At 41.7% G+C, this 108295-nt stretch overlaps 4 protein-coding genes across 4 annotated transcripts; all 4 read right to left on the bottom strand.

The window, feature by feature from the left end:
- Nucleotides 1-11687: 11687 nt before the first annotated feature.
- LOC308662056 (monoacylglycerol lipase ABHD6-like) lies at nt 11688-26093 on the bottom strand (the record flags this gene model as incomplete). The annotated part of the gene is made up of 8 exons (XM_081317473.1): nt 11688-11864; nt 17423-17523; nt 18363-18417; nt 19556-19713; nt 21732-21864; nt 23266-23379; nt 24925-25081; nt 25984-26093. The coding sequence occupies 8 exons, from the start codon at nt 26091-26093 to the stop codon at nt 11688-11690; spliced, it is 1005 nt and encodes a 334-aa protein (XP_081173599.1).
- A 28529-nt stretch (nt 26094-54622) lies between these two features.
- On the bottom strand, nt 54623-69382 carry LOC308663934 (zinc finger protein with KRAB and SCAN domains 5-like). The gene is made up of 9 exons (XM_081320752.1): nt 69149-69382; nt 67718-68366; nt 67335-67449; nt 67139-67206; nt 65920-66049; nt 59061-59262; nt 57457-57635; nt 56552-56658; nt 54623-55887 (listed from the first exon to the last, which is right to left on the bottom strand). Exons 2-9 carry the CDS (start codon nt 68195-68197, stop codon nt 55600-55602), a joined length of 1569 nt encoding a protein of 522 aa, XP_081176878.1. The 5' UTR covers nt 68198-68366; nt 69149-69382; the 3' UTR covers nt 54623-55599.
- Nucleotides 69383-84578: 15196 nt separating this feature from the next.
- Nucleotides 84579-91952, bottom strand: LOC308662935 (uncharacterized protein; the record flags this gene model as incomplete). Its single annotated transcript, XM_081319081.1, has 4 exons — nt 84579-89127; nt 90724-90853; nt 91670-91737; nt 91847-91952. 4 exons carry the CDS (start codon nt 91950-91952, stop codon nt 87239-87241), a joined length of 2193 nt encoding a protein of 730 aa, XP_081175207.1. The 3' UTR covers nt 84579-87238.
- A 635-nt stretch (nt 91953-92587) lies between these two features.
- LOC308661711 (zinc finger and SCAN domain-containing protein 12-like) lies at nt 92588-94538 on the bottom strand. Its single transcript, XM_081316855.1, has 4 exons — nt 94512-94538; nt 94185-94305; nt 93039-93467; nt 92588-92636 (listed from the first exon to the last, which is right to left on the bottom strand). The coding sequence occupies exons 3-4, from the start codon at nt 93453-93455 to the stop codon at nt 92595-92597; spliced, it is 459 nt and encodes a 152-aa protein (XP_081172981.1). The 5' UTR covers nt 93456-93467; nt 94185-94305; nt 94512-94538; the 3' UTR covers nt 92588-92594.
- Between the last annotated feature and the right edge of the window lie 13757 nt (nt 94539-108295).

Raw genomic sequence — 108295 nt, 5'->3', positions numbered from 1 at the left:
TTTTCTACTTGCATTTTTACGTGCTTTCGAACTGCTAGGTTGGCAGAAGCTGGGACGAGTAACAGGCACTCACTCTGTTACACGGCACTCGGGATTCGACCCGCCAAACTGCCGACCTTCTGATTGACAATACTGCATATATTAGCTTAATTTTTAAAATGTAACTGTCACTAGTTTTGCCACTGTAAACTGTAAGAGCCTTCCTTCAGTTGACAGAGAGCTACTGACATCCATAGGAAGAAATCATTCTTGCCAAAATGATGAAATAATCTTGCAACATTGTCCTTTGATCTTGCGTGTGATATTATACCACATGCAGGAAAGGGGTAGGGATTATTTGGCAGTCTGACCTGCTTCCTTGCCCTGCTGCACGCCCTGCTACCATTGCCTATAATTATCCTTTCTTTGTTTTTGTCAGGCATTGCCAACCTGTCTTTCCTTCATAGAGTGGGTGGAAAAGCTTCACAGATTTTATATATCTGGAAGCTGCACTGGGATTGTATTGGACTAAGGAGGAATATGCTATTTTAACATGAGAGCACCAAAGATGATGTTGGTGGTGCCATTCAGCCTGGGGATCTTATTCTAAATGTCTGTATCTCCTGTCTAGGACTTTACTTGACAGCTTGCTTATTATACCTTCCCAAGAGCAATTCTAAATTTCTTTATATTCTCCAATGCCTTTTTCCTGAATTTTTGTTCCAGTTTTGTGTTACAAGTTATTCCCCAATTTTTAAAGTATATACTTAAACATCTTAGATCTTTCCATTATTAATGGGGCAAATACTTTTTACAATGTTTTAAAAGACTTGCTGAGAGATCATTGAGATTGAATCTAATCTGAATTGGATTTGAATGGTTTGAATTGGATTTGTATTTCTATTCATTGCCCAGAGTTTCTTGAGTAGATGAATGATTATCCAAATCTGCTACACAAGGAAGCCTGTGGTGCCCTCAAATGTTCATTTGCTTTATACCAGCACTTGTTGCTATGCATGAAACAGGCCATTGCTAAACTACTATTACACCTCCACTTTCTGATGCTAATACTGTACCTCTTTATTTATTTCTCTTTCTTCTTTCAAGTCCTTCCTTCCTTCCTTCCTTCCTTCCTTCCTTCCTTCCTTCCTTCCTTCCTTCCTTCCTTCCCCTTCTTTCTCCCCCTCTCTCCCCTCAAAATTTTTTATCTTGCTGCCCTTCTCTGTTCATAGTTCTTCAATAAGCCCTCCATAGTCTCACTGTTGACTTGCTGGATATATTCCAACATTGCTTCCTTCCTTCTTATAAAAATCCCATCCACTGTCATTTTCCTTTCACTTTTGACTTTCAAGATACACCTAATTACATATAGACCCAAGAAAGGTAGTGTTAAATAGCGGGTTCTTTGGTGCAGGAATGAAGACGCGAAGCTGAGTACAGGATAACTCATTGTTTATTTCGTGCTGGAACTGTACTGGGGAAATGTCTGCAACTAGCCGCAATATATAGTCTAGACCCTAGGCAGCAGCCAATAGGTTTGAATCAACCATTGCTGCCTGGAGATAGCCAATTGCAGCACAGGAGACTTAAAGTCTGGATTGCTGGAGAGCTGTTAGCTGCTTCAGCAACCCACGTGGTATTTCACAAGAGCCCAGTACATAACACCCCTCCCCTCTTAGATCAGACTATGACAACACCAATTAGTCTCAACAATTGTCAAGACTCATTATTCAAACACACAAAAGTAAAGTGATAATAATAAAAATAAAAAAACAATGTAGGTTACAATGAGATTAAACAACATCTTAATTATCAGGCTTCCATTTGCAGTAATAGTTACAACATAGCACTAGTTTCTGTAGTCAGGTGTCAACAGGGTTTACAACAACATATAGTTCTTTATTTTACAACATAATCTGCAAGATATGAAGGAGGCTTGTGTGCCTTAGAGGAACATCTCGGAGTTCCCATCACTTTGTGGTCTACCAGCTTACCCAGTGGGCTGGGTAGACTTGTGTCCCTTTGTGCTCCTGAGTCAAGGGGATTTGATGCACTCTGGCTGGCCTCACCAGGTTGGCCCACCCCAGAGTCAGACTGATTGGCAGAGTAGGCGCAGCAGTTGCTGAAGTTCTGTTGGCTTGCTCCTTCAGGGGGTCCATGTTGCACTCCAGAGCTCCCCAGATCTCCCTCTGGTTCCACTTCAGTTAAGAAGGAAAAGTCCTGGTAGTCCATGTGAGGGCTGGCTTGGCCTTGGGAGGACCTTGGGAGGGACTTATGATGCAGTCCTCACTTAGTGGCCATTCTGGAAACTGTTTCCTAAGCTGATCAATGTGTCGTCTGACAACTCGCCCTCCCTCCAACCCCACTTCATAAGATAGGGGTCCAGATGCCTTGGTAATTTGACCAGGAACCCACAGATTCCCATGACCATAGTTCCTGGCCCAAACCCAATTGCCTATTTGCAGCCCCCTTGGGGGTTTTGGTCGAGAGGCTTCTGCTGCCACTCTATCTGGATGCAACCTGTCCAGTTTAGTAATCAAACGCCTCCCCCAACATAGTTCTGCAGGACTTTTGCCTGTAGCAGTGCAGGGCGTAGAATGCTGGCAGAGTAAAAAATCTGCCATCCTGTGATGCCAGTCACCTGTAACAATGCGCTTGAGTGCTTCCTTCGTTGTCCTCACCATGCGTTCAGCTTGACCATTAGAAGATGGATGAAAAGGTGCAGATGTTGCATGTCTGATGAGATTAGCTCTAAGAAAGGCCTGAAATTCAGCAGCAGTGAATTGGGCCTCATTGTCTGAAATTAAGACATCTGGCAACCCATGTGTGGCAAAGAGTTTTCTCAGCACCTGGATGGTCCTAGCAGTAGCCATGTTAGGAACTGGAATTACTTCCAGCCATTTTGAGTGGCTATCCACTACTATCAGGAAGAGCTGCCCCTGAAAAGGCCCAGCGTAGTCTATGTGAACCCTAGACTAGGGAGTGTGCGTTTCCTCCCACCTGTAAACTGGAGCCTGTGGTATTTCAGGCCTAGATTGCTGGCACGTATAACAACTATGGACTTGACTCTCAATAGCCTTATCAAGGCCAGGCCACCAGAGGTAGCTTCTAGCTAAAGCTTTCATTCTGACAATGCCTGGATGGCCTTCATGTAATGATTGTAAAACCCTGTCTCTTAGGGAAGTGGGAATTATGACTCTGTTCCCCCATAATATGCACCCTTTATGTGCAGATAGCTCATGCCTCCTGACAAAATAGCTTTGAAATTCTGAGCCTGGACTTTTTTCCAACCAGCCCATGTATACCAATGACAACACTCTGCTAAGTATTTTATCTGTGGCAGTTTCAGCAGCAATGTCCCCTGCATGGAGGAGAAACTCAGGTATGTCCTGTATGGACAATATTGTAGCAGCAGGAACCGGATCTGGATCCATTAGTGGCAGTGGTAATCTGCTGAGGCCATTAGCATGGCCCATTTCCTTACCTGGTTTGTGAATTAATTTAAAATTGTATGCAGATAGAAAGATAGACCGTCTCAACATTCTTGGAGATAGTATGTGGGGGGTTTGTTTGTCTGTTGTGAAAAGTCCCAACAGAGGTTTGTGGTCAGTGTAGACCATGAAATCCCTGCCATATAAATAGTCATGGAATTTTTTTATTCCAGCAACGATGGCTAGGGCCTCTTTGTCAATCTGAGCATAGTTGCGCTCAGCAGAAGACAATGTTCTTGAGTAAAATGCTATTGGAACCTGTTTCCCATTCTTTTCTATGTGACGTAAAACTTCCCCCACCCCATAGGGAGATGCGCCACATGCAAGACATACAGGTTTAGACTCTTTGTAGTGAGTTACAGTGGACTTTTCTGACAATAGTGCTTTTAATTCCAGAAAACTTTTTTCATGTAAGTTAGTCCATTTCCATGGAGCTTTCTTATCCAGCAGTCTGTGGAGGGGCTCTGCTATTGCAGCCTTATGAGGTAGAAATGTGTGATAGATGTTTAGGAGACCCAAGAATGCTTGTAGCTCTGCTTTTGATTTGGACCTAGGAGCCATTTTAATGGCCTTCACTTTAGAATCAGCAGGGTGAATGCCGTTAGCATCAATTTGGAAACCCAGGAATTCTGTTGAAGAAACCCCAATACTACACTTGTTCTTTTTTAATTTGAGGCCTGCTTCATGAAGCCTCTGCAAAACTGGCCAACACTACTGGCCAACACTTCTGGGGATTCCCCTGCAATAAGAACATTATCAAAATAAGGGCAGACGTCCTGAATACCCTTGAGTGTATGCTCCATGATTCCCTGAAAAATACCCGATGCAACACTGACTCCAAATTGTAAGCGTTTAACTTTGAAAGCCCCCCTGTGAGTCACGATAGTTTGAGCCGCGGCTGTGGCCTCATCAACTGGCAATTGCTGATAGGCCTGTGCCAAATCAAGTTTAGCAAAAATAGTACCCCCTTGCAAGGAGGCTAAAATATGGTTGACCACTGGGACCGGGTAAGCTTGTTGCTTGAGGGCTTTATTTAGTGTGCATTTATAGTCAGCGCAAATGTGAACTTCCCCGTTGGCTTTAAGTGGGGTGACTATAGGAGTTTCCCACTCCCCACCATCAACAGGCTGTAACACACCCTGTTCTACCAGCTTATCAATTTTGGAATCAATTTTATGTTTTAAGGCAAAGGGGACCCTACGAGGCTTAACCCTGATTGGCACTACATTGGGATCAAGCTTAAATGAGATAGGTGGGCCTGTGTATGTTCCAAGGGTTGAATCAAAAACATCCATGTATTCCTCGCACACTGACGTGAGGTCTCCAGTTTGTGTCTGGTTTATGTCAGTAATCTGAATACCTAAGGCATCAAACCAATCGAGTCCAATGAGACTCGTTCTCTGGCCCCCTACTACTATTACATCCAGGTGCCCCAAAAACCCTTTAAACTTAACCAACAAGGTGGCTTCTCCCTTCGCCCGGCCTTTACAATAGCACTGAAATCTCCAATCATACATATGCTTTCGAATTCCAGTTCTATTATTTTCTGGTGTAATTTTGAATAGAAGTTTTCTTGGTTTTCATTTGGGGCGTAAATCGCTACCAATAAAGTTTTTTTTACAATTCATAATTACTTCTACCATTAAAATTCACCCTTCTTCTGAATATATCAATTTGGTTTGTATTGCTTTTTGAATATATAATACCACACCTCTTTTACTCTGATCTGCAAGTGAGGCATATAATTCTCCCAATTCTGGGTATTCTAATAGATTTTTATGTTGTTTCCTAATATGAACTTCTTGTAAGCAAATTATGTATTGAATGAAAAAGACTTCGAGCAATATATGGAAAAAGAAATGACTTTCTTCTTCAAGGAAAACAAAAAAGAAGATACCTCACTTCAAAATGTCTGGGATACAGTGAAAGCGTACATGACAGGACTGGCTATATTTTATATGGGGAAAAAGAATAAACAGAAAAGACAAATTAGGGAAAAACTGGAGGAAGAATATAAGACTCTTGAGAAAGAATTACAGAAAGATACATAAAACAAAAAGTTTAAAAAATTAATGGAGTTGAACAAGCATAATATGAACTTAATAGAAAATGAAGAAGTGGCAATGAAAATAAAGGCAGCTAAACAAATTTTTTTTGAACATGCAAACAAACCAGGGAGATGGTTGACATGTAAAATTAGAAAGGAGAAAGAGAAGAGATGGATTAAACAACTGGAAGTTGCCGAGGGGACTTTACAACACCGGAATGAAGAAAAGAAAAAAAATAGCTTGGGAATATTATGAGAATTATATAAGCAACAAGTAGTTTCAGATGATAGGATAAAACAATTCTTGGAAAAAAGAGAGATATCCAAAGTACTGGAGAAATTTAAAAAGCTACTAGAAAATAACAATGATGGAATTAACAGAAGCAATTAAAAAACAAAAGAACGGCAAAACACCAGGACCAGATGGGTTACCAGCAGAACTATATAGAACATTGCAGGAACTGTTAGGCAATATAATGCTGGAACTCTATAATGAACTCCTCTCTGAAGCTAAGATACCAGATTCGTGGTCGGAAGCACTTATTACCCTGATACCAAAGGAAGAAATGGAAATACAGAAAATAAAGAACTATAGACAAATTTCCCTGCTGAATGTGGACTACAAAATATTCACATCAATCATGGCCAAAAGACTTAAAAAGTTCCTAAACGAATTTGTACATCTGGATCAAAATGGGTTCTTGCCCAAAAGACAGATTAGAGACAATATGCGAATTATATTAAACACATTAGAATACTATGAAACACATCCCAAAAAACAGATGGCATTGATGTTTTTGGATGCACAGAAAGCATTTGATAATGTGAATTGGCAATTCACAATAAGGCAACTACAGATTATGGATTTTGGGGAGAAATTTATAAATGTAATTACCGTATATACTTGAGTATAAGCCGAATTTTTCAGCCCACTTTTTGGGCTGAAAAATTCCACTTCGGCTTATACTCCAGTCAACAAAAAAACTTACTGAGGACTTGTGCGCGGCCGAGGCTTTGGTGCTTCCGGGATCGCCCGCACCTCTCCCAAGCCACCGCCGTCCGAGACCTGCCGAAGTTTGGGGAGGTTTGGGGAGGTGCGCGCGCACCTCCCCAAACTCCGCGCCTTGCCTGCCTGCTTCTTTCCGCAGCGGAAAGAAGCAGGCAGGCAGGGCGCGGAGGAACGGAGACTTGCCGACGTTTGGGGAGGTTTGGGCGCCTCCCCAAACCTCGGCAGGTCTCCGTTCCTCCGCGCAGACCTGCCGACGTTTGGGGAGGTTTGGGCGCCTCCCCAAACCTCCCCAAACCTCGGCAGGTCTCCGTTCCTCCTGCCGACCTTTGGGGAGGTTTGGGCGCCTCCCCAAACCTCCCCAAACCTCGGCAGGTCTCCGTTCCTCCTGCCGACCTTTGGGGAGGTTTGGGCGCCTCCCCAAACCTCCCCAGGTCTCCGTTCCTCCTGCCGACCTTTGGGGAGGTTTGGGCGCCTCCCCAAACCTCCCCAGGTCTCCGTTCCTCCTGCCGACCTTTGGGGAGGTTTGGGCGCCTCCCCAAACCTCGGCAGGTCTCCGTTCCTCCGCGCAGACCTGCCGACCTTTGGGGAGGTTTGGGCGCCTCCCCAAACGTCCCCAAACCTCGGCAGGTCTCCGTTCCTGTTTGGGGAGGTTTGGGCGCCTCCCCAAACCTCCCCAAACCTCGGCAGGTCTCCGTTCCTCCGCGCAGACCTGCCGACCTTTGGGGAGGTTTGGGCGCCTCCCCAAACGTCCCCAAACCTCGGCAGGTCTCCGTTCCTGTTTGGGGAGGTTTGGGCGCCTCCCCAAACCTCGGCAGGTCTCCGTTCCTCCGCGCAGACCTGCCGACCTTTGGGGAGGTTTGGGCGCCTCCCCAAACGTCCCCAAACCTCGGCAGGTCTCCGTTCCTGTTTGGGGAGGTTTGGGCGCCTCCCCAAACCTCCCCAAACCTCGGCAGGTCTCCGTTCCTCCGCGCAGACCTGCCGACCTTTGGGGAGGTTTGGGCGCCTCCCCAAACGTCCCCAAACCTCGGCAGGTCTCCGTTCCTGTTTGGGGAGGTTTGGGCGCCTCCCCAAACCTCCCCAAACCTCGGCAGGTCTCCGTTCCTCCGCGCAGACCTGCCGACCTTTGGGGAGGTTTGGGCGCCTCCCCAAACGTCCCCAAACCTCGGCAGGTCTCCGTTCCTGTTTGGGGAGGTTTGGGCGCCTCCCCAAACCTCCCCAAACCTCGGCAGGTCTCCGTTCCTCCGCGCAGACCTGCCGACGTTTGGGGAGGTTTGGGCGCCTCCCCAAACCTCCCCAAACCTCGGCAGGTCTCCGTTCCTGTTTGGGGAGGTTTGGGCGCCTCCCCAAACCTCCCCAAACCTCGGCAGGTCTCCGTTCCTCCGCGCAGACCTGCCGACCTTTGGGGAGGTTTGGGCGCCTCCCCAAACCTCCCCAAACCTCGGCAGGTCTCCGTTCTTCCTGCCGACCTTTGGGGAGGTTTGGGCGCCTCCCCAAACCTCCCCAAACGTCGGCAGGTCTGCGCGGAGGAACGGAGACCTGCCGAGGTTTGGGGAGGTTTGGGGAGGCGCCCAAACCTCCCCAAACAGGAACGGAGACCTGCCGAGGTTTGGGGAGGTTTGGGGAGGCGCCCAAACCTCCCCAAACGTCGGCAGGTCTGCGCGGAGGAACGGAGACCTGCCGAGGTTTGGGGAGGTTTGGGGAGGCGCCCAAACCTCCCCAAACAGGAACGGAGACCTGCCGAGGTTTGGGGACGTTTGGGGAGGCGCCCAAACCTCCCCAAAGGTCGGCAGGTCTGCGCGGAGGAACGGAGACCTACCGAGGTTTGGGGAGGCGCCCAAACCTCCCCAAACAGGAACGGAGACCTGCCGAGGTTTGGGGAGGTTTGGGGAGGCGCCCAAACCTCCCCAAACGTCGGCAGGTCTGCGCGGAGGAACGGAGACCTGCCGAGGTTTGGGGAGGTTTGGGGAGGCGCCCAAACCTCCCCAAACAGGAACGGAGACCTGCCGAGGTTTGGGGACGTTTGGGGAGGCGCCCAAACCTCCCCAAAGGTCGGCAGGAGGAACGGAGACCTGCCGAGGTTTGGGGAGGCGCCCAAACCTCCCCAAAGGTCGGCAGGTCTGCGCGGAGGAACGGAGACCTGCCGAGGTTTGGGGAGGCGCCCAAACCTCCCCAAAGGTCGGCAGGAGGAACGGAGACCTGCCGACGTTTGGGGAGGTTTGGGGAGGCGCCCAAACCTCCCCAAAGGTCGGCAGGAGGAACGGAGACCTGCCGAGGTTTGGGGAGGTTTGGGGAGGCGCCCAAACCTCCCCAAAGGTCGGCAGGAGGAACGGAGACCTGCCGAGGTTTGGGGAGGCGCCCAAACCTCCCCAAAGGTCGGCAGGAGGAACGGAGACCTGCCGAGGTTTGGGGAGGCGCCCAAACCTCCCCAAAGGTCGGCAGGAGGAACGGAGACCTGCCGAGGTTTGGGGAGGTTTGGGGAGGCGCCCAAACCTCCCCAAAGGTCGGCAGGAGGAACGGAGACCTGCCGAGGTTTGGGGAGGCGCCCAAACCTCCCCAAAGGTCGGCAGGTCTGCGCGGAGGAACGGAGACCTGCAGAGGTTTGGGGAGGCGCCCAAACCTCCCCAAAGGTCGGCAGGAGGAACGGAGACCTGCCGACGTTTGGGGAGGTTTGGGGAGGCGCCCAAACCTCCCCAAAGGTCGGCAGGAGGAACGGAGACCTGCCGACGAGCCGCGGCCACACAGGGTATTCCTGTGTATTCAGGCTTGCAAAATGGCGGATCGAGCCTCTGCTGGCGGCAGAGGCTTGCAGAACGGCGGATCGGCTTATACTCGAGTCAATAACTTTTTCCAGTTTTTGGGGGTGAAATTGGGGGTCTCGGCTTATACTCGAGTCGGCTTATACTCAAGTATATACGGTAAAACAATCTACAATAAGCAAATAGCCAAAATAATGATGAATGGAGATATGACTGAAAATATTAACATTATGAAGGGAACAAGGCAGGGATGCCCTTTATCCCCATTATTGTTTGTATTGACACTAGAGATACTAAATAGAACTATAAGACAGAATAAAAATATAAAAGGTATGAAAGTTAAGAGAGCAGAATATAAGCTACAAGCTTTCACAGATGATTTAGTATTTATCTTGGAGGAGCCACTAGAGACAGGACCTGTATTAATAAAACAAATAGAAAAATATGGTGAGGTAGCAGGTTTGAAGAGTAATAAAGATAAAACAAAAATGTTAGTGAAAAATATTACTGAAAAACAAAGAAAAGAATTGATGGGAAAGTTAGAGATACAGATTGTAAAGAAGGTAAAATATCTGGGGATTCACCTGACAGCAAGATGTATAACAATTAAAGAAGATAACTATTATAAATTGAAAAGACAAATCGAAGTAGATTTGGATAAATGAAAAAAGGTACAAATATCATTAATCAGGAATTCTTTATTGATGGTATGGGAGAAAATAAAGAGGAAGCATTACTTGAGGATTCCAGATTGGCTCTCAATGATGGAAGTGTTAATACACCACAATATGTTTAACATGAGAAACATTATAAGATATAAAGACCTACTAACAGGCACGGGGAAGCTGAAAACCAAACAACAATTAGAGGAACAAGGAATAAAGATGGATTGGTACATGAGAATGCAAATACAATCTAGATATGAAAAAGATGCTAAAATAGATGGTTTTAATTTGGGGAGAACAGAGTTAGACGAAATACAGGAAATAAAGAAAAATGGATTTAAAAATGTATAGCTACTTATTAAATAGGGAATTAGAGGAGGAGCAAGTTAAGGAGTCAATGATAAAATGGTCAAGAAACTTTGGAAACACGATTGAATTAGATGGCAGCAATTATGGGAAAGAAACTATAAACTGACAATGGCAACAGCGTATAAAGAAAATATGTACAAGATGTTCTACAGATGGCATATGTCTCCAGAGCTAAAATGTTTATGGACAGATCTATGAAATGTTGGAAATGCCATCAAATACCAGGCTCTTGGACGTGTGGACGTGTGGACGTGTGCAGAAGCTAAAACCTATTGGAACATAATCAAATCATGGATAGAAAAGATGATACAACAACGTATAGAATTAAGACCAGAAATATTCCTGTTGGGTATTTTACCAGGGAAATATAGCAAAGAGAACACATATTTGATTATTCATATAACCACTGCAGCTAGGATTGTGTTCGCACAAAACTGGAAGGCACTGAAAGCTCCTTCAGAAGAAGAGGTGATCAGGAAAATAATGGAATCTGCGGAAATGAATAGATTAACAATGGCAATTAAAGATAAGACAGAGTCAGAGTATTATGAAATTCGGGGAAAATTTTACGAGTGGGTGAAAAAAAGAATATGCTTAAAAGACAGCAAACACTAATTTTGATGGAAGAGAAATGAGGAGATAAGGAGGGAGACCCATGCGACATAGTATTGCATAACCGGAGGTAGTATAAAAATTTATAGAAGTATATACTGAGAAGACCAGATTTATAGAAATATTGACATAATAGAAAATTAATGTTATCATACCTAATATAGATATTGAAAATCTAAGGAGAGGAGCTGCTCGGAGATTACCCCTGAATTGTATCAGAAGAGGAATGAATGGGAGGGAAGAAAGGAGAAGAGAGAGGGAAGAGAGTAGAGGAGGGGGAAGGAAGTAGGAAGGTTGGAGGGAAAGAGGAGGAGAAGTGGGGAGAAACAGGAGGGGAGTGGTGAGGGAAAGAGGAGAGGAGAGGAAGAAGAGGGAAGTAGGAAAGAAAGAAGAAAGGGAGAAAGAAAGTAGAGAAGAGGAAAGAGAGAGAAGGAGTGTGGATATGGTGAAAGGGAAAATGGATGAGCAGCACCCAAAGGTAGCTAATAGTCTTTGTTAGTGTTTCTGTAGAGTGACCTTCCGCTCTATCTAATCATTATGAGCAGACTGTTGTACTGTAAGCTTTGTTAGAAAAGTTGGATCAATTCTTGATCGGTCTTCATGAAATGGTAGTGCAAAGCTTCGTTCTCTCTAGGTCCTCACCTCCTCTGCTAAGTATCTTGAGTTGTAGCTCCCATTGTACCAGCCAGAGAAGTCAACATGGGGCTGGTGGTGGGGCAGACCTTGCCTGTCTCCAGCCATCTGGCACTTCCTGAGACCTCAGGCCACCTTCTTCTGCTTGGTGGAGTCACAGACTGAGTTGTAGAATTCCAGGAGGAGCCTTGCAGAGGTCCTGGGCCTCTCCAGAGTTATGAAGTGTCCACATTTCTCCAGCCAATGCGCTTGGGAATTAGGAATGGCAGCCGCCAAAATTTCTGCACCCGAAGAATCAAAGACCTATACAAGAAAGAAATATTAAATTTCCTCTTCCCCTTGAAAGCCTTTTTAAAGTGCATTTAAAAGAATCTCCTTATTTGAAAGATATTAACTACTGAATTCTATTATGCATATTATTGTTTCTTCAAGGACAGAGTCATTAAACTTGATCTTCCCTTTATTAAACCTTTTAGGTGGATATCAGTATATCTGGATTCTCTTGGCTTAAGTCTTTCTGTGTAAAATCTTAGTTCTCATCTTTACTTGTAGCAAGAGTTACTTAAACTAGAAGAATTAAGAAGATGATCATACTGATCAAGTTACAAATCAGTCATGTTTAACCAAAATGAAAGAAACAGCTGCTGATCCTTTTTGGTGAAAAATACCTCCTCCTCCTCCTCCTCCTCCTCCTCCTCCTCCTCCTCCTCCTCCTTCATGAATTAGAGTGGTGTCTATCTGAACTATTACCTGTGGGGTCCCTGGTGCTCCCTGAATGTGATTGTTTACTTGCAGACATTTCTTTACTAAACTAGGTAATATAATGTGCTAGCAGGAAGTGAGGTTTACTCTCATTTTATATACTCTTGGCTTGGTCTGTCAATGTTAGTGGGAATTTATTTTAAAAAATGTTTCTGTCTCTTTTGCCTTGGTATCAGCTTCTATGTATCTTTAACAAGGTCATCCTTCTTATTCTGTATAGTTGGTTATTCTATGCAGATGTTTACAGGAGGAGATGGCTAGCCACCTGAGCACCATGTTGTAGATATTATTGCAGAATACCTATTCCCTACCCCACAGCAGTAGAGATTGTTAGGAGACCGATGGCTCCTACATTTTGTTAAGTCTGCCATGGAAAAGAGACATTATTCCAGCTTATTCTGGGTCTTAAGCAACTTATGTGAGCTGCTCCAAGTATTGAACTCTATTAGTGTTTTCTCTCATTTGTTAATATCTATAAAGCTGTAGGTGTAGCCAATAACAAGATCCAAATAAAATCTATACTGATCTGAAGCTTCCTATTTAAATAAATGAGATAATTAGTCCCTCAATCTCTTTCTTCAACTTTCCTGCTCTTAGCCATTGTAGGTCTGTTATTATCCGCTTTCCATGTTATATTTTAATGTACTGGCCATCTAATGCTTTGTTTTCCCATGCCTCCATTCTATTTTTTCATTTGGTCTTTCTTATAGGCCAGTTTGGTCTGTAAGTAGTCAATAAGCCTTCCTGGTATAATAGCTTCAGTGTATCTTCTTCATTGTCCTTCACATATTCTTCCAATGCCCTTTTTTCTTCTTCAATCATCTGATACAACATTCCACATCCACTTAGTAGATAGCATCTGTCAATATCGCTGCAAGGATGAAGGGCATGATTAATTGCCATTATTTTTCTGGTCTTCCTATTGATGGCTTTTAGTTCTGCTTGAGTCCAGTCCACTATTCCAGCTGTGTATCTAATGACTGGAATTGCCTAGGTGTTTATTGCCTTGATGGTAGTTTCTCCACTGAGTTTGGACTTTAAGATTTTCTTCATTCTCTTGCTATATTCCCTTCTAAACTTTTTCTTGACTTGTGTGTGCTTGATGTTGTCAGCCTGAAGGACACCCAGGTATTTGTAGTGATCCTCGTCATCCAGACTCTTGATGTTATTTCTGTAAGGCATCTTGATTCCTTCAGTTTTCACTATTGTTCCCCGCTTGATGGTGAGCATGGAGCATTTGTTCAGTCCAAATTCCATTGCAATATCTTGGCTGTATATATGGACAGTGTTGAACAGTGATTCTATTTCAGATGGTGTTTTTCCATACAGCTTCAAATTGTCCATGTAAAGAGGTGGGATAGCTTGGCAGATGTTTTTGATATATGATAGCTATGGCCTGAGTTATTCATATTGTTGACAGAGGAATCAGTGGAATGATAAATAGTAGTGGTAATAGTGAATCTTCTTGAAATATTTCTCTCTTGATGTGAACCTCTCCCAGTCTCTGACCATTGACCTGCAACCGTGTCTTCCATTGTGCCATCAATCTTTGCACAAAGCTTCTGATGTTTCTCCTGACTCCTATTATTTCTAGGCACTTGATTATCCAGTCACGTGGCAGAAAATGGAATGCCTTTTTGTAGCCAATCCATACTACATTCGAATTGGTCTTCCATCTCTTGTAGTTTTTCAAAATCATCTAGTCAGTTAAGAGTTGATCTTTTGTTTCTCTGCTATTGGGGCATTTTCCTTTCTGCTCAGCTGGAAAGAGCTTGTTTTCAACTAGATGCTATTGGACTGTATTAACTACCACACCAGTTAGCAATTTGAAAGTTGCTTTCAAATTGTGTGGTGATGGCTTTTTGCTGGATCTTTCCTTATGAGGTACGTTTTGCCAGATATTAGCCACTCTTCAATTTCTCCTCCTTGCAGTATGTTACACAGCTTGGCAATTAGTGGGTGTAGACAATGGTGGGATTCAGCCAGTTCACACCACTTCAGCAGAACCGGTAGCTAAGTTTTTGTTGCTCATGCCCAGAATGGATTTCCGGAAGCGGCATCCACACAGAGAACCTGTAGTTCACATATTTGAATCCCACCACTGGGTAGAGACAAGCCAAATGTTTCAACCAAAAACCATGCAATTCGTCTTCACCTGGTGCTGACCAATTTTTGATCTTCTTTGCTCTTTTCTCTACCATTTCTCCTGTTATTACTAGTTCTTTCATTTCAACTTATTTTTTTTATTCTTATCCATCTCCTTTAACCAAGCTGAGTCCTTGCTATATGGTAGAAATGTTTCTGATTGCATTGAAATTAGAGATTCTACCTATAATTTGCAATTAGAGCTTCCTATATGCTGATCTTCTTGACTATATCTATTGTTTACTGCTTTATTATTTCCACTGCTTCCTTGATCTTCCTTCTAAGTGGCATTTTTTTGATTAGGTATGCTTTGATCGTGTTGTTCTTCAGCTTCTTTACTTTCATCTGTTCTAATTTGCTTGCATCAGATCTCAACTTGCTGAACTTATTTTCCAGTCTGATCTTCTATTTCGGTGGCTCACTATTTGGCTTTTATTTCTTCTTTGCTGATTTTGCATCACAGATATTCAGTTATAATTGCAGCTGTGCTGTACATTGTTCGATTTGTTTCTTTTTCTTTCTTTCTTTCTTCCTCTTGGAGAAAAAGTCTTTTAATCCTTTTGCTAGCTGTTTCTTTGGAACAAGCTTCAATGCAGGCATATTCTGATGTTTTTGTTCTAGATGCTCAGTTATTCTTTCTTTCAGTTCTTCTACTTCTTTAGTTAGAGGGCTTTGTTCTTTCCAAGGCAGGGGAAGAGTGTGCCTGGTTTCCAAATGAAAACAATTCTATATCTCTGCTGGATTCCTCTACTGCCAACTCACTCTGGTTTGCCTTTATAATCTGAGTTACTTCTGACAAGGCTTTGATTTCTTTGTCCTGGGTAGACCTTTGCAGTTCTTCCAATTCTGCTTCTGTGAATACTTTATTTCATATTATAAATCCAGGTTAATCTGCTAGCCCCTGTTCTGTTATTCCTGATTCTAGATGTTGTTCTTTCCAGAACTGGTGCATTTGTTTGGTACAGTTGAGCTTCTGGCAGAGCTTTCACCTTCCTCATAGCACACAAGCCCCACAACCATGTCAAGGGAGTGCCTCACTGGGGGACGATGATGATGATGATGATTAAAAATCTCCCTATTTAACTCTTCACCTTAGCCCAGGAGGAAGAAAGAAAACTTTTTTGTTTTCCTCTCTCTCTCTCTCTCTCTCTCTCTCTCTCTCTCTCTCTCTCTCTCTCTCTCTCTCTCTCTCTCTCTCTCTCTCTCTCTCTCTCTCTCTCTCTCTCTCTCTCGTCAATGATTTCCAAAATCATGAAATCAAATTTTTGCTTCGTTTTCCTTTAATTTGTAAATTCCCTAAAGAAAGAATAAACATTACCCCTCACTTGACCCACCTAGTGAGGATGTCCACCACTAAAGGAAGGGCTGGAAGCACACACATTCTTAGATAGCAGAAAGGAACCATTTTTATTAGTGTGATGTCTTTGCATGGCTTGTTGAGGATCACACTCCAGAAGAGGGCAGGATGAGGATTTATTTGGGAGACTTCAGGGCTTTTAAGTGTCAAAGGAGCCTATTATATGTGTCTGAATTTGGGGGATAAAGGAGCAAAAGAAGTACTTTAAGCCTAATAGGCTCCTTTGACACTTAAAAGCCCTGAAGTCTCCCAAATAAATCCTCATCCTGCCCTCTTCTGGAGTGTGATCCTCAACAAGCCATGCAAAGACATCACACTAATAAAAATGGTTCCTTTCTGCTATCTAAGAATGTGTGTGCTTCCAGCCCTTCCTTTAGTGGTGGACATCACATTCCAGTATAAAAAAGGCAGACACTGAGCCTTGAATTCAGGCCACATAAAATTCTCTAGTAATACAATTTCCATTGTTGCCTCATTGCAACACAATGTGCACAAAATCCCAGATACACACTGTTATGTATTGGGCTTAATTGTAACACCACGCGGTAAGCTGGGGTGTGGGCTAGAAACTATGGGCATGGGAATCTGTGGGTTCCTGGAAAAATCATTAAATCATCTGGTCCCCTATCTTACAAAGTGGGGCTGGAGGGAGGGCGAGTTGTCAGACGCCACATTGACCAACTCAGAAAGCAGTTTCCAGAATGGCCACTAAGCGAGGACTGCATCATAAGTCCCACCCAAAGTCCCCAAACTGGCAACCAAGCCAGCCCATGCATAGACTCTGAAGACTCTCACAGCACAAGAAATGAGGAGTTGGCCGTAGAGGAGGGGAGTCCGGAAGTGCAACATGGATCCCAGGATGGAGCAAGCCAACCTGACTTTCACAACCGCTGTGCCAGCTCTGCTGAACAGTCTGACTCTGGGGTGGGCCAACCTGGAGAGGCCAGCCAGAGAGCACCAAATCCTTCTGGCTCAAGTGCATCAAAGGACACTGGTCTGCCCGGCCTGGTGGGTAAGCTGAAAGACCAGAAAGTGACTGAACCCCTGAGGCGTTCCACAAGGGCACGCAATCCTCCTGCTTATTTAGCAAATTATATAGTAAAATGAAGGAACTATAATGTTGTATGTACTTGTGATAATTGTTGACTATGAGACTGTACTAAAACAATGATGGAGCTATAATGTCGTTAACTGTCATTGTATTGTTAATGGGAACCTATGCATACTATTGTTAAATCCTGTAATTTGTTATTTTCACGCTTATTGTTGCTATGATGTTTGTTCATTCTAAGAGGGGAGGGGTGTTATGTATTGGGCTTAATTGTAACACCATGTGGTAAGCTGGAGCTAGCTAACGGCTCCCAGCAACTCAGACACCCCGTCTCCAGTACTGCTATTGGCTGCCCCTAGGTGGTAATGGGTTGCTTTAAACCTATTGGCTGCTGCCTAGGGGCCAGGCTATAAATTGCTGCAGTCTGCAGCTCAGTTCCTCAGTACAGATCCTGCAAGCAAATAAACATGACCATTGCTGAAATCACTCGCCTCATCTTCATTCCTGCGCAACGAACTCACTACACAACACACACAAATCCCTTACCTTGTCCTCCTTTCCCCATATAATCTGGGTGGGAGCTTTGATTTTCCTCATCTTCTCATGGAGGCTATACCTCGATTCAGTGCTGGTGAGGTCCAGAAAACCTTTCTCAATAAAAGGAGGCAGAATTGGTTTGTTTCTTTCCATTTTTAATGAGCAGTGAAACCTGTCATGAGCTTTGCCTGTTTCTGATCTTCTGTTTTCTTATAAATAACAAGTTGAGTAAATTTGATTAAGGAACACTTGGCTGGAACAGTAACTTGAACCCTTTGCTATCCCATTTGGCTGATTAAATGCCAGTCCAGCAGCTTTTCCAACTTTCATCTCTTTAGTATAGCTGGACAGCAACCTCTGGACTCCATACCCAATGGGCATTAATTGACTGAGAATTATGGGAGTTATATTCCTAACACCCTTGGAAGGCTTGTAAATTGGGAAAGGCTGATCTATGATGATTACAAAGGAGATATGAACTGTAGGACCTCGGTATGCAGAGTGGTACAGCTATATCATAGTAGTGTATCAAGAGACAACTGATTTTCCCAAGACTATTTAACTTTTGAAAAATCAAGAATCAAGTGTCAAATTCAACCCAGAAATAAAGAGAACTTTCCTGACAATTGAGAACAATTAACCAGTGGAATGGCTTTCTTTCGGAAGTTGTGGGTGCTCCATCACTGGAGGTTTTCAAGAAGACTTTGGACAGCCAAAGTCTGATATATTATAGGGTCTCCTGCTTGAGTGTTGGGTTGGACCAGATGACCTCAAAGGTCCCTTCTAAATCTGTTATTCTGTTTTGTCAAATATAACATGCAAATGCAATCAACATGTGCTGAATGGAGAGTTGATGTTGGCTACTAGACCCTGGATTCATTATATTGGTGCTAAATGTAGGCTTGTCTTTCTGAAATGTGGGCTGGTCCATATTGTGTCTTGTACTTACATTTTACAAAAACCGACTTATGTGATGCCCGATCTTCAAGATATCCCTTTAGGAGCTAAAAGTGGAAAGACCAAAATGGCAAGTCAGAAGTTATTTTTATTTGTTTTATTTATTAAAGTTATATACTGCCCATATCCCCCATATGGTAACTCTGGGAGGCTTACAGAATAAGTTATATTGTATTGAATTATGTTTGAATCAAATTTGCAATTTCTTAAAAGTTTTTGAAAAGTGTGAGCAGCCAAGCATAAATATGCCTATTTCCAACTCTAGGGACACCAACATGATGAAATAAGTATCACATTTTTCTGAGGCAAGTTTGCCCTTTCATATTTGAATCATGACATCATATGCAAATACATAAAGAATGGCCCTTGAGTCACCGTGTTGTACATTTTGTTATTTACTCTGCACCAATGTAACCTATGTTCAGCAAAGCTGGATATACACAATCGCATTCCTGATCAGCAGTTCATTGCATTATTGGAGAGTATACAGTAGTTCTTTTCACTTATCCTCTTATCCTATAAAAGTCATTTTGAAAACCAGTCTTATCTTGCATATTTCACAGAGCGGGAGGCACTCAGTATTAGGCTGGGTATTTTGATAAAGATCATGGGCTCAAGCCCATTCTCGATAACTTAGTCAACAATGAATAAAGCACAGTTGACCCAGTAGGTAAAAAAGAGGATGATGGTCTTGGCAAAAATGGTTAATTTTTAAAAAGTATCTATGGGCAGTTTCAGTCAAGCACAGCTGAGAAAAATTAAATCTGTAGTCCTCAGGTTGCCTGTTTAATTTCTAGCCTTGTCATAGAATCCTAAAAGTGCTTTTTCAAAGGCAACTGGACTTTGTTTTACTTTGAAGACATTTCACTTCTCATCCAAGAACCTTCTTCTGTGTCTTTAGACTACAAATCTGAAGGCACTAATGTCTCAGTTATTTATTTTATGGTGAGCAATTCCAGGATACCTTTCTTTTGAAGAAAAAGAATGTTTGAATGAATGTAAGAATGGGTGGGCAGATGAATGAATGAGCCTGTCCACACCTCTCTTTTCCAGTTTCTGTATTTTTGAAATGTTTTGGGTTGTGTGCTCTCTCTGGCCACCCCATTAAAATAAAAGAGCCAGGGAAGATGTTATCAGAAGAGACTGGGTAACAACATAGCAATCCATGAAAGGTCAGATCTTCACCTGAATCTTTAAAAAAATGGGATGGTATAAGCACAGCTTTATGAAGTTTTCCATCTGCTCTTCTGTAACTGGGATAATAGCATTCTCCACAGAGCCCTTAGAGAAAATCAGCTGACGTAATTGGGCAAAAAATTCACTATCAGTTAAATACCTCACACCTGTAAGTAGAGGAAAGTGCAAAATTTTAAAAGCTAATATAAGAAAAAAACATAACATTTGAACAGGAATTGCAGGCATAGATTTATTTAAGGAAAGCATATATCATTTGTCCTCATGATTAGGTTTGAATTATATTCACAGCAGGCACAAGTGGAAAAACTGGTGGGTAAAAGATTGGATAGGAAAAATGGTAGCAACCCAAGCCACAAAGTTAACAATCATGGCAGGTAGACCTTATGTGAAGAGTCCGACTACCACCAAAACATCCAGTTGATCATCTCTTGACAGAATAACAGTTGGACGAGACCTTGGAGATCTTCTACTCCAGGGCTGTCAAACTCAATTTCATTGAGGGCCGCATCAGCATTACGGTTGCCCTCAAGGGGCCGGGTGGGTATGGCCAGGGTGGGCGTGGCCTACTGGGTGGGCGTGGCTAGAGTGCGTATGGCCTACTGGGAGGGCATGGCCAGCTCTACATCGTTCGCATCAAGGGTGCCTAAGGAGGCCTGGGCAGGAGTGGGACAGATCTGAGGGTCTCTGGCAGAAGGAGGGTCTCTGGGCCAGGGCGAGGGCAGTGGGAGCCGTTCCCTCACTGTTTCCAGGATGGCTACGCGGGCCACATGAAACCACTTCGCGGGCCGGATCCGGGCCCCGGGCCTTGTGTTTGACATGTATGTTCTAGTCTAACCCCTGCTCAAGCAGGAGATCCTATACCACTCGGGACAAATGGCTGTCCAATCCCTTCCTAAAACTCTCCAGTGATGAGGCACCCACAACTTCTGAAGGCAAGCCATTTCACTGATTAATTGTTCTGTCAGGAAATTTCTTCTTAGTTCTAGGTTGGATCTCTCTTTGATAATTTTCCCTCTGTTATTTTTTCTCTTGCCCTCAGTTGCTTTGCAGAATAGGTTGTCTTCCTTTCCTCTGTGACAAGCCCTCAAATATTGGAAGACTGTTAGCATGTCACTCTGGTCCTTCTCTTCACTAAACTAGACATGCCAAGTTCCTGCAACCATTCACTATATATTTTAGCACCCAGTCCTCTAATCATCTTTCTTGCTCTTCTGTGCATTTTTTCTAGAATCTCAATATCTTTTTTATATCGTGGTGATCAAAAATTGGATGCAGTATTCCCAGTGAGGTCTTACTAACTTACTACTACTTACTTCCCTTATGTCCTTTCTAAAGACCATATAGAGGGCTATGTATCCTAATATGTGGGCAGAATTGTGTTTAAATCATTGAATGCTGCATGAAAAATACAGGTAGTCCTTGACTTACAACCATTTGTTTAGTGACTATCTGAATGTTACAACGGCACTGAAAAAAGTAAGCTATGACCATTTTTAGACTTACAACTGTTGCAGCATACCCCATGGTCATGTGATCAAAATTCAGACATTTGGCAATTGGCATGTGTTTATGATGGTTGCATTGTCCTGGGATCATGTGATCACCTTTTGCAAACTTCTGACAAGCAAAGTTAATGGGTAAGTCCAATTCACTTAACAACTGCAGTGATTCACTTAACAATGGTGGCAAGAAAGGTCATAAAATGAGGCAAAATTTACTTAACAACACTTAGCAGAAGAAATTTTGGGTTCAGTTGTGTTTGTAGGTTTATCTGTATTTAAGATAGATTAAAATACTATACTAAACAGAAAGTGAACTACCATGTTTTAAACTGCTAAATTCTGAGCTTTCTGTCAAGGTAGGCCAACTATCCAGTTCTGCAGTTAGTCCTTTCTGGGTTTGAGGCTTCCTTGCAAGCTAATGCCCCCCAATATGACAGTCTGAACACCAGAATATAGTTACTGGCAAGGTAACTAATGGGTGTTCATCACAATGGACCCATGCATACTTTTCTAGGTTTGCCGTAATATACCCAGTCTGCAAGAAGAGACCAACAATGCTGGCAGGTGTTTCAGGTCACAAAACCAGGAAAATATGAGGATCACATAGCATGAGACATTCTGCCTCTTCCTTCACAGTTTACTTACTTGATGTAAATACTTACCAGCTGGGCAGAGGAGGGCTAAAGAGGAGATGTGGGCTGGATAGAGAGCTGCATAAACCCCAGCAACCATGCCTCCCATGGACATGCCAACCAGGTGGAAAGGCTTGTGGTTCAGGCCAGCACACTGGACAAACTGAAACAAGCATTGGGAACAAAGAGATTGTGGCTGTGTTTTCATGAGATGCTTACCCATGCTTACCCATTTTTCCCCCTAAACTATAGTAATTCATTTTTTGGCTTTCCACAAAGTTCCAGGTGGCAACATCTAACCAATAGTGCTCCATTTTGGAAAGCTAAGTAGGGTTTGATACTAGGAATATCTGACTGAAACAGAACTAGGAGTGAAAACATCAAAACAAAAACTTATAGAAGGAGGCAGTGGTAAAATAGAATAGAGCTGGAACGGTCCTTGGAGGTCTTCTAGTCCAGTCCCCTGCTCACGCAGGAGAACCTATATCATTTCAGATAAGTGACTGTCTAGTCTCTTCTTAAAAACCTCCAGTGATGAAGCACCCATGATTTCTGGAGGCAACCTGTTCCACTTGTTAATTGTTCTCACTGTTAGGAAGTTTCTCCTTAATTCCAGGTTGCTTCTCTCTTTGATTTGTTTCCAACCATTGTTTCTTGTCCTGCCCTCTGGTGCTTTGGTGAATAACGTGACCCCCCACCTTCTTTGTGGCAGCCCCTCAAATGCTGGAATACTGCTATTATATCACCTTTAGACTAGCCAAACCCAAGTCCTGCAACCGTTCTTCGTACATTTTGGTCTCCAGGCCTTTGATCTTTTTAGTTGTTCTTCTCTGAATTTTTTCCAGACTCTCAACATCTTTTTTGTGATATGGTGATCAAAATTGCCTGCAGTATTCGAGGTGTGGTCTTACTAGGGCTTTATAAAGTGGTACGAATACTTCATGTGATCTTGATTCTATACCTCTGTTTATACGACCCAGGATTGTATTACAGGTAGATTTTTGGTTGCTGCTGCGCACTGCTGGATCATATTCAAGTGATCGTCCACTAGGACTCCAAGGTCCCTCTCACAGTTACTGTTTTTGAGCCAAGTCTTGCCTAATCTATACTTATGCTTCTGATTTTTCTTACCTAAATGTAAAACTTTGCTTTTCTCCACATTAAAATTCATTTTGTTGGATAGGGACCATTGTTCAAATTTGTCAAGATCTTTTTGAATCCTGAGCTTGTCTTCTGGGGTGTTGGCTATTCCTGCCAGTTTAGTGTCATCTGCAAATTTGATGAGTTCCCCTTTTATTCCCTTATCTAAGTCATATATGAAAAAAATGAAGATAAAATATTACCTTCAAGAAATCAAATGGACATGTCCATAAAATCACCAGAAGTCATGCTTGACTGAAAGGAGATTCTACATTTTAATGCAAAGAATAGCCACTTTATATATTTGTCATTGACAGCCACTCCTTGAATTTATATCTAATTTCTCTCACACACCCTACTTTCACCATTTGCTGCCAATCACCAGCCTTCAAAGAACAATGTATCATATCAAGAAAGGTCCCACCTGGTGTATCCTTTTAGCTTGAGCAACTGCTGTGTAACTTTCTCCAAGCAAGCGAGTGGTTCCCCCGTGGCCTGGTAGATCAAGGCAGATCACGTGGAGGCCCGTAGGAAAGACCTATGGGGAAATGGTTCTGTGTGAATCCAAGGAATCAAAACAAAAATAGCTGGCTCTGTTCACTGCCAAAAGCAGGACTAGAAAAGAAGCATTTTAGTATCAGATCCACCTCTCTTTTGTCCTCCCTTCCCCAGCCATCCCCACCCATCTTTTCCTCTTCTTCCATTGATGTCACCAAATAATGCATTTTGGAAAATTGAGCATGCTCACACCTCACTGATTTTTTTCAGAAGGTAATTATCTCTCTCTCTCTCTCCTATCTATCTATCTATCTATCTATCTATCTATCTATCTATCTATCTATCTATCTATCTATCTATCTATCTATCTATCTATCTATCTATCTATCTACTGCTGTGTAACTTTCTCCAAGCAAGCGAGTGGTTCCCCCGTGGCCTGGTAGATCAAGGCAGATCACGTGGAGGCCCGTAGGAAAGACCTATGGGGAAATGGTTCTGTGTGAATCCAAGGAATCAAAACAAAAATAGCTGGCTCTGTTCACTGCCAAAAGCAGGACTAGAAAAGAAGCATTTTAGTATCAGATCCACCTCTCTTTTGTCCTCCCTTCCCCAGCCATCCCCACCCATCTTTTCCTCTTCTTCCATTGATGTCACCAAATAATGCATTTTGGAAAATTGAGCATGCTCACACCTCACTGATTTTTTTCAGAAGGTAATTATCTCTCTCTCTCTCTCCTATCTATCTATCTATCTATCTATCTATCTATCTATCTATCTATCTATCTATCTATCTATCTATCTATCTATCATCTATCTATCTATCTATCTATCTATCTATCTATCTATCTATCTATCTATCTATCTATCTATCTATCTATCTATCTCTGCCTACCTGCTTGCCTCATTCAGCAAATTGGACAAGAGGGTAATTTCATTAAAATTTCAGGAAAGAATGCATGAGACTACATGAGATTTCCACAACTATCTTTTCAATATTATTTTATTAAGGAAAAAATGCACAGTAATGCCCAAATATTTTGTAAAATTGCCAGATCCTAGTGTGACAACAGTCAATTCCTCTTTGCAGCACTTTGGCAAGGCATAAATGATCCCTAACATCAGGAGGGCCAAAACCACTTGTAACCTAAGGATTGGGTTAAATTTCCTATTTCGCTTCATCCATAGTGGCAGAGAGCTGGTTCTTATCTACCTCCAAGAAGATAAAGAAAAAATGGACAGAACCTTAGATGTGGATGTTAGTAAAGGCCATATTAGCCAGGAACTCTGGAGAAGGCCCTCCTATTTGGAGGACGACCAGAGTGGGACAGGTAGTAATTGAGATCCAGGTTACATATTACCCACAGTTTTCCCCTTGGTCATTGTGATGTTGCTCCCTCTTCCACACATTTCACTCTGCCCAGTGAGATGGAATCCCAGGAACTGTAAGCAGATGGGACACAGGGAATGGTACTGGCACATTTCCTTTAAAAGGAGCTAGTTGTGAGCAAGAGCACAGAAGGTTTCCTCTCTGACTTCTAGTACCCAAGATCAGACCAACATCACGCAAGCTAAAAGGAAGACCTACTTGGATGGTATTTAACCACATGTCTTTGTTGAGTGAGAATCCATGAAGCATCAGCACAGATGGTCGGGATCCGGGTTCTCCTCGGGTCAAGTAGCTGAATTGGTATCCCTCATTATCAAGGTACCTCACCTTCACCCCCATTTTCAGACGCTTAGTCCTGAAAATATGGAGAACAAAATGGAAGACTGATGGGGATTTTATGGAGGAGGCATATTGTCGAAAGACTTCCATTCCAAAGACTTCTATTCCATTAGTTCGCAGTAGATGGAAGAGGCTGTGAAAACTGCTGAAGGCTTTTAGAATGGTTTGAGGTTGTAGATGAGGACTGTGCATAAGTGGCAATGACAAGACCAATAAGGCAGTCTTCAACACAAGCAAGAGGAGTGGCCAATAAGGAAGCTATTAAAGAGTGCAAAAATATGGGGGAAATTCTCCATATGGAGAGACTCTAATATTCTGATCTTATGCCAAGATCAGCCTACAGATTAAGAAAGCTCATGCAGATGTTATATAGTTCTTTAAGTCAACAAGTTAATGAGGAAGGCTAGCTATAGAGAGGGAACTTGCAGCCAGTAACCCTTCATGTTGAAACTTTTCTGAAACTTTTGAATTGCTTCTTCTCTCCAGATGTTTATGGAGTTTAGGGACAAGATGCAATTAATTGCCTTCATTTTATCTCTACTCAAATGTTGACTTAAACGATGCGCCAAAAACTAGAGTTTGTTAGTTAACATTTGACTAAGCTTCCCTGACTTAAAACACACACACACACACACCCCTTTCTTCTGGTAATTGAATAGCGCTCTAGTTCAGGGGTCCCCAACCGTTTGGGCACCAGGGACAGGTTCTATGGAGAGAGGTTTTTCCACAGACCGGAGGGGGTGTAGTTTTGTGTACTGCCTGCATTCCACGGATGGGGCTTTGTTTGTTTGTGTGGACCAGTTGCTGGCATGCCACAGCCTGGTACTGATCCAATGGACCGGGGGTTGATGACCCCTGCTCTAGTTGACCAATTATGTATTTTCTCTTTTTCATATATTTTACAAGAAATACACTTACCAGATCATGATCCTGAATAATAGTGAAGGTAACACACTGAACTTTGAGATGAAAAAAGATAAGAGAGCCATAGCAGTGTGCATAATTGTTCTGATCATATTGTGGTCCATGCTTGCCAATTAAGGAACTTTTCCTGCTGCATAAAATCAAAGGGTGATACAATCTTAATAAATACTATTAAATTATGTGTGGCCTTACAATTTTAATAGAACTGGTTAATGACTCAGGTCAATAACAGATTTCTTCATTGTTCTGCTTAATGATGGCATGATGGTCATAATTTGGATTGCTTCATGATTAGTTATGGAAATTCATGAAGGTTTAGCAGGTAATCATGATGGTGAAATGCTATCAGAAGCAATATGTCCCTTGAAGCTGATTGCAGAGGAGCAGGAGTAGAAGGATTCAGTTGATTTTGGGTTGAGAAAAGAAACAGTGTTTATTGTGATGTAAAAGTCCTGATTATAAACTCTCTTATTTGATTACTGCGGACACAATGCTAGACTGGGATTGAACTACTAACCCCCCTTTCAATAACAGGAATTACTTATTTGCAGAAAGACAAGTAAACTGTAAAATTTGCAACCACAAAGCATAAAATTTGGGTAGCTTTAGAAAAAAATCAAATATATTTATGGGAAATAGGATTGTTGAAAACTTCTCTGACAACAGAATTTATGGATTATTTAAAATCCTAGGGACATTGTACTTTCTAATAAAGGTTTCTGGAAACAAGATGGGTATCTGGTTAGATTTGAAACAGAATGTTGAATTAGATAAGCCCTTGGATAGATTCCATAGTTCTTATTATGGTCTTATGACCAGAAGGTATATTAACCCCCAAGTTACTTAAACAGAAATTAATTATGTATTATATTAATTTGGGGAACATCAAAAGGAGGAAAGCAATAATATTCTCAAGTGATGCCCTATGGCCATTGTGGTATCTTCTTCAAGTCTCTGTGTGTCTCTGTGTGTGCATGTGCATGTGAGCATATGTGTGCTCTATATAGTTGGAAAATGATAGATTCTCTGTTTTTTTTAACTCTAATAATAAAATTACTTTGTTTTAAATGTTGCAAGTCTCTGTTGCATGTATAATTTAATGTAATGATAGTAAACATTTACTTAAACATTTAAAGCAATTTAAAATTATGTAATTGATGTAATAAGGCTGATTACATAGCAATCATCCAGATGTTTATACAGTATGCAAATAATACCGGTTCTACATAGTGGGAAATCCTTCTGAATAAATGTGTATTGTGTTATACAGTTGCAATGGGTATCTCTCTGTGTATGCCAAACTAGATAGCTTGATGTGACTATGACTATGGGGGCCTGGGGGATTTGTTCAGTAGTCACAATAAAAAATTGTGAGCAAGACAGAATACGGAGTGCTTTTTAGATGATGGAAGCTAAGCTACTTCTACTGGACAGCCATTTATCTGAAATGGTATAAGGTTTCCTGCCTGAGCAGGGGGTTGGACTAGATGACCTCCAAGGTCCCTTCCAACTTTTTATCATCATCATCATCATCATCATCATCATCATCATCATCAGTAGTAGTAGTAGTAGTAGTAGTAGTAGTAGTAGTAGTAGTATTTCTATAATAGGAGGATATTTGTTTCTTGGGGTTGAAATGAGGGGTCCTTGGTGCTCTCTGAGCTTGGCTGTTTTCTTGTAGATATTTCTTTACCCAAACTAGGTAACATCATCAGTGCTACCTAGGACTAGCACTGATGAGGTTACTAATCGGGTAATAAAACATCTGCAAGAAAACAACCAAGCTCAGAGTGCACCAAGGACCCCTTACATCTGTTTCAGTACTGCCCAGGGTTTTAAAAGGTCAAAATTGTATGTATTAATAATTGCTATAGAAGAAGGAAACTCAGCTGGCCTAGATTGCACGAGCACCCAAATTATTCAAGATTTTTATCCAGAAAAGTCATTTTTCTTTGAGCACTATCTCATTTTTTTTTATACTAGAGAAGGAAATTTGGCACTCTAGGTTGGAACAGTGAACAAGAGAGAAAAAATGAACATCAAACACTGTATCTAAATCTGTGGCAGCTATGAATTGGCTGATCCATGGAAGAAGCTGACATATATGGGTCAAAGGATTCACACATCACACTGTGTTAGGTCCTTTATAACTCAGACCATCTAGAGTTGGCTGAGTAGGTGGAGTCAAAGAGAACCCACCTTCCTGAGTCATAGCAATGTTGTTTACATTTGTAATATTGCAATGTTGGAAGCTTGCAGTGAGAAAGCAAATTATTTAACCCTCTCAGCTTTTCCCTCCAATCTGATACAAAGCAAATATTTACAGAAAGCAAAATCTAAGATATAATCAAATTCTAAGAGAGAACTCACTAACATACAATTAAACTACAACCCTTGTGGGGACAACTATTTTTTAATAATTTTATCTCTCTCCAAACCTGTGATTGGCAGCAGAACTCTTTAACAGAAAAGGGCTACAATAGTGCAATCACCCACACAAACACAGAGATTTTTTTTCTCTACATGCCATGCCTCTTTCTGCAGCAATCCTCATTTTCAGAGGGATGTTCTAACATAAGAAAATATTTGTAACTCGGGGTTGAACTGTGGGGTCCTGGGTGCTGTTTGAGCTTGGTTGTTTTTGTTTTGCAACTGTTTTATTACCCAGATAGGAAACATCAGCAGTGACAGGAGATGTTAGCACTGATGATGTTATCTTGTTGGGTAATAAAATGTCTGCAAGAAAACAAACAAGCTCAGACAACATCAAGGACCCGACAGAGGGATGTTTCTTGAAATGTGCAGGATTTTACTTGGGATAAATGAAACCCTTCCCAAAGCAAATTGGTGGCCAGCTGAGTATACGACTAGCTTTCATCTCTATCAAAAGACAATCTCTATTTTCTTCTATAATAAGAATTTATGAATATATTTCAGGGACAATGACTTTGAACCTGACAATGACTAGAGCAATTCTAGCAATTGAGCTTCAGAATCATAGTAGATAAACAAAGTAACTGGATACAGCTCATAGATAGATTCCATCGATAGCATGGTGCTTTAAAGTTGTTATCTGGAGTATATCATACTTAAGAGTAAAAGGATCCCCTTAGTGATCCTTAATGCTGTATTTTTGGCATCCTCTGAAATTTAACTTCTTAAATTGAGATTACTGCTCTTGGATGTGCTGACAAATTAAATAAATTATTATTAACATGATGTTGACAATTGTTATTCTAAACTTTTGGAAGGTATTACCAGATCTTAAATGGATACTAAAAGAGGCAATAATATTCAGGGACACAGTTTTGGACAACTCCCAGGAAAATGTAAAGTGCTTTCATTGCATCACTGCATGCCAATGTTGTAACCCAACCTGCTTGAAGAAAGCTTTTTGGAAACAACTATTTATTTCATAATTTCCTATGATATGCTTTGAAGGTGATGATCCTGTAATTACTTTCCTGAGAATAATGGTTATTGACATCATAGGACTCACTTATCAGGAGAATTTACAAGCCTGTAAATCTATGGACTTTCTCTTTTCAAGGCAATGAAAGTTTTGTTTTTGAAGAGGTTGTATTCTTTACATTTTATCAGTCTTAGTGAATTCTTTACATCCACTTGTGTAAAAACCAGACAAACTGTATTTAAGCTGCACTCTCAAGGGTAGGCAACCTTGGCTCTTTTATGACTCATGGACTTCAACACCCAGAATTCCTGAGTCAGCTATGCCTACCCCTGCTTGGGACAGGATCCAGATGCCATGGACTGAATTAGATACTGTCTTCCAAATTGGCAAGACCTCTAAAATTGGAGGTGGAAATTCAGTACTGGTATTCCTCGACTTATAACCATTCATTTAGTGACCATTTGAAGTTACAATGGCACTGAAAAAAGTGACTGATGACTGTTTTTTACAGTTATGACCATTGCAGCATCCCCATGGTCACATGATCAAAATTCAGACATTAAGCAACTGGCACATATTTATGATGGTTACTGGGTCCTGAGGTCATGTGATGACCTTTTGTGATCGCCTGACAAGCAAAGTCAATGGGGAATCCAGATCCACTTAACCATGTTACTAACTTAACAACTGTAGTGATTCACTTAACATCTGTGGCAAGATGTTAACATCTGTGGCCTTATCTGGACCTGGATGCCTTACGTACAGTCACCCATGCCCTTGTGACCTCTCGCCTAGACTACTGTAACGCTCTCTACATGGGGCTGCCCTTGAGATCCACTCGGAAGCTTCAACTGGTGCAAAGTGCAGCGGCATGGACGCTTTTGGGAGCCTCCCGATACTCCCATATCACACCTCTCCTCCGTGCGCTGCACTGGCTTCCGGTTACCTCCCGAGTGAAGTTCAAGGTGCTAACAATGACATACAAAGCCCTACATGGCATGGGTCCGGACTACCTACGGGAGCACCTTCTGCCAATGTCAACACCCCACCGCCCTGTGCGCTCCCACAGAGAGGGCCTCCTCAGGGTGCCACCGCTCAAGGAATGTCGGCTGGTGGCCCCCAGGGGGAGGGCATTCTCAGTGGGTGCGCCAGCCCTCTGGAACTGCTTACCAACTGAAATCCGGATGGCCCCCGACCTCCGCACCTTCCGGCACGACTTAAAGACTTACCTTTTCCAGCAGTCCGGCCTGGCCTGATAGCTCTAATTGGGGTCCCAGTTTGTTTTGATTATTGTTTTTCAGTACTGTTTCATTATGTTTGCCTACCTTACTCTGTATACCGCCCCGAGTCCCTCAGGAGAAGGGCGGTTTATAAAAACAAATAAATAAATAAAATAAATAAGAAAGGTCATAAAATGAGGCAAAACTCACTTAACAACTGTCTTGCTTAGTAATGGGAATTTCGGGCTCAGTTGTGGCCATAAGTCGAAGACCACCTGTAGTTCTCTATATTTTATCTTGGTAGAAACATCCACTATGCTTCCTTCTCTTGGGTTTGATTCTAGAGTTGGAAGAAGAAAAAGGGAAGTTCAGACATTGTAGAAACAGATTGGAGAAAACTTTGGATCCAAATATTTCCAAGATCTCCCTAGCCCTCCAGCTAGGGAGAAAGTAGCCCATAGATTAATGTTTCTAACATTTCATTGTACCATTTGTAATAAGGAGGATTAAAACACATAAAAGGGGAGGGAGGGATGCAAATTTAATCTTCCTAATTTTAATAGCTTTGCATTACATTTTTTTAACTTTTTATTATTCTGTGGCCTGCAACAATGAGATGGGTAGCATACAAATTTAATAAATAAAATAAAATTCTTTCCACACTATTTTCCCTGAGACAAACACATTCATAACCTATTTGGAAAATTGTCAGAATCTTACCTGAGAAGGACAATATCATCAGGACTCTTCTCTTACTTTCTACTTCTCCTGCAGTTGTTATCTGCATTGTGAAGTGGGGTGGAGGTGTCTTTAAAAACCCAGTTGGGATACGCGGAGGAGTAAAGGTAACTAATTCTTCCTCCCACTCTTGCAAGTCTTTGGAAACTGAAGTGTTCCGGAGCCTGTTCAGCCTCATATTCCTCTTTCTGCCACCAAAAGATGAAAGATTCTGTGATGTAATCATAAGGTTCAGAGATTATTGCATGTTTCAATCCATTCCTTGTCTGGGCAGCTTCCAAGTCTAAATCAAATAAGCATCACATTTCATTTCATTGAGACAGTTAACGTTTCTCATGTCTTGGATATACATGGGCCTTCAATGAATTGAGTCTCAATCTTCTGCTACCTCAAAGTGAAGACAATCAAAAGAAAGATCTAAGGATACAGCAATGAGAAACAATCTCCACCCCAAGTGCAGATAATAGTAATTTATTTGAAGAGCACCAACCCAACCAGTTAACTAGAATATCTTCAGAGATAGTAATATTTTGATTAGAAGTGAGCCACTGAAGAGCAAGTTTAGAGTTATGATATCAAGTCTGCCATGAAATGAAACATTATGGGACCTGATACTAGTAAAGGTATGGAAGTGAAAGCTGGGCTTTGAAGAAACAGGATGCACTGATGCTTTTTAACTTTGTTGGAGAAGACTCTTGAGAATACCATGGACAGGCAAGAAAGTGGACAAATGGATCATTGAACAAATCAACTCGCAGTTCTCATTCCACACACAAATGGCCAGGTTCAAATTATCCTACTTTGGATACATTATATGAAAACTATGCTCTCTGTAGAGGTTCTAATGTTGGGAAAAGCAGAAGGACAGAGAAGAGGATGATCAATAAACAGGTGGATGGATGGTTACAGTGGTGAAGAATGCACTATTGGAAAACCTGAAAGATTAGGCTAGGGACAAATCGCCATAGAGAAAATCTTTCTATGTATGTCAGGTGGTGGGAACCAGAACAACTTAGTGATCAGGTCAAAATAGCTGCTTTATTGTTGTTCTCCTACTTATAAGAATCTCATTAGACTAACTAGGGGTGACATGATAGCAGTGTTCCAATACTGAGGGGCTTCCACAAAGAAGAGGGGAAAGGGTCAATTTATTTTTCAAAGCACCAAGAAGGGAAGACAAGAAACAATGGATGGAAAGTAATCAAGGAGAGAAACAACCTAGAATTAAGGAAAATTTTTCTAACAGTGACAACATTTAACTAGTGAAACACCTTGCCTTCAGAAGCTGTGGGTGCTTCATCATTGGAGGCTTCTAAGAAGAGACTGGACAGACACTTGTCTGAAATGTTATAGGGTCTCATGCTTGAGCAGGGGGTTGGACTAGAAGACCTCCAAGGTCCCTTCCAGCTCTGTTATTCTGCTATTCTGTTAACTGCCTTCTCTTAGATACAGACAGCTAAAGGCTTCAGTAGTCTATTACTCTCACACAACAATTCTACAGTAAGCTAGCCACCCTCTTTACTTTCCCCTCTACTCTAGCTGGAGATTTCATCACAACGTGGATGCTAATGACTTGGCAGCACATAATCAATCTCTCTAGTAAGAGGATCCCAGGGAGATTGTAAAAACCAACTGGCTGACATCCAAAATTGAGAATTCTGCAGGTTATTGTCCTGGAAGGCATACGCTATTTCTTCTGACTTCACTATTTACATTTCTTTCTCCTTGCTTTGGGATACTGTGAATCACCTTCCCAACATTTGCTTTTTCCTGCAACCCCAATACATTGCGATATTATCCATGAAACGTGTAGCACAATGATTTAATTATTTTTTTTTCAGGTGGCACAAGATACATCTGTGCTAAAGTGAGAGAGATGTAGGATGCTTCCACAGATTTTATTTTATTTTATTTTTTGAATTATGCTTATCCTGGAATTCAGATCATATTTTGGTTTGGAGTCAGATGCACATTATATAAACATTCCCACACTTTTATCTCATCCAATCTGTGGTAGTTGACAGGGTAGGATCTATGAGTAATATGAAGTATTGCAGTATGAGATAATTGATATCTTAGATCAAAGATGTGTCCATTGGTAGAGACCTGTCTGGTTTTCTATCTACAAAGGAATGGCAGAGTTCTGGTTCAGGTTTTTTTTCTTTTCTTTTTTCTTTTTGGAAAAGAACAGAACAGAAAAATAAGGAATAGACAATGGAATTCATTCAAAATTTACTACCCGCCTAATTCCAAATATGCTGACGTTTTGTATCAATTGTATCCAATTTACGTAAGAACTAATAATGGATCTCTTTAAAAAGTACATCGTTCCGGCCTGGCCTGATGGGGGATGGGTGGGTTTTTTATTGTTATTTTAATATTTGTATGTACTGTTTTTAGTGGGCATATATTTAATCCTTTTTAACTTTTGTAACTCTGTATTTTTTATGCTTGCCCTGTTCACCGCCCTGAGTCCTTCGGGAGAAGGGCAGTATATAAATAAAATTATTATTATTATTATTATTATTATTATTATTATTATTATTATTATTATTATTATTATTATTATTATTATTATTATTATTATTATTATTATTATTATTATTATTATTATTATTCTTTGACATGAACATTTCCTTTTCAAAGTACAAATTCCTCCAATTCATACTCTCTTACCAGATATAACTATTACTCTTTGCAGATGACTTTCCCACCATCCCTTCTTTTCCAGAACTTATTTTGGACAGGCTTTTGATCAAAGAAAGACCGCTATCCTGGATCCATTTGATTCCAGCACCTTTTTTTTTTTGCTGCAAAGCGTGGATGCAAAATGAACAAAGTTTCCCAGGGAAAAATGTGGCAAAATTGTCTCTTAGCATGGCTTGTTCATCTCTCTGAGTTTCTGGGGCATAATGAGGTATTGTACAGGTAATCCTCAACTTATGACCACAACTGGGACCATAACTTCCATTGCCAAGCAATTGAGTCATGTCTTATTTTATAACCTTTTTTGCCACGGTTCTTAATAGAATCACTGCAGTCCTTAAGTGAATTGTGTGGTCATTAAGCAAATCCAGATTCCTCATTGACTTTGCTTGTTGAAAGCTGCCTGAGAAAGTTGCAAATAATGACCATATGATCCTGGACCATTATAAATACATGCTGGTTGTCAAGCACCTGAATTTTAATCATAGGGCAGCTGCAGAGGGATGCTGCAACAATCATGTGATAACTGGTCATAAATCCCCCTTTTTAATGCCATAGTAATTTCAACCAGTTGCTAAACGAATGGTTATAAGTCAAGGACTACCTATATTGTGAAACAACCAATGCAGTTATTTCTTCCTACTTTTTCTTACCTTTTAATGTTCCTGTTAACAAAACTCGCTGAGCCCTTGTCCCTACTCCTGTTTTGGCAACAAAAATGGGGGTCAAAAGGAGACATCGCAAAGCATATTATCATCATGTCAGAGGAGTATCACTAAAAATTCTAGAGAGGAATACAAGCTAAGTGGCTTTCTTGATAAACAGTATTCCCCCCCCACACAAAATATCTGCTGAATCCTTTCTCTTTTTATCTGCAGAAAGAGGAATTTTTAGGTATCTTGTTAAGAATTTGGCAGAAGAGCAACTTACTCTGGGAGAGGGGTATTCTTGAAGGGTGAACCCATGGGATTATAAATCTTTTACATCTTTCTCAGATGAAGAATTCTGCAGTATACATTATCTGACAGTATACTGTCTGATAAAAGCACTCACACTGAACTTTCTGGTTTTAATTTATGTTTGCATGCTATCTTATTCATTTCATCTTTTTTTCTGAAGTGGTTTTTTTTCTGAATCTCAGCTGAAACTTTTCCATTGATGATTTGTTTATCTATATTCCACCTTTTTTTAATAAATAACTCAAGGCAACGAACATGCGCAATACACTTTCCTACTTCTATTTCCCCCTACAGCAACTGTGTGAGGTGAGTTGGGCTGAGAGAGAGAGAGGACTGGCCCAAGATGGCTTTCATGCCTAAGGCAGGACTTGAACTCATGGTCTCATGCCCCATGCTTTAACCACTAGACCAGGGGTAGGCAACCTCGGCTCTTTTATGTCTCATGGACTTCAACTCCTAGAATTCCTGAGTCAGCTATGCTGACTCAGGAATTCTGGGAGTTGAAGTCCATGAGTCATAAAAGAGCCGAAGTTGCCTACCCCTGCACTAGACCAAACTGGTTCTACAACTTTTTTAAAAAAATTTTTTTTTTAAATGAAGGCTTGTTTAACTGATTTATTTCCTATACTACTTCTATCTTTTTCTTTGATTGCTATTGATTCATTCTTTCATTTTAATAAAATATAGAACTCCAAGTTTAACTACAAGGACAGCTAATGAGAAAGATAATAGGTTTGGATAATACGGCAAGGGCTTTTTTTGGTTTTTACAAAAATGTTGTTTATTTTTATTGTTTTTCAGGTTTGTTCTTTGTTTTTAGAGATGGAGCGGTATACAAGTCCGAGTGCTATTGCTGTCCCTATTATTGAATAGTAAATCTGAAATAAATTTAGCTTGGTTAAAGTTTGTTTAATGCCAAATTTCTATGAATTGCCTAGCATTTTTGGATTTAGTTTTAGCCAAGAGATTAAACCACCCTCCTGGTAGACTGAGGAGAAATGATAAAACTACCAAGAATCTTTCTATGCAGATTCTTCTTGTTCTTCTACTATTTTCCCCTTCCTCAAGCACTTGAATGGATAAATGGGTAATTATGAGAGACTGATCTTTGTATTTCAGTTATCCAACATACTTATCAAATCTGCTTCAGCTTGATCTAAGTAAAAACAATTCTCCATTTGTTGAGAAAGGTATAATTTACTAGAAGTCAAGTGAATTACACTAGTGCAAAGGCAGAACTGAAAATCACATCCCCAAATCCACCAAGTCAAGCTGAACCTTCCCTTAGATGCCTCCCCACTCCCTCCCACTAGCCCTCACGTCCAATTGAATTCAAAGAAAATGTTTTTAAAATGGACGTTTCAAGTAGAGCTTGGCATGCAGCTGTGTTCTGTTCCCAGCCATCAGACCTTGAGAGCCTTGTCTCAGGGATATACAGTGAATTTCGGTTTAACTGTTGTAATACTTTTTTTCTGTACAAGGATGTCTCTTTCTGGAGCAATCCCTTTGAAGGTGGCCTCATTTTCAGAGGGTGAAGTACATAGGTATGTGTGCAGTGGTGGGATTCAAATAGGTGAACAACCGGTTCTCTGTGTGGATGCTGCTTCCGGAAGTCCATTCTGGGCCTGGGCAACAAAAAGTTAGCTACCAGTTCTGTCGAAGTGGTGCAAACTGGCTGAATCCCACCACTGTATGTGTGTGATTTATTAGGGCATTGTAATCAAATACTATTAGGGGATGGAATTAAGAGTTCCTGACTTGCTGACCTCCAAACTCTTAGGGCTTGGAAATGTTGGCAAATAAACTTTCTAAGGGAGAAGGATTTAGATTAATGACTGATGGCTTTTGACTATTTCCTGAGGGCTGCTGATTGCTTATTGTGTCTGAGTGCATAGTAGTTTGGTAGCAAGAATCTGCAGCTCCAAACAACATGAGAAGTGAAGGCATGTGTTTGCTATCCTGTCTAAAGAAAGCTAAATTACCACTGCTGGAAGTGCAAGCTTGTATGCTTATTGGAGTAGAAGTATCTGAGGAAAAAGTTTTTATCCTGCAATACACCAGGAAAGGAGCTATCGAAAGAAAAGACCAAACTCCCAAAAAGATGCAGAGAAGGGATATGTACGACAGCAAACTTGTGGCAGAAGGATTAAAAAACCTTCTTTTCCTGTGGTTCATGCCAAACTAGGAGTCCAATAAAACACCAGATGATCAGTGGAGAGTCAAAATATGTTTCTTCTCCCAAAGTTATCAAGTTGCTTTGAGTGGGTGGCCTAACCTAACTCAGTTGAGGACTAGCTGTCCTTCAGCCAATGATCCTGTAGGTGTTTCCATCTGGGCAATGAAACAGAATATTTGTCGGACTAAATGGAAGGACTGACACAAAGAAGGGTGACCACTTTGTATATGTGTGAAGATCAAAATGGCAGGTGTAACTGTTCAATCACTGTCCAGGCTATTTTGATGAGCATTGCGGTGAGGGACTTCTTTTGAGAAATGGTTCAGACCACCAATAAAGTAAGATGCTTTACCTGCTGCTGGCTGGCTGTAATGCCTCTGCTAGAGGGTGTAGCAGCTCTGGGCTCCGCTTCTTCTTTCAGTTTGTCTGCTGCTGGTTTGAAGTCCAAGCCTGCTTTTCCCTCACCATCAGTTGTCTCTTTTCCAAAATACACTTAAACACCCATTCTTTGGTGTTATCAACATGTTCCTCTTATCATTGGAAACCAGGTCTACTTTAGTGGTCTTCAGACTACTTTAAATCCCAGGGGAGACCACAAAAGGAAAAAATAGTCCCTGCTTTCCACTGCAAGGCTCTCTTCCCATAACTGCACACATGTAAAAATAGATGGAGCTTCAATAATACCTTCACAAGCACCTCTTCAACATATTAAAAATCTCCCCTATGGAATCCCTTAAGGTGCATTTAGCAAAAAGAATTTTAGGGAAATATATTGGAGAGAAACAATAACAAGGGTGGAGTAGAAAAAAAACACATTAACATAACCACAAGGGAGATAGCAATCCTTTGCAAAATAATTTTTGGAATAATTAACTTATCTCAAGCAATGTGTCACAAAGGCACAATTTAAATGTAGAAATAATAAATCCCTATCTTTTATCTTAAGATTACCAGTTGTGAGGGTCAAACTAAAAAAAAAGCATTTTCTTAGTTCAGTATATGTAAATAGGAAATGCATAGATTTAACCAACTAGATCTAGAATTTACATGGCTTCTCACCCAAATAGATCTGTTATGGGAAATTAGGTCATGGCTCCTCCTGAAGTTCTTTCAGAACCCACGTTTATATGGTTTCTTTTCTGTGTGGATCCTTTTGTGGAAAGTAAAGGAACAACTACGACTGAAATTCTTTCGCACTCTACACATTTATATGGCTTCTCTGCTGTGTGCATTTTACTAATTTTTAACACAACTAAAGAGAATTTCCCCTTCATGGATTACTGCCTTGTCGTGGTGAAGGGGCTTGTGTAACTCAATGAAGCTATGAGCTATGCTGTGCAGGGCCACCCAAGATGGACAGGTAATAGCAAAGAGTTCTGACAAAATGTGATCCACTGGAGAACGAAATGGCAACTCACTCCACTATCTTTGCCATGAAAACCCCATAGACAGTATCAAAAGAGGACAGGAAGGCCTGGAGGAACGTTGTCCATGGGGTCGCAATGGGTCAGACACGACTTCACAACTAACAACAACAAAAAAGAGAATTTAATACATGTCTGAAAAGTAACCACACCATTGATATTTATTTTATTTAAATCCAATTTAGATTTTTCTTAATCCTTGTCACACCATAGAAAGGCAAAATATAAATATAAGCTTGATAAAAAAGTTTTTGTACATGCATTTTGGGAACTTCCCATCATCCTGGCTCCTTTAGTGAGAGAGGAATTCTACATCCTTTCAGTTCTTTCCACACACTATACATGGGTGTTGTTGTTGTTAGTTGCGAAGTCGTGTCCGACCCATCGTGACCCTATGGACAATGTTCCTCCAGGCCTTCCTGTCCTCTACCATCTTCTGGAGTCCATCTAGGCTCACGCCTACTGCTTCAGTGACTCCATCCAGCCACCTCATTCTCTGTCGTCCCCTTCTTCTATTGCCCTCAATCTTTCCTAGCATTAGGCTCTTCTCCAGTGAGTCCTTCCTTCTCATTAGGTGGCCAAAGTATTTGAGTTTTAGCTTCAGGATCTGGCCTTCTAAAGAGCAGTCAGGGTTGATCTCCTCTAGGACTGACCGGTTTGATCGCCTTGCAGTCCAAGGAACTCGCAGGAGTCTTCTCCAGCACCATAGTTCAAAGGCTTCAATTCTTTGGCGCTCAGCCTTTCTTATGGTCCAGCTTTCACTGCCATACATTGCAACTGGGAAGACCATAGCCTTGACTATACGCACTTTTGTTGACAGGGTGATGTCTCTGCTTTTTAGTGTGCTGTCTAGATACATGGGTAGAGATGTGATTATTCTCTTACATAATGAGACTTTTGACTGAATAACTTTCCATATTTCATCATTCATACCAGTTGACTCAGGTCTCAGTTCTACACTGTAGATAAATCCGATTATTTTTATAGTACTATATACTCATTGTCAACATGCATCTTTGTATCTTGCATTGTTATTGTTTTGTTATATGTTCATATATATCAGTCAATAGTATTTTTTTTCTTCTAAACTAGACTTATTCTGTTGGACAGAGGCATGATTAATCTAGTTCTAGGTTCTTGATGCAATATGCATATAAAAATTAAAGAGGAGGACTTCCTGTTCCTGTTTTCCAGTGAGCAGTCTGAAGATTCGGAATGCCGAACTCTTCGGCTGGCATTTCTTTTTGTTGGGGACCCTAAGGGGCCAGAACCCACCCTGAAGGGGTGGTATGAAGGAAGGAAATCCCAGGGATTTAGGAGAGATGGCGGTCTCTCTAAATGGTCCAGGAGAAGCCTACTAGAAACCAACAGAAGAAAGGGCTGACTAACTGCACGTTCAGCCATAGTTGGAAACAACAGAAGTCATAAGCTTTCAAATTTAGCAGATTTAAAACAGCATGCTTGAATCTGGGTAAGAAAATTGATTTTCTCTATCCTACTTATTTTCCTGAAGATGTCCCCAAAATAAGAGATCTCCCAAGAAGGAAAGGGGGAGGGGGATTCTGCTCTCTCCCTTTTGGTTATTGGAAGCGGCGAAACTTACCCTTTAGAGAGAGAAAAAAGACTAGAAAGATCTGAAAAATGAGCAAACGCTGACACCTGCTGGTGGGTGAGGATTTTTTTCTCTGACCCTGAAAGTTTTTAGAAAATGCAGCTGTGTAAACAAAGTGAGAGTAACAAAGCTGAAGCAATGAATACTTCACAAAAGGAAACATATGATAAGCGGCAACAATTACAAAGGACAATGACTTTAAACCACAAAGAAATCCAGAATAACCTTGAGAGCATGAATCAACTTATTTCCAACTTAATTTCATTCCAAGAAATTTCCCAGGACAATACAGTAGAGGTGACTGAATATAATTCTGAGGATAGAGACTTAAAGATGGAACCATATAAAATGAACACTTCACAAAAGGAAACATATGATAAGCGGCAACAATTTCAAAGGATAATGACTTTAAACTACAAGGAAATGCAGAATAATCTTGAGAGCATTAATCAACTTATGTTCAACTTAATTTCACTCCAAGAAATTTCCCAGGAAAATACAGTAGAGATGAGGATAGAGACATGAAGATGGAACCATATAAAATAAAAAATCATGATTTAATCCAAATGGGAAATATTTCAACACGTCCAAGCAACTTTGAAGACAAGGAAAAGAATGAGAAAAAATTCTTTACAGGGAAACAAATGATGCAGCAAAACATACTGATTAAGAAAGGCAACGGCCAAAGAAAAAAGACTAAAATGGAAATCCAGAAAATAGATGATGGAACTTATCAGAGAGAATACTTAAAAAAGAAACATTTGTTTGAATGTGGCTAAAGAAATGGAAAAGCTTTGAAATATATTACTCTTAGAGGGATGATTTTTCCCCTTTTTTTCCTTAACTAATACATGTTTTTTTTCCTTCCTGTTAAAGGGGAAAAAAGTTGAAATGATTTAAACAAAAGCAAATGTTTTAGTTATTTAAATGTGACAATAAGAAAAGCATAAAAATGTGTTTTGAATGAGAGTTAAAGGATTAGATGATTAGAACTATTGAATGGAATGCTTAAAGTTTAAATAGATTAAATACATTCTTAGCTATGGTCAAAAAGAATAAGAAATTGAGGGAATAAATATATATTAAATTAGGAGGGATACATATTTTAAGTTGTATGTTATTTTTTGTATCTCAGTGCTCTTGTCTCTTTTTCTTGTTTCCCTTTTCTTTCTTCTTTTTCTTCTTTTTTGTCTCATTCCTCTTTTCTTTTCTCTTTCTACTTTTTTACTTATTGATTAAGAAATATAAAAGCATGAGAGGGCCTATATGGAAAAAACAGAATTAAATCCACCAATGTAAATATAATTAACTGTTGAAAAAATTGTCACTAGTAAGAATATTTAGAATTTGGGGGGGAGAAATAAGCTGAAATAAACATAGTAACAGGATTTATGATAAGGCAACTAAAATGACAATTAGGATTATTGAAAATATATACTTAATTGCTGTTAATTAAAATAATGAGAATTGTTTTAATCTAATGTTTTGCAAAGAAAGATACTCTGGGGAAAGGGGAAATCAAATGAAATTAACATATGGAATATAGATTATAGAAATTAATTGTTAAGGATTGTCTTATAAATGTTACCCAGACAACATACTGTTTACAAATTACTGAATGATTTATGTTATGTTAAAAAATTCTAACCCCCCCCTCCCTCCCCCACTTCCCAGAGCTGAGTACAGGGTTACAAATATAATAATCATAATCTAACTAACATTAACCAACTATACAAATAACCAAGTTCATAATGCGCTTTAACTCCCCTTTAACATAAATACAAGCAAAATAAAAGTAAACATAATAGTAAAAATATAAACAAATTAATATCCAAGTTATTAAACAATACAATATAAAAATAATAATACCATGTAATTAAAACTAATAAAAATTCCACTATAATAAACTATTAATAATAATAACAATCTAAAATTTACTCATAAGCTAAATGAAACTTTTTAGTCCCAAGTGCCTGATATTTTTGATGCTTAGCCCTCACTGTCACTATCCTATCAAATGATGTATCCTTCTTAATTTGTCTGACTAATCTAGCCAATTCCTTTCTTTCACATCTACAGACATTACAAATTGATAGTATGTGATGATTCTTTCATATAATGAGAGGTCTTTGACTGAAAAAAATTCCATGCTTCCTGCATTCCTACTGATTGATTCAGGTCTCAGTTCTACACTTTAGATGTGAGTCTGGTCACAATGGATAATTTTTTTCAAAGTTTTGCTTCCTGAAAAACTTTTGGTTATTATGACAGACCCCTTCAACATAGTCACATCTTGAGAAATATGAAACTAACTTTTAATGACTATAATATATTTAATCACATTTCTGACACACTGTATGAATTCAATAATGATAAAATTATTTTGCTGCTGATTTTCATTTGTAAGTGTCTGATGCATCTCACTGTAGTGTCCAACATTATTCAGCCAACACTGATGGATTCCAGTTGCCATACCAATTTTCCTTTGTGGCAATGTCCAGGTGAAACCTTACACCATGTTTGTCTCTCTGATTGTGCCTAGATTTCTGAGGGAGACGTCCAAGTATGAATGTAGAAAATGCATCTTCAATGACATGTTGCTTCATGGTCTTGTAAGCTGTAAGATGTTTGTCAACCAGATGAATGTAGTTTGATGCTCTGCAGTTCCCAAATTCTCAGTAACATCTCTTCAAAGAGCTTGGCAATGATATATCTATTATGTGCACCAACAAAAATGCCTTCCTTAATCCTGACATCAATTATTCTTGGAAACATCTGTCTCAAATAACAAAAACATTCATCTTCCTTGTTCATTGCTCTGACAAAACATTTCATCAGTCTGAGGTTTATGTGAAATGGAGGCAAAAATTTGTTAGCTCAACAAGTGGTTCAAGTGCCATGCTTTTCTGGCCTGGAACCAAATTCTTTCAGAGTGGCTAGTTCTTTTTAAGGTAATGCAACTCTCTTGCATGGCTTTCCCATCTGCATATGTAACAACAGAATAATAATAATAATAATAATAATAATAATAATAATAATAATAATAATAATAATAATAATAATAATAATAATAATAATAATAATAATAATAATAATAATAAAGGTTGGAAGGTACCTTGGAGGTCATCTAGTCCAACCCCTTGCTCAGGCAGGAAACCCTATACTATTTCAGACAAATGGCTGCCCAGTCTCTTCTTAAAAACTTCCAGTGTTGGAGCATTCACCACTTCTGGAGGTAGATTGTTCCTCTGGTTAATTGTTCTGTCAGGAAGTTTCTCCTAGCTCTAGGTTGCTTCTCTCCTTGACTAGTTTCCACCCGCTGCTTCTTGTCCTGCCTTTAGGTGCTCTAGAGAATAGCCTGACTCCCTCTTCTTTGTGGCAGCCCCTGAGATATTGGGACACTGCTATCATGTCCCCCTCGTCCTTCTCTTCATTAAACTAGACATACCCAATTCCAGCAACTGTTCCTCATATGTTTTGGCCTCCAGACCTCTAATCATCTTTGTTGCTCTTCTCTGTACTCTTTCCAGAGTCTCAACATCTTTTTTACATCATGGTGACCAAAACTGGATGCAGTATTCCAAGTGTGGCCTTATCAAAGTATTGTAAAGTGATATTAATACTTCATGTGATTTTGATTCTATCTCTCTGTTAATGCACCCTAACACCGTGTTGGCTTTTTTGGCAGCTGCAGCACACTGCTGGCTCATATCTAAAGGATTGTCTACTAGGACTCCGAGATCCCTCTCACAGTTGCTACTATTGAGCAGGGTACCACCTATACCACAGGTCTGCAACCCGCGGCTCCGGAGCCATCTCCTGCGGCTCCTAGTCCTCTGCCATGTGCAGTCCAAAAAAAAAGTGGGACTAAAAAAGTTCAACCAATCAATTCAAATATGCAGGGTAGGTGCATATCTCGCCTTGGCTCCACTCTTCAGTCAAACCCTGTTCTGTGCATTCGTGCATGTACACGCATGCGCACACATTTTTTGCGGCTCCCAGTTTTTCCTTTTGTGAGGGAACCGGTTCCGAGTGGCTCTTTCACTGTTTCAGGTTGCTGACCCCTGACCTATACTATACCTGTACATTTGGTTTTTCTTGCCTAAATGTAGAACTTTACTTTTTTCACTGTTGAATTTCATTTTGTTTATTTATTTATTATTGGGACTTATATGCCGCCCTATCTCCCGAAGGACTCAGGGCGGCTAACAACAATAAAATACAATGCTATTAAATGATATGATATTGTTAGATAGCATCCAGTGTTCCAGTTTGTTCAGATCCTCCTGTATCTTAAGCCTGTCTTCTGGAGCGTTGGCTATTCCTGCCAGCTTGGTATCGTGTGCAAATTTGATGAATTCCCCATTTATCCCCTCATCCAAATCATTGATGAAGATGTTGAAGAGCACTGGGCCTACAACAGAGCCCTGAGGCACCCCACTACACATTTCCCTCCATATAGATGCAGTTTCATTGAGGACCGTACGGCCGGTCAGCCAGCTACGAATCCATCTGGTGGTGATGCTGTCTAACCCACATTTTTCTATCTTATCAAGTAGTAGTTTGTGTCTACTTTATCAAATGCCTTACTGAAGTCCAAGTAAATTATATCCACAGCATTCCTCTGGTCCACTAATTTTGTCACTTGGTCAATGAATGCAATAAGATTTGTCTGTTTTTGACAAACCCATGTTGGCTTTTAGTAATGACTTTGGTTGCAGTACATCCAACATACTGAAAGGTGTACATTGCCAGTGTAAAAAGAGAAGATTTCTATAAAGTGGTACACAATACATTAAATTACAGATTATTTTCATGATTAGCAGCTAAAAATCTGTAAGATATATCAATGGTGTTCAGGATGCAAAATCTTTGTTGTCCAGTATTATTTTCTGATATTTTCACATCTCACAGGCAGTTCCCCTTCTCTTTTCTGTGTGCTTGGTCAGAAGGAACCAAAGTAATTTTTCATAATTTCATATTATTTTCTTTTGGTCCCCACTGCTTTCCAAAGATCTCTCTTCTTGCTTGATCATTTGCAATGTCAGCACACTATAGTCACTTTCATCCTCATCCTCCTGAATATCCTTAACTAGGTACAAAAAGAAAGAAAAAGTCATGAAAAATTCAAAGTTGTCAATTTTAATTCAATACACAAATTATTTAATAGGGCAATTCAATATCACATTCCATCTCACTATATAAATTGATGGAATTCCCTTTGAATTATTCATTCACATCCAATGAATCTGTCATTTCCAAATTGTTGCGAGAACAGAGAAGTGTAGTATTCACTGAGAAACTGTGTGTGTGTTTTAAGGCAGACATGTCAAACACAAGGCCCGGGGGCCGGATCCGGCCCGCAAAGTGGTTTCATGTGGCCCGCGAAGCCATCCTGGAAACAGTGAGGGAACGGCCCCCACTGCCTTGGCCCTGGCCCAGAGACCCTCCTTCTGCCAGAGACCCTCAGTTCTGTCCCACTCCTGCCCAGACCCCCATAGGCACCCTTGATGCAAACGATGTAGACCTGGCCACGCCCACCCAGTAGGCCATACACACTCTAGCCACGCCCACCCAGTAGGCCACGCCCCACCCGGCCCCTTGAGGGCAACCGCAATGCTGATGCGGCCCTCAATGAAATTGAGTTTGACACCTCTGTTTTAAGGAATGAAAAAGGAAGGAAAAAACAACTGTTAAGAAGACTAGGGAAAAGAATAAAAGTTTAAACTATGAAAAGCTACTGTGAATCAGTTGTACCTTTATCTACATATCATCTACAGTGGAACTAACACCAATAAACCTTGAAAAAAATGCATCAGAGAAATACAGCTCCTTCTGCTGCTTGGGGAAGCTGTGACTATTAAATGTCTGCTTCAAAAACCATGATCAAATGGGAAGAACAAACAATTGGGAGCAAGAAGCTCACTTATAAAGAAACAATAAAGACAAAATCTTCATAACGTAACAGCCCAGCAAGAGAGATGCCTAAAATCGCCAGATTCTTGGAAATAACCACCAACTGGAATCTGGAACAAACATAAATTTAACACACAAAAAAAATCTCTTATTACATGCAATAGTATCTGCCAAAAGAAAGTACCTTGAAAAATTCATAGTAAATAATTAAAATAGTACATGCTTATTATTTTTATTTTCATCAGTAAATTCATGTCTCTAGGATTGCCAATTGTGAGGGTCAAACTCAAGAAAACCTTCCTTAATTTCAGTATAAAATAGTACATACATAAATAGGAAATGCATAAATTTAACCAACTAAATCTAGAATTAACATAGATTCTCACCTAAATGTAGCTCTGTATGGGATATTGGGTCATTGTTCCTCCTGGAGCTCTTTCCACATTCCTGAAATTTATATGGCTTGGGCCCTGTGTGGATCCTTTTATGGAAAGATTACTGCGTTGGCTGAAGCCCTTTCCACACTCCATGCATTTATACTGCTTCTCCCCTGTGTGGATCCTTTTATGGGAAATAAGACTACTCTGTTGGCTAAAGCCCTTTCCACACTCCATGCATGTAAATGGTTTCTCCCCAGCGTGGATTCTTTTGTGGGAAGTAAGCTGAATGTTATGAGTAAAGGTTTTTCCACACTCCATGCATTTATATGGTCTCTCCCCTGTGTGGATCCTTTTATGGGAAATAAGACTACTCTGTTGGCTAAAGCCCTTTCCACACTCCATGCATGTAAATGGTTTCTCCCCGGCGTGGATTCTTTTGTGGGAAGTAAGCTGAATGTTATGAGTAAAGGTTTTTCCACACTCCATGCATTTATATGGTCTCTCCCCTGTGTGGATCCTTTTATGGGAAATAAGATGACTGCTATAAATAAACGTCTTTCCACACTCCATTTATACGGCTTCTCTCCTGTGTGGATCCTTTTATGGGAAGTAAGATTACTGTGTTGGCTGAAGCCCTTTCCACACTGTGCATTTATACTGCTTCTCTCCTATGTGGATCCTTTTATGAACAGTAAGAGACCAGTTTTCACAGAAGCCTTTTCCACACTCCAAGCATTTAAATGGCTTCTCCCCTGTGTGGATCCTTTTATGAACAGTAAGACTACTGGGTTGACTGAAGCTCTTTCCACATTCAATGCATTTATATGGTCTCTCCCCTGTGTGGATCGTTTTATGGCAAGTAAGTTGAATGCTATGAGTAAAGGTCTTTCCACACTCCATACATTTATAAGGCTTCTCCCCTGTGTGGATTCTTTTATGGGAACTAAGGTTACTCTGCTGGCTGAAGCCTTTTCCACACACCATGCATTTAAATGGCTTCTCTCCCATGTGGATCCTTTTATGAGATGTCAGGGACCCATTATCTCGAGAAAGACCAAAAGTCCCATTGTAATTTTTTCCATCATCTCTGCATATATCATCTTCTCCTTTTGTTTGGGTTGGATACTGCTTATTTATATTGAATGCATTTTTGAATAGTCCTACACCTTTCCCAATGTACTTTTTCTTGTGTTTGCCTTGTTGGCTATGAACGTCTTGAATCTGTCCATCAATGGAAGATGAGCTTCCCTTATTCCAGTTATATGACTGGTTTCTCTCACAGTTTTCTAGTTCCATTTGAACTGCATGTTTCTCCATTCCTTTTCCATGTCTGATAAATTGGAATGGTTCGACTGAATCTTTATTCTTCTATCCATAAGTACCTTCAAAGGAAAAGAGAAATGAAAGTGGTAATAAGGTTAGGGGAAAATATGAAACTGTCAGAATTCATATGAATTCCCTTCTGAAATGTTGCTAGGTTCTATTATCTTGCAGTTTTATGTACTACAATAGCACAGAATACAAACAATCATGAGTTTTTATGTTGAAAGCATCTTTTTAAATTAGAATTATCATTATACATTCAAATTTAATAGCTGGAATAGTGAGGATGTACAATGAGCCAGAATATACAATTATAGTTGATTGATTGCAGAGTGCTAACTCTTGTGTGAGGCAATCTGCTGTGATTGGTTGCTGTGGGTGAGGAGGGGGAGTTTCCTTTTTTCCTGCCATTTTCTTCTGTGTGCCGTGTGCTGTGTTTTACCTCAGGATGCTTCTGTTTGCCTATCTTGTCTGCTATAAATACAGATGTAAAATATATTTATTTATATAAAACCATAAGTTTGTGTCAGCATTCCTAACTTCATTTGGACACCTGCTGCACATTTCCCTGACAGATTATGGGACCAGAAGTTCCCTGAAGCGACAGTAGTAAATTTAACTGAGGTAAAAGTTTCTTCATGAGCCTGAGGTAGGTTGAGGACGATTCACCTGTTAAGACACTATATTGCTATCTGATATGGAGATGGGAGGCGGATTTCCTTTGGCTAGTCTTAATGAGAGAAATTAGCTCTCATGGAGCCTAAAAATGGAAAGGAAGGCTTTGTGGACAGTTGTAAGCAGTCCTCCAACAATCTCAATGAGGAACAGCAAAAGCAAAATAAAAAAACACTAGTCAGATTAATTTTGTGCTTGGAAGATAGTCAGGTAATATATGTGCATGGACTAACATCTGCTAGAGAATGCTGGTTTGCTTTATGCAGATTTTATGTAAGAAAGACAGCAAGGAGCAAAGTAACTCTCACCAGAAAACTTTACAGAATAAAGCTAAAGTCTGTCAGATTACTGCTAGTTCATGAGGAAAACCTTCTTTGAATTAGAAGAGCAAGGAATGGTGTTTCAGAAGTACACAACTGTATGTTGTGCTAACTTCCCTTGATGATACTTGGGATGTGTTAATAGTAAGCCTTGACTCCATGAAGGAGAGTAATTTAAATATGTAACTGGGACACTTTTGGAAGAAGAATAGAGAGAAACACTGCATGCGAGAGAAATGACAGTAATTTACAGTTCAGTCAGAAAGGAGATGCATTCCAGAGAGATAATGAGCCTTGTTGGAGCAGTGGGCTAATGCCTCCTTAAGTAACACCTGCTGCCTGCAATTAGTGCAGGTTCGCATCCCACCAGGCTCAAGGTTGACTCAGCCTTCCATCCTTTCGAGGTAGGTAAAATGAGGACCCAGATTGTTGGGGGCAATTAAGCTGACTTTGTAATAATGCTGCTTGGGGTGTGTGTGAAAGCCCTAATAAGCAGGCATATACATAGAATGAAGGCTACTGCTAAGCTTGTAAGCCGCCCTGAGTCTTCGGAGAAGGGCGGGATATAAGTGGAATTTAAATAAATAAATAAATAAAATAAAATAAATAATAAGGTGGGAGAGGAAGTCTATGTAGTAAAATGCTGCTTTGTATGTGGATCCATTCAAAATATCCAGAAAAATTGCCAAGTAAGAAGATTAACACATAGGAGAGAGACAGCACAAAAAAGGAAGGAGGAGGACACAGATTTCTGTGGTGAAAGCAACCAACAGACACTAACGACACTTGGTTGTTGGACAGTGGGGCAAATAAGCATATTATAAATAACCCAGATTTTTTTCCAGTCTGGGACCAGCTGACCAGAAATATTATGTAAGCCTGGAAATTGGTAATTATTCCTTTGTATAGGGGCAAGTAACGGTATATATACCATGTATTGGTGAGTCATTTAATAAGGTTTTAGGTGTAACAGAGTTTGAAACATTACAAAAAAGATGTTGAGACTTTGGAAGAATTGCACAGAAGAGCAATAAGATGATTAAGGGCCTGGAGACCAAAAACATATGAATGGTTGCAGGAATTGGGTATGGCTAATCTAGAAAAAAGAAGTTTGCAAGTTGCTACCAGACAGCGCTGCTCCTAGCCTTCACTTGGAAACAAAGGTCAGCTTAATATTTCTTCTTAAAACTGCTAGGTGGTAAGCCGGTCTGGAATTTTTAAAGATCTGCTTGTCAGAAATCAAAATTCCAACCTGAGCTGTGAACTTTGCAGTTTTAACGAAGGTTAGTTAGCAGTTTTGTTTCTCCTTGAGTTGATGTAGGAGGGGGGCTGAGTAGCTTTTACAGAAGCAGCTTGGCTCAGGCTTTATTTGCAGATTGGCCACCAGAGGTCGCTGCCTGTGTGGCATAAATCCAAGCTTGCTGTTTGCTTTCTGCATTCCAAAAGGAGGGGGTCTCTTTCACTCAGCAATAAACCAGTCGCTTGGTTACCATGACAATTTATTACTTTATTGACGACTAGGAGACTGGGGCCCTCTTCTAGGCTGAGCTGTTCTTAGTAATGTATTTCATGCTGGCTCGTTGAGACAAGAAAACAGGATTCTTGAAAGCAGTTAGCTATTATACAGTTCCCCTTCTTTCTGAGCAGTTTTTTTTTGGGGGGGGGACAAGCAGAGGACACACAGAAATGAATCTTTTTTCACTTTGAAATGCTGTGTTATGCAGCCAGCTCTCTTCACTAAGGCAGCCAGAAGCTCACTATTGCAGGGATTTCTTTCAAATGCAAATTGAGCTTGCAACAGACAGGGAGGTGGAAAGGGCTGGCAGCATTTTAAATGCGATCTGGAATCATTCTTCCTCTCTCTGTCTGCATTCCAAGGGGAGCGGGGAATTGCTGCATAAGGTGTCGGCTATCCCTCACTAATTGCCAATTGTCATGACAATTAATTGCTTTTCGCCATGGCAACAGATTGGTTTCTTCCACAGGTCGGCAACCTGCAGTTCCGGAGCCTCATGCAGCTCTTTGAGCCGTCCCACGCGGCTCCCAGGCCTCCTCCCTCTGCCATGTTTACTTTAAAAAAATCAATTTAAACTTCTCACAAAAAAACTTGAAAAGTTTAAATTGATTGGTTGGTTTGTGGGACCGCCCACAAACCGTTTGTGGGACTACCCACAAACCTCTGTTTTTTTAACTGTACTTGGCAGAGTGGAGGAAGAGAGGAAGAAGTAAAAAGGTGAGCAGGGTGGGGTGGCGGAGGCTTGCAGATCTGCTGCCTTCGCCACCCCTTCGTTTGCGGTGGGGGAGGTTAGGGTTAAGGTTGCCCCCTTCTTCTCGCTGAGGTTAGCAGCCCCGGCAGGGAGAAGGAAGGGGCGATTTCCCCCCCTTCTCCTCGCCGCGGCGGCTAGCAGCCTCGGCAGGGAGAAGGAAAGGGCGATTTCTTCCCCCTTTCTCCTCGCCGCGGCTAGCAGCCTTGGCAGGGAGAAGGAAAGGGCGATTTCTTCCCCCTTTCTCCTCGCCGCGGCTAGCAGCCTTGGCAGGGAGAAGGAAAGGGCGATTTCCCCCCCTTCTCCTCGCCGCGGCGGCTAGCAGCCTCGGCAGGGAGAAGGAAAGGGTGATTTCCCCCCGTTCCTTCTCTTCGCCGGGGCTTCTAGGAAGAAGAAGTCGCATTTTCCCCCCTTCCTTCTCCCTGCCAAGGCTAGCAGCCCCGGCAGGGAAAAGGGGCGATATGCCTTCCCCTTCCTATGAGGGGAGGCGGCAGGAGCTCGCCGGGGCTGCTGCTGCCACATCTCGCCTCTCCCTTTGCTGTTTGGACCAGCGTGGGACTGCTTGGACCCGCGCGCTAAAATCCCCGCCATGGCTGCCTCCGCTCTGCTCTGGGCAGGGAGCGCCTAGTCAGGCCCTCCTCAGTCTGCGGAGGAGCAAGCAAGGCGCTGCGGGAATCTCCGCCGGTGCTAGTCCTGGGGTGGTTGGGATGGAGCGCCGTCGCTCTGCTCAGGCGCTTTTGGCGGGACGGGGAAGAAGTGGCACGCGCAGATTGAAGTTCTCTCTCTCTCTCTTTCTCTCTTTGGCAGCGGCGGGGAAGAGAGAGAGAAGGATAAGGGAGGGGGCGAGGCGTTAAAACCCCCGCTCCAGTGGCCGCCTCCAGACTAGCGAGGATGTTGCCTGAGGTAATGGGGGGCGAGGGAGGCGGAGGCGAGCTGGGCAGAGCGGAGCCGAACTGAGCAAAAAGAGGATGGCAGGCAGCCCCACCAGAGCCGGCTGACGGGAAGAGAGAGAGAGCGCACGCGCACTCTCCAAACCGCCGCTGTCCCATTTGCACAGCTGCCACGTTCTTTCATGTTTGATGAGCGTGGCAGACCTCCGAACGGGACGGCAGCGGTTTGGAGAGTGCACACGCACCTCTCCAAACAGCTACCGTCCTCTTTGCACAGCTGCTGCGTTCGTCCGTGTTTCTTTCAGTTTCTTTCAAACACGGAGGAATGCAGCAGCTCTGCAAATGGGGCAGCGGCGGTTTGGAGAGCTGCTGCATTCATCAAACGCAGAGGTTTGGAGGTCCCGGGAGAGGGGCAGGGCATTCGGGTGGCTCCGGCGGCGCCCGGGCTGAAGGCGCCGCAGCAACCCAGTGCCCGTCGCCTGCGAGTCCGTCCCTCCCCCCCCCCCCCGTGTAAGCTGACGGCACTGGGCAGCGACAGGTGCGTGCGGCTCAGGATGCAGTGCGGGTGTAGGGGTGGTGTATGTTTTTGCTTGTTCTGCGCATGCGCGTGCGTGCCCACATGCATGCCCACATGCGCGCGCACATTTTGCGGCTCCCACTTTTTTGTGTGTATGACGGAACCGGTTCTGAGTGGCTCCTTTGCTGTTTTCGGTTGCTGACCCCTGGTTTATTGACCGGATTGTGAGGCCAGCAAAAGGTGAATGCTTACTTTGCTGGACTTTTCTGAGTGGTCTTTTAAAACAAAAGGGAGCAGCATTCTTTGAAATGCTGAGTTTTGGCAAGCCACATAGAAGAATATCTCCTTTTAAATTAGCTACTTGCAAACAAGCAGGCTGATATTTTATTTATTTTTTATTTTAATTCCATTTATATGCAGATACACACATCTGTTCTTTAGAAGCACATTGCTGGCATTTTTGTATGCCGGTGCTTTAACACAGTTCTTAACTCCTAAGCTATCTACAATCTGGTCCAGCACAGCAATATTAATAAAGGTTTTGTCTTGAAGGGATGCATCACAGAAATGCAACTCCTTTTCATGAGAAAGCAGCACCTGTTAAATGTATTCACATCCTTCCAGGTAAACTAAAACTAAACTAAACTTGGAATTAACACAGATTCTCACCAAAATGTATCTGTGTTTTGGAAATTAGGTTGTTCCTCGTCCTAAAGTTCCTTCCACAATCCAAGCACTTATATGCTTTCTCCCCTAGGGGGATCATTTTATGGGAAGTAAGATTAATATGTAGTCTCAAGCCCTTTCCACATTCCATGCATTTCTATGGTTTCCGGCCTGTGAGGATCTTTTTATGGGAAGTCAGATTAATGTGTAAGTCGATGACTATCTATAACATGTACATCAGCTAATTTCCTGAGGGAAAGGGAAAATACAAATCTAGTAAATGAATGTTCTTCTCTGAGTTGGAAGTTCAGTCGTGGTTTCCGTTCCCCCAGAATAAATAGTCAACTTCCTTCTATTCTTCCCTGTGAGGGAGAACATAATTTCAAAAGTCATAATTAATAAAATGGGAGGAGGTATGCTTTAGAAGGGACGCGGTGGCTCAGTGGGTTAGGATGCTGAGCTTGTCGATCAGAAGGTTGGCAGTTTGGCGGGTCGAATCCTGAGTGCCGCATAACAGACTGAGCGCCTGTTACTCATCCCAGCTTCTGCCAACCTATCAGTTCAAAAGCATGTAAAAATGCAAGTAGAAAAATAGGGACCACTACGGTGGGAAGGTAACAGCGTTCCGTGCTCCTTTGGCGTCTAGTCATGCCAGCCACATGACCACGGAGACGTCCTCAGACAAATGCTGGCTCTTCGGCTTTGAAACAGAGATGAGCACCGGCCCCTAGAGTTGGAAACAACTAGCATGCATGTGCGGGGGAACCTTTACCTTTTTATGCTTTAGAAGAGAAAACAGAGAACATGAGAAAGTTAGGATCTATCAGAGGAGTGGAGGAACCTTATATTACTTCCTGAGATGGCAGGATCTAGATCTTCTTGAGAGATCTTCCTGAAAAACAGATCTTGAGTAAAAGTTGATGGATACCTCTTTCCCTCAGGATCCCTGATCTCCACTGCAAAAAACTTGAAATAGTATGCAGGAGAAAAGAATTAATGGTAATCACACAGCCTTCAACTAGGGCCACTGCCTGGGAGCTGGTCTCTTGTCCAGCCTCTTCTGCCCAATTTTTACCCACATCTCTCCACAGATGCCAGACTGAGCATCGGAAGGGCCTTTTCCAGTTTCCCCATTTGCTGAAGGATGACATGCCATTCTTTTTGTTTGTCCTGTGACACAATTCCAAATGGGTCCAAGGATACCTGTGTACTTCTAAATGCTTTTTCATTCATAGCAATGTTAATCTAGCCATGGGAATACTACAACAAGCCATTAAGCCCTCTTTGACAAAGAGATAACTTTGTCTCTACAAGAAAATCAACAAATGACCTCCATTTTGTGATTCTCTTATAGAAAAGAGAAGAAATTCAAAGAAGTAGTGTGTCAAGTTTCTGATAGATGAGACCAAACAAATCAGAACTCCGAGGCTTGAGGTTTCCTCAAAGTACATGTTTATTGGCTACATAGTATCGGCATGGTCAAAAGTGAAATCAAGTCTGAAATTCCCTCCAAAGAGATACATTATAATACTAATACTAATACTAATAAGTTGGAAGGGACCTTGGAGGTCATTTAGTCCAACCCCCTGCTCAGGCAGGAAACCGTATACAAGGTTAAGTTTCCCACCCCAGTGCTATGCAATAAATTACGTTCCCAATAGAATAGTTTGGTGCACTTTCTAACCACATGCCCACATACCCACCCAACCAACAGAAATGACCTTGGTTCCAATGGACAGTAAAATGTTTAGACTAATAGAAATCCTCTGCAACCCCCCCCCCCATCCTGCAGCAACCTAGAATGAGGAAAATGGCTGCAGCCAGGTTCGTTGTAGAGTTGACATAGTGCAGACATGTCAAACTTGCGATGTCATGTGACATCGCGCAATGTATTGGGACTGTTTTGCCATTGCTGGCAATGGGGGGGCACAGCTTCTGCATGATGCGTCCGGCCCGTGGGCCGGCAGTTTGACACCCCTGAATAGTGGATTGGACCATTCAACACTCATTCACATGGATTTTTTGTATTTTTCTGAGATGGTATATTGATGACTTCCACCAAGAATATTCAGTGTATTTGGCATTTTGTATCATGTCAATTTCTCTCTATTCACAAGGAGAGACTTGTTTTTTTAAAATATAGATCTACATTTACCTATAAGCAGGGTTCACGCAACATACAAAACCCAGAAAAGGTTAACAAAGAATGAGTAGAATAGAACAGAACAAAATAGAATAAGAGTTGGAAGAGACCCTGTAGATCATCTAGTCCAACCCAAGCAAGAGACCCTACACCATTTCTGACAGAAGGCAGTCAGTCTCTTCTTGAAAGCTTCCAGCGATAAAGCTCCCATAACATCTGAAGACAAACTGTTCCATTGGTTGTTCTATCAGAAAATTTCTCCATATTTTCTACTGTGGTAATGTCCTGGTGAAACTTTTCACCATGTTTGTCTCTCTGACTGCGCCTAGATTTCTGAGGGAGAAGTCCAAGTGTGAATGCAGAAAATGCATCTTCAGTGACATGTTGCACTTCATGGTCTTGTATGCTGTATGTCGTTTATCAACCAGATGAATGCAGTTTAGTGCTCTGCAGTTGCCAAGAAAATTCTCAGTGACATCTCTGAATGACTTCCAGGTGATTTTCTCTGGCCACACCAACAGACCTTTGAACAGCTTGTCATTGATGATATATCTATTCTGTGGACCAACAAAAATGCCTACCTTAATCTTGACATCAATTATTCTTGGAAACATCTGTCTCAAATAACAAAAACCTTCACCTTCCTTATACATTGCTTTGACAAAACATTTCATCAGTCTGACGTTTATGTGAAGTGGAGGCAAAAATTTGAACAAATATTTCAAGTGCCATGTTTTTCTGGCCTGGAACCAAATTCTTTCAGAGTGGCCATTTATTTTTAAGGTAATGCAACTCTCTTGCATGGCTTTCCCATCTGCATATGTAACAACAGTACTTGATATATCTGAGCTGCCATTCCAAGCAGCAGAGCCATTATTTTTATATCGCCACAGATGTTCTAGTTTTAATGTACTGGATGAACTTCAACAACAGTTCCATGTTTTCATGGTTGGCATTTGTGCAGTACATCCAACATACTGAAAGGTGTACATTGCCATTGCGTAAAAAGAGAAGATTCCTATAAAGCAGTACACAATACATTAAATTACAGACTATTTTCACGATTAGCAGCCAAAACTCTGTAAGATCCATCAAAGGTGTTCAGGATGCATAATCTAGTATTATTTTCTGATATTTTCATATCTCACAGGCAGTTCCCCTTCTCATTTCTGTGTGTTTGGTCAGAGGGAACTGAAGTAATTTTTCATAATTTCATATTACTTTCTTTTGGTCCCCACTGATTTCCAAAGATCTCTCTTCTTGCTTGATTGTTTGCAGTGTCAGCACACTACAGCCACTTTCATCCTCGTTCTCCTGAATATCCTTAACTAGGTACAAAAAGATAGAAAAAGTCATGAAAAATTCAAAGTGCAATTTCTCTTAGTTGTCATTTTTAATTCAATACCTAAATAATTTAATAGGGCAATTCAATATAATAATAATGATAATGATAATGATAATAATGATGTTTGAAGGGATCATGGAGGTCATCTAGTCACATTCAATCTCACTCTGTAAACTCTGATGGAATTTGAATTCCCTTTGAATTATAATATTCATTCAAATCCAATGAATTTGTATTTCCAAATTGTTGCAAGGACAGAAAAGCGTAGTATCCACTGAAAAACAGTATTTATTTCTGCATCAGAGAAATACAGCTCTTTCTGCTGCTTGGGGAAGCTGTGCCTATTAAATGTCTGCTTGTTCGTATCCCTCCAAAAACCATCATCAAATGGGAAGAAGAACAATGAGCAGGAAGCTCATTTATAGACACAATAAAGACAAAATCTTCATAACATAACAGGCCAGCAATATAAATGCCTAAAATCGCAGATTTCTTGGAAATGACCAACAGGAATCTGGAACAAGCATATACTTAACACAAAAAAATCTCTTATTACGTGCAATAGTATATGCCACCTCCAAATGATAATAGCTTGAAAAATTCAGAGTTCATAATTAAAATAGTATACTGCTCAAAAACATAAAGGGAACACAATACATCCTACTATTAAATACAGTACATTGTGTTAAGTGTTCCCTTTATTTTTATGAGCAGTATACACACATAAATAGGAAATGCATAAATTTAACCAACTAAATTGAGAATTAACATAGATTCTCACCTAAATGTATCTCTATATGGGAAATTGGGTCATTGTTCCTCTTGCAGCTCTTTTCACATGCCCGGGTTTTATATGGCTTGGCCCCTGTGTGGATCCTTTTATGGGATGTAAGATTACTACGTTGGCTGAAGCCCTTTCCACACTCCACGCATTTAAATGGCTTCTCTCCAGTATGGGTCCTTTGATGGGAAGTAAGATGACTACTATAAGTAAAAGTCTTTCCACATTCCATGCATTTAAATGGCTTCTCCCCTATGTGGATCCAGTTATGGGATGTAAGATGACTGCTGTAAGTAAAGCCCTTTCCACATTCCATACATTTAAATGGCTTCTCCCCTGTGTGGATCCTTTTATGGGAAGTAAGACTACTGTGTTGGCTAAAGCCTTTTCCACACTCCATGCATTTATATGGCTTCTCCCCTGTATGGATCCTTTTATGGGAACTAAGTTGAATGCTATGAGTAAAAGTCTTTCCACAGTCCATACATTTATATGGCTTTTCCCCAGTGTGAATTCTTTTATGGGGAATAAGCTGACTGCTATGAGTAAATGTCTTTCCACATTCCATACATTTAAATGGTTTCTCCCCTGTGTGGATTCTTTTATGGGAAGTAAGATTACCATGTTGGCTGAAGCCCTTTCCACACTCCATGCATGTAAATGGTTTCTCCCCTGTGTGAATTCTTTTGTGGGAAGTAAGCTGAATGTTATGAGTAAAGGTCTTTCCACACTCCATGCATTTATATGGTCTCTCCCCTGTGTGGATCCTTTTGTGGGAAGTAAGATGACTGCTATAAATAAACGTCTTTCCACACTCCAAACATTTATACGGCTTCTCTCCTGTGTGGATCCTTTTATGAGAAGTAAGATTACTGTGTTGGCTGAAGCCCTTTCCACACACTGTACATTTATACGGCTTCTCTCCTGTGTGGATCCTTTTATGAACAGTAAGAGACCAGTTTTCACAGAAGCCTTTTCCACACTCCAAGCATTTAAATGGCTTCTCCCCTGTGTGGATCCTTTTATGAGAAGTAAGTTGAATGTTACGACTAAAGGTCTTTCCACATTCCATGCATTTATATGGTCTCTCCCCTGTGTGGATCTTTTTATGTGAAGTAAGATGACCACTGTAACTAAAGGTTTTTCCACACTCCACGCATTTATATGGCTTCTCCCCTGTGTGGATCCTTTTATGAACAGTAAGACTACTGGGTTGACTGAAGCTCTTTCCACATTCAATGCATTTATATGGTCTCTCCCCTGTGTGGATCGTTTTATGGCAAGTAAGTTGAACGCTCTGAGTAAAGGTCTTTCCACACTCCATACATTTATAAGGCTTCTCCCCTGTGTGGATTCTTTTATGGGAACTAAGGTTACTCTGCTGGCTGAAGCCTTTTCCACACACCATGCATTTAAATGGCTTCTCTCCCATGTGGATCCTTTTATGAGATGTCAGGGACCCATTATCTCGAGAAAGACTGAAAGTCCCATTGTAATTTTTTCCATCATCTCTGCATATATAATCTTCTCCTTTTGTTTGGGTTGGATAGTGCTTATTTATATTGAATGCATTTTTTAATAGTCCTACACCTTTCCCAATGTACTTTTTCTTGTGTTTGCCTTGTTGGGTATTAACGTCTTGAAGCTGTGCATCAATGGAAGATGAGCTTCCCTTATTCCAGTTATATGACTGGTTTCTCTCACAGTTTTCTAGTTCCATTTGAACTGCATGTTTCTCCATTCCTTTTCCATGTCTGATAAATTGGAATGGTTCGACTGAATCTTTATTCTTCTGTCCATAAGTACCTTCAAAGGAAAAGAGAAATGAAAGTGGTAATAAGGTTAGGGGAAAATATCTGTCAGAAATCATATGAATTCCCTTTTTCGTTTTCTTTTTTCCTGCCTTTTTCTTCTGTGTACCATGTGCTCTGTGACTTACCTCATGATGCTCCTGTTTGCCTATCTTTTCTGCTGTAAAAATAGATGTAAAATATATTTATTTATATAAACCCATAAGTTCTTGTCAGCGTCTCTAACTTCATTTGTACACTTGTTGCACAATTCCCTGACAGATTATGGGAGCAGAAGCGACCTGAAGTGACAGTAGTAAATTTCTCTTGAGGTAAAAGTTTTTTCTTCAGCTTGAGGGAGGTTGAGGACAATTCACCTGTAAAGGCAGCATGATGCTATCTGTTATAGAAATGGGAGGAGGATTTCCTTTGGCTGGTCTTAATAAGAGAAATTATCTCCTGGAGCCTAAAAATGGGAAGGAAGGATTTGTGGACAGTTGTAAGCAATCCTCCAGCAGATCTCAATGAGGAACAGCAAAAAGGAAATGAAAAAGCACTAGCCAAAATAATTTTGTGCTTGGAATATAGTCAGGTAATATATGTGCATGGACTAACATTTGCTAGAGAATGCTGGCTTGCCCTACACAGAATTTATGTAAGAGAGACAACAAGGAGCAAAGTAACTCTTACCAGAAAACTTTTATAGAACAATGCTAAAGTCTGGAGAAAGTCTGTCAGATCACCGTCAGTTCACGAGGAAAACCTTCTTTGAATTAGAAGAGCGAGGAATGGTATTTTCAGACGTACACAAAGTGTATGTTGTGCTAACTTCCCTTGATGATACTTGGGATGTGTTAGTAGTAAGCCTTGAGTCCATGAACAAGTGTAATTTAAATATGTAACTGGGACACTTTTGGAAGAAGAGAGAAACACTGGATGCGAGAGAAATGATAGTAATTTACAGTTCAGTCAGAAAGGAGATGCATTCTAGAGAGATAATAAGATGGGAGAGGAAGTCTATGTAGTAAAATGCTGCTTTGTATGTGGATCCATTCAAAATATCCAGAAAAATTGCCAAGTAAGAAGATTAAAAGATACACACAGGAGAGAGACAGCACAAAGAAGGAAGGACACAGATTTCTGTCATCAAGGCAGAAACACTAAAGACACTTGGTTGTTGGACAGTGGGTCAAATAAGCATACTATAAATAACCTAGATTTTTTTTCCAAGTCTGAGACCAGCTGACCAGGAATATTAAGTAAGCCTGGCAAATGGTAATCATTCTTTTGTACAGGGGCAAGGAAGAGTATATATACCATTAGTGAGTCATTTGATAAGGTTTTATGTGTAAGAGATTTAGATCAGAATTTGCTGAGTGTGTCGTACTTAGATAATGAAGGGTATCAAGTAATTTTTGCAAAGGGTACGTGCAAAACCATAAAGAATAACAGGGTGTGTGTACAAGGTTTGAAACATTACAAAAAAGGTGTTGAGACGTTGGAAAAAGTGCAAAGAGCAACTAAGTTATCAAGGGCCTGATTTACAGATGGACACAAAAATATTATCATTTCACATTGTGCAAATGTGCCCAGTCTAGCACAATACCAACAAAGAAGAAAAATAACAGCTTTCAAAAGAAACCAGCATGGCTGCATAAAGAACTCTCTGATAAACTGAAAGATAAAAAGGACAAGTATAAGAAGTGGAAAGAGGGGCACATAACTAAGGCAGAATATCAACAAACAGCCCGTGCCTGCAAAGATGAAGTGAGGGAAGCTAAGGCTCAAAATGAACTAAGGCTTGCGACCAAGGTCAAAAATAACAAAAAAGCTTCTTTCAACATATAAGAAACAAGAAAAAAGTTAAGGAAATGATTGGTCCATTAGTGGGGGAAAGTGGCAAGAAGGTGATAAGCAACAGGGAGAAAGCAGAACTATTTAACTCGTTTTTTGCATCTGTCTTTACACAAAGGGAAAAAACAGTCCAACCTACCAAAACCAGTGCCATAAAAAACAATAGAAATGCAAGTTAAGATAGGCAAGAAAATGGTAAGTGAGCACCTGTCCAGCCTAGACGAGTTCAAATCACCAGGACCAGATGGATTACACACCAAGGTTCTCAAGGAACTGGCAGACGTGATCTCAGAACCACTGAACTATATTTTTCAAAGATCCTGGAGCACTGGGGAACTACTAGAGGACTGGAAGAGAGCTGATGTAGTTCCCATCTTCAAAAAAGGGAAAAAAATAGATCCAGGAAACTACAGACCTATCAGCCTGACCTCAATACCTGGGAAGATTCTGGAAAAGATAATCAAACAACAAATCAGCGAACACCTTGATGCAAACAAAGTCATCACTAAAAGTCAACATGGGTTTGTCAAAAACAGATTGTTCCAAACAAACCTTATTGCATTCTTTGACCAAGTGACAAAACTAGTGGACCAGAGAAATGCTGTAGATATAATTTACTTGGACTTCAGTAAGGCATTTGATAAAGTAGATCACAACCTACTACTTGATAAGATAGAAAAATGTGGGTTAGATAGCATCACCACCAGATGGATTCGTAGCTGGCTGACAGGCCGTACTCAGCGTGTGGTCCTCAATGGAACTGCATCTACATGGAAGGGAGTGTGTAGTGGGGTGCCCCAGGGCTCTGTTCTGGGCCCAGTGCTCTTCAACATCTTCATCAACGATTTGGATGAGGGGATAGATGGGGAACTCATCAAATTTGCAGATGACACCAAGCTGGCAGGAATAGCCAATACTCCAGAAGATAGGCTTAAGATACAGGAGGATCTGGACAGACTCGAACACTGGGAACTATCTAACAAAATGAAATTCAATTGTGAAAAAGGTAAGGTTCTACATTTAGGCAGGAAAAATCAAATGCACAGGTATAGTATAGGTAGTACCTTGCCCGATAGTAGTAACTGTGAGAGAGATCTCGGAGTCCTAGTGGACAATCACTTAAATATGAGCCAGCAGTGTGGTGCAGCTGCCAAAAAAGCCAACACAGTGCTAGGCTGCATTAACAGAGGGATAGAATCAAGATCACATGAAGTACTAATACCACTTTACAATGCCTTGGTAAGGCCACACCTGGAATACTGCATCCAGTTTTGGTCACCACGATGTAAAAAAGACGTCGAGACTCTAGAAAGAGTACAGAGAAGAGCAACAAAGATGATTGGGGGACTGGAGGCTAAAACATATAGGGAACGGTTGCTGGAATTGGGTATGTGTAGTTTAATGAAGAGAAGGGTGAGGGGTGACATGATAGCAGCGTTCCAATATCTCAGGGGCTGCCACAAAGAAGAGGGAGTCAGGCTATTCTCCAAAGCACCCGAAGGCAGGAGAAGAAGCAATGGATGGAAAACTGATCAAGGAGAGAAGCAACCTAGAACTAAGGAGAAACTTCCTGACAGTTAGAACAACTAACCAGTGGAACAACCTGCCTCCAGAAGTGATGAATGCTCCAACACTGGAAGTTTTTAAGAAGAGACTGGACAGCCATTTGTCTGAAATGGTATAGGGTTTCCTCCCTTAGCAGGGGGTTGGACTAGATGACCTCCAAGGTCCCTTCCAACTTGTATTATTATTATTATTATTATTATTATTATTATTATTATTATTATTATTATTATTATTATTATTATTATTATTATTATTATTATTATTAGTTTCTGAACATGAGAATTGGGAAAAAGTACAGGCCAATACTGGAATTTTAGTGCCTGTCAGAGGTCTCCAATAAATGAACATTTACACAGGCACATTAAATAGAAATCTGAGAGTAGCTCAGGGTCTGAGTAGAGCTCAGATGAATGTTTGGAGAGTGAGATTCCAGTGAAATAGGGACATTTTATTCCAAGGATGTCTGAAAGAACAAACAAAAAGTGTTCCTTCAGAAAGATTCACAGTTGATGAGGTTAAAGTATGTAACATCTTTTATGAGCCCCCAAATTACTAGGAAGTATTAAATTTACCTCTGGCAGAACAATGGAAAGAGGCTATGGATGAATAAATGCTATCTATGCAAAAAATATAGTTTTCACTCCATTGAGGTTACCAGAGGGAGAAAGAGCTGCTGGGTGCAGATGGGTGTACAAAAAGAAACTTTTAGCAAATTATGAAGTACAATATAGACAGGGTTAGTTGCTCATAGATTCACACTAAAGAAAAATTTTCATTATGATTACAGTGAGGAGTGAAACCATAAGACTACCTTTGACCAAGGCAACATTGCAAGGTTATAATGTGCACCATTTTGCTATCAATACTGCTCACCTAAAGGCAGAATTGAAAGAATATATATATATATGGCACAAGCTCCTGGTTATGAGAGTGATCAACCATGCATTTGGGATTACATTTACAACCATCAATGAATTTGAACTGAAATGTCCAGTAGACAGTGATTGGGCTAATGATGTACAGGATAGAAAGTCAATGTCAGGATTTTTGTAATGTTTGCAAAAGCAGTAACTGGGTGGAAATCTAGAAAACAGACTTCAATTGCCATTTCCACAGCTGAAGCAGAATTCATACCATTGTCAAAGTTGTGTTCAGAGATAACATTCTATATGCAATTGTTAAAAGATCTGGATATTGAAGTGAAAGGAGCTATACCAGTATTTGAAGATAACATAACATGTATACAAATAGCAAAAGGCGAGAGTAAAAACCAGAAGCAAAGATGTTGACATAAAATACTGTAATGTCAGAGAAGTAGTGAAATAGATCTAATTTATTAATAGATCTAATTTATTATCCATCAGAAAACAATTTGACTGACCTCATTGGGTAAACAGAAATACAGATGAAACAACTTGGTTTAAATACTGTCCAGCTATAAATTAGAGGGGTGTTAAGATGTTTAATAGCTGGAACAATGGGATTGTACAATGAGCCAGAACACAGGGTTGTAGTTGATTGGTTGGAGAGAACTTTTATAAAATGATGAAGTGTTGGCATATTACCCCAGAAAACCTATTTAAAAAGTATCAAAACTGAATAAAGTTTTGATAATTCAAACTAATGTTGGAAATGTTTTCAACAAGAAGGGTCATTTTACTGTTTTAGGGACTTGTAAAAAAAAGCTAGAAAAATGTGTAATCAGATAGATATGTTGATACATACAATTTTAAAGACCAAAATCCAACTAAACAAGAATGCTTTCTGTTGGGAGTAAAAGATACACAGCTAGAAAAGAGTCATAGGAGGCTCTTTCTGTATCTGATAACCACAGGGAAACTATTATGTGCAAAAAGATGGAAGGACTCTAAAACAGGGGACCCCAACCCCCAGTCTGTGCACCGGCACCAGTCCAGAGCATACCAGAAAGCACCCTGTGCAAACAAGCAAAGCCCCATCCGCAGGATGCAGGCAGCACTCAAACCCACACCGCATCTGGTCCGCAAAAAAACTTCTCTCCACAGAACCGATCCCTTCATCTACAATGAAGAAATGGTTGACAAAGATGGCTAAATTGATGTGTTTCATTGTAGAAATGACAATGAATAAAATAGAAAAGAACAGAACAGAATAGAATAGAACAGAATAGAATAGAATAGAACAGAACAGGATTTATTCTTTCACAGAATACAGAATAACAGACTTGGAAAGGACCTTGGAGGTCTTCTAGTCCAAACCCTACTGCGATAGGAAGCCCTATACCATTTCAGACAAATAATTGTTCAATCTCTTCTTAAAACCTTCCAGTGTTGGAACATTCACAACTTTTGGAGGCAAGTTCTTCCACTGGTTAATGGTTCTGTCAGGAAATTTCTTCTTAGTTCTAGATTGCTTCTCTCTTTGATTAGTTTCCATCCATTGCTTCTTGTCCTACCCTCAGGTGCTTTGGAGAATAGCTTGACTCTCACTTCTTTGTGGCAGCCCCTGAGATATTGGAACACTGCTATGATGTCACCCCTCGTCCTTCTCTTCATTAAACTAGACATACCCAATTCCAGCAACCGTTCCTTATATGTTTTAGCTTCCAGTCCCCTAATCATCTTTGTTGCTCTTCTCTGTACTCTTTCTAGAGTCTCAACATCTTTTTTACATGATGGTGACCAAAACTGGATGCAGTATTCCAAGTATGGCCTTAGCAAGGCATTGTAAAGTGGTATTAACACTTCACGTGATCTTGATTCTATCCCTCTGTTAATGCAGCCTAGGGATAGAATATACATTTATTAGCGATTGGAAACCCCTTATGGACTTTTTGCTGAAAAAAATATGAACAGGTGATCTATGGGTTTGAAGATTAGATAGAAAGAAAACTATGATGTAGACTTTGAAAGAGAGGTTAAAATGCAATTTCTTTTGCCGTGAAAAAGATCAGAAGCTACTTGTGTTACTTTTTCTCCCCCTCCTTTATTTCTTTCTTCATATTTTTTTATTATTTACTTACTAATTTACTGTATCTTTTTTATTTCCTGTTCAAAACTTGTATGGTTGTTTTACTCTGGCAACATTTTTTAAAAAAAAATAACATCTGCCTACTCCAGGTCCATGGAAAAGACATGATAGGTGGATCGGAAACGTCAAATCCAATTTAAACATATGGATGAGTGTGCAAAGAACTACAATAAAAAGAAATAGCTGTGGCATCTAATTACAAAACTCTCCTGAACTCTCTGATGGGACAGTAGGAAACACTTACCAAGAGAGGTCACGTTCCTATAATTTTCCATCATGACTTCCCAATGGAGCTCTTTTTGGTCAGGATCCAGCTCAGACCATTCCTCCTCGGAGAAATACACAGCAACCTCCTCAAAGGAGACAAGGTTCTCCTGACGGGAAAAAAAAATCAGACCAGGCCCAGGAGGAACAGCAAGAACTGACCTATTGTTTACAAATTCCCAAAGCAAAAATATGCACTAAGGTAAATGGTTATTATGTTTCAGTGGATTAGGTGAGAAAATGGACAAATCAAAAACTTTTGACTGAAGAAATATTTCAGATGAGTTTTATCCACTTGATTGATACTGCAGGGCTTTCAGTGCCATTCCGTGAAAAGTAACCCCATTGGATAAGTTGATCATCCATCAACAAAAGACTCTCAGTGTCTGGAAGGACTCAACTGGCCGATGGGCTTTGGAAATCCCACCCACTATTGACTCCAATGCACCCTGTGTTTGCAGAAGGAGATGGGGGATGGATTTTTTGTAGCATGGTGTCCCAAGTAGGACCAATCCTACCAACACCTTCATGTAAGTGCTGGGAGAGAGCAGCAGAGATATATAGTGACATGCAACTCAGTTTCTACTCCATCTCATATTGCAAGGAAACTGCTAGTAGTCTGAGATATAGACTGAGTAAGAAATAAGAAAAGAGAGAACCTTTCCTGAAGTGGACATTTCTTAGTCTTTGCAAAGCTGAATTTGGTATTCAAAGCTAGGCACAAGAAATTACGCTGCAAGCTAAATGCCTTGATTGCATTCAGAACAATTTTTACTTAGGGATTATTCCATCTGGCCATCTTCATTAGATATTTATAGTCTACCTTGTTTTAAGCTGATCTGCTTTATTGGTTCATACCACAATCACTGGTTGCAAAGAAGGGTTTTTAAAAGTGCCAACAGCATGAGTAGTTAATTTTGACATCCTTGCATAATTCCAAATCAAAGAATTACAAACGAGTCCCTTGAGAATTTCATAAAGAAATTAATTACTGAAAACTAAAAAGAATAATCAGCACGAAGAGAGTTCCATACTGATCTTTAATAAAAATATTTCCTAATAATAATAATCTCTCTTGAATCTCAGGACCACAAAAATGACTCAGCCCAAAAGAGAGAGTAAAATGTAAGGAAACAATTCTGTGTATACCATCATGAAAGAAAGACAGAATAAAAATCCAATAAATTTCCTCTTCTTACCTGAGTTAGAGGTTCAATCATTGTTTCAGCTCCACCATAAGGAAGAGTCAACTTTCTTCTATTCTTACCTGTGAGAGAGACAGAATTTTAAACTGCATAATTAAAGAGGTAGGAGGAGGTGTTCTATAAAAGAGAAAACAAAGAGAAGATGAGAAAGGTAGGATCTTTTAGAGGAGTGGAAGGACCTTGGTATTACCTATTGAGATGTCCTGACTTGGAACTTCCTGACAGATCTTCCTGAAAAACAGTTCTTGAGGGAGATTTGATGGATGCCTCCTTCCCTCAGGATCTCTGATCTTCACTGCAAAGGTCTTCAAATAATAGGCAGGAGAAAATAATTAACAAACATCACACACCACGAACAGTCCGTCAGTGAGGCCGGGGAAAAACGAAAGAAACAGCTGTCCCATATCTTTCTTGGAGAATGTCGCAAATAATTAGTGAAACCTCTCCACTATTTAAAAATACGAATGCTACAGAACACTGGTAGGGAAGGATTAAGAATTCAAATATATTATCTATTTATTCAATTCAAATACTGCCTCTCTTTGAATCTCCCATGATGATGGTCTCTCTTACCTGCAACTCAACCTCCTCTTTCTTCTCCTCCGCCAGACTTAGGAGGAAGCCTTCCAACAGGGCCACTGCCTGGCAGGTAGTCTCTGCTCCACACTCCCGCACCCAGCTCTCCATCTGAAGGGGCAGAAGGGCCAGGAACTGCTCCAAAACAACCAGGTCCAGCATCTTCTCTTTTGTGTGCTTTTCTGGTCTCAACCATCGGCTACAAAAGTAGTAGAGTCGGCTGCAAAGCCCTCGGGGACCTTCATCCTCCTGATATTGGACACTCCTGAATTTCCAGGGCTGAATGTCTGAAAGGGTGGTTTTCTCCTTCTGGATCTTCTGCCCAGTTCTTGCCCAGATCTCCCTACGGCTCCCAGGCCGGATACCCAAAGTGCCCTTTCCCGTTCCCTCACTTGCTAAAGGTTCACTTGCCATGCTTTTTCTGACTTGTAGTGCAACTCCAAATGGGTCCAGGGAATCTTGTGGATCTCCTACCATCTTTTCATTGACAGGAACATTCCTCTGGCCAGTAATGACCGGAACAGGTTATTGTTGTCTTGTCCAAGAGACATTTTTGCCTCTACAAGAGGATGTTCAAATGGAATCCAATTTCTGTATCTGAGATGAATTAGAAAGTGGTGGACTTAGTCACTGAAGAACACTCATCCTGATGGAAGAAAATATTTTTCTAAGATAGTATAAGATTATAGTGGCAATGAGCAATTAGTGCCTGTGCATGAATATCTAATATTTATTTATCTCCCACTTTTATTACAGGTAGTTGACCTACAACCATTTGTAGACTGACCATTCAAAGTTACAACAGCATCAAAAAAGTGACATAAATGTTTTTCAAATTTATGATCATTGAAGCATTTGGACACTTGGCAACTGGCATGTATTTATGAGGGTTTCAGTGTGATCAAATAGGGTTTGCTTTATAAAAACCCACATGTGCATTTACCTACAACCAGGGCTCACACAACATGCCCAACTCTAATGAGTTAACCAGCCATGACAATGCAGTTCACATAAAGTGAAATGACCTGCTTTAGGATGTTCCATTTCCCTTTCTTCAGGGTTTGCTTTTTAACAGCAGAATCAGACAATTACGACGTGCAGGGCAACTTCAGACAACATCCTCTAAGCACAAAACATTTCTATGGGCAGCCAAATAAATAAAACAGAGTAACCAACTGCAGGGGCTGCAGAAACACAGGGCTTGATGATGTTCTGGTTCGCTCACCCTCCTAAGACAAATTGAGGATCCATCCCTATTTTAGTGTCATGCTGAGGATCCATCCCTATTTTAGTGTCATCCAGGACGTAAGGAGAATGCAGGCACAATATTCTGCAGTTCCTCCCTTGCAGCTATTTTCTTATATCCTGCTTGAGAGTTGCCATGGAAGCAATCTCCCCACCACCACCACCACCACTCAGGAACTTTACCGAGGATATGGGATGTGAAGCATTCCCCCAGGACCCTTCCTCCTCTCCGAGCATCTGGATTTAATCCTGGGGCAACACGGCTGGTCTGGAGCACGGCTTTCCCTCTACCAGCTGCGTGCCTGGAAACGAGCGGCAGGGTAACATGGGACCCGGGCTCTCCCTCTTCCGGGAGTTGGAAGAGCGAGCCTGCACGAGGATTTGGCATGTGTCCCTTCCTTCTCTAGCCCGAGAACTCTCTGTCTCCCTTTGCACGGCAAGAGACACCCTCCCCCGCCACTTGCCACGCCCACCTCTAGGTCTCTTCCGCTTAAGACTTTCCGGCAGCCTATTTAAGCCCCTGAGAAGCTCAAGGGGTTAAAAAGAAAGTGAATGTAACACCCTATAGTGGCAAGACTTATTGATGTCACTTCCTTCCCACACTCTATGGTGAACCACCTGTTATACGTCCTCCAAGTGGCCTAATGGTGAGGCGCATAGTGAGTGTGTGTGAGAGAGGGACCTCTGCTGGATTCTGTGTGCAAGACAGCTGCAAACGGGAGAAAGAGTGCATTTTTCCACCAGGAAGGAGGCTGTTGTTTCTCCTCTGATCAATAATAATTGATCAATAATCAATATTCTTAATCCAATTGCTTTTGACAACGTCACACCCATATTCACTCTTCTATTTTTAAGGAAGGTTCTGTAAAAAGCAACGTCTCTTCACAGAGGGAGTGAAGACACGGAAATTCAGCTTCCTTCTTATTCAACAGACAGTGGTATAATAGTGTCAGCTTGAACCCATATTTACGTTTAGTTCCATCAATAGCTGGTCCAAATGATGCTGATAAGTCCGTTGGTCTGGTTATCTTGAAGTACACCTGGTTGCAAGAATCAGCATTGCATTGGGAAGTGCTGACTCCTTTAGGGTTACCCCTGTATACCACTTTGCAGTATTCCAACTCAGACACAGTGAAAGATTGTAGCCGAGATAGGATATGCAAACATATTTTGTGTTAAACGAGTAAGCCTGTCTCCACATTTAGTCCATTTAGCTTGATTATAGTCCATAGCTTTACATGCAACAAAGGAGACTCTGGCACTATCCATACGTCTCGTGCTATTCTTTCCTAAGAGGTATTGTCTGTACGTCCCTCCATGTGTCCAGATTTGAAGTTGTAGGTAGGGCTTTACTGTCTTGACAGGAGTATAACAAGTGACCCTATCCCCAACTTCTTATAAACACAACTCCCTTTTGTTCCTTTACACTCATAAGAAGAGTGATAAGTCAGTGTCTTGCTAGTCTGTCCCTTATACTTGGTAACTGTGATGCATTGTTCACTCCCTTGATTCTGCGAGTGCTTCTGGAACATTGAGCCATCCTGAGGGTCAAACATTTTAAGGCAAGTATTGGACCATGGTCTGAACCATCCTTCCTCCTTCCAAAGAAGATATGAAGGAAACAACAGTAACAAAGTAAAAATGCAGCAATACACAGTCCAGATACCACAAACCCAACTTCCAGGGTAGTCCAGTCCATTGAAGCTTTCTCCTGGTTAGATGGAAACAGTTCAACAGGCAAGGCAGGTTGAAGTTTCACTTTCCGGCCATCCAGCTGCCGGGCCTACCATTGGAGAGGGGAAGATGGAACCCCCCATGGACCCAAGCCTTGATTCCTTCCACTTCTCACAGCAGCTCAGGTGCTCAGAAGGACTTGATGGGACTTAGACCATGGGTTGGCAACCCACGGCTCTGGAGTAGCATATGGCTCTTTCAGCCTTTTACTGCGGCTCCAGTCCTCTGCCATTTGCAGAGAGAGAGAGACAAAGAGAGGCACTTGTGCTTCCCTTCCCTTCCCCTCCCTCCCTCTCTCTCTAGGCTTCTGATTAGCCCTGCGCCCGGGCACTCTGCCTCCTGGAAGAAGCACAGCCAGAAAGTCCCTTTCCCAGGCTGGCCCCATCCAAGGCGCACGTGGCCAGGGAGCCATGTGGGACAGCCCGGGATCCCCCCTGGGAGTGGTCAGTCAGAGCCTCAGCTGAGCACGACAGCCCTCCCACAAGCCACAGCCCCGAGGGAGTGCAGCCCCTGCGATCCCCAGCTGGTGTTACAGTTGGCCCCACTGGCTGGGAAGGCATGCTGGAGTCCTGGCTGCCAGGAAGGTGATTGACCCACTCCTCTCCCATTGCCCGGAAGAGATGAAAAAATTTGTCCTCGGTGCTGGGTTTCCCCCACATGCAGGGCTTACATTGGTGGCGGAGATGCAGCAAGGGAGGGAGGGAGGGAGAGAGAGGGGGGGGAGAAGAAAGAGAGAGAGAGAGAGAGAGAGAGAGAGAGAGAGAAGGGAAGCGCAAGTGCCTCTATCTTTCTCTGTCTCTGTGTCTCTGTGTCTGTCTGTCTGTCTCTCTCTCTCTCTCTCTCTCACACACACACACACACACTCAGTGGGGGAAGAGGACTAGCAGACCAAGGGCAGAAGAGAGAGAGAGAGAGAGAGAGAGAGAGAGAGAGAGAGAGAGAGAGAGAGAGAGAGAGAGAGAGAGAGAGAGAGAGAAGGGAAGTACAAGTGCCTTTCTGTCTCTCAGTCTCTGTTTCTCTCTCTCTTACACACACACACAAACACACAAAGACACAAAGACACTGAGTGGGGGAAGAGGACTGGCAGACCAAAGGCAGAAATAGAGAGAGGGAGAGGGAAGGAGAGAGCAGGAGAGAGAGAGAAAAAGGGAGGGGGAGGGGGAGAGAGAGAAGGGAAGTACAAGTGCCTCTCTCTCTCTCTCTCTCTCTCTCACACACACACACACACACACACACACACACAAACACACTGAGTGGGGGAAGAGGACTGGCAGAACAAAGGCAGAAAGAGAAAAAGGGAGAGGGAGGAGAGAGGGATAGAAAGAGAGGGAGAGAGAGAGAAAGAGAAGGGAAGTACAAGTGCCTCTCTGTCTCTCTCTGTCTCTGTCTCTGTCTCTCTCTGTCTCTGTCTCTCTCACAGAGACAGACCCAAACACACTGAGTGGGGGAAGAGGACTGGCAGACCAAAGGCAGAAAGAGAGAGAGAGAGAAAGGGAGGGAGGGAGGGAGAGGGGGAGGGGGGAAAGAGAGGGGGAGGGGAGAGGGAGGGAGGGGGGGGAAGAGAAAAATATATGAATATATGTGGTTGTCCTTACTGGACTTTTAGTAAAAAACATTTAATGAAATATTTTGATGTTTTTTTTAATTAAGAGATGAGGTATGGGGATAATTATACTGTATTTAAAGATAGTAGATAAGCTACTAAAATTGTTTTCACCTGTTGGGATGAAGAAGAAAAGGGTTTTTCCCCCCTATTTCTCCTGCATAAAAATTTGCTTTCTTTGTAGCAGTTAATTGATTTCATAAATGCAACACACTATAAGTTTTTATACGTAGCATAAAGGTAAAAAAGGATATAGGCAGTGTTATCTTCATTTTAGATGTCAAAAGGGTTCTGCGGCTCCCAGTGTTTTCTTTTCTGTGGGAAATGGGTCCAAGTGGTTCTTTGAGTGTTTAAGGTTGCCAACCCATTACCTAGACTTATAGGTGAGAGTTCTCTCACCCGAACCCACTCTCCAGGAACAACAATCAGAAACAGGTGGTAGGGGAGCCTGGGCCTGTACTGAGATAGAAGACAAAACCTGCACCAGATTATACAAATACTGAGTAACATTCTTTTTTTTATTGAAAAGTTTTATAATACATTTTAAGCATAAACTCCTTCCCTCCCCCTCCCCCCCAACTTCCCCTCCCTCCCCCTCCCCCCCTGACTTCCCAGAGCTGAATACAGGGTATTGCCTCTAACAAACTTAAGCTAAAATATGCTAACCAACTATAAATACACTTTAAATCCTATCACACTTTAACTCCACTTAAACATAACTAAATAATAATACATCTTATAATTCTAATACTCATTCATATATTAAATGAAATTTTTTAGTCCCATGTTAATTCTGAATATAATCGGTCCATCTTCTCCATTCCGAAATATATCTCTGTTGCGATTGTTCTTTCAAATATGCTAAAATTGTTACAATTTCTGCCAAGTTTGAAACTTTTAAAGTCCACTCTTCTATAGTAGGCAGTTCTTCCTTCTTCCAGTATTGCGAAACCAAAAGTCTTGCTGCCATTATTAAATTCAACATCAATTTAGTTTCTATAACAGTACAATCTGTAATAATACCCAACAAGTCCACCATATATGATAGTATGTTGCATCCTCGCAACCACATCTCCAACATTTAGACTGATAATTTGGATACATACATGCTAATTTTTAAAGATCTAAATGCCATCTATAAAACATTTTATAAAAATTTTCTCATAAATTTTGTGCCTGAGTAAATTTTACATTTCTGACCCAAATTTTTTCCCAGGTATCCATTGTTATTAACTCCTGAATATTCTGGGCCCATTTTATCATACAATCTTTAACAAGTTCCATTTCTGAATCTATTTCTATCAATACATTATGTATCCCTCTTATATGCGCTTGACTTTGATCTCTAATTTGTTTTACCAAATTTCTTTCCATCTAACTTATATCTGGCCATACTGAAACCAGGTTTGTACTATTTTTCCTTCTTTTAAAATATTAAATGGCTTTAATTACCATACATTCCTTTCCAGTCTAAGAATATCTTTATATGTAATCACATCATGTTTAAATCCCAAACTTATATTTTCTATAAAAACATTATCCACCTTTTTATCATACAATAAATATACACGCCAGCCATATAATAAATCACATCCCATCTTTCATATCAAAAAAGGATTTAGACAATCTTGCATGATTTGGAGTACTTTTAAAAGGTCCTTTTTTATCTTTCTGTTTATCCAGAACTCCGTTCCAGTCTCCCATTAAAATACACAATTTATAATCCCATTGAATTATTTTATTATGTAAAAATTCTCTTTTGCGGTGAATTTAAACCATTAACATTCCATATTAGAAACTTTGTTACCAGCTTTTGCGACTTAAAGCTTTCGGAGCGTGTCTTGCAGATCCTCAAGCATCTGCATCTTTGATCTCGCTCCCCCCACTGCTTCACTATCAGTAGATTCTTGAGTTGTAATTGTAGGATACTGTTTCTGTTGCTGTTATTGTTGTGCCTTTTGTCTGGTTGCAGCCCGTGTCACTCTCGGAGCCTTTGATTCTTCTAATGAGACCAAGGGCTGCGCAGTTTCCAGAGTTTGCTGTACTTCTTTTGGAATCAGCGAGGTGATTTCTTCATCTCGCTGTATACCTTCCAATTGTATCTGTCACGCTCCTTCTTCCTTCCCTCTTTCAAATTCTGGGGATGGCGTTGAGTCTGCTTTCAGTATATTACAATAAAAATCTCTTGCCTTCAGAACTGTATTAAGACGATATCTTGTACCAGCATAATTCACCACTATCCCAGTTGGTATCTCCCATCTAAACTGGATCTGTCATTTTTTTAATTCATCTGTCAGGAAAACAAACTCTTTCCTTTTTCTTAAAATTCTTGGTGGAATTTCTTTCAAACTTAAGACCTCTTGATCAGCCACTTTAAATCTATTACAAAAGGCTTGAATAATTGCATTTAATCGTTCTCTTTGTGAAATAAACAACCACATCTCTTGGTAATTTTCTTTGCCTAGCAATCCAGGAGTTGACACGAAATATTTTATCTATTTCCAATATAAAATCTTCAACTCGCCAACCCAAAATAGGTGCCACAGCTTTTGCCAATGTCTCTTCCAAATTTTCTTGTGGATTTTCTTTCAGACATCCTCAAGGCAAACTCCATGTCTCTATATTGTATCATTACCACCTCATCATCAATTTTATCCATTTTATTCTCGGCTTCACACATTTTAGCCTCCAATAGCAAATTATTTTGATTAACTTCTTCCACACGTTCATCCCCCCTTCATGGATTATTGCCTTGTCGTGGCAAAGGGGCTTGCGTAATTCAATAAAGCTATGAGCTATGCCGTGCAGGGCCACCCAAGATGGACAGGTCATAGCTGAGAGTTCTGACAAAACGTGATCCACTGGAGAAGGAAATGGCAACCCACTCCAGTATCTTTGCCATGAAAACCCTATGGACAGTACCAAAAGGCAAAACGATATGACGCTGGAAGATGAGCCCCTCAGGTCGGAAGGCGTCCAATATGCTACTGGGGAAGAGCAGAGGGCTAGTACTAGTAGCGCCAGAAAGAATGAAGCGACTGGGCCAAAGCCGAAAGGACGCTCAGCTGTGGATATGTCTGGTGGTGAAAGGAAAGTCCGATGCTGTAAAGATTTTTTCTCCATAGGAACCTGGAATGTAAGATCCATGAATCAAGGAAAGCTGGACGTGGTCAAACAAGAGATGACAAGACTGAACATCGACATCTTAGGTATCAGCGAACTAAAATGGACAGGAATGGGTGAATTTAATTCAGATGACCATCAGGTATACTACTGCGGGCAAGAATCCCTCAGAAGAAATGGAGTAGCCTTCATAGTCAATAAAAGAGTAGGAAAATCAATACTGGGATACAATCCTCAAAATGACAAAATGATCTCAGTTCGAATCCAAGGCAAACCATTCAATATCACAGTAGTCCAAATCTATGCCCCAACCACCAGTGCTGAAGAGGATGAAATTGACCGGTTCTATGAAGCCCTACAGCACCTTATAGAAGTAACACCAAAAAATGATGTCCTTATCATCATGGGGGATTGGAATGCTAAAGTAGGAAGCCAAAAGATAACTGGAATAACAGGCAAGTTTGGCCTTGGAGTACAAAATGAAGCAGGGCACAGGCTGATAGAATTTTGTCAAGAGAATACGATGGTCATAGCAAACACTCTTTTCCAACAACCCAAGAGACGGCTCTACACATGGACATCACCAGACGGTCAACACAGAAATCAGATTGACTATATGCTCTGCAGCCAAAGATGGAGAAGCTCTATACAGTCAGTAAAAACAAGACCAGGAGCTGACTGTGGCTCAGACCATGAGCTTCTCCTTGCAAAGTTTAGGCTTAAACTGAAGAAAGCAGGGAAAAGCACTAGGCCACTCAGGTATGAATTAAATCATATCCCTGTTGAATATACAGTAGAGGTGACAAATAGATTTAAGGAATTAGATCTGATAGACAGAGTGCCTGAAGAACTATGGACAGAGGTTCGCGACATTGTCCAACAGGTAGCAACCAAAACCATCCCAAAGAAAAAGAAATGCAAGAAAGCAAAATGGCTGTCTGAGGAAGCTTTGCAAATAGCTGAGGAAAGGAGGGAAGCGAAAGGCAAGGGAGAAAAACATAGATATGCCCAATTGAATGCAGAATTCCAGAGAATAGCTAGAAGAGATAAGAATGCCTTCTTAAATGAACAGTGCAAAGAAATAGAAGAAAACAATAGAATAGGGAGGACCAGAGATCTTTTCAAGAAAATTGGAGAGATGAAGGGAACGTTTCATGCAAAAATGGGCATGATAAAGGACCAAAATGGCAGGGACCTAACAGAGGCAGAAGAGATTAAGAAGAGGTGGCAAAAGTACACAGAAGAACTATACAAGAATGAGCTTAATGTCCCAGATAATCACAATGAGGTGGTCACTGACCTAGAGGTAGACATCCTAGAATGTGAGGTGAAGTGGGCCTTAGAAAAGCTGAGCAACAACAAAGCTAGTGAAGGTGACAGTATTCCAACTGAGCTATTCAAAATCTTAAAAGACAGTGCAGTAAAAGTGCTACACTCAATTTGCCAGCAAATTTGGAAAACTCAACAGTGGCCACAGGATTGGAAAAGATCAGTTTACATTCCAATTCCAAAGAAAGGCAGTGCCAAAGAATGTTCAAACTATCGCACCATTGCACCCATTTCTCATGCTAGTAAAGTCATGCTTAAAATCCTACAAGCTAGACTTCAGCAGTATGTGGATCGAGAACTACCAGAAGTACAGGGAGGATTTCGAAGAGGCAGAGGAACTAGAGATCAAATTGCCAACATACGCTGGATCATGGAGAAAGCTAGGGAGTTCCAGAAAAACATCTACTTCTGCTTCATTGACTATGCTAAAGCCTTTGATTGTGTGGATCATAACAAACTGTGGCAAGTTCTTAAAGAGATGGGAGTACCAGACCATCTTATTTGTCTCTTGAGAAACCTATATGCGGGTCAAGAAGCAACAGTGAGAACTGGACACGGAACCAATGATTGGTTCAAAATTGGGAAAGGAGTCCGGTAAGGCTGTATACTGTCGCCCTGCCTATTTAACTTATATGCAGAGCACATCATGAGAAAGGCAGGGCTAGATGAATCAAAAGTTGGAATTAAGATTGCCGGAAGAAATATCAACAACCTAAGATACGCAGATGATACCACTCTAATGGCAGAAAGTGAAGAAGAACTAAAGAGCCTCTTGTTGCGGGTGAAGAAGGAGAGTGCAAAACTTGGGTTGAAACTTAACATTAAGAAAACCAAGATCATGGCATCTGGCCCTCTCAATTCCTGGCAAATAGATGGGGAAGAAATGGAGGTAGTGACAGATTTTGTTTTCCTGGGCTCCAAGATCACTGCAGATGGGGACTGTAGCCAAGAAATTAAAAGACGCTTGCTCCTGGGGAGGAAAGCCATGGCAAATCTAGACAGCACACTAAAAAGCAGAGTCATAACCCTGCCAACAAAAGCGCATATAGTCAAGGCTATGGTCTTCCCAGTTGCAATGTATGGCAGTGAAAGTTGGACCATAAGAAAGGCTGAGCGCCAAAGAATTGAGGCCTTTGAACTCTGGTGCTGGAGAAGACTCCTGCGAGTCCCTTGGACTGCAAGGCGATCAAACCGGTCAGTCCTAGAGGAGATCAATCCTGACTGCTCTTTAGAAGGCCAGATCCTGAAGCTAAAACTCAAATACTTTGGCCACCTAATGAGAAGGAAGGACTCACTGGAGAAGAGCCTAATGCTGGGAAAGATCGAGGGCAATAGAAGAAGGGGACGACAGAGAATGAGGTGGCTGGATGGAGTTACTGAAGCAGTAGGCGTAAGCTTAAATGGACTCCAGAAGATGGTAGAAGACAGGAAGGCCTGGAGCAATGTTGTCCATAGGGTCGCGATGGGTCGGACACGACTTCGCAGCTAACAACAACAACAACAACAACACGTTCATCCAGACTCTCAATACAAACTGTCAGTCTCTGAAATACCAGCAAAATATCCTCTTGTATTTCCTTATTTTTCTCATTAATAAGCTCTGCCATTTCCTCAGATTGAAGTTTTAAAGCATCTTGTAAATCTTTTAATGTTAATGTGGGTGTAGGTGCTGCAGGGGATGGCATCAATGTCTGAAATCCAGATTGTTGAACTGTTGATGTCCCCACACTTTTAGAGACAGTAAATCTAGGTGGTTTGGAAGCCATTTTAACACCCAATTAACTTTCACTTTTCCACCCAAATTACAACTTTGTTGCTTCACTGTTAAATATCCAAATCTTTTAAATCACTTTTAAGCCAACTTCAAATATTTTTAACAGAGTCTTTTACAGCTTTAAAAAAACACTTTCTGTCTTCCTCCTTGATCTTTTATTTTATTTTCCTTATTCTTTTGTTCTTCCCACTTTCTCTGAAAATTTATTCCGGCGCCATCTTCCTCCCCTTCTTTTAAGTTAAACCAGAGTTAAAGATCATATACTTGCTGTTTCAATATTCTCCTGCTCAACTCTGCCTGCGTCCAAGTAATCCAAAGTACAATATTGAGTGCAGGGATGGTTGCAGCATCCTGCTCTGTTTTAAAGCCTTAAAACAGAGGAGTCCCTGAGTCCGGAGTTGAATTCAGGCTCCGAGGGAACTCTTGCCCTTTGTTCCCCAGACTAATCATTCTGGGGATCTAGGGGATCTCTACGTCTACCTGAATGCTCACCCCCCCTCTTCTCCCAAAGGGGGGATTCCCAAACCGCAAAACAGCTGATAGTCGCTGTTTTCGCGGTTTGAACGGAACAACGGGGCTGACGGTCAAAAATGACCACCATCGACAGAGCCTTGCCACCCAGAAGTCAGTAACATTCTTCTCTTCTTCATTGACATTCTTGAATTCCCATACATCATTTCAAAGCAAGTTTTCCAGAGCTGAGGCCTGTGTTGAAATGGCCTCACCACTAGATGTCACAACCTGTCCAGTCACTGTATACCACCCACAACATAAGCCCAAACGTTTTCCCTCTCAACATTCATTTTCTTCTTGCAGTTGTGTGCCATTTCAGCCTTTCATGTGCGTTTTCTTCTATCAATCTCTTTTCTTTCCAACTTTTTCCTCTCATCAACAATCTCAGAGCCTGCCACCCACAGGCCTGAGCTGATCAAAGGGAGGGAAAAACCCCCTCCAGCCTCCACCAACATTCTCTCCTCCCCATCCACCATCACACATCCACCATGCCTTTTTCCCTTCAGCTACTTTACTAGATCCATCTATGAACAAATCAGTTTTCTTCCTCCTTCCATTGTCTAATATTAGGCTCTCTTTACTCAAAACAACATGTTATCTATAATCCCAAAATTTCCTGAACTCCAGCAAGGATTGTGTTATACTTCCTTCAATTCTCTCAGGTATTATTGTCTATTTCTTCCTTTAATCAATAAATCAGTGTGTCCTACACAGTGTGTCCTTCAAACATAAAGACATAAAAAATAATAAAATAATAAAAAGCAACTTCACAAAAAATCATTTTTATGTCAAATTTGGATTGCTAAAAATGATTGTCGCAGTAGTGACTGCTGCCTGTGGATGGCCCTAGATTGAGCTGATACAGCCAAAAGATTCCTTCTTCCCATATTTGGGCTGACAGGGTGCATCGAAAAAACACTCCAGACATATCTCCCCTGGTCTCTTCCCTCCCTGGCACAGCTGACAAAGTGAGAAAGAGCCTGTGCCCTAAAGGTCAACACAGCTGCCTAATGTGCAAGCAGCCCAGGTTTGAATCTCAGAAGGGTGTGGCTGGCTGATGAGAGGAAAGCAGCTTGAAATAGCTATACCAGTCTCCCTTTAATTCTTTGTTAGCAATCCAAATTTAACATATACATATAACACACACACACACACACACACATCTGTTCCTCAACATAATTATCTCTACTGTCTCCCCCTTTTGAGTAGAAAAATATTGCAAGCCAAAGTTGCAAAAGTAGATTTCAGATTTCACTTACCCGCCTTTCTCCCCCTTCTTCTCTGTCTCTCCCCTCTTCCAAGGGAAAAAAAATCCTTGAGTGAAAAAAGTAACAACCAGCGAAAGACAAGACAGGAGAAGGAAAAAAAACAATTACACAGAAACCTCACCCCCCCTTTTTTTTCTTTCTTGCTCTTCCAAAGCAAAAAGTTAAAAAAAAACATAGCAAGCTGGTAACAAAGAATGCTGAAAGAAATAAAAAAAACTTGCACAGGGATCTTGGCCCCTTTTGAATTTTTCTCACACATCCTCATGGGAATTTTTTTCTCATGCAAACACTTGCTATTATCTTTCCATTTCACAACAAAATCTGCAATTTACTGTTTCTTCCACAGCCTGGGATGGGGGTTGGAAACTAATAAACACAGAAGCATTTGCACACATTCACTTCAATTTAAGCTGCTTGCATAAGCAATTTCATATACAGATCTTTCATTTCATGCTTTATCCAGTCAAACTAATAATTTTACTATTACAGGGAGCTGTTCACAAGCCAAGGAGCTCCATTTTCCAAATCTCTTTTGTTTGTTTTTAAATAAGGCCTTTTTGTTTATTTTTATTAGAGGATCTTGCCCCTCTCATAGTCTTGGAAATAACACAAAACCACACAGACACATATGGTATCTGTGTAGATACCATTAAGACAACATTTCCTGTCCTGTTGCTTGTCCTCCAAGAAGTGAGAAAAATCAAGAAATGATCCCAGTCAAAATTGTGACTGTTGGGCCCTTAATCATTGCTTGCTTTTCCCACCATATCATGCACAAACATAGAAGCCTACTTAATTTTCTGGCTTCCACTTGTTCTAATTTCCCACAAAGGTCATTTTTAAGACATAAATTTGGGGTTTGAGGCCAAAGCAGGCCTCCCTTTTTAATTTAGCCAATTAAAGGACATTGTAGATGGGGCCATTGTCTAACCAAAAAAATATTGAATGTCATCAAAAGAGCCAGATTAGAGGGGAAAAAAACCTTATAAACAGTTCTTTATTGATTTTCTTCTTCCATGGCTGAAGTTATTAAAAAGATAAGCTAGCCAAATGGAGTGCACAAAGTTTTTCAACTGTGCTTTTTTGAAGATTATTTTTACTGCCACAGTTTCAGTGCTTTCCAATGGGCTAACACGCAACCTACTGGAAACAGCAGCAGCCTCACGGAAGAAGTAAGCACAGCTGGGTGCCCCCTTGGGGAAGTGGGGATAGGCTAGGCTGGGCTGCAGGGTCCCTGAACTAAAGGGCTGGGTGTTTGACCTCTAGGCAACCCATGTACCATCTGGGAGCCCCTCCTGCACGGTCTGAGAGGGACAGTAAGGGTCCTCCAGTGAACCATGCCCTGACACTTGCCCCGGTCCCACCCTCCTGTGCTGGAGATCCTCGTATCCACCCCAGTCCTGCCCAGTCCTGCCCAGGCACCCCTGACATGAGCGATGTCAAGTAGGAAATAAGAAAGAAATGGCTGTGCAAAATCTTTCCTCTAAATGGATAAGGGAATTATACAAAGATTAGTGAATCATTTCCAGACAGTAGGAGTTCTAGGAAACTCTGGTAAGGATGTATTAAGAATTTGAATACATTGATCTCCACAGTGAAGGAGCTGGTGGTAGGCAAAAAAAAGAAGAGTTAATGAACATCATATATCATGTAGTGTATTCTTGTTCTGTGAACAGTACTTGAAATTCCCAATGTCCATCAGTGTGGTTGCAAAGTAAGAAAGAAGCAACCCTCACAAATAACAGAATAATGTCGTACAACATCTAGTGAAATATCACTTAGATATTTCAGCTTATGGTCACTCACTCATGCACTCACAGCCCTGGAAAAGAGCCACACTCAAATCACTTTCAATCAAACATTCAGGTAGAAATGGTTCCTTAGAATATAGGAATTTAAAATAACAGATATTTACTAGTTATAACATACATATTTGTTCTTTCTTTCATGCACACACACATACACACTCATCCACACTTACCTAAGTTCTTCAAAACTAATGCTAGGTGGGATCAGCTAGAGAGACAGAAGCCGACAGCCACCATGTTTCAAAGACTGGGTGGACTTGGGATGGGTCTCTTCTTTCTCCAGTGCAACAAACCTCATTTGCACTGGAAGAACCATCTCCTGGCCATTTCTGGATCTCTTCTTTTCAAGCACAGCTCAAACAGTTAAAGAGAGTGAATACAGCATTCTAAAAACTCAAGACCCAGTGATGTCAATGAGTTTCCAATCCCCCCTCCAGAAAGCAATGTGTGGTGTTTGCCCTCCGGTGGCTCAATGGTGAACTTCATGGAATTGCCTTCTCTGTGTAGAGGAGCCCCTGGTGGATTCTGTGTGTAAGGCAGGTGCTCATGCAAAGAGGGGGGAAAAGGTGCATTTCCCATGAGAGGCCAGGAGGAAGGAGCCTGTCAGACATCTTCAATCTCTTGTTGCATCAGGCTGTGGTTCCATCATGTTTTAACACTGCAATCATTGTACCAGTGCCCCCCAAAAAACTGAAATCACATGCCTTAATGATTACAGTCCAGTTGCACTCACTTCCATTATGATGAAGTGTTTTGAGAGATTGGTAAAGGACTACATGGTTTCATGCTTTCCCCCTACATTTGATTCATTACAGTTTGCCTATTGGAAGAATTGCTCTGTAGAAGATGTGTGCTTCATCTTAGCTTGGCGCACCTGGAGGGGAAGAATAATGTGTGAATGCTCTTTGTGGATTTTAGTTCAGCATTCAACACATCATCCCTCAGCATCTGGTGAACAAACTGGACCTACTAGGTTTTAATACTCCTTTATGTAATTGGATACTTGATTTCCTTATAGTTAGGCCCCAGGTTGTGCGAGTTGGAAAGAAAGTCTCCAATTCCATCTCGTTGAGTACAGGTTCTCCAGAGGGCTGTGTCCTGAGTCCGGTACTGTTCACCTTGATGACCCACAACTGCTGTGCCAAAACTGCTATGAATCATATTGTGAAGTATGGAGATGACAAGGCAGTGATGGGTCTTATCCAGGATGACAATGAAGATGCTTATAGGGAAGAGGTGAAGGCTTTGGTGGACTGGTGCAATAAAAGTAACCTGGTTCTAAATGTTGATAAAACAAAGGAGATCACTGTAGGTTTTAGAAAGAGCCGGCATAGTCATACTCTACTCAGTATCAAGGATGCAGCTGTAGAGATGGTCAACAGTATTAAGTATCTGGGGGTGCAGATAACTAATAATCTGAATGGGTCTCTCCACACCTCATCTTTAATGAAGTTTACAAACCAGTGCCTGCATTTCCTGTGTCCGATGAGGAGAGCATATCCTTCTCCTTCTATCCTGATCACTTTTTAGAGAGGCATGATTGAGAGTGCGAAGGAACTGACTCTACAAGTGAACTACTTTTAGGTTTGTAGACCTTACACTTCCAGGAAAATTCAATAATTATGTATTCTTATACCCAGTTATAGGGTAGCATGGTGGCTCAGTGGTTAAGACACTGGGTTTGACAGCTGGACAGCAATATGCCCAAGTTTGCGACCCAAGCAACATATGACTGGGTGAACTCCTCCGGTTCTCGCCCCAGCTCCTGCCAACCAACAGTGCGAAAACATGCAAATGTGAGTAGATAAATAGGTACCCTACCACTTCTGTGGGAAGGTAACAACTTTCTGCAACATCATGCTGGTCACATGACCATGGATATGTCTTTGGATAGTTCTGGCTCAATGGTTTTGAAATGGAGATGAACACCACCCCCTATAGTTGGCAATAACTAATAGAGTAAAATCTACAGGGACTCCTATGCCCACTTATTATATTCTTAGAGACTGGATGAGAAGCAATAAACTGATTGATCTCTGCAAGTTTTGAACCTTATGATTCCAGGAATATTTCATCTTTGAGAGCAATGTATGCATGATTCAGAATTTAGGATTTCTCCTACACTCACTGGGTTGTCCTGCTCACCACTTTTAGCTATTTGCAACATGGTTCTTAATTCAAGTTTGGTTGCACAAAGGTGAAGAGGAAATTTCCCAGAAGTCTGTAGAGTGCAGAGAAGAGCAACAAAGATGATCAGGGGACTGGAGGCTAAAACATAAAGAATGGATGCTGGAATTGGGTATGTCTAGTTTCATGAAAAGAATGACTAGGGGTGACATGATAGCAATGTTCCAATATCTCAGGGGCTGCCACAAAGAAGAGGGAGTCAAGCTATTCTTCAAAACATACAAAGGCAGGACAAAAAGCAATGGGTGGAAACTAATCAAGGTGAGAAGAAACGTAAAATTAAGAAGAAATTTATTGACAAAACAGTGGAACAACTTGGCTCCAGAAGTTGTGAATGCTCCAACACTGGAAGTTTTTAAGAGATTGGACAACCATTTGTCTGAAATGGTATATGCCAGGGTTTCCTGCCTGAGTGCAGGGTTGGAGTAGAAAACTTCCAAAGTCCTTTCCAACTCTGTTATTCTATTGTGACTCCTCTCTCTTCGGAGATGTGGGTGAAACAAATCTGAGAGAAACATAAAAGCAACATAGCAGGACAAAAAAAATAGGCAAGAACAAGCTGCACAATACTTTTAAACCTTTGTTGAAACCCGAATAAGTTTGTCAATATAACTGCAACCTTCAACTATCATATTAATTTGGTTATTATTTAATTAAATTGCAGTCCTCCCATGGACCATCATGTAACCTCCTTGTTTCTCTTATCCATTTTCTCTCTTGCCTTCCCTTTCATCTTCTTTATTCATCCCTGCGAGGCATAAATCCATTTTTTTTCTAAATGATGGTTTATTCTGCAGACTGACCATTGCTTCAGAACTGGAGACCCTTCTTGGATTTTCTAGGTTTAAGCCAGTTAGGATTTTTACGGGAGTGTCGCATCTCATATGTGCTTAGAGAAAAGATTAAATTATAAAATCAGGGAAGACAAATAGTGACAAGTGAACATGAATATTGTACCATGAGGCAAAAACAAAAAAACAAAAACACCACTCATTTGTGCAGGGGTTACGTAGGGACTCCATCTCAAGGAAGTATGAGTTTGGAGAGAGGAGACAAGATGGTGACACATTAGTAGCTTCTGAAATAAAGATCAGGGTTATAATAGGCCTTATCCCTTCTGGCTTACCTCTATGACCCAAAAATGTCTTTCAGAGGTAAGAAAGAACCTGGACCAACCATAACAGTGATACTGGAACCCATCAATCCACAGATCATAAACAAACAGAGAAAAACAGAAGTACAAATTCTCCTCCAACCACAAGACCAGGAGATTCCAATAGTTTGAAGAGATTCCTCTGGATATGGAGGCGACAATGCAAAGAAAAAAAGAGATTTAGTTAATGAATGAAAGAATGGAGATGGAGAGAAAAAAAAGGGCTTAGAAAGAATTAAGTTCTCTGCTCTTTTCACTCTCTTTATTGTCCAGCTTGACCCAAAACTATTACTGACAAGTACTGTAATTGAGTAAGTTGAATAAACCAACATGAGCTTCTCAAATAATGATATAAGCCTCTTCCAAATACTTCCAAAATTTTTCATGTGTTAATGTATTTTTAAAGCAACTGTAAAGGCATAGTACAGTGATGGCGAACCTTTTACAGACCAAGTGCCCAAACTGCAACCCCAAACCCACTTATGTATCATTGGGTGCTGGGTGGGCATGGCCAAATGGGTGGGAGTGGCTAATTGGGTGGATGTGGCCAATTGGGTGGGCATGGCTACGGTGCTAACGGCAGACTGGGTGGGTCTAAAAAGTTCAATCAATCAATTCCAACTTTGCGAGACCTTTTTTTTCCTGCTAGAAGTTGAAATTGATTGATTGAACCTTTTTTTGTTTTTTGCACACGGTGGCAGAGGCCTAAAGCGAAAAGATTTTATAAAACCCAGGACTGGGGTGAGGGCACGCGTGCCCACAGAGCGGGCTCTGCGTGCCACCTGTGGCATGCATGCCATAGGTTCGCCACCACGAGCATAGTATATGACAAGAACATAACCACACCACTGGTATTTAATTTTATTTCAATCAAATTTAGATTTCTTCTTAGCCCTCATCACACTATAAAAGAGGAAAATATGCCATAATATCCTGGGGGGGGGGAATACACAAGCACTGGTCATTCTGGCTCCTTTTGTGAGAACAATTCTGCATCCTTTCAGCTCTTCACAGACGCTATACACTGATGTGCGTGTGACAATTCCCTCATATCATGAAGCCCTTGACTGAATAATGTTCCCTGTTTCTGCATAGATATCAGTTGACTCAGGTTTCAGTTCTACACTGAAGGTGTAAATTTGATTACTTTTGGGGGATCTCAGTTCTGCACCAAGGATGAACATGATTTTTTTTTCCATTTGTGCTTGGGGAAGCAGCACCTGTTCAATGTCTTCACATCCCTCTGAGAACTATGACCAAGTGGGAGAATGATGACAGTAAGGGAGCAGGAAGCTCATTTCTAAATAATAATAAAAAATGAAACTATAAACAGATACATTCAAACATACAGATCATAATTATAATGCCACATGCCCATTATTTTATTACTAAATTGATCTCTCTAGGGCTGACAGGCGTGTGAAACATTAAAAAAAACCTTCTTTTCAAAGATGAGTCTGGGTAAATTGGAAATCCATAGACTGAGACCACTAAAACAATTAGCATTTATTCTCACCCAAATGTGTCTTTGTTTTGGGGATTGACTTCTCCCATCTATGAAACATATTATGGGAAGTAAGAGTATGGTGTCGGCTGAAGCACTTTCTACACTTCATTCATTTATATGGCTTCCCTGTGTGGATACACTGATGGGATGTAAATTTACTTTGTTGGCTGAAGCCCTTTTCACACTCCACGCATTTATATGTCTGCTCCCCTGTCTGGATAATTTTATGGGATGTAAGATGTTATTGTCCTCTGAAGTCCTTTCCACACTCCATTCATTTATATGGCTTCTCTCCTGTGTGGATTCTTTTATGGGAAATAAGATGACAATGTTGGTGGAAGCCCTTTCCACACTCAATGCATTTATATGGCTTCTCTCCTGTGTGGATCCTTTTATGGGAAGTAAGATGACTGAGTTGGCGGAACCCCTTTCCACACTCCATGCATTTATATGGCTTCTCTCCTGTGTGGATTCTTTTATGGGAAATAAGATGACAATGTTGGGTGAAGCCCTTTCCACACTCTGCACATTTATATGGCTTCTCTCCTGTGTGAATCCTTTTATGGGAAGTAAGATGACTGAGTTGGCTGAACTCCTTTCCACATTCCATGCATTGATATGGCTTCTCCCCCGTGTGGATCCTTCGATGGGATGTAAGATCACTGCTTTTTCTGAAGCCCTCTCCACATTCCGAGCATTTATATGGCTTCTCCCCTGTGTGTATTCGTTGATGGGTTATAAGACCACCATGTTTGCTGAAGCCCTTTCCACACTCCATGCATTTATATGGCTTCTCTCCTGTGTGGAGTATTTTATGGGAAATTAAATGACAATGTTGGGTGAAACCCTTTCCACACTCCATGCATTTATACGGCTTCTCCCCTGTGTGGATTGTTTGATGGGATGTAAGATTACTGTGTTTCCTGAAACCCTTCCCACACTCCATGCATTTATATGGCTTCTCCCCTGTGTGGATCCTTTGATGGGATATAACATCACTGCTTGTTCTGAAGCCCTTTCCACACTCCATGCATTTATATGGCTTCTCCCCTGTGTGGATCCTTTGATGGCATGTTAAATTACTCTGGTTGTTGAAGCCTTTTCCACACTCCATGCATTTATATGGCTTCTCCCCTGTGTGGATCCTTCTATGGGATGTAAGATCTCTGCGTGCTGTGAAGCTCTTTCCACATTCCATGCATTTATATGGCCTTTCTCCTGTGTGGATTCTTTTATGGGAATTAAGATGACATTGTTGGGTAAAGCCCTTTCCACACTCCATGCATTTATAGGGCTTCTCTCCTATGTGGATCCATTGATGGGATATAAGATGACTGTGTTTGCTGAAGCCCTTTCCACATTCTATGCATTTATATGGCTTCTCTCCTGTGTGGATTCTTTCATGGGATACTAGATTACCATGTTGGGTAAAGCCCTTTCCACACTCCAAGCATTTATAGGGCTTCTCCCCTGTGTGGATCCTTTGATGAGATGTAAGATTACTTTGTTTGCTGAAGACCTTTTCACACAACATGCATTTATATGGATTCTCCTTTGTATGGATCCTTTTATGGGATGTAAGTTCACAGCTTGTTCTGAAGTCCTTTGCACATTCCATGCATTTATATGGCTTCTCTCCTACGTGGATCCTTTGATGGGATGTAAGATGACTTGGTTTGCTGAAGTCCTTTCCATACTCCCTGGATTTATATAGCTTCTCCCTTGTGCTTATCCTTTTATAAACAGTTTTATTTCCATTCTCAGTGCATTTATTTGGCTTCTCTCCCATGTGAACACTTTTCTGTGACGTAAGAGACCCATTTTCTTGAGAAAGTGTTAAAGTCCAATTGTAATTTTTACCTTTGTTTTTGGATATATAATCTTGTTCTTTGGCTTTGGATAGATATTGCCCATTTACATCCAATATTTCTTTGAATAGTCTTAAACCCTTCCCAATATATCTTTTCTTTATTTTTCCGTGTTGATCAATAAAGTCCTGCATCTGTGCATCAATGGAAGATGAGCTTTCGTTATTCCAATTATTGGAAGGGTTTCTTTCCTGCCTTTGGAATCCCGTTTGAATTACAGGCTTCTCCATTACGTCTCTTTGTTTGAACACTTTCATTAATTCTCTAGCAACCTTATTGTCATTCTCATTATCACCTTCAAAGGGAAAAAGAAATGAAAGTGATAGAAAAGTTAGAGGAAAAAAATCACCCTGTCAGAAGTCATATTACAGATAATCTCCGAGTTACAAACTTTTCCTTAGCAAATGTTTGACGTTATGTGATAATCTCCCAGTAGTACTTATGAAAAAGTCCTGAAATTGCAAATGTTGCCACCCTATGGCAGTCGTTCGCCCTTACAAACGACCACAGTAGCACTGCAACATTCACCCTAGCTATTCCCTCCCTCCACCCGCCCCCAGTCTCCTTAGGCACTAGACCTGTGGGTGCTCACCTTGCGAAAATCAAGACATCCTTTACTTCCTTAGCTGTTCCCGGCTTTCGGTGTATTCACAGAGAATAGAAGCCTGAAGTAATGCAAGATCACGTGGGATCAGTGATACGAGATTTCACGCTACTGATCTTGAGCGATGTCACAGAACTTTAGGCCTCTGTTCTCTGCAACAAAGAGTGGAACAGAAGCTGAGGGAGCTTTCCGCATGCCTCTGGGGGCCCGATCTGGAGATTGTAGCCCTTTTCCAGGCTCTGCTGTCTGGAACAGAGGCTGGGGGATGCTTCCGTGGGCCTTCAGAAGCCCGATCTGGGAGTCGGTGACATTTTACAGGCCTCTGCTACTAGAACAGAAGCCGGGACAGTGGCCATGTGGCTTCAGAGTTGTGGGGAGCAGGAGATATGCACCACAAGCACCGCAGGAGTTCAGGCACCCATTCTCTGCAAAAGAGGATGGGTGCCTGAGCTCGCATGATATTATAGCACACAGGAGCTTCATTGAGTCTCCCCTCCATGAAAAGCAGGAACCCAGCAGAGAGGAGATGGATCTTTTCAAGGGAAGACAGTCCAGCATGGCAGAAATGGAGGGGGAAGCACGTGGTATCTTTGTGAACCATGGAAGCCTTGGAGGCCTGTTCCATCACTAAGCCCTCCATGGCTTCCCCAACCTGAGATACCTCATGTGCAATTAATGAACCGCGTATTGGCCCATGCATTCAATTAGCAAATACGTGGGTGAAAGCAGGGAGTCATCTTCCTCGAGGTACGAGATTCACTCCTATGAATTTTTGAGTTACGAATGGAATGGGCAGGCTCCATTATATCCATAACTCAAGGACTACCTGTAATTGACTCCAGGTATTTTGCCAAATTCCAATATATTGAATATTTGTATAATTATAATGGCTTGGTATAGAAACGATAATATCTATTCATGAGGCATAAAAACTTGTAAAAGGCATTAAGTCAAAAAACTTGAGTGGCAATTCTTGATAGGACCGATACGGAAGTATCTGGGCCAAAAATAGTTGAAAACTGTTTGATGGAGTTTGGCATTACCACAAACTAAGGAATTGTCACTAATATGTTTAAATAGAAATAGAAAAATAAATGGGATAGAATATATCTAAGCAGAATGCCATTGACCTATTTCCTTCGTAGGAGCAGTCGAACAGCATGACTTTTCCTTCTCCCTCTGAAGAGAGGACATCTATTTGGAGATGATTTCATAAGAAGTAATCCGTGGCATCTGACTACAAAGTGTCTTCCTGAACTGCCTGACTGCAGAATAGGAAACCCTTACCAAGAGAGGCCACGTTCTTATAATTGTCCAGCATAACTTTCCAATGCAGCGTTTTTTGGTGAGGATCCAGTAGAGACCACTCCTCCTCTGAGAAATACACAGCCACCTCCTCAAAAGGCAGAAGACCCTCCTGAAAGGCAAAAAAGTACAGAACAGATTGAGGAGGAACTATAGGATCTATCCTATTGTTTAGAAATTCCCAAAGCAAAGCTATGAAGTAAGGTAAATGGCTATGTTTAGTAGGATTCCATAGTTTAGGTGAGAAAGTGGACAGAAGAAAAAGCTTTTGATTGAAGAAATTTTTTAGACAGGTTTCATCAACTTGAATGATTTTGTAGGATTTTCAGTGCCATTCAGTTAAGTAAACCCAATTTCTTTCTGGATCAACCTCAGGATCCTTCTAGATCTACTAAATATCCAACCGGCCAGCCAGGATCAATTCATCCATCCTCAATCAAAACGCATTGTGTCAGGAGACAATCAATTAGCATGTGGCCCTTGGAAAACCCACCAATCAGTGACACTAACTTGTTTAACCTGGGTTTAAAGGCATAAATGTCTCTGTAGGGGAAGGGATTCTTTGTAGAATTTTATGAAGTGGCTAAGAAGGAGCAATCCTGTTCATCCTGAAGACCTTCATGAAAGAGCTGGGAGAGATCAGCCATGGATCTGTGTTGTGTGCCATCAATATCCAGAGACTCTGCCCCTCCTCAGATTGCAAGGAAACTGGTAGTAGTCTGAGCCATTGACTCAATGAATGTTCTTCTAGTAAATCTAGTAAATGAATGTTCTTACCTCACCTGGAGGTTCAATCACGGTTTCCACTCCCAAAAATTTGGGTTTCAATTGTGGTCATAAATCAAGGACTACCTGTACTATGTACATCAGCTGATTTCCCGAGGGAAAAGGAAAATACAAATCTAGTAAATGAATGTACTTCTCTTACCTGAGCTGGAGGTTCAATCACGGTTTCCGTTCCCCCAAAACAAAACGTCAACTTCCTTCTATTCTTCCCTGTGAGGGAGATAGAATTTCAAGAAGCATAATTAATGAAATGCTATAGAAAACACAGAAGATAAGAAAGTTAGGATTTATCAGAGGAGTGGAAGGACCTTATTATTACCTCTTGAGGTGTCCTGATTTGGATCTTCCTGAGAGATCCTCCTGAAAAACAGTTCTTGAGGGAGATTTGAAGGATGCCTCATTCTTTCAGGATCTCTGATGTCCATTGTAAAGGACTTGACATAGTATGAAGGAGAAAAGCATTAATGGTCATCAAACATCATGAAGTGGTTTTTTACTGCAAAGCACTCAGTATCGATCAATTAGGCTGAGAAGTAAGAAATAAATGGCTCTGCAAAATCTTTCTTCTAGAAAGGATAAGCAACTATAGAAAGATTAGTGAAACATCTCCACATAGTATGAATGCCAGAGAACTCTGGTAAGGAGGTATTAAGAATTTGAATACATTGATCCAATGGCAAAGAATTTTGTGTATAATATAGTGCCTGAACAACAGGAAGATATTTGGGTGAAAACTTTAAAATTTCTATTAAATTATAATTTGGAACAACTTTTTTATAAAATGATGTATCAATTCTATTTAATGCGTGATAACCGGCCAAAGATGTATAAAGGAAATTCAAATACATGTTCAAAACATAAATGTAAACAAGAAACCTTTTTCCATTTTGGTGGACAAACCAAAGAAATACTGGTGTAAGATTTATATTTTACTGCAGAAGATTCTCAAACTGGGTATAAAATCAGGGACTTTAATAGACAAAGAGATTGAAAAACAATCTCAAACTTTGCTGTTTTATATGTTGAGAGCATTAAGAATGCTTTTTGCACAAAAACGGAAGGATACATTAATTGCCATAATGGAGAAGTTGCTGGAAAAACTGACGGACCTAGCAGAGACGGCAAAATTAACTGCTTTAGTTAAAGAAAAGAACACATCCAACCTTGTTTCTACTTGGAAATCACTTCTGGATTTTTTTCTTGGGATAAAAATAAATGAAATTTAGAGTTTCTTGTTATAGAATGGCTAGTTCTAGTACATATTAAGCATGGAAAAGTAGAAGTCAGAGGCTTAATGTTACCATTTTATTTGAATGTACTAAAGAGTCAAAGTCAATCATTTTCCTTTTCCCCTTTACGTCTTTCTCTTCAATTCAACCCAGTTCCTACTATTTTCATTTTTTTGTGTTTTATATCTTGATAAGCTTAATAATATGTTTAAAAGGAAACAAAAATTTGAACATATTATTATATTCAAGTCCTTCTGGGCTCCCAAGAGGAAGTCCTCTCACCTGCAACTCAGCCTGCTCCTTCTTCTCCCCCGCCTGGCTCAGGAGGAAGCCTTCCACCAGGGCCACCGCCTGGGAGCTGCTCTCTGCTCCACACTCCCGCACCCAGCTCTCCATCTGCAGGGGCAGAATGGCCAGGAACCGCTCCAGAACAACCAGGTCCAGCATCTGCGCTTTTGTGTGCTTTTCTGGTCTCAACCATTGGCTACAAAAGTAGTGCAGTCGGCTGCAAAGTCCTCGGGGACCCTCATCCTCCTGATAGCGGATGCTCCTAAAATTCCAGGACGGAAGTGGTGAAAGGATGGTTCCATCGTCCAGGATCTTCTGGCCAGTTCTTGCCCAGATCTCCTCACCGATTCCAGACTGAACACTGGAAGGGCCTTTTCCAGTTCCCCCACTTGCTAAAGGAAGGCTTGCCATTCTTTCTCCGTCCTGTAACACAAATCCAAATGAATTCAAGGAAACCAAATTCTTTTTCATTCATAGCAATGTTCATCTAGCCATGGGAATCAGAACAAGCCATTAACCCTCTTTGCCAAAGAGATAACTTTGTCTCTAAAGAAGATGAAGAAATGACCTCCTTTTGCATTTCTCTGATAGAAAATAAATTCCAACAACTAGAAAGTAGTGGATTGGATCGTTCATCGATACTCAACCCCATACAGAAGGAAGTATTTTTCTGACCTGGTAAACTGATAACTTCAATAAGAAGATTCAGTATATTTGGCATTTTGGATCATTTCTATTTTTTTTTTACTCACAAGGAAAGACTTGCTTTTTAAAAATATACATCTACATTTACCTATAAACAGGGTTCACACAGCATACAAAAACTCAGAACAGGTTAACAAAGCATGAAAATTCAGTTCACAAAAAACTGAATGCCATTCAATTGACCCTGGCTTAGGATGCTCCATTTCTCTTCCTTCACACAGGAAGGCAGGTTCACACAATGTGTCCTAAGCACAAAAAGGTCAATCAGATCCAGGGGCTCAATTCACATGAAACACAAAGGCTTAAATGCACAAAGCTTAACATAATCATCTGTTTACCCTCCTAAGACAAACTGAGCTGCAGAGGAGTCGAACCTAGTTTACTGTCATCCAGCACAGAGTGAGAACGTAGGCATAATCTTTTGCATTTTCAAACCTTATTTCCTCCTTGAGTTTTGCCATGCAAGCTCTCCCTCTACCCAGGAGCTTTCCCAAGAAATGGGGCGTGAAGGACGATCTAGGTCCCCTCCTTTCCTTTCTGGCATCTGGATTTCTTCCTGAGGGCAACAATCATGGAAAAGGTCAGCAGGGAAATATGGGATCTGGGAGTCTCCCTCTCCTAAGATTGAACCTGGATGAGAACTTGGCATATGCCACTTCCTTCTCTAGTGTAAGAACTCTCTGCCTCTGCTTGTATGGGAAGAAACCCCCTCCCCCCCCCCGCACACACACACAGAGACAGACAAACAACCCCCTTTGTCACCTGTGCCTCTTTCCTTCAAGACTTTCTTGCAGCCTTTTTAACCGCCTGCGAAGTTCAAAGGGTTAAAGAGGGAGAGTCCAGCATCCTAGAAAGGCAAGGCTTACTGACGTCACTTCCTTCCCAACCGGCCACAGCGGCCCAACGCTGAAGTGCGTGGAGTCCCTTTCTCTTTGCAGAGGCCGCCCTCTGGTGGGTTTTCTGTGAATGGAAAGCGCTCCTGGAACAAGGAGAGACGGAGCATTTCCCATGCGGGGGCAGGAGGGGGCGCTCACGTTTCCCTTGATCAGGAGGCCTTCTCAACGTGCTTTAGGCAATGTTACACTTCCGAAGAGTGTTGTATTTAAAGCTTATGGTCACTCACTCTCACAGCCCTGGGAAATAGCCACACTTTTTCACCCACACACTGAGGGACAAATGGTTCTTCAAAATACAGGGAGACTGAATTTAAAATAAGGGACGTTTACTGGTTACAACATATATATTTGTTCTTTTTCACATGTACAACATCCACACTCATCCATACTTATCTAAGTCCTTCTCAACTAGGCTGGCTGGCACTAGCCAGAGGGACAGAAGCTGCCAGCTGCCAATTGTAGATGAAGAACAACTCAAAAAGTGTTTGTACTTCAGGATCCTTCCACCCCACACACAAAAAAATCCTTGTTTTTTGCTGATTCATCAGATGACAGTTATTCTTGTTGATTTTCAAGCCTGGTAGCTGTTGATGGGATTTGGAGAAAGCTTTCATATCAGCTCTTGTCCAATTTCTTTTGTCAGGTTTGAGTGATATTTTACTTTCTTTCCTTAGTGACTTAGTTCCTTCTTATTTATTACTAAGACAGGAACTTGGGATATATCCAGTGGCATAGCGTGGGGGGTGCAGGGGGGCCGGCCGCACCGGGCGCAACATCTGGGGGATGGGCGCGCTCGCACTCGCAGCTCTCTGCCCCTGCCTGGCTCACTCTCTCTCACTGCAGTGCTGGCTGTGCAAATCCGATCCGAGCCGCCGGGTCACCGCCCACTGTGGAGGGGGGGGTGCCAGGCGTGCGATGCGGTTAGGGGGCGCAAATTACTTGCCTTGCCCCGGGTGCTGACAACCCACGCTACGCCACTGGATGTATCTCTTCCTTCTTCAGTTCAAGAGCCCTCCCTTCGCACTGGAAGAATCTGGCCACTTATCCTGGCCCTTTCTGGATCTCTTTCCTTCAAGAGTTCTGCACAGCTCAAATGCTCAAGAGAGTGAATACAGCATCCTAAAGAGGCAAGACCGGTTGATGTCAATGCCTTTCAATCTCCCCTCTGGAAAGCACTGTGTGGCGTTCGCCCTCCAGTGGCTCAATGATGGAACGCCATTGTGTTGCCTTCTCTTTGCAGAGGAGCCCCTGGTGGATTCTGTGTGCAAGGCAGGTGCTCATGCAAAGCGGGGAGAAAAGGTACATTTCCCATGAGAGGTGAGGAGGAAGGAGACTATTACGTCCGCCCTGATCAAGAAGCCTTGTGAATCCATGTGCTTTTGACAATATAAGACTCCTCTCCAAACGTCTATTTTTAAGAACGATTCTGTAGAAACCACACCCCTGTATAAAGTTAACGGGGATCAAAGGAACAGACACAAAATGGAATTTAGTGTTCTTTGTACTCAAGAGGGTCACAATAATGCTCTCTTGGTTCTGCATCCCATAAAAGTGATCAGTGGAAAACTTTTTTTTGTATACAAGTTTTATTGATTTTTTAAATATTTACATAAACATGTATTTGTGAAACAATATAGTGGTTGGGTAGTTAAAATAAGACATAACCAGTTGTAAATAGTTCAGGTTACATCAACAGAGATGCCCTCTCTAATTCCCTTAGTGATTACATAGTCAAAATAAGCAAGTTAGTACTCTTCTAGTTATAACGTAGTCAATCAACAAAATTTAAAATATATTTTCACTAATACATATCAATATCTTGTTTTTACATTTTATCTAATTGCAACAAGATATTCTAGAATAGCCTATAGCACGGGTCAGGAACCCGCGCCTCCGGAGCCGCATGCGGCTCTTTGAGTCATCCCCTGTGGCTCCCAGTCCACCTCTGCCATGTTTAGTCCTGAAAAAAAAAGTGGCACTAAAAAAGTTCAACCAATCAATTCAAACTTCTCACCAAAAAAAAAAAACCTTGCAAAGTTTGGATTGATTGGTTGAACTTTGGTTTATGAGACCGCCCACAAGCCGTTTGTGGGACTGCCCACAAACAAACCTCTTTGTTTCTTCTGACTGCACTTGGTGGCAGTGGAGGAAGAGACGGGAGGACTGGAAAGGTGAGTAGGCCCTTTTTCTACCTGCTGCACGGGTAGGGGCAGCCAGTCTTGGGGTGCCCCAGGCCCGCCTCTTCTCTGTCTGGCAGGTCTCCCCCCACCCTGCTCCACCGCCGGCTCTGCTAGCCGGGGGTTGTGGTGGATGTGGATCCGCCTGCCCGGAGCTCAGTGGCAGGAGAGGCGGCAGTTCCTCTCGCTGCGCCCTGAAACCTGATCTAAATGTGAGTGGCCCAGACTGGTCGGAGGGATGTGCAGAACAGGGTTTGATTAAAGTGGAGCTTACCTAAGCGAGACATACATCAGAGAGGAGGCCGAGCAAATTTTCCCCTCCTTGCCAGGCAAACGGAGGCTTGTCAAACACGCGCACAAGGGAAAGGTGCTGCTTGGGGCCGGAGGTGAGGCTGAGCAAATTTCCTCCACCTTGCCAGGCAAACGGAGGCTTGTCAAACACGCGCGCGAGGGAAAGGTGCTGCTTGGGGCCGGAGAGGAGGCTGGGCAAATTTCCCCCACCTTGCCAGACAAATGGAGCCATGGTGCTCTTCAGCAGGCACAAGCAACCCCGATCCCACTCTCCTCCTCCTCCCCTTGGAAGAGCTGCGGGCCTCAGGAGCCTCCCCCAATGGCCCCCCCACCCATGAGGGAAGAGATGCAGCAACCGGATTGAAGGTGCCTCCTCCTCCTCCTCCTCCTCCAAAGGTGCACCTCCCGGCTCCAAAGGACAGAGGTAAGCTGAGAAATGGAGCTCCGCTTTGCCCGATGCTTACTTTTGCTTTCACTTTGGATGGGAATTGCAGCCGGGGATTCACACAAACACACACACACACTTCTCCTGGCTTGCCCGTATCTGGGGTTTCCTTCCTCACGAGGAGACCTGCAAGATTTTCTGCTTGCAAAAGGGCGATCATTTCTGCCTCTCTTGCAAACACTGGAATTGGGCAAGGAAGGGAAACCCCTGCCCCACCGCCTGCCTTCTCCTATTTTTCTGCATGGTGGGGAGGAGGATGGAGGAGGTGGAGAAACAGCGGGCAAGATTGCGAAGAAAGAAAGGAAAAAAAGATTTTTTTTACAAAAAAGGAGCGAGGGGAATAGAGCAAAGAGAACGAAAGGCAGACGAGAAGGGCTCCCCCCTCCCTCTCCAAGGCAAGCTGCCCGCCTCTCCATCCTGCACCCCCTCCCCCAAAGTGTTTGGCTGGCAGTTTGTCAATCGCTGCTCTTCCTCCTCCTCATCCCCCTCTTCATTCCGGCTTGATCAGAGAGTTTTTGCCTGAAGAAGAAGAAACAGGGTGCTCCCCCCCCCCCGATGTTTCTCTTCCTCTCTTCCTTCTCCCATCACTTCTTTGGCGCATGTTTGCTGGGAGCCCACCCAGATTTGAACACCTCGGAGTCCCCGTTTCCCACCGAAAACAAAACACTGGGAGCCTCAAAACCCTTTTGACATCTAAAATGAAAATAACACTGCGTATATCGTTTTTTACCTTTGTGCTATGTATAAAAAAACTATAGTGTGTTGCATTTATGAAATCAATGAACTGCTACAAAGAAATTTTTTTTATTTCTGTATGCATCAAAAACACTTTGAACTTCCAAAAAAAAGACGCTGGGTTGAAGGTTACTTTCAAATAAAATGCTCAATGTCCATTTGAGTCCTCCTCATATTTATTAAATAAAAAGTCAAACTTAACTTTTTCCCATGCAGCAAACCCAAAATGCTGTCTGCTTGTCATTCTGTCTGTCCACCCATCTGCCCACCCGCCCATCTGCTTGTCGGCCAGTCCATCTGCCCATCCGTCCTCTCGTCTGTCCATCCACGCATCCGTCCACCATCTGCCATCTGTCCACCAGTCCATCTGCCATCTGTCCGCTCATCCGTCCGTCTGCCCGTCCGTCCATCTGTCCATCCATCTGCCCGTCCACCTGTCCATCTGCCTGCCCATCTATCTGCCCATCCACCAGTCCATATGTCTGTATTGTAGCATCCAGTCCGCTGACAATGAATAAAAAAGGACTATTTCACTGAACAATGTCAAATAAATATTTGCAAAATAATTGCCAATTTTTATTTCAGCATGCAACAGAAACATTTTGAACTCCAAAAAAAGACACTGGGTTAAATGTTAATTTCAAATACAATACTCAATGTCTATTTGAATCCTCATATTTATGAAATAAAAATCCAAACTTAACTTATCCACCTGCAGCAAACCCAAAATGCTGTCTGCTTCTGTCATTTTGTCCTTCCGTCCACCCATCTCTCTGCCCGCCAGTCCATCTGCCCATCTGTCCGCTTGTCCATCCGTCTGCTCATCCACCAGTCCATGTGCCCATCTGCCAGTCCATCCCCCCATCCGTCTGCTTGTCCGTCCATCTACCAGTCCATCTGCCCATCCGTCCGCTTGTCTGTCCGCCTGCTCGTCTGCCAGTCCATGTGCCCATCTGCCAGTCCATCCGGCCATCCGTCTGCTTGTCCGTCCGTCTACCAGTCCATCTGCCCAGCCGTCCGCTTGTCCGTCCGCCTGCTCGTCTGCCAGTCCATGTGCCCATCTGCCAGTCCATCCACCCATCCGTCCACTTGTCCGTCCGTCTGCTTGTCCGTCCGTCTACCAGTCCATCTGCCCATCCGTCCGCTTGTCCGTCCATCTACCAGTCCATCTGCCCATCTGTCCGCTTGTCCGTCTGTCTGCTCATCCACCAGTCCATGTGCCCATCTGCCAGTCCATCCGCCCATCCGACTCCTTGTCCATCCATCTGCTAGTCCATCTGCCCATCCGTCTGCTTGTCCATCCGTCTGCTCGTCCACCAGTCCATGTGCCCATCTGCCAGTCCATCCCCCCATCCGTCTGCTTGTCCGTCCATCTACCAGTCCATCTGCCCATCCGTCCGCTTGTCTGTCCGCCTGCTCGTCTGCCAGTCCATGTGCCCATCTGCCAGTCCATCCGGCCATCCGTCTGCTTGTCCGTCCGTCTACCAGTCCATCTGCCCAGCCGTCCGCTTGTCCGTCCATCTGCTCATCCACCAGTCCATGTGCCCATCTGCCAGTCCATCCGCCCATCCGTCTGCTTGTCCATCCGTCTGCTTGTCCGTCCGTCTACCAGTCCATCTGCCCATCCGTCCGCTTGTCCGTCCATCTACCAGTCCATCTGCCCATATGTCTGCTTGTCCGTCTGTCTGCTCATCCACCAGTCCATGTGCCCATCTGCCAGTCCATCCACCCATCCGACTGCTTGTCCATCCATCTGCTAGTCCATCTGCCCATCCGTCTGCTTGTCCATCCGTCTGCTCGTCCACCAGTCCATGTGCCCGTCTGCCAGTCCATCCGCCCATCCGTCCACTTGTCCGTCCGTCTACCAGTCCATCTGCCCATCCGTCCGCTTGTCTGTCCATCTGTCCATCTGCCAGTCCGTCTGCCTGTCCGTGCGTCTGCCCGTAAATCAGTCCATCTGTACTGGAGTGTGCAGTCAGCTGGCAAGGAATAAAAAAAGCACTCTTTCACTGAAGAACTTCAAATATATATTTGCAAAATAATAGCCAATTAAAATATTTATTTTACCTGGTTAATGTGATTTTTGCTTCTCAACATCAGCACACAGCATCTGCATATCAGGGCTGTAAGACGTCACCTTCATTTTTAAACAAGATTGCAGGCTGTTGTCTGTGAGGCGTGAGGGATATTTGTTTTTAATGTAGTTCATATTGGAGAAGACCTGTTCACATACATATGTGGATCCGAAGATTGACAGGACTCCAAATGCATATTTCTTCATATTTCTGTACGTGCTGGGGAGGGCATTCCATGTATCAAGTATAAGCTTGTCCTGTTTGGGAAGGTTTTCAATATCACTCCATTTGTCATTCAGCGCAAGACTGGCCTTCTGACGGGCAACACCTTCAAGAGTATCTGTCAAACGTTGGATCTTGGACACCCATAACTCTTTGTCAGCTATGTCTGCAAGTTCCATCTCCAGATCGGGTTGACTTACACCTGCAAATGCAGTCATATTCAATGCAGATGGATGGCTGGTCAGGGGAGTGACAGGGAAAGATAATGTCTTTTTTTCCTCTCTGAACTCACAGAATCACTTCCCAAATGATGTTTGCATTGCAAGGATTACAGACTGCAAATACTCTGAATTTATCACATTGTTACCTTGTTTGAACTCTCTCAAAGAGGGGAAGTGAGACAGTGTACCTCTCTTGTTATGTATATAGGGGATGTTTCCACAGCAATGAGCCACTGACACCAGCAGGTGGCAGGGTGCCTTGTCAGGATTGGCAGGGCATTCCTTGGCGGGAAATCCTGATAAGGGGATTAGTCCCAGGTATGTCTGGCTAGATATAAGAGGGGCTAGTCACCCTTTGTTTGCCAAGTCTGTGCTGACATCAATAAAGACTAATATGCTGCATCCTGTTGTCCGGAGTCTTCCATGTGGTCCACGCAGTCCAGAGCCCGCTACTTAACATCTCTGTAAATCTCTGTCAAACACTGTCAACTTGCGTTCAAATGCCAAAACTTCCTCCAGCAAGTGCAGGGCTGTGCCTCCTTTACCCTGAAGACTTGTGTTCAGCTTGTTCAGGTGTGCTGTCATATCTACCATGAAGTGTAGCTTTTCCAGCCACTCTGGACGTTCCAGCTCAGGATAGGTGAGCCCTTTGCTGCCCAGGTACGTTTTCACCTCTTCCAGACACGCAGCAAAGCATTTTAGCACCTCTCCTCTGGACAGCCACCGGAATTTGTTGTGCACCAGGAGATCAGAATACGTGCTTTCCACCTCCTCTAGTAGCAAACGGAACTGACAGTGATTTAAACCTTGTGCCATTATTTTATTGACAATCTGAATCACAAGGTACATCACTTCTGTGCATTCTGGAGGAAATGTTTGAGCGCACAATGCCTCTTGGTGCAGGATGCAATGAAATGTTAGCAGCTTTCTACCCAGCAACTTCTGCAGTAAAGCCACAAAGCCCTTCTGCGCTCCTGTCATACTTGGTGCCCTATCAGTAGCCACTGACACAAGGTGGGTGGTGTTTATTTCATTGGTTCTTAAATAATCCAAGACAGCCTCACAGATGTCCTCCCCCCTTGTTTGGCCTTTCAGTGTTATCAACTCAAACATTTCTTCCTGTGGCCCAGCAGAGTTCACATATGTTCAATATCACCTTTGTCTTTGGATGCATCAAGGCAATTGAGTATGCCTCAGCTGAATTGATGTCTTTAAATTGCTGTCTGGTGATGTTTTCTGTTGAGTTCGAATAGACGAGCGACACAGCGAGGTTTTATGCAAGAACGTTTATTAACACATATAAGTCAACTGGCTATTAACAGTTGAACTCCCTCTTAAATACTCTGATGCGTTTGAACAGTAACCAATCCCCAGCCCAGAAACTCCCGCCGAAAATGCACTAACCAAATAAATGCACCCTGGGTTTCCCGCTTCAAGGAAAACCCATTTAATTAATCTACTGACACAACATTTTCTGCCATTTTTAGGGTTCTGTCTTTCACAGTCTTCGCAGAGAGGGGCATATCTCTGATTTTCTGCACAATTTCACTCTTGTTTTTGAAGTATAGATGTTCTGAAATCTTAATGAATGATTCCTTCATATATTCTCCATCTGTGAACGGCTTCCTGTGCTTGACTATTTCCTGAGCAGCCACAAAACTAGCAGACTAGTTGAACTTGCAGACGTCACCTACTTCTTAAATTGATTCTTGCTCTGATCAACCTTCCGCATCAATTCCGAAATGACTTTTTTTCTCTCTTCTCCTTCTGGGTATTTTTCAGCAAAGGCTGCGTGTTTATTTTGGAAATGTCTTGCAACATTAGACTTCTTGTTGTTTGCAAATTTCTCACCACATATTAGTCATACTGGTAAACCAGTCTTGTCAGTTGTGAAAGCAAATGAATGTGCCCATGCATCATTAAACACTGTTTTCTTCCGAAATTTTTCTTCTCTTGGATGATTTGTCCATGGTTGGCCTACTGGGGGGCAAAAAATAAAGTAAATCTCATGCCGGCGGGTGTCGCACAGTGGCTATTATAACTAGTATTGTGAATCAAATAATGTAAGAACCAGTTCCCTGCAAAGATCCCACACATACACACACACATGGAGCACCCAGCCTCCACTACTTTCCCCCCCCAACCCGATGGAGCGCTCCACTGCCACTGCTGCTTCCCCCCCATGACAGAGTGCTCCACCGCTGCTTTACCCAGTGGCAAAGGTGGAGGTTGGGAGGCAGCAGCAGGACATAGCCCAGGCATGGCCATGCAGCAGCAGCAAAGCTCGTCCTCCCCACTCAAGGTGCAGCAGCAGGACAGCTCTCAATAAGGCAGGTTATTCTCTATCTCTCTTTGTCTCTGTCTCTCTGTCTCAGTCTTTTTTTATGTCCTCTGTTTTTTCAAATATTTATATTAAGGATTATAAATGAAAATAGTAAAAGCCGGTGCAAACTATAAAAACCACAAATAGAAAAATGCAAAAGAAAAAAAATGGGGTGGGTGGGTGGAGAAAAGGATAGGAGAAAGGGAAAAAAACCCTTTCTCCTTTACCCCAACAGGTAAAAACAATTTTAGCAGCTAATCCACCATTTGTTTAATGACTTTTGCTCTATTTTGCGACCTTACCACAGTTGCTAAGTGAATCACTGCAGTCATTAAGTTAGTATTCAGGTTGTCAAGTGAATCTGGTTTCCTCTTGTGACGGGTAGGCAGCCTTGGCTCTTTTATGACTCGTGGACTTCAACTCCCAGAATTCCTGAGCCAGCATGGCTCAGCATGGAAACCTCTCCATTTCTCCTCAGCACGGCTGGCTCAGGAATTCTGGGAATTTAAGCCCAGAAGTCATAAAACAGCCAAGGTTGCCTACCCGAGTCCTTGGGGCTGGCAGCCCCATCTGCGCCTCCTTACCCAGATTTTTATGCTAAAATGCTTTTTAAAAAGCCAGCCACACACAAAGGTGGCTGTGAGAAGCTCCAAAACCGTTTCCCCTCAGCCGCTCACTCTGACCCACTCACATTTAGATCGGAGCAATAAGGAACTGCTGCCTCTGCTGCCGCTGAGTAAACTCCCCTCCCTCCGACCTGCTCAAATTTAGATCAGAGTGATAGATAAGGAAACGCCGCCTCTCCTGCCAAGCGCCGCGAGGCAGATCCTTGTGCAGAGGCGGGGATGGAAAGGGTGTGTGTGCTAATCCTGCAAGCTGCGGCTCCCAGGTTTTTTTTTGGTTTTTTTTTTTGGTGAGGGAACCGGTTCCAAGTGGCTCTTTCACCGATTCAGGTTGCTGACCCCTGGCCTATATTATATAGGAAAAAGCTTAATTTTGGATAACCCACAATTCCCTATTTCAATAAAGAACAGTTCTTTTGTCTACAAGGGTTATATTGTTCATTACAAAACATTCTTACGTTTTATCATTAAAGTCTACTTTTCATCTTAACAAATCACCAGTTATCAGAAATATATTTTTTGCCTTAACTGTTGAACAATTATTAAAATGCTATCATTTATATATAAAATTCTAGATTCTATATTATAGCTCAAAAGTCACCACTGAATATTTTATGTCATCTTGACCGTACATCAATTATTGAAATACTACCTTTTGATATGTCATTCCAAATTCTATAATATAGTTCGGAGTTATATTCTAAAAGCTTACTTTTGTTTTCCTTTACAGATCTAAAATCTAAATGTAAAATCAGTGATATTTTTAGAGATTCCCCTTAATCCATAGAAAGATATTTTTATAGTCCATCTTTAGGAATCCTAAAAGAGAAACAAGTTCAGTTTTTTAAATCTAACTCTTGCCTTCCTTTTGTGCCAATCATGCTTCCGTCTTGGCATCTTTAAATTCTCAAATGTATCTTCCTTTCTTCCTATACCCCTTATTTGAATCCAGGGAGCGTATCCAAATGTCAGTTTTGCAAGGAAAATGTCCATTGTATGTAACCATTGTATTTTTGCTTTGATAATTCAGTTTTTGGTGGCTGATATAATATAGTTGTCATTAACTCAGTCAAATCTTTTTGTTCTTCCAATTCTATCTGGGTTAGGTAGAATGTAGTAGCTGGTATTATGGTTGTCATTTGATTAATTGAATTCTCAATATAGTGTGTTTGAAGGCCTTTAGTGTCTTCACTCTTGACGTTGCTTTCTTCAGGTGCTGTTGCTTTTTGGCTTGTAAGTTTTGTAGTTGCCATTAAATTTTGGACTTTAAGGTTTTCTGTAGGTTGCTTTTGTTGTTCTTTGAAATCTCCTATTTCAGTGTTGGTTTCCACTTCTTCTATTTGGTTTTGAGTTATCTTTTCCTCATTTACAGTCAGAATTTGATTTGGTGGCTTTAAGTTGGCAGATTTTTCTTGCAGTTTGGCTTTAATTTGCTCTGTCATTGCCAAGATCGTGTCCAGTATCAGTTTATATCAAGTGGTGAGATATATTCATCCATTTCATTGTTATTTGCAGTTAAATCTTCCATGGAGGCTGTTTTAATAATAGTGAAAGATTTTTCACCTCCTGAAAAGTTGTATTCAGTGCCAGGTGTTCCTACACTTATCTTTAAGCATTGTTTCAAGGACAGCGCTGTTATTCAGTCAGCTCTTACAACAGAAAAAGGAAATTTACTTGCTGCACCAGGTTTTGCCACAAGATGTCATCAATAACATAACATGCAATGTAAGAATTTTTTTCTTTTTCTTTTTTCCCCCAAAATTAATATAGAACTTTTGTAGGATTAGTCCAAATTTTTTCTTTAATTCACAGCTTAGAGAGAAGATTGGATAGTGGATCCCCAGCAACAAATAAAAGCTTTTTAGTAAATCCAGATGAAATTGCTTAGCTGAATTAATTGAATTTCTTTTCTAGCTTTGAGGCTTTAAGATTTGTTCCCAAAGTAGATATTCTCCATTTTCTCAAAAAATGGGGAAGGAGATTTTGAGGAAAGTCCCACCGGAAAATGGTTAAGGGAATAGGAAATGTAAAAGCTCACCCAGGTCCTCCAGATTGCTTCTTAATGCTAGGTAGTGCTTTTGGCTTTCGGCAAGGAGCAGCTTAGTGATTGGCCATCTTTGTGGCCGGTCTCTTCTTCTTCAGGCCAAAGGAGATGATCCCGGATTCCAGTGGAGGGCTGCCACCCTTCCGTGATCACAGGGAAGTCCTCTCGGTAATCGCCCCTCCAGGGTGATTTTTGACCCTTTTCAGGGTCCTCCAAAAAAGAAAGGAACGGACGGCAGGAAGCAAACTGTTCTTGCATGTCCGGAAGTGCCGCGCTCGTGAACTGGAAGACGGATCAGTGGAAAACTCTTGACAGGCTTTCAACATTCTGTTATTATATCTCACAACAATATCATAGAGCCCCAATAGGCTTTGTGGTGCCCAATTCTTGGCCTTGCTTGCCTGAAAGGGCTGGTACCCTCCAATTGCAGAGATCCTTCAAGGAAGCAAACTATTGAGCTCCTCGGCAATCACTTTCTGGCCAGGTTGCAATGTGGACATTGCAGTAGTTGCACTTATGGATCATTATGGAAATATCTGTCGAGAGAGATATCTATTCTGTGTGTGCTCCATGGATGTCACAAAGGTGCTTTTTCAAGAGACAGCTGAACTTTCTTGTTTTTCTTTGAAGACGTTTTGCTTCTCTTTCAAGAAGCTCCTTCAGCTCTGACTTAAATATTATTATACCTAGTTATAGGGCAGGATGGCGGCTCAGTGGTTAAGATGTTAGGCTTGTCAGGTGGAAAACTGTCAGCCCAGACTCACGACCCAGGTGCCCTGTGATGTAAGTAAGGCCTTTTTATTAATTATTATTAGACACAACACAGACACAACACACACACACACACACACACTACCTCCACACTCCTCTAACAAAAATGGACTATATATTACCTGGGATCCAACAAGCATATAAACTTCTTTTATTAACCTATATGTTTAGTGCTTCACATAGCCAATTTTTAAAACTTCCATACAGTATTTTGAGCAAAATGCACTAGTGCTTTTAATATGATTTCTTGGCCACTCAAAATAACAATATTGAGTCATGGTACCTTTACTCTTATCCCAGGTGTATTTTCCAAATGAATCCATCCCATCCTGCTAGCATTTAAAACAGCAATACTTTATCGTAATACTTTTACTTTTACCTCAATTATATAGTTTATTCTGTCAACCTTGCCCTCAAATGAAGTAATTAAAACTACCTAACTGTGGCCACTGTTCCCTCATCTATTTGTTTCTGCCTCTATATAAAATAACAATATTGAATCATCAGGTCTTTATCTAAATCTTTTAGCATTCTACTATAAGGAAGATGATTCCATCCAGCCAGGATCTTACCAGGATCTTACCCAGGAGACTGTGAGGAGGGATGAATCTCCTTTTCCCTGGTCTAGGAAGTCCCCTTTTTTATCCTTCTGTGGTTTCTTGGAAGGTCTTTTACCCATCAGTGATTACCATCTGGTTCTCTTATCCTTACCGACCTAGTGAGACCACCTTATGCTTCACCAAGTCACTTCCTCTTTTTCCCCACCAATCTCCTTGCAGAGGTATGGAAATCAGTTACTCAAGAGTCTGCACTCCCTTCACCTTGCCAGCCCTTATGGTTCTCGGGGCGTCTCAGTCACACTCTCACAGGTCTCAGATTCACACCAGCCTACCCACCCAGCCACCCAGGTAACTAAAAATGCCCTATTTTCTTACCTGGGTCTGTGCACAGAGTTTCCCGGCAGTTGGTACTTGACCCACCTCCTTTAACTTGCCAGTCCTTCAGAACCTTGGGACATTCACACCTAGTGTATGTATGTCTTGCCAGTCCTCCAGGACCCTCGTGGCATCCCCCTCCAAAAAAATATTGACCTGACTTCCTTTGTTCCTGGAATTCACTATTTACAGTCCGGCTCTTCACGGGTACCGGGCTGGGGGTGGTCACCTTTCAGGAAATCATCAAAATTGACGTGCTGCTCCCGATGCAGATTCCTCCTTCCCCTATTGCACTGAACGCCCCTTCCCTAATCATCCGATAAACTATCCAGACCGCCTAAATCCACTGTCGCTCCCATGTTCCAGGAAGCTGCTTTGTACATATCCTATTTATCACCATCTAATTTTCTGTCAACAAAGCTCCGCTAATATAGTTATTTCTGTATTTCCTCTGCTTGTGATTTAGGTTAGCTACAACTACTTGTCAGAGTTTATGACTTTCAGCTGGCTTCTATCGATCTTTAGACTCATTAGAAATTTCTGAATAATAATCTATTCCTTTCAAAAGGAAGACATCGATCATTCCTGTACAGTCCCTTATTTGTGTCACTGTAAGTTGGGGGTGGGGGCACGAAGGGAGGCTCATCCAATCTCACTGTATAAATGGTTGTACTTTGACAATAAAGGTTCATTCATTCCCTCCTTCAGTACATCCCATTCATGTACATCTTTCCCACACTTGTGTGAAATTTGTCCCTGACACAAATGCTGATTATAAAAGCAAGATA

This window comes from Vipera berus (assembly GCF_964194415.1).
Source record: "Vipera berus genome assembly, chromosome: 2".
In the NCBI taxonomy this organism is placed as follows: Eukaryota; Metazoa; Chordata; class Lepidosauria; order Squamata; family Viperidae; genus Vipera; species Vipera berus.
This window is presented reverse-complemented; position numbering and strand designations above follow the sequence as displayed.

Bases quoted from the DNA above. Each gene is read 5' to 3' on its own strand.
- LOC308663934 (XM_081320752.1), bottom strand. From the start codon at position 68,197: ATGGTAGGAGATCCACAAGATTCCCTGGACCCATTTGGAGTTGCACTA. The intron at 59,263-65,919 runs GTAAGTGTTTCC...TTTCCTTTGAAG, and splicing joins TAGGAACGTGACCTCTCTTG to GTACTTATGGACAGAAGAAT. The intron at 56,659-57,456 runs GTGAGAATCTAT...TTTTGTACCTAG, and splicing joins CCATATAGAGATACATTTAG to TTAAGGATATTCAGGAGAAC.
- LOC308661711 (XM_081316855.1), bottom strand. From the start codon at position 93,455: ATGGCAAGCCTTCCTTTAGCAAGTGGGGGAACTGGAAAAGGCCCTTCC. The intron at 92,637-93,038 runs GTGAGAGGACTT...CGTCTCTGCTAG, and splicing joins AGGAGCAGGCTGAGTTGCAG to GTCCGTCAGTTTTTCCAGCA.